This window comes from Hetaerina americana, unplaced genomic scaffold, assembly GCF_022747635.1.
Source record: "Hetaerina americana unplaced genomic scaffold, ioHetAmer1.1.p SCAF_4, whole genome shotgun sequence".
In the NCBI taxonomy this organism is placed as follows: domain Eukaryota; kingdom Metazoa; phylum Arthropoda; class Insecta; order Odonata; family Calopterygidae; genus Hetaerina; species Hetaerina americana.
Genome location: NW_027286985.1, coordinates 48,821,108 through 48,965,286, shown reverse-complemented (window position 1 = coordinate 48,965,286; position 144,179 = coordinate 48,821,108). Strand labels below are relative to the sequence as shown.

The 144,179-nt window shown below is 36.2% G+C and overlaps 5 protein-coding genes and 1 long non-coding RNA gene across 11 annotated transcripts; 2 read left to right on the top strand and 4 right to left on the bottom strand.

Annotated features, from left to right (window-relative positions):
• Positions 1–47,088: 47,088 nt before the first annotated feature.
• On the bottom strand, positions 47,089–62,180 carry Arp3 (Actin-related protein 3). Its single transcript, XM_071590239.1, has 8 exons — positions 62,039–62,180; positions 61,647–61,827; positions 61,421–61,577; positions 61,188–61,345; positions 60,567–60,884; positions 60,252–60,470; positions 54,623–54,706; positions 47,089–48,975 (listed from the first exon to the last, which is right to left on the bottom strand). The coding sequence occupies exons 1-8, from the start codon at positions 62,080–62,082 to the stop codon at positions 48,880–48,882; spliced, it is 1,257 nt and encodes a 418-aa protein (XP_071446340.1). The 5' UTR covers positions 62,083–62,180; the 3' UTR covers positions 47,089–48,879.
• Positions 62,181–69,264: 7,084 nt separating this feature from the next.
• LOC139692358 (protein GPR107) lies at positions 69,265–88,674 on the bottom strand. Of its 4 annotated transcripts, XR_011701744.1 has the most exons (14): positions 88,565–88,674; positions 88,329–88,439; positions 86,263–86,408; positions 82,979–83,127; positions 80,428–80,555; positions 78,220–78,321; positions 77,275–77,408; positions 77,040–77,189; positions 76,771–76,888; positions 75,366–75,496; positions 75,126–75,267; positions 74,101–74,267; positions 69,791–70,042; positions 69,265–69,409 (listed from the first exon to the last, which is right to left on the bottom strand). XR_011701744.1 is itself a non-coding variant. In XM_071590505.1 (13 exons), the coding sequence occupies exons 1-13, from the start codon at positions 88,649–88,651 to the stop codon at positions 69,916–69,918; spliced, it is 1,692 nt and encodes a 563-aa protein (XP_071446606.1). In that variant the 5' UTR covers positions 88,652–88,674; the 3' UTR covers positions 69,265–69,915. The 4 variants fall into 4 exon arrangements, 3 of the variants coding, with proteins under 3 accessions (XP_071446606.1, XP_071446608.1, XP_071446609.1); XM_071590505.1 differs by having other exon boundaries at positions 69,265–70,042; XM_071590507.1 differs by having other exon boundaries at positions 69,265–70,042; positions 80,428–80,531.
• A 71-nt stretch (positions 88,675–88,745) lies between these two features.
• Positions 88,746–105,751, top strand: LOC139692427 (uncharacterized). Its single transcript, XR_011701756.1, has 3 exons — positions 88,746–88,797; positions 88,935–89,104; positions 105,499–105,751. It is a non-coding gene; the product is annotated as an uncharacterized lncRNA (long non-coding RNA).
• mRpS35 (mitochondrial ribosomal protein S35) lies at positions 92,059–103,342 on the bottom strand. 3 transcript variants are annotated; one of them, XM_071590042.1, is made up of 9 exons: positions 103,286–103,342; positions 102,898–103,206; positions 102,682–102,810; positions 102,517–102,604; positions 101,274–101,488; positions 98,192–98,331; positions 96,248–96,427; positions 95,533–95,728; positions 92,059–92,221 (listed from the first exon to the last, which is right to left on the bottom strand). In XM_071590042.1, exons 2-9 carry the CDS (start codon positions 103,025–103,027, stop codon positions 92,124–92,126), a joined length of 1,176 nt encoding a protein of 391 aa, XP_071446143.1. In that variant the 5' UTR covers positions 103,028–103,206; positions 103,286–103,342; the 3' UTR covers positions 92,059–92,123. The 3 variants fall into 3 exon arrangements, with proteins under 3 accessions (XP_071446143.1, XP_071446144.1, XP_071446145.1); XM_071590043.1 differs by having other exon boundaries at positions 102,682–102,792; positions 103,286–103,341; XM_071590044.1 differs by lacking the exons at positions 102,898–103,206; positions 103,286–103,342 and having other exon boundaries at positions 102,682–102,811.
• A 3,310-nt stretch (positions 105,752–109,061) lies between the features above and the next one.
• On the top strand, positions 109,062–110,225 carry LOC139692193 (piggyBac transposable element-derived protein 4-like). The gene is made up of 2 exons (XM_071590255.1): positions 109,062–109,087; positions 109,244–110,225. Exons 1-2 carry the CDS (start codon positions 109,062–109,064, stop codon positions 110,223–110,225), a joined length of 1,008 nt encoding a protein of 335 aa, XP_071446356.1.
• Positions 110,226–110,618: 393 nt separating this feature from the next.
• Positions 110,619–140,575, bottom strand: LOC139692197 (kinesin-like protein KIF18B). Its single transcript, XM_071590259.1, has 12 exons — positions 140,273–140,575; positions 139,956–140,191; positions 138,785–138,942; positions 137,359–137,577; positions 129,712–129,892; positions 126,034–126,233; positions 123,132–123,740; positions 119,370–119,549; positions 118,058–118,231; positions 113,916–114,519; positions 112,961–113,123; positions 110,619–110,764 (listed from the first exon to the last, which is right to left on the bottom strand). Exons 1-12 carry the CDS (start codon positions 140,446–140,448, stop codon positions 110,704–110,706), a joined length of 2,961 nt encoding a protein of 986 aa, XP_071446360.1. The 5' UTR covers positions 140,449–140,575; the 3' UTR covers positions 110,619–110,703.
• Between the last annotated feature and the right edge of the window lie 3,604 nt (positions 140,576–144,179).

Below are 144,179 nucleotides of genomic sequence, written 5' to 3'. Positions count from 1 at the left end.
TATGTTGGAGTGAGAATAATTTGCAAGACCTCGGTGCTGAAACATGCGGATTTGAATTTATTTAGTAAGTTCAACCTATCATCGAATCGTCTCTCTTTTAATTATTCCCAACCCAAATCCATAAGCATTGCAGTGACGATTTTCGTTTTATCCTAAGAGTTGCCTTTTCATTCGGATCCCATACACTACGTGCATATTCTAAATGAGGCCTTACACGAGCATAGTAACAACGTTCCTTGTCCTAGGAGTCATTATGCATAACAATACCATAAATACTATCTAGGACGAAACTACTCCACTAAGCACATTCCATCAGAACGATATTTATTAGTTCCAAGACACCGATCGCAAAAGTCTTTGAGTGCATGATATAAATATTATTTTGAAACAACAGCGGTTATTTGTTCCGACCCTCGCTTGCGAACGATTATAGCCTCAAACGTTAGGATCAGCTCTAAAGAGTGCAGTGACCCACCAAGCAAATTTAGTCACTGCCCGCAAGTCGCATTTCCCAGGGAAAGAGTGGAAATGCAGGTCCTCATATTCAGCCTTTTCAGCTTTCTCTCATTACCATCGTTTAGTCATCGTTGAGTTGCATATGTATTTGAACAAGTAAGGAAATAATATAAAAAGGAAAAGAACAAAGAGCCAGATATAGCCCCAATGTATTAATTCCTGTTTCAATCCCGTATCTTGGAACTAAATCGTCATTTAAATGAGCTGTTTATCGTTTGAGGTCGTTATTGATACATTCATAATGTTACCCACGTACGACGTTACATAAGCTTGGACATTTTGCCTACGTCACGAATGACCACAAGGACAATTATACTGTTTGAATTACTCAATCGACCGCTCTTTTGCTTCACACGATTCTGTAAACCTCTGCGATTTCAGACCAAACATTCTGCTTCGGAAAATATAAATACACACCCAAAAATGGTGAAGGAAAACGCACTACGTACTAATATAGATCAAAAGTGATATTTACTGTCTACGCGGTACTTGAGGTGGGCAGTTCAATTAATAAACGATTGCGATTACTACTAAACTGAGACAGAATGAGGAATTAAAAATGGGTATGAGTTCGTTCACCTCAAGTTGCATCACTCAAATGATTGCCATTCCAAGATAGGAGGATAAAACTTCCAGGAAAGCTAGAAAAATGGGAAGTACCCTTTCTCGTGACCACTATTATGTTGAGGTATGCCCCGACGCTGTTAGCAAAAACTATATCCCTTTAACTTTTTAAGCACACAACAGCATTCTTAGGAAACTAAACGAGTAGGATTTCAGCTCTTCCGCGATGGCGAGGGCTTAACCGAACGTGGATGTATGAGTGAGTTGATTGACCGTAACCGCGTTCTCCCCTTCCCCTTTCTCTCTAGTCTGCGCTTCTTCGCAAAAATGCACAGTGACCGAGGAGGTTAATAATACTCGAGGCGCGAGAATTAATGGCTTAAAGGGGTTCTTTCTCAACAAATGAGCATCTCTCAATGTTCACCGACTGCGTTCCACGCCTCGCGGGGGTATCCGCCTTTTGAAAGATTGATGACTTTTTGCGCGAGCGCTAAGTTACTCAGTTACGAGTAGGGCACTAAAGGGGAGGAGGAAAGAAGAGAATATCGGTGAGTGGAAAGAGGAGAAACGCGGAAGTAGGACAGCAAGAGAGTGATGGATAAATAAAAGATACGAAAGGAAATGAGTGCAGGGAGTTGCAAGAAAATTAAAAGCCGAAATAAAAGGAAAGCTAGCGAATAAAGCAAGAAAATCGAGTCCCACCAAATGACCAGGATAAAGAAAAGTAGGAATGTACGCTAATTCCGTCCCGTCAGCTATTACAACGTTGTCATCGGTGGCAAATATAATAAAAACTCAGGAAATACGTCTAACAAAAAATTAAAAAGGAGAAAAAAGTAAGTGTAATAGGGCTAAGTAAAATAAGAACATTTGCCCATTAACTCTTCGTTTTTCAATGTTTTTCCTCAGCTGCCGACGTGAAAATTGTACCTCCTACGACGAATACACGATGCGGCAACATAACTCCCTATTTTTCCTATGCTAATTGAATTGAAAAAAGGAAGTTATGTTGCCGTACCCTGTAAACAACTAAAGCATAGACACAAGCTATTCAAATACGAAAACCTCGTTGCTAAATTCAAAATTAAACTGCCATTCAAAGGCAAAAGACGCTAGTGCACTGCTAAAGAAAAAGTATTTTCATCCTAAGAAAAATGCTATTTTTGTGATTCAAATAAGCAAATAAGGATGGTCATGATGAAAAAGAAATCTCGATTTAATTGAAAGAAATATCAATCAATGGAAATTATTGTGGTAGGGCATGCACATACGCTTTCTGTAGGAGAGAAGGTGATCGTTAGATATAAGAGATGAGCGGAAGGAGAGAAAAAGGAGGAATGTAAGAATAGGAGATGGTGGACTAGTTAGTATGAGGTAGCACGGCCTTAGCGCACCACAACGTCAGCTCACTGGAGATGGAGAGAAAGCCATCTTTCTTGTCAAATGAAATTCGATGGCATGTAGGTTTTTAAAGAGATTAGAAGGGCGATATTTCTGCGCCTCCGTCTCTTTCCCAGTTAGGCACGTCTTCATTAACGGATGAAGGGATTAATAGATTGTTGCGTAATCCATACTGATGCGCCTGAATGGAAATAATAGGATGCCTCCTGCTGACCTCATTTAGTTTTATCAGATTTACATAGGCGGCGGAAACTTTGGAAAATAATATCCGTTATCATAAACTAACATGATAAATAGCAGCAATTATTTTCCATCCAATAATCACAACAATGACTCGTATCCCTATAAAAATATGTATTAGCATTAATCCGAAAACATTCTAGTTTTGGCCTAATACCTCAAACTGAAAAATGGAATAACAACAAGGACAATTACAAACACTCAAAGTTCTACGTGGAGGAAAATCCACCTCAATTAGTGCAATTAAACCTATGAATTAGCAGGCGAGAATGGTACCCAACAAGGCCAGCAAACCGGTGGCACAATGTGATAATATATGGTGGCACATATATTTTTAATAAGGATCAATCTCACATAGTAGTTAAGTTAATCCATAGAAAATTTATTTTCCCGGCAATTAAAGAAAATATTGAAAAATCATTCCTTGAATAACACAAAACATGATTAACGCTAAATATCACAACAAAACTCTTTAGAAATCAGCAGTTAACAGTAGACTAAGGGTTACGGTGTAATATTGTTAACTGAATTGAGCTCTGAGACATGGGAGAGCGTAATGAAACGACGACGTTGAAACACTTGGGAAGACGCCTCTTTAAGTCCAATAACTTGCAAATTGAGGCGGCTTCGCATTATTCTCATATTTTAGGCCAAAAGAAGTTCTTCTACACGATCTTAATTTTATTTAAGTAGAACTACATGTATTGTTCTCATTACAAATTCTTAAAATTGCTAACTGTGCATATCTGGGTGGGACTAAACGCAAAATAACAGAGTTTAAATATTTAGGGCCAACTTTTATTAAGTTAGGAATGCAAGATAACTATTTACTTAACCTCCTAATAGATTAACAAAGAACAGTGCAGCGCAAAGAGACATGCCACGAAAATTCTATCAATAAAACAGCCGCATTTCTTTGCTGGGTGTAATAATACCATCCGTCCACCCCTGACGAATGAAATAGCATAAGATTGGAAGAATGAAGTGCATACAGGCGACATGCATTCACGTGATGGCGGATTTTCGTCCGCGTCAAGAGAGACGCGCATTTGGCTTCTCGGTCGAACGCAAGGGAGCGGCAAAGCACCGCGTTTGCGCGATCTATTCATATGCCAAGACCAGGAAAACAATATGGGAAGTGAGTCATCAGAAAGCTTTTCCCAGTTCCCACGGGCTCCGTGGCAACGGAATGATTAATATTAAAGTGTAGCATAATAAGGAAGGTCCGAGTGCAAGAGTTAATATGGGTAATTGGAGAGGTTGGGAGAGAGGGATTTCCAGGAATCAGCAACCTTTTTTACTTAAAAAAAACGTAAAGAAAATAATATAATACCTACGGAACCATTTTCATCAGCATTTTATTCCGAAGATCAGTTGACTACAATTATTCAATGCCAATTCAGCGATAGCTTTTCCGATTGCCATTTCTCTTAAATTTGGTTCAGGCATCAATCTCTTTAAAACTTCTCAATTCGATATTTCTAACAATTGTATCTTATATCATGTTGCAAAAACATTGAAGTAAAAATAAAAAGTATGCGTAAGCAATGTAAAGAAGAATTTCAAATCGGGGGAGTACGATACGTAAGGTCCGTTATAATTACGGGTATTTCTGCGCGCAGAAACTCGGCCTGGTCGAAGGCCGAACTGCACATTCCGATAACCATTAGGGTTACAATGGGCTGAGAGCAGCAATGATGGATGTTTCTGGTGCGCCGCCCAACTCACATATCGATCGAAGATAAAGAACCAGACAGCAAGTAATACACGCAGCATCACTACCTCAGTGAGTCGACTGCATGAGAGTATGACTTAGCGGTTATTCAAGTGATGGTATCACGTTGAACTGTACCGAAGGAGACCACGGGAAACCAAAAATATTATATTCCTACAAAATTATGATGAATACAAATAGAGTAATGAATCCTGGTAACTATTGAATTCAGCCTCCTCTGGCGAGAGTCGTGTCCTGTAGTGTGGGAAAGATCTGCCATCCGAAGTTGACAGCAAACAAAAATATTCCACTGACGAAAAAACAGAAGCAGCCAAGAAGACAGAAGAGATCCGTAACTTGGAGAACATGGAATATTAGAATGGTTCTGAGGAAAGCGAAGTCAAAAAATATGGAGCAAGAAATGGACGAAGGAATTTAGACATTTTAGGTCTACGGGAATATAAATTGAAACATTGGGCTTTACTGGAGAAATAGCTAACAAAATAGCAGCAGAGGATAGTTAACGCAAGGTGGTCATTGTGCTGAACAGGAAATTTAAGTAGGGTTGGAAAATATTACGGGTTTGCCATAATATTATCAGTAGAACAAACACGGAACTAAGAACTCACATAGAAATTAAGGCGTACGTGCCGAAAGGTAGTCATAGGATGAGAAAAAATGAAATTGAGACTATATTTCCGCGTACTATCTCGAAAAAATTGTGAAAAAATGATTAATTTGCGTTGTTTACTTCAGCTTATCCTTGCACATTAGCTACCGTCGATTGAGTAGAATTTTATCGAAATATTGAAGCTAATTCAAGGTTCACGTCATATTGAAACCTATTGAGAATTAGTTTTGCTTTAGCATGCTTCCACACTAATAATCTTACTTATGCTTGAAGATGATTTTTCCATTAACGCACACAAGGCTTCCAGCTGAATATGACTAAACTTTTGTCCCTAAAATCAATTAGTAAATTGACTACCCGCTTAAGGATACCTACATATTTACTTACTTAATCCTAATAATTTGACAATTTCGAAACTATAAGGGGATTCTACCACATAAAACGACTGAGACATTTATGCTTCGCATGAGAAAATCGCGTAAAAAGAAGACTCACATCTTGTCACACGCATTGACTAATGCTGACCCCCAAAAGTATTACTATACATAATTTTTTTGTTTATCGAAACATTTTGTGAAAGGCTAGGACAATATGACACCAAAAATTAAAGCACTTAAATCTATGCAGGGTGTTTACCATAGACAATAACAGTTGTTTTCACAACCTTCTCTCCCTTTCCCATGCCCTGGCACTCATTGCGCAGCATAGGGACGATGCCAGGGTTCTGTTGCCATTAAGGATAGGAATGATGCCTAAACATCCTCTAAGATTAATTGACATTCTCATTTAACCGTGGGCTAACAATTATGTTCTAGATCGAGGATGTTGCAGAGTCAACAATAAGCATGAGGAATACAAATTTGACGCCTTAACCACGAAATCATCAATTTCAGATGTGGGGGGGAAGCGTGAAGCGCGCGGGAGCGTGAAGATTACTTGGAAATGTCCACTATTATCTCCGAACATTTTTTTTAATTTTCAAAATACTGACTCGTTAATTAAAAATACGAAATACATCGCGTTTAAAACAAATCACGTACGATATTAACCGCGACGATGTCAACGGTTCCCGTGAAATTACAACTAATGAGCTTTGATGCACGATACGAGTGATCCAACGACCTCTCCATGAGTTGTGGGAGATAGAACGTGGGACGAAATACAAAACAAAAGCACGTATCGCACGCGCATTCCGCTCCCTTGCCATCGATTAGCCGCCACCAGTGTAAACGTTTGAGGCTCATAATCCTCACGAAGAAAAGCTCGGAGCAGGGAATCTGATGAGCAGGGAATTCTGTAAAGAAAAAGAGGCGGTGGCATAGGCGGAGGAGAGAAAGGTGAGTGGAGAGAGATTAGAGTCCAAAGTGCTCAGCGATGAGGGTGTTAAAAGAAGCTCAAATCCCCTCTCTATACTTTTACACCCCTCTCTCCATCGTCCTACTTATATCTTCTCCCACCAAACCGCCCATTTCCTAACCCCCCCCCCCACCTCCTCCTCGCGGAGGGAGCGCTAAGCGGAGACGTTAAGGAGGGAGGCGCGAGAAGGAAACTCGACGTGCGACGATTTTATGAAAAGGGCTTTTAAATATTCATGAGCCATCTCCCTCTCTCTCTCTCCCTACTCTCTCTCTCCCTCTGCCCCGTTCCTCGCTAAAGTATCGAAGGCTTCCACTTAGCTTAAGTGTGTGCCGTCGATATTTGTTGTGTGCATCTCATCTTTGGAAGAATTGCTCTTAAGAAAACATCCCGACATTGCTATTAATTTCCGTAAGTCTGTCACGAAGGTGCTATCTTTATTGACTGCTCAACAATCCATTACACGTCATGACTCACGTCGGTCCCTACTAGTGTGACCTTAACCGGGTTGCGAAAAGTGAAGTTGGCACGCGTTCTCAAAACATTAGGAATGACCGCGGTGGAACGGTTTTGTTGAATGAAATATACTAAGGAGAACGTATTACAAGATGAAGACCAATTAGAGAAAAGGATACGGCTACGGATAATGGACGGCCAGTGCAAAGTAGAGCAACCTTAGTTGAACAGGCAAAATATTTCGTGGGAATAATAATCACCAAAAAATGGCAAATTTTATTTTTCATTTTATCCTCGAATTTTGTCAATTTATATCTGCATCAAGTATCCAATATAGTTCCCTTAGTTTACGTATTATATTCTGAAAAGCTAACAACTTTGCTGAAAATATTGAAATAATTTATTTTTACATTCATTGATTTGTTACAATAACCATAAGTTTTTGGTTCCAAACTTCATTAAAATGTACATTTATAAATATGGAATGATGGTTCAAAGTGAAAATATTAAATAGGGGTAAACATTAAAACAGCTAAAAGATTCTAAGCGTTGAAGAGTCTTAACGTTGTGCTTCCATGTTTTTCTCATTTCGTCATTATTTTCGGAGATGACACTAATTTGCTGACATAAGACTGTTGAACAGTATTTAAATTGCCACAAAAATTAGACAAACAACCAAGAAGGACACGTGTGTGGTCTGAATTTCATACTCAAGAGTTAACAAACGCCTTCATAAAATTCCTATAAACAACACAAACTCTTCCACCTCGTAAAAAATACACGAAAACAGAGTAACGAGCAAAAACAAATGAGTGGATGAAATGTTTCAGAGGAACAGAAATAATCTCCAACAGGAGTGAAGGTATAAAAAACACACTAACTTCCGCGGCACAACTCAGTCCCACGGAAAGGTCCTTGGAATATCAAAGACACGCTAAACGGCTGCTGGCGTGCGAAGAGAAGACCTATGCTTCGGGGCAGCACATTATAACAATCCCTCCACGCGGTGGAACACTTCTTCTGCCACGAGTGTGACGTAAGACGCGTGGGAGTAAAAAGGGGAGAGACAGGAAAGACGGGGGGGGGACCGGAGAGAGAATGACGGAAGCAGATGTGGAATGGGGGAGGGGTCGGACGGGGAATGAGAGGAGGGGAATGGAACGAGTTTGGAGGGAGAGAAACGGAGTGGGGAAGGGAGTGGAAAAGAAGGGGCCATGGGACCATTTGCATGGCGGCAGCAGGCGTTGAGTGAGACCTCACGAACAAAGTTGCCCGCTGAGGAGAGGAAGTAATCTTCTGCTCTTTGTCTCTTCTCCAGTTTCACCTCCTTTTGAACTCGCAAATCTAATCAAGAGAATCTTCCATTCTCAAATGTTCCGATGACAGGAAGAGAGGCGGCGGTAGCGGTTGTATTTTTAATTTTCCAAAACATTCGTCACGAGTTCACCCAGGCGGCACGGGAGCCCAGTGAATAGACATCCCTGTGTTCAAATGTGAATGCGATGACTCCAAACCGCACCGCGAAACCGAAGAATACCATCCCCTTATGTTGTAGGCGGCTTTGGGCAAAACTGAATTGCTTTTTTGGGGACTAGGCTGGTGGGTCCTCCTTAGATGACCCCGGAAAAGCAACTGCCTCTCCCACATCTCGCCCCTGACTTCATTATTACTATGCGTCACATGGCTTCGGATAACAACATGAGATTTACCCTCATCTACCGAATCAATCTTAGAATGATGGACTGTGATTTCAATGGAACAAGATTACTCTTACCCATTTTTACTCTTACCCAATCATAGCCATGATATGATTGAAATACTTATTAACTGCAGAAGACAATAGCGATGACGTCTGTAGTACGAGTCATACTGCTTTAGTTTGATTAGGCAACGCGAATTTTCAGCCCAGTCCTAAAAGAGAATCATGAATGATCAAATATCATTGAACTCATAATCTTACAATTGCGAGGGAACAAGTATAGAAATATGGTTCGTCTTTAGGTCACTACGAACAAACAAATATTAAAAACGAATCACAATCAGGTTATCTTGTAACGTGAACACCTTCATACCCAAACAATTTCAAATCAACTTATTAAAAATTAAAATAAAAAATGCAATAAAAATATAATTCACTGCTATTTATATAGAGAATAGGATTTCGTTACGCTTTAAAAATAGAAGAAAGTGACATAAAATTCGGAAAACAATTTGTTAACAGAGAATAAAAGGACAAAAAAGTAATGATGCTCGAATGACGGTATCAGAGGAAATGCAGTGATGTAACTATCGCTTCAATTCAAGATAACTAATCGCATACGTTTATCCACCTACATAATTAATCGTAACGTATACTGGACAATGGATTCTGACGTTCAATAAGTCCAGTGGCAAGAATACCAAGGTAAATAAGTATATCGCACTCCAATACTCAGATAATTCGTCGTCGCCTCTTTCTATTCTGACGACTTTATCATGCAGCCATAGCACTAAAATTACAGTAACATATGCATCCTCTATGAAGAATGTTCTCCCGCAAAAAATTCCAAATATCTACCATAATATTATTTAATAAACTTTATACTGAGCCTTTCATTCGTACATCAATAACCATTACGAGAAAATGTTAATATTTCTACATAGCTAATAAAATGATTTTACTTATTACAGACATTTTAGTTCCACAGGTAAATTCTCTTTTTTTCTTGGAATTACAAAACATTTGCCTTTTTTTGTCCATGTAAACATCAACATCAAACTACTAAACCCAGTAATTGTGGTTATTGCGCGACCACCAATTCAAATGAGATAAAACTCACGACTTAATTAATTATTCGTAAAAAAAGGCGTCGTAAATTTATTGGACTAACAAATCAGAGAAGCAACCATGTATCATTGAACTTTCTTTGTGGAGGACGTACGTAACTATAAACCTGAAAAATATATCCGAATATTACAGGATACGTACAGGAAGAGTGAAATATTCGTTAGGTGTGCATCAGGAATATCAGCAGCCAATCTAGTGAGAGTGGGAGTCCACCAAGATTCTACTCCAGTTCAGGACTGCCTTTCAAAATTGCGATTGATATACTATACGAGTAAAGAAGCACCACAGGCGATAATGGCTGCAGATGACGTGGTTTCTTGCGCAGATTCGAGAGTCAAAGTAGTGGAATATGGAGAAGAGCACTGGAGGATGCCGGTATGAAAGCGAGCAGATCTAAAAAGGTGTACGTGAGCTGTAAAGGTAACCCGTAAAACATAGTACTTCAAGACTTGATGATACCACGCATAAGTAAGTTCAAATATCTAGTAGGCTTGGCCATATCCATGAAATTTGGCTCGGAGGAGGAAATTATACGCAAAATTACGACAAGTTGGACTTGGAGAAAGGTGGCAGGTGTGCTTGGTGACGATAGATTTCCAGACAGATCGAAGATCAAAGCAAGCATAGGTATGAGATGACCTTGAGACCCAAATTTTTGCATGGAGCAGAAACCTGGGCTGTCATAGGATGCTTACAAGATATACTGGCTGCAAGAGAATTGAAAACGCTTAGGTTTTCGGGTGCCCTGACAAAAAGGGATAGAGTAATGAACGAGAAAGTTAAGAGGAATGATAAAGGCGAAGCAAGTGAGTAAGAATACGAGAGAGGCTAGATTTCGGTAATTTTGCCATAAGGAGGGAAGCGAAATAATGCTGGAAAAAGAATGATAGAAATGGTTTCGTTCGGAAAGGAGGAGATTGACCAAAGAAGAGATTGATGCGCAATGTCATAGGACACAGTCATGAATACAGGTAGATGGAAAAGATTGACCCACACCAGCGATCCTACATGAATTGAAATAACAATCCCGCAGAAGTATAAGAAGATAAAATCAACTAGGCGATCAATTTGTCTTGATGCTCCTTCGCTCATAAGGCACTACATGAATATGGAACAGAATAATTCCTTTGCCAACATTTTCAGAAAAATAGACACATAACTGGAGGCTGTGTGTTCTCTCCAGCGATTCTACTTCGACAGATGTCAGCGTGGTAATTATACATGTACTTCTCATCGTGTCTTCTAGAAACATTGATATCTGACGTACTAAAATATGTATGCACTATACAGAGAGAGCGTACACCATAATGTTGAAATAACTGACCAATTGATAAAAGGTCAATTGAATATTTGAATAAATGTCCATGGCAGCGTTTTTTTCGTTAATGATCAACAATTTATGACCTCTGTCCGCTGAAAGTTCAAAACGGCCATTAATTCATGACAAAAAATTGTCTAAAATGACTTTTCTCTCAGCGCTCATTATTCGTCCTTCACATATTTGACGCACTCACCGAGTAAAAAATGAAACTTATGGAATTCATTTCCCATTCGCCCAGAACGAATTGGTAAAGCGAAGTTCTGGTAAATAAGAAATAACAAACCATAAGTTTGGCTAGGCATCAGCTCGATTTGAACCAGAGACCCTGCCAACAAAAGTCGAACTCTAACCAGCTGATTACTATGTCGCATGTTAGAAAAATACTTCCTGAGAATATATCCCTCGTAGAATGAATCTATTTTCATAGGATGTTACTTCAATTAAATCGCAAAAATAAATTTTACACCGAAAGCGTTTTTATTCAAATTTTAATCATATTTATTTATTCACGGAATGCTACATTTATTACGCCTATCCAAATTAATTTCATTTTGACAGGGCTACCTAAACAACACTGAAAATAGATCTCACTAGTCATAAGATAAATGCTGAGAAAGAAGCCTGACATTTGTAACGTAGAAACCTAGTGATACACATTGCCGTTTCTGGTCAGGATAGTTGCAAGTTCTATTTAGCACAGTACCTTTGAACTATCCCAGAATAACCTAAGCTGCTTGAATCTCTTGAGTACCAAAACTTTCCAGGAGACCAGAGTAGGCATAGGTGAAGGAACTATCTTCACCCACCTTGAATGAGTGATTCACACGACCACACGATTATGCAAGAAATGAACTTTACGCTCATCTGTCATACAAACATTCGGGTTAACGACTTTACACTGGGAGGTTTATAATGATCCTAAATATGCACAGTAATATGCCAGCATCCATAATGAAATGTCAGGACACCAGGTATTTTGAAAGGAAGGGAAGGAGACTGATAAAAGGTCATGCTGGTTTCTTATTAATCGAGAACTATACCCCTTTCATAAGTTCTCCTATGAATTTGAGGAACAATAATGTTGTACTACTTCCTAATGACGAATATAGAAACTGCAATTTAGCACAGTATTAAACATTTTATGAAACCACCCGACTGTTCAACCTTGCCGTATGGTCCATACCATTAAACCTCGATACACTTCCTTCCAAGTCTCGCGCGACAGATTCATTCGTCCTCGTTTTGAGGGAGGATATCCCAAGAGCGGCGTCCCGTTCCGACCCCTTCACACCAAAAGAGGCAACAGGCGACAAAACAGGAGGAACGGTAGTGGGAGGGAAGGATGGTGGAGATACGGTTTTACGGTGTAGGGCGGGCAAATGCGAACAGAGAGAGAGAGGAAGGGAGGAGACTTTGAACCGGAAATTTCTGTTGGTCTCAGACTGCCTGACTATTTCTAGAGTAAGAACAGAAGCAGCGTATAATGGATGGATAGTTTGGAGTTCTGTGAGAGCGGGAAGGGAGTAAGTGCGTAGAGTTAGGCGGGTGTGACGGAAAAAGGTTGGGAGTGGAGGGTTTGGGTGGGACGGAAGAATTTTTTAGGCGTCGCGAGTGAGGCAGGAGCGGGAATTCTATTAAGGGGCAGCAGCTATCGCCCCGACGCACGCCAGTAGAATGGTCGGTAAAAAAGGACGTCCCGCACGGGAAGAGGCATGAGTGGATGGAATGGAGGACAAGCAGGGGAATTGAGAAAGGTGGAATGGGGAGGGGGGAATGAGAGAACTGGAAAGAGGTGACAAAAAATAGAAAACAGACATTGTTCGAATGAACCAAAAAATTAGTAAAAATATGGCAACCCACGGTGAACGTCAAGATATCAATATCCAAATGCATTTGTTGAAAATGCTATTTCTGGATTGGTGTATATGGCTGCTTTTGTATGGACTGAATGCTTATTCAAGTGTATTTTGCTTTTATTCAACTGAGCCAATGCTATAATATTCCTTAAATAATACACATCAGCGTTTCCTCATGAAACGTTTTCGCTAAAGACACTACGATGAACGGTATATTTCAATATAAACCACATCGATTTTATAGCTGGTAGCCAAATAACGCATAGTAAGCTTAAGAGAAATGTGTTTTTTTAATGCATTCGAAATAATTTTTTCATAGTAATAGTAGCATACTATTCTTGAGATAAAATTATAACAGCTCTATAAAAAGATACTATTATCAATCAATACGCGCGTAGAAAATGAAATTATCTGACGACCGACTCTCGGTCATTCGTCAGTTGAATAAATTAATGTATTCCGCAAATGAGCTTATGACGATTCAAGTTTTCAAATGTTTTTCCTTTCATGTCATCTCGTAATTTAACATCGCACAACATTCCAGCGAAGCATCGATGAATTAAAATATTCATACTACTATAACAGAAAGTTGATAAGCGGAAATCGTTAATGAGCGTCAATTAATGATCTGGAAAACCTTCACTTTTAAATGTATACAACGAGCAGTAATTTTGATCCACCACAAATTAAGCCTTTTCAAGTATATATACATGTATTTTCATGCTGTGTGTTAACAATATCTGAGAACATTTTGTAATTTTATTAACTACTGTGTGCAATCATAACATGACAATAAAAATACCTTGTTTTAATCGATAATTGTGCCAGCGAAATTACGGTTAACCATAGATCTCGCACGGCCGACAGACCGATGTTAACTTAGCCATTTAATTAACCTCAATTTTCACCCGCAGCACGATAAAATTGTTCATTACCCGTCAAGTGCATTGTAATCAATGTCGTATTTGGCCATTTAATGTTTGAATTTTTCGAAATAAATAGGTAAAAAAGTTCAGTAATTAGTACGAAAGTTGGCTTGATATAGTAAACGCATCTGGTATTAAACCTAAGCTACTAGCAATTTCCATAATCAAGAAGGGGGGCAGTCACATACGGTGGCTCAACTATGAGTGGAGTACTCGCGACTACTTTCTTGGATACATTAAGTTTATCTACCGTATCTGTTACAAAAAAGAGTGCGTGTGATTTATGATGTTAGAATGTCTTTGGTGTAAAGGGGAAAAATATAATCATGAGTAAATCCATTCGGGCGATGTATTTTATTCCATCAGGCCCTCGGTTGTTATTTAGAATACGACGCCAATTAAAACGCTATCTTCTCCTGGTCTCTTTCTCTTTCTGGAATAGGCTATTAGACTGTGGTGTGCAGCAATAACTGTCATTTCTAGTTTATTAAAATACCTTATTAATGTTTGAATATCTTATAAACATTTAAGAAGAGTCAACGAGATCTCGCCAAAACCCATCATGGTCCAAGTTTCCCTTTTTTTATAATCTCTTATTTTGTTCAATACGCTTTTAAGTTCTTACCCAAAAAGGATACACAGTAATAATAACAAACCGAAAATTGATGGAAGAGGAAAGTTAATGTTCAAAAATGATCATAGTAATTCTGCATGATCCCATCTCCCTGAAGAAAACTTGTTAAAAAATTCAATGCATTTGAATGAAAATCCTCAAATAATACTATGATAATCTGTATCTTCTGGTAATTCAGCCGATAAAATGCCAGAAACTTCAGGTATTGACAAAAAAGAGGACCTTATCGACAGGAACTGTTGGCGAACCATGTGTTTTTACATACAAATTTATTATTAAGGACGAAGTAAAATTCTTTTACGTAATCATAAATGACACACATTTGTTAAATAAACATTTTGCTTCCTTAAACTTTACATAAACCCGCAAAGCTTAATTTTAGATGTTTATTTCACTTGGAATTGCGAAAAATCCATATTTACATGCATATAAACATATATGTATGCATCTCAAATAACCGAAATGAGTTGAAGCACTTCCTTACTTATTGAATCACCTCGAATCTCAAAATATAAAATGCTGCTCTAATTCCTATTAATAGTAGGAGAGACGCTTACGGGAAATTCTCGCCAAGAAGATCGGATGGAAACTAAATTGCGAAGGAATCAATCGCTCTTATCCTTAGAAAGTCATGGCACGTTTTCAAACTCTTCCGGAATCCTTTTCCGGAATATATCGATACACACATAAATGCATATATGTACACATGCACCTGTGTAACAATCGTGTGGACGTGCAGTTTGCGAGCACACGTCTACAGACTCCGTTTTCCAATGCCACCATGCCAATCACTCGCTCGGCATCCGCATATCGACGGTTTTCGATTGGCTCTCCCCATCCCCCCTCCATCCGATCCGATCCTTAGGGGGAACACAGATGAGAGGAAAGGAGAAAAACAAGTAGAGGAAATAAAGCAGCAGTGAGTCAGAATGTGTGACCGGCGAGGTCGCCGAGGAATGACTGCTCCCTATTTTCTACACTCAAGTCAGCTCCATGACGACGATTTCTCACGGATCTTTCACCCCGTTTCACAAGGAGACCTAGAGAGAAGAACGCGTCCCGGAAGGGACACAACTCCCGTTACGATAAAACAACCAGTGTCCAGCACATACATGTATAATTACATCTAACCAAAAACGCTGCTTGGACATTCTTATGCCACGACTCTTGTTTTATAGGAACAAATTATAGAAAATATAAGTATTAAATCCACCTTTATTGTTTACATTATGCTCCTGTCCTGTACTAGCGAAAAACAGTATTTCACTTTCCTCTAACTTTCTATCCTCCTTCTCATTTTCTATATTAAATTAAAAACGTCAAAATAGATTTGCATATAAAAGAAACAAACCAATGTACCTATTTATGCGTTAGGTATGCTGGCATGCTAAAAGCTCTCGATTTACCTGGGGGATTATCGGAGACTCAAAACGCCCCAGAGGTAATTTAGCGAAGGAAACACGACGTGATCTCAAGATGCGAGAGTTATCCCGAAAGTAACCTCTGTTTTCGCATAGCGTGAGAATTAGTGGAGGGAACCGAATGCTAGTTGTATTGACCCACACTGTAGGTCAGTACGCCTCGATCTGCTGAGTTTGGTTCGTTGTTCGCTGAAGTTCGCGCCGTTTGTCGCTGGTTTACAATAGCGAGTCAAAATGAACAATACAATTTAAATTCCCGCCAAATGTGAAGTTTGTTCAGTTTTAAGTTTTTTACTGATTAAAAAAATTCAAAGCTGCTGAAAGTGTTCTGCGTCAGTTTAGTCGAACGTTTAAGGGTGAACATGAATGTCCATGATAGATAGATAGAGGTCTTTATTTGGGCGAAATGATGATGACAGAAGAGGCCAATGAACAATGAACTGTACCTAAAAATTGATTTAAGGTTCGTGGAAACCGACGTTTTACGATATCTGAAATACTTAGATATCTTTCCACAGATTTCTACGACCCAGTCGCATGGTAACATGACTGAAAATTTAGGTTAGTACATTTTTTTTGCCCGTCTCGACGAGGAACTTCAAGATGCCGTCACTGGTTGATTGCGGTCTCAGGCGGCAGAATTTTATGCTGACGGGATTTCAGAACTAGTCATCACAAACATTTAAGTCTGTTTGGCGAATATGTATAAAATATTAGAGATATGTAGTTTTGAGATGAAAATAATAAATGTTCTGTATCCAGTGTATTTTCGATAGCATAACGGAAGTTACTTTCTGGACAGGCCTCGTGCACGTACCTACATAAACCGACATGTATCATGTATGACCGTCAACGGTAAATTCCTAAAAATAAAATTCAAATTGCAATAACAACAAGCAAAGCCAAAAATTCCAATGCAAACAAAATGAGTTCGCCAAATATCACCAAAATGAATTCGCTTGGAAATAATATTCACCCTAATATCCTCTTCGATCACATAACTTATATTTTTCTGTAAGCCTTTGGAAAATTCCAAAGAGACCGCCATCTCCTACCGCAACGAGGTAAGAGAGGAAACTGAGGTAGGGGCGCATTCACAACCAGTACCAATGAGGGAGTGCGGTGTGTATCCGGCTCATTGGTCTCAGGGTGATGGCGTTGGCGGTGAGCCTTGATCGGGAACTTCACTATCGGGCGAACCGTGCGACATACAAGCCTCCTCCGGCAAAAGAGCCAAAGCCTTGGCGTCGGCCAGAGTTTCTAACGGCGGCCGGTCATGTCAGTGGGATCCATACCTTACATTAGGAAATCTTTCTCGATTAACTCAAATTTATCAGACGCTATCATTAAGCTATTTATCGGTTTGCATGATGATAAAAGCTGTATCGGATCCATCAAAAGCGGTCCGCTAACTGAAAGCTGTAACGGTATATCTTTTTAACGAGTGCCCCAAGGTTAGTCTTTCTTTTAGAAGCCGCCGAGAAAGCATAAATCTTTCAACGCCACCGTAAAAAGTACAAACATGGCAACGCTGGATAAAACAATAAAGCACAGATAGTCATAAACTATGCATCAATAAAAAGCCCGCATACCAAGGTCAAAAAAAGTTTTCGAAATAATGCACTTCACCGCTTTTCCATCCTATTATTTTGCATTCCGAATTCGCTCGATCGCAATATTACTTCTTCCCTCAAACTTCCTCTTTAGAATATACAAAAAAAACTTCATTGCAGAACAGGCGTAAGGTATAAAAGTATGTTTATTATGGTACACGGTGTATGGTATGAGATTAGACCATATTACAGCAGGATAATAGGGTAATCATTATGCCATGCAATTTTACAAACTAACCACAAAATCCTTCCCGAGGGAGAAATAAAAAAGTTTCATGTCAACTTCAATTAGCTTAATACATGCATTTTAAGAGCTAACCAAATGGAGCCCTTCCTCATAAAAAGGTCTACAAATATATTAGGTTTGCACAATTAGTCACGTATTCCCCTTGCTGAAGCTGCCTAAAATTAAGATCCATTTTAAAGCCAGAGAACATATAAGAATAGATATTCTAGGTCCAAAATTTGACTACAAAAAAGGAATTCCGGGCCATATTTTTCTAGACCCACGAAGTTGTGGCTTAAGTTTTAATTGCATTTTTTTCAATATAGAAGAGGAGCAATCGCTTAAAAAATGAAGAACAACTTTGCTAGATATCAAAATTCTCTTCGCTTGCCCCTTTATCTAATACCACTTGCGGTATTCGATTAAATAGATCCATTTAAATAGTTTACGATTTATTAATTACATGTATTGGTACAAATTTGGAATCCATTTTGTGTCTCACGCTTTTACTTCGAAAAATGTGCACAATAGTTGCGTGGTGAAAAAAGGTTATGATTTAAACTTAATCTTAGGAATGTCTAGAAGATACAAATCAAAAGCTTTAAGATATACTGAACTCTACACTGTAAATTAGAACTGAACGAATTATGCACTCAAATATATAGAACACATAAGAGTAACATATAAAATAAAACATCGAGGAACACTCAAAATAAATGAACAAATATAAAGGAATAATACAAGAAGATCATTTAGGTCCATTTTATCCAATTCGATGATTAATCCAAGGATAGCATCAATAGAACTTTGATATGGCATAGCATCAGTAAATATTAAACCAATATCATTTTCGTCCGATTCGGCAAAAATAGTAGCAAGTGAAGATTATCCCTCAAGGAACATTATTCAAATGTGATCGAATGCGCAAAAAAACAGGGACTTACAATGTGTAGAGGGAAAATAAGAAAAATATTTGGAAATCAAACTGTACAAAATAATATCTCCATATACTCTGAAATCTAAATAAAAAGTCGAAAACAAAATAATATATAAAATTTCAATATCCAAGCATAACAGTGATAATGAATCCTAAGTCCAGTCTGGAAATAAAAGAGGGAACCTATAGAGTCAATATAATATGGCACATCATTTGGCTCTAAGGCTTAATATTTGGTACATTACGGATGCTAACTGGATGTAGCCTCTTAAAGCATTATAACTGACTGTCTAACGCAAACATAAAATGAAATCCCAAAAGTAACAATTTAAAAATGCAAAAACGAAGACATCCGTGAGAGATTATCAAACAGAAGAAGATAATGAATGATATAAATCACAGTGGCAAAAATAGAAAAGTAAATTTTTAAAAATTGAATTTACGTAACAACCCGTTAACGAAGAATAGGAAGATTTAGTGCGATATGAAAGGCCAGAATGTGAATGGAAAAAGGGCTGAAAATTTAGAGCAAAAAAAGACATGCAGTAACATATTGCAAAAAATATGATGCACACTAAATTCCGTTTTCACTGATAATTTGACGATTTCAAATCGCAAAATTGGATGGATAATTTATAAGTTTAATTAAGACGTTAACTTTAAAGTACACACATGTTTACTTTCCGACAGTTGCGTTCAAACCTCGGATTTTCTGGCAAACAAAAACGGAATCATAGCAGGCATGAATTCTGGCATATGTTTTTTTTCCCAAACCACAATTTCATTTCAATTCAGCTAATTATATTATCCTAATATGAAATGGGGACTCAAACTTTGAAATGAAGCTTGTGAAATTTAGTGTGAGAACTTCACACCACTGCAAACACGAGTGGTTTGATTCATCATCAGACACCGACCTTGAGAAAAAATGAGAATACCCCAGCATCTCTTCCCCGGGAATGACTCCTTGATAATCTCCCGGGTCATGATTCAGTGCACGTCCATTCGAGCCATTGCACTGATTTATAACGGGTCTGAGTAGCAGGTGGGATTGATGGTAATTGTTTTCAGGAGATTTTCGTTCACTGAATAAACTGTATGAGGAAGGAGACGGGAGGGATCCCCAACGCAACGCGGAAAGCTTCCTCCAATACTCGAATCTGTGTAACAGTAAAGCTTAAATAATTCAGCATTATTTTATAACATTTAATTTGCAAAATAAGTATACGTTCAGCTGATATTGTCTAAAAATAAGCCCTCAAAGCTTTGAAACCAAATCGTTCATTCTGGAAACCGAACGACGGGAACGTACTTTATGGACATCCCATTTAGAATACATTTCATTCAATATTTTTACTCTACTCAATCACAGAGATGTACTACACTCACAAACTGTTACAAAACCACGATATTGCCAGTTGTAATACATGAAACCCCGAATCGGACTCCCTGCAAAATTATCCTCCACCTCCGACCAGGTTTGCCAATTATTTCACCGTATCTCAGAAGTTATTCAAAATGTACCAGTCAGGAAAAATACATTACGTTTCTCTATAGTTATTAAGCACATTCATTACTGATGAAATGACGAAAAAGATTTCAAACTTTATTTTTATGCATTATTATGTACATGCTAGAGCTTTTTATCTTGCGAATAATAATTACGTTAAAACTTTACTGGATTGATAAATCTTCATACTCCTCGTCGACTACTCTAGAGTGCATCTTAAGGATAACTACAGTATAATGCACTCCTGTGATAATATTTTAGGCTCCCTACGAAAAAACACGCTTTACAAATTTATCTCCTCGCTAGGAAGAACGTTCACGGATTGTAACATATACGGCTCCTACCAAATATATACCAACAGAAATGAGCAACTAAAACATTATATTCAATCTTTCTATGACAACCTTCGTTTTCCACTAATATCAAAGAACAAATTACATCTCCTTTTCATTTCGGTCGGGTAAACATTTTTAGGTAAAAATAAGTTCATCGTACAAGTCGAAATAAACAATCCGAAACTAAAAAATATATCGTAACTAGGGGTCACTCAGCATAAATAATAATCAATGCAACATTAAACCACTGAGTCAAAGACAGGCAACGGAATCAAACATGGCCCTAGTTTGCCTCGGATATTTTAGCTCTGTAAGCCATTTTTTACATTCTTCTATGTATTACTCGTCTGTTTCGAGAGAGTAAGCATAAATTTATTATTTAAATAGTTTGCAATGCCGCCTTATTTCTTACAGATCAGATGTGAATAATTGTATTTATTCCTTACAACGTGCGTTTTAAGAATTGCCTTACTGAGACGACTTAAAATTCACAAAGATAAGGAGAATTTTCGGTTTGAATTAACTTCCTCCAATTACTGTTGATTCCACAAATGGGACATTCATTTTCATTTCGCTTTATTTTAGACCATATATCATCACTAAAACTCTACACATCCTAACTACAACTTCTTATGCCCATTTCATTCTCGCAGCCTAAAAAGTCTCTACAGATTTTTGGTTCCTCAATTTTGATTCATATTTCAGGTTTAACCACTCAGTCAAACCCCAATAACAAAATGACACCGATTAACATCCATACTATTAAATTTAGTGCTATGAAAGTGCGAATCTAAATACCTTTCTTTGTTACCAATAATGGCATTTGAGATACTCTGAACGTACTGCGTCATAAACGCTTGCACCTCAACTTCACCTTCAGGAGAAAAAAATTAACCTGAACCCATTATAATCGCATTTTTTAAGTATGCAGGGTAAGATGAAGTTTCACTTCTTTTTTTCCAGTATTAGATTGATCTTTCAGCTATGACGAAAACATACAGCGAAGGTTGCGATGATTTCGACATTTTTTCACACAAAATATAGAACGATTAGTAAGATCTCTTTTTACCTAACAAAGATAGAAACGGGAAGCTGACGCATCTTCCGCAATGACTAGGTAATTACATAGATTTCACGAAACACTAGACGCATGACTTTTCTTAAGGATTATCAGGTGATGACTGACACCTTTAGTAATAATCATTTATTCAACTAATTTGGGCAGCTATCATACCTCTGCGGGCTAAGAGCAAATAACGAAAGATCATGTTGTTAGCTAGAATGCCACAACCCTACACATTCATTTCTGTCACGGATAAGAAATTCAATTGAAGTGTGCACCCATTACATCATTGGGTAGTTCCTCCTTATTTTTAGTTCCCACTTCGAATCAGCTAAATCAAAACTAAGTAAAATATGGATCTTGAGTATGCATATAATCGTGTAAGTATCCTTAAAGGAGTAAAAATCATTTAGTGAGACTATGAACTAATTACTTTTGTTAAATCTATCAACTGTTAGGAGCTTTTGATAATCGTGAAATTAGAATTCACGATTAATTATAGCAACCTAAGTGAATACTTGTCTAGTCATCTGAGAATTACAGTATTTCCTTGGACTGAAAATCGGACGTGATTCCGACAATTAAATAAAACTGAGGGCATGGTTTAGTATACTAAACTGGGCCGCATACCACAGACAAGAGATCCACGCGTGGCCTCGGAGCCTCGAACTTGAAGTAGGCAGCTATTTAAAAAATAATCTAGAACTCTTGCTGCGTCGAGGATATACGTAAAACGATTCATCGTATGGCAGTATTACTAAAAGGGACTATGATATCATGTTTTAATAAACTTTGGTTATTCGCAACAGGGGTAATGCTATTTAATGTTATTAAAAGTGAACAAATTAAATTCTTTCTTCCTCTAAATTTAATTTTTTAATAAGGTGTAACAAAGCTAAGAATGTGTTTAAAATGACTGGTTGGAAGGAGAAGCGAAATTAGGAGAGGTAATATTATATTATACTCGCATAACCCTCGAAGACAAAGTGAAGTAAATAGTGTAGTCATTTCGACCTGAAATTCTTTCGCACATTCCAGCAAAATCTGCCTTATCCTCCCATTGGCGAGAAAAAGCTTGATGAAAGGAGAACTATTTTCGTTTGGTGTGTCACCACTGACGAGGAGACGACTATGCACTTCGGTGATAGTTGCACAAGATCAAGGTCTCAGCAGACCTCGATTCATGATTTTTTTACTCTCTTCGAAAAGATAAGTTGCACGGAAGACATAACAGCCACGGTGAGAAAGGAATTTGAGATAAATTATCGAAAGTGATTAATCCCCAATAAAATCTAGTAGTTAAGCTAAAAAAAATATTTTCCGCGCGGGGTATTACGACTTGTAAATGAAATCATTAGGTATTATGAATCCCATCATATCAATTTGTTACCTGCTTCGCCCTACTGGAGTTAACTCAGGTGATTATTATCACTTGTCGAGAATGACCAAATTATGAAAACATATATCCAATTAAGCTGCGAAAAACAGTCCACAAAATCCTTGTTTGGGCGGATACTAATAGACATATCCCTACCTGCTGCCAATGATCCTCAAGTGAGGGCTGCGCCGAAAAATACCCGGTGTCGTGAATGTCCTGCAACTCGCGGAAGATATTCCCACTCGGAAGCACATCCATGATGCCGGAGGAGAGTCTCCACTGGGGACCTCAATCGAATCCTCTCAATCGTGCTTATCCTGATGGCTGACTCTCGTTGACTCACGGTCTCATCAAAAGACCATTTTCCACATTATAATACTTCGCATCACCGATTTTCACCAGAGGTATGACGAATGATGATTTTCAAGAGAAGCACAAACTTATTCGAGGCATAAAACCAGATGGTTTCCTCAGAACATCTATTCTCTGCTTTTAAGGACTTAAAGGAGTATCCGAGGAGCAGAGAAAGGAGATGGCGGTTGTAAAACAATAAACAAACCACTAAACTTTGAGGTGACACTGACACGAACACAAATCTTCTGATACAACCACGACGAAGATGGAAATTTTCCTCGGAAAAATAATCCCTCCGATTCAAGAGTTTTATTTGAGACACAATTGCTTCCAAATCGACGGGGACACAGATGAAAGCACAAATGACACGTTAAGTTTTGGGATATGGCACGAAGGGAGATGTATTTATTTCAGACGATACTGGGCGTACTCGAGAGGAAGAGTTACAGTTCCGAGTACTCCCAGGAAAACAGGACGAGCCTGGAAGAGGATAAGTCGTTGGGTCGTAGATGTTGCGGGATTCAAAGCGAGAACGGCGTCTTCTGGCACGCACTAGCGTCCACGACCTTCCGCTCCGTCTATGAGTTCGAACCCTGGCCTCCAGTGTGGATGAACCGCAGAATTAGCACCGGACCCGTTCTTTCAACAGAGCGCCGTGGATCATCAGTTTGACGATCAGGATGCTAAATGCGAGCTCTTCTTGCTCTCTCCACTTTTTTTTCGCAACACACTAAGGGAAGTTATAGGATATAGGAGGGCGGAATAAAAAGAGCAGCAGCTCCCGTGATGAATAGTGACAACTGACGAAACTATTGCGAGTTTTTTTTTCAACCAAATACATGCATACACTCGCAAACACTTAAGGGGGAGAGGAATCACCAGATGGGAAATGCGACAAATCTTTAAGGAAATGTCGAGACACGACGATGATAGACAGACAAAAAAAAAACGATCGTGAAAACAGAAAATCGTGGTCTGACGTATATGGAATAGTTTAAATCACAGAGGATGTTCTGAGGAGGATATCTGGAGATAGGTGGGCGTAGGTGAAGGGAAATATATATAATTTTGATGTGCGGGATTGATTATATCAATAACCACGACGTTCAGAGACAAGGAAGACTGCACTACAACATGTGTGTGTGTTACCACCGGCTCTCGAACCCTGCTCCTGCTGGGCCGCCCGTGTTACCACGTGCCGTGCAGGAGCATGAGAGAAGTAAACCAATCAAACGGACTTGAGGCAGCCGCACGGTGGAGCACTACTAATCCAATACACACTGCCACTTTTCTTTCCTCCTATCGGTTAGCATGAGTAAACACGAAAATCATCAGTGGAACATCACCAGGTATCTCCTTTATTCATTCCAATGGGCCAAGGCCTTTAATGAGTTTCAAGGCGAAGCAAGGGGTGGTGATGATTTGAGTCCCGGGAGCAGAGACTAACAGGGCGGGCACGAGGGCGGGCACGGCGGCCGGAGCGAAGAGGGTTCGCCGAAGGAAGAAACCCTGCGACGGTGGGGGATGGATTGGGAGCGCGCGTGTGCAGGTCCAGTATGTTTATGCTGTTGCCGCTGTCCTTCTTACTCAATACGACGATGTTCATTTGTCGAGGAAGCGGGAAAAGTCCGAAGAGCTTGACTCTCACCCACTCACTCGCACGTACTCACAAATCAAATGGAATGTTAAGGGAGGGGAAACGTCACGTGGGGGATGGGAGGTCACTCACAAGTGGAAGGGGTAGAGAGTGAGAAAGGGGGTGGGGGGGCGGGAACGAGGTAAACGAATTCCTCTTTATACTGTAGCCGCCATCCTTTCCGACGAGCGCGACGACGCTCTCCGTAGGCACGACAGCGTTCGCCGGGTTGCGTGGCGGAAGGCGACGAGCCCGTCGTCCTCGGTCGACGCGAACGCTGCACGCCCGGCGGTACCACTCGCGGAGTCACGGGGCATGTGAGACGCAAGGGGCACTGTTGCGCTGCTGCGACGGCTGGTTGACACGACTCTCCGCACGAAATTTTATTTTTACTTTCAACAAAGCGAAGGGTCGTATTTATTATCCAAGAGAGAGGGGTGGATGGTGACCGCACCGGGGAGTGAAAAAGAAAAACAAAACACACGACTCGACTGTGGCGGCAAAGGTATTTAGCAGCAACGACCCTCTCCCGTTGGCACACACACGGCTCTATCTCAACGTCTCGGACGTGGGGAGTCGACTGACTGCCCATTGACGGAGGAGTGTGTCCGTCGTCTCGCCCGCGCCAAGGCAACATACTACGTGGCTCGCCATTACGCCGCAAGGAGGGCAGCACAGGCGTGCTTCCATAAACCTATTGCTGGTAATTCTTTTAAGAGCCGGTAGTGGCGCTACCTGCTGGAGTAAGCGGGTTTTCAAAAGGGCATTAAAACCTTGGCGAAGAAAAAATTGCGCTGACCTCCTCTATTCCGATGATGCATACTTCATTCGATAATACCTTTGAGAGCATGATTGTAAATTTTGAATGGCCAAGCAAGAGTTATTGCTGTGAAGTAATGCGCTTAAATATTAAAAAAACTATATGGCCCCTTCAATGTAGATGAAGGACAGCGTGTGATGGGGATCGGGATGGTGCGGTGGCAGCGAACTGGCTTCTCACCCAGAGGGTCCTGGTTCGAATCCCGGAGGTGGAAGATATTTTTTCAGTGGTATCACCACTGCAGGTGCTTTATGGCGGGCACTTTAAGTGAGTACGCCGTCGGATGGGACGTCAAGCTGCGGACCCCTTGGCACCTTTCGTTAAGAGTGGGCTAATGCCGACGCCGAGTTTCTCTCCTGCATTCATCCTTTCCTGTCCATACCTAACGACGCAAATGACCTAAAATGTCAGTCACCTTCCCTAAAACTACTGCTACCAATGCGTGACAATTCTCGTGTTCCGTAGTGTAAAACGAGATTGTTTGTGTACTGGCTAGGATTAATGTTGTACATTGTATAGCACCCTGCAAACTACCGCTAGTGAGTGTAGGGGGGCTGATTACACACGATACTACTTTTGAGGAAAGGAGTTGAGGGGAGGAATGTACGACTAACTTAATATCTTCAACAGTATGGATTTTGGCTCCACCAAAAACATTTTGTTGATTTTGCGTGCCATATAATTAGATACACACGACAAAAATATTACTAAAACTGTATAAGACTACTCAGTATCAGTTTACTCAGCCCAGAAATATTCGCATCTTCAATTTAGGCAACATGCCCAAAACAACTGAAACCTCATTTATCACTATAAAAGCTTGTGTCCTAGTAAATTAGGTTGATTCCACATGTTCTCTCTTATCTTAATCATTTATTCGGTTGTATTTAACGAAAATAACGGAGAAAAAATCAGAATATTAGTTTCAATTATTAATTGCAATAATTCCTGTGATAATAATGCCTCTTTGACTATAAATTCAAAATTATCTAATGAAACACCGGCGGTTACAGGTACTTATTCAGTGCGAGAAGTTCCTTAACCTTTTAACAACACTAAAAATGTATTGCTAATCAACAATAAGCCGACTCCTTGTCGTTATTATCCATAAATCCGTCTTAGTCGTCTTAAAACTATATTATCTATAAAAACATTATAAAGGCGTACAGAATTGCTTGATTGTATGGGTTATAAACACGCTCAAAGCAATTTTTAAATGAAAGGTGTTAAAGAATATAACTAAACCAAACTATGAGCGAGGAACGGAAGAGTACCCTGACAGAAAAAAAAGAGCAGGATTGGAAGGTTACAAACATCACGATGCATAGGCAGAGTTGACCTGATCAATTTATTGCTGATTAGGTTATCGCATCCAAGTGCCTTAGGTACCCGACGGTGGTCGCGTTTCTTCCACCAAAAGTGAAGATAATAAACAAGAATAGCAGTTGTAATTATTTTAAAATATGAGAGGTAACACGAAATTTGTTTCGAGATCTTCCTTGAGTGAGTTAATGCGCATAGATATATGATGAACACCTTTTAGAGTAGAGTGTCATATTTCTACTAATAAATGGCGGTCTTATAGAGCTGAAAGTAGATATTTCATTTTTTTTAGATATTTTAGTGCCCTACAAGCCAACACAAGGGTGTCTGGCAGGGGGTGAATACAAACCAGACTAATTTTGACCCGAATATGACCCTACCGCGTTCGGACAATGTTATCCTAATCCCTTATCGATCGTGGAAAAAATGTCATCTTAACTCAATATCTTCTAAATTTAATCTATCTAATTTTATTGACATGACCTCTCCTACCGTAGTACGATGCGAGTAATAACACATTTTTAACATCACTGCTAATGAGAAGTCCTTCCAATTCATGCATGAGATTTAATCTGTAATTTAACCCTCGCCCCGTGAGTGATTTCCAGCCTCGCTGGTCTAATATTTTGGATAAGCTACTAAGTTTATCCTAGCAACGTTTTACAAATCTATCTCATCTACGCTGCACACGATCCAATTCGGCGATTAATCCAACTTCGTTAGGATCTCATATACTTGCAGCATATTCCAAATGAGGCCTAACCAGCGGCAGATAACATTTCTTTTTGACCTTTTCATCACATTTACCCAGTAATATACTGATAAATCTTAATTTTTTGGTAACTTGTCCACATATTCCCCTCATGCGTTTCACCGAGGAGAGGCCGTGAATGAGGGTACACCTAGGTACACACCTGGAGTCAACACATTCCATTTCGGTGTTCCCGATGCAGTAGGCGTTCGGGAGGGAATTGCTCTTTTTCCTAAAATTCAGCACGACGCACTTTTTTAAGTTTAATTCTAATTGCCAATTGTCGCACCAGCGTTGTATAGCATTAAGTAAAAGGTAATGAAGGTATTAAACAACGAAATACTGAGGATACGTAAATCACTTTCTTTTACATCACGAATTCATCAGTCAACAGGTTCATTCCAAGTAAATTTATAAAAGAAAACTCAGAATCTAAATGGTTGTAAAAACGTCAAAAGCCATGTCACGCTAAAATGAAAAATATAAGAAACGATATCTCTAGTGATAAACGGAATGATATCACTCATGATTTTAAGTTATCTAGTCCGGGTGCCAAGAAGAAATTTCGGAAAGGGTTCACGAACTCGAAAGGAAAAGACTACCTGAAAATTTAAACGAGAATACATAAACATTTTGGCCCTATGTCAGAGAGGTTCAGGGAAATTAGTCTACTGTTAATTATACTGTTAATCTACTGTTAATAATAACAAAGATAATAATACTTTATATGTATTATTATTTATTGGCTTTAATTTTTAAACTTCGGCAGTTAACTACTATTACTGATAATGGTTCCTTGATATACTGTTGCTTAAATATTTAACGGGGATCTTTTCTTATTATTATTCTTGACTACCTGATTAAATTTCCGTCTGATGCGACAAGGCCTGTCCCAAGAGCAGTAGGACTGAGTCGATTGAAAATAATGTATTGCCAGAATTGATACATTTACTCAAAAGTCTTCGAAGTAGCACCCTCGTACGTCCACACACCTCTGTCAGCGGGTTTTCCACGCCTCGTACGCCTTCTGGAAAACGGCGCCCAGAATGCTGCTAAGCTCCCTCGTCACAGCCTGCTGTTACGCTTCCATCGAGGTGTGGTGACGTCCTTTCAGCACTGATTTGAGGCAGGGAAAAAGGAAAAAAGTCTGTTGGGTTTATTGCCTAAAAAATGTGGATCCTCACTCACATGGGCGAGAAGCTCTTGGCAGATCCGCGTGTGAGTTTCCTTATTTTCGTCCAAGAGCACTCGCGGCACCAATTTCGGACACACCTCTCTCATGCCCATGTTTTTGGCCACGAGTCGATGCACACCACTTTTAAGGATGCCAAGTTCATCAGAAACCATCCACACACTAAATTCACGATCACCATAAGCTGCCTTGAGCATGCCATGAGTCTCTTTCCCGGTTTTCCCAAGTTTCGCGCCAAATTTGATGGCGTAGCGTTGTTCCGATAACCGGTTCATGCCGGAACATAACGAGGTCACGTTATAGAGATTTCGCCAACGAACAATTCGCACCTGCAAAGGCTTGGTACCAACTATCACCGGCCTCTTGCCTTTCCTAATACTCCCCTTCATCGAACCCAGTCAGAGAAACCTCCGCCCGTCCGTCCATCTGGGAAAAAATAAGTCATACTACCTTTAGGAATGAATATCTTGACCGCAACACACCTAGCGGCCTCAGACGTGTAATGACCACCAAAGGGGTTCCGGGGAATCCTATATGATTGGATTGACAGTCGAAGGTCAACGGAGGAAACTCTTATATCCCTGCAGAAATGACAAAACTCTGATTTATACCTTCCACTCGACAGAGGGCCATGATCAATCCTCTGGACAAGACTACAAATAGCCGACTGCCATTTCAACCCTCTCAACGCCACTTACCCGCTTCACTTCAGAGTTCAATTCCCTAAAGGGATGTAGAATCTCCTCGCATCTGCGGTCCATGGCATCTTTGACGGCTGCAGGAGCCACCGCCCGTAACCTGGATCACTTCGAGCCCGTGGCCACCGCCCTCGAAACCTTGTTCACATTAAACCTAACGCCAAGAATGCCTGCGTAATATACGAGGCGTCACTCTGAAGAGGTTGGCATTCATAAAACGCATAGTTAAAAAAAATATGTCACATTACATACTTCCCTGAAAGCCACCGCTAGGGTGTGTGGTAGGGGGTTATTACCCACCAGACTACTTCTGACATAAAATACGTTTCCTCTTTCACGCGGTCGCACAACGTTATGTTGATCCCTTATCATTCTTAGGGAAAAAACATCTTAAATCTATACGTTCTATACTTAGTATTTCTAACTTCGATTACTTGAGATCTCCTACCGTAGTATGATTGATACATTTTCAACATCATCGCTATGGAGATATCCGTCCTATTAACGCAAGGGATTGAATCTGTAATTTAACCTTTGCTCCGTGAGTGATTCCTAACTTCTGTAATAATTTTGACACGCTACCTTAGCGGCGACCTTCAGGGTACCATTTAGGTAGGTTAATAAATAAAGGAAACGAGAAATGCCTGGCGCTTAGCGCGGCTATTGTATCTAGTATGCACCTAAAGTTGTTGCCAGTAATTCCCAACCTAGCTCTTGTAATAATTTTGACGCGCAACACAGTTTGTCATACTAACAAGGTTTTAGAAATCTAGCTCCTCTACGCTGAACGCGATCCGATTCAGAAATCAAACCAATTTCATGAGGAACCACATACCAGCAGCATATTCTAAATAAGGTCCAACGAGTGAAAGATAACATTAACTTTTGCATCACGTTTCCCCAATGCTCTTCCAACAAATCGTATTTTTTTGTTAGGTTGTCCACATATTTTCCACATCTACCGAATAATTTGCATTCCCAAGTAAGACTCTTTGCTGATGATTGCATTATATACAGACGGGTAGAGCATGTAAATAACCGCGTAATACTTCAAAATTACATCGATCACCTTGGTGACTGGGTTACAAATAATAATATGGGCATTAATGTAAGTAAGAGTAAGCACATAACTTTTTCAAATAAAAAGAATGTACGAAAGGACATTGACACCCTCTTTGGAGAAAGAATCCTATGTAAAAGTCATTGCATATATTTAGGTGTTTACCTAACTAGGAATCTTGGGTGGGGAGTCCAAGTAGATAATGTGACTCGGAAGGTATTTAAAGTACTTCATTAGGTAATGAGAAAATTAAAAGGAAGTAGCGTAGCCACAAAAGAAAAAAGCATATAAGGTACTGGTTAGCCCTATCCTAGGATACTCGTCCATAGTATAGGATCCATATGAGGTGGGACATATTAAAAAGATAGAAAAGTTCAAAGAAAGGCGGCAAGATATGTACTCGGAAGGTACAAAAGAACAGATAGTATTACGAAAATGTTGGCCATACTGAAATGGGAGAGTTTGAAAAATAAAAAAAAGGAGTAGGTTAGGTGCGATCTATAAAATTGTAAAAAATGACGAAGCGTGAGAAGATTTATGGAAAGAGATACAAAAGCCAAATTTTAAGGGAAAAAATGACCACACTTTTAAAATAAATATTAGAGCACAAAAATATTAGAAAAAATACTATATTTTAAATAGAACTATTGAAGAATGGAACCAGCTGGAGGTTTGAGCCGTTTCCATCCAATTTTAGGAGTTTGAAGAATAAGTCTAAAGCAGCTACTGGGTGATACACCTTATTGGTCAGTGATTATTTAACTATCGTACCCATTAAAAATATTGTTCAGTGTATGATGTGGACGGCGTAAAAAGTTGTATTGCAACAGTGAACGGTGCGTAATTTTGAACGGTATATGAAGTCGAAGAGTGCGTGATTTTGGACGGAGTGTGGCGATGAACGGTGCGTCGCATGTACGGTGGGGACCTACCACATGTGTAATGGTAAAGGTGGGATCGGTAACCTTTAAGTGTCTTCGTATATAAGAGCATTTTGAGCCACATCTGTTCTTCTTATGTATGTATGTGAATTTTAAGAGTGACCGTTGATCAGACCGTTGCCACCAGGACAATGGCCTAATTGCAACGAGATTTATATAATAATAATAATATTCTCCGTATATTTTAAACTCAAAATAGGTCGTGAGTGAGGGTAACAACTAAGACTCCATGTTATCATTGAACAAACTGTATAATTTTCCTCACGTCATTAAAATATTTCACCTGTTTCGGTGTTCTCGAATCGTTACCAAACGTACACCATTTAAAATTCAGCGGCGTATTACTGATGCACCCGTGAGATGAGAGGAGGGGGCAGTTGGTGAAAGGTGGGATGGGGAGAATTAGGGGTGGGGTCAGAAGATATTGAGTGAGGTTGAGGGGAATGGGGAACAGAGTCTAAAAAAGAGGTAATGGGTTTGACGGAACGTCATTTAATGATGTGACGACATGGACACCAGTCAAGTGTTTTCATATAAAATGAAATATTACACAGCATTTTTCTTCCATTATGAGTAAAATCCACAAAGTAACAGCGCCAACAATTCGCTCGATCCAATGCTAAATCAAATCTATTTAAAGGTTACCATGCTACGTCAAATATACCAATAAAACAAGAAAAAATTTTTAATTCCACATCAAATCAACAGGTCAGACAGTTTATGAGAATATGTTACTTATTTGAGATTGATGATATGTTACTCATTAGCAGATATTCAAACAGTCGTTCTTTTTCTGGCACAACTTAGCTTCTTCTTTCATGAGTAAATTAGCAATAGCCTACCTGGTTATGGTAGCTATTTTTGATTGACCAAGGTACGATACACTGCTATTCTAAAAGCCCTGATTGATAGGACACAAAATATCCTTAAACCACATACTATAGATTATAATATCTCGCTATTTAGTTCTGCATACTTTCCTGTTTCCTTTATTTCATCCAAAATTATTATTCCTTTCCTCCTCCTACCTGACTCAACCATCTATTCTCCCCTCCTCATATAACAATACTCAGGGCCCCTTCAACTCTTAGTATCTTAGACACCTCTCTCTTTCCCTACCACACCTAAAACTTCGTTTTCTTTCCTTTCTGTTCATTATTTTGTGCAATTCTTCTCCAAAACCACACCTCAAAAAGCTTCCAATATACAGGCATCTACTTGCCTCAACGACCAAGCTTTCAAACCATTAAAAAAATACATACATCCCATATTCAACGTTTCCTTTGTCTTTTCTTACATATTTTCTTGATGTGCTCGTCATCACTCCTACATTTTGGTAAAAACTTATTTTCATAATGAAATTCTTCCTTCAATATCGGTACTTTTTGATTTCCTTCTTCTAAAGCAATCCGAAAAAATGAATGTAAACTGTTCTACCACCTCTAGTTTTATGCTTATCTTAATTGCCTTATTAGTTCTTGAGAAGCTCATTAATTTCGATCAATTTTGGCTGAGTCTCTCTCCGTACCTATACCATCCATCCCACGTGATTATGCAAAGCGCTAAGCAATTATTGCAAACACACAGTATGACTGAATGGATCACTATAACTTGGTCATCCGCAAATTTAAGTTAAAAAAATGACATGTAAACTTCCAAAAAAAAACTTTTTTTAAGTATTTGTTTTGAAAATTTATTTTTATATAAAACGTGCAGAGGTATCTCACCTAAGTTCCCTTTATTGAGTATTATGCCTTTTGCATAAATGTGATATGAAAACTATACATTTATTGGATTGTAAATATACATTTGATTAGTCGTTTTTTTAATTAATTATTTCAATGTGCCTCATTTGGTTATTTTGTTTTATTATTTTGATTATTATTTTAAAGCAATCGATTGGGAGGCGTTGAGTATAGGTTGATGGCTCCATGGGGGCGGTGGCTCAAAAAGGCTTGGGAAACATCCATCGTTCATGGTACCCTACAAGCCACCACTCGGGTGTCGGGCAGGTTTTCATTCACAAACTAAGAAGTCTCAGCATGTGAGTAATACGCGGCGCCGCGCAAAAATTTTACATGTTTGGAACCCATTTGGAGGCCTCGTGCAGGGCAAACCATTATGAGGTACACTCTAATCAGACTTCAGACCCTAGTTTCATAATGCTAGACATCGATCCTCAACTCCGCTATTGGTCTTTGAGCAGCAATTCGACAATGCACATGAATTCGATCCGAACTGGGGACTTTCGGTGATGAAGTTTAAACATTTCGAAGTTAGCAAAACCCAGAATATTAAGACACTCTTTTTAATGGTTTTAGTGCGCTGATGATAACTCTCTTTTAAATGGAACTGTGCGAATTAAAAAGTTACGTTTTAATTTAGAGCTTGTGAGTTTTATTCAGTTAGGTTATGGATGGACACCAACCTAATACCTCTACCTTGTTTAGCTTCGTCGATCTAGACACCCACCATATTAAACTATTTTCCAATTTCGCATGCATTCTACCTCCCTTTATTCCGGGAACTGGAAATGAAATAGAAATTGAATATCACAAAATATAAATTATCCAAATAGTGAAAGAAAGTGTTGGGAAAATTAAATAAATAGTTATCACACATTTGGATACGCTACATTTTCATTTAGTACAGATATGAATATGACCCGAAAAAAGCAAAATTTAGTTATTCAACAGAGCTTATTAAGGTAGCATAAGGCATTAATTAATAATCCATTCCTGAAATTTCAAGCATTAAGTCCCGTATGCGATGTTGTGGCTGACTTTCCAAATGCCTAGCGAAGTCAAAACAAAACATAAAAAGTAGTTGGTACGTATAACGCTGAATGGGGTGCATTTCAAAGGTTTGCTACGCAAAAGAAGAAAAATGCCCGCCAAGGTTTTCCGAGTAGAGAACAATCTAAGTTATTAGAAAACGACAGAAAAACAATCGTTGGCTCTTTCGGAAACCGTGGGTGATTTGAAAAGTAAAACTTTTGGGGATTCATTGGACGAAAATCCCAAAGCATTCTGGTCTAGAGAAGTTCGGGGAAATATTATTTCGGTATGTTCACTGTTTAACGGAAAAGGAAAAAAACAGTAACAAGTTCTGAAAAACCTAACTTGTTGAACTCCTTCTCCAAAAGCGTACATATCCATGCTGGGTGAAAACTATTGAGGCTTACCTCATCAATATCAGGAGCCGATAAATGAAACAACGATATTTTGTCGAGGAATCGTGCGTCAGTTGGAAACCCCAATAAATCTCAAGGTCAAGATCAAATTCTTGCCGGTGTATAGACGACTCGAGTCATAAATAGCCCCTTATTTGAACCAATACTTATGAAATCATTTATGGATCACGAGTCTAACGAACATAGTATACTTACTTTCTCAATTCCCCCGATTTGGAAATTTTTTCACAAGATTAGCTCATTCGGAACCTATTTGACTGGATTACCGTCAGATTGATAGGCCTGATTTTATTTCTACAAATGAAATTCTGTCACTCAGCTGCCCCTCGTCCATTACCCTGCCCGCCATTTTCCCAATCCCTAGTTACGTGTACTACTTCTACCCCACACGTTCACTCACCGCTATATATTATACCTTTCCATCCCATCTCGCGCAGGCCATTCCTTTCCTTTCCCCAACTCTAGTTTGATATTTCCTATCTTCCTTTCCTGTCTTCTTTTCTGCTGCTACCCACTCGACTGCGGAATTAAATTGTAATGCTTAGCGCGGCATTACCTCCCCCGCTTCCGTGTACGATACCCGCCCAAGGAGGCCGGGTCCCGCAGTTTCCAGGATTAATTATATTAATTATCCTCCCGTTTGCGTCCGTCGTTGTTGTGGGAGAAATGACTGAGATGACTTCCTTTGCTTTCTTCAATAGTGTTTTTCAAGTGACAACACTACTTAAATGACCACCTCTAAAGAGATCAGAGGTCTTTGCAGCTGCCTCACGAAATGACAGACGCTGCTACAATTCGTCTGGTCCCCTACCTGTCGAACTCAATGGCATGTGTGACCCAAGCATACACTATTATCACTGCTCCTGGAATCACAGTTCCCGAAACACTTAAGGTATTCCACCACATCAATGAAGTAAGTAGACCGTCGTTTATCTGAATCTCTAAATATCGGGTAATAAAAGACACGAATATAAAATTAAGTCATCGAATAGGTGGATTTTAATTACAGGACTAATTAACAGCAGATGCAATTGTAAAAGATTCTTTTTCATCCATTACTTCCCTTCAACAGAGGGTATATAAGTATGACTATGAAGATTTTCAGGGTATTTTATTATTATTATTAACTCAAGTGTGATACACTATTACCTTAAATTTGAGCTACTCTATATTTTCAAAACATGACTCTCGTACAAATGGCGATGGCATCATATGCTCCGACCAATCAAAAGTGGCCGAGGAAATATTTAAATTACGAGCACATTAACTTTTGAAATCTTAGTCTTTGGGGTTTGATCACGACTCCTTGATTGCAACCTAGAGTGCAGCTTCCAGAATGTCAATGACAAAACAATATAATTGTCGCTGCGTTTACATCGTTGGTGGCAGTATTAAATACAGGAACAAGTAAAAATATTTAGTAATTTATATCATGGTGCTCTGTAGTGTCCATCATTTTAATCTTGGGAATGATGATTGAGGTGGTTTCCCGTTGCCTTCCTCAATAGTGTTTTTAATGTGGCACCATCACTCACTGCCCGCCCCGCTGAGGTCGGAGTCATTACATCCGCCTCACTGAGGAACAGACGCTGCGTGGACTACCTGCCGTCTGGCTCCTAACCTTCGTCCTATGGGTAACCTTACCAGGAGCAATTATCATTACTCCCGCCAGCACAGCTCTAAGGATCATCGGAACACACATGCCCTTCCACCACGTCAAGATTGTAGTCCGGGGAGGGAGATGAAACTAAATAAGGCCGTGGGGGTGGACATAATTCCAGCGGAACTAATTAAGGTTTAGGAAAATGTGGTTGGAAGAGGCTATATGGGCTTATTCGTAGTATCTATGAGGAAGGAATCTGGCCGGAAGACATTGTGAGACCAGTGTTAGTTCCTATTCCGAAAAAGGTAAAGGCTACATCATGTGAGGACTACAGGACAATAAGTTTGATATCCCACGCAGCTGAAGTTGTTCTCAGGATAATAAACAAAAGGATAGAGAGTAGAGCAAATAATTACTTAGGGGATGACCATTTTGGGTTTAGGAAGAGAAGAGGTACGCGTGATGCCATTGCAGTAATAGGATCACTAATCGAGAGGAATATAGAATACAATCAGGGCGTTTTTGCCTGTTTTGTAGATTTCGGAAAAGCGTTTGATAGAGTGAATTGGGAAAAACTAATGAGTATATTGCAGAAAATAGGAATATATTGGAGGGACAGGAGGCTAATCCGCAACTTGTACATGTCTCAGACTGCTCAGGTACGAGTGAGGAACGGGGAGTCCGCATGTTAGGAAGAGGTGTAAGGCAGGGTTGCCCATTATCACCGTTGCTGTTCAACGTATATGTGGAGATAAATGATTAAAGAGGTAGGGGAAGAACTGGAGGTAGGAATAAAAGTGGGCGGGGAATTCGTAAAATCAGTTAGGTTTGCTGATGACCAAGCTTTAGTTTGTCAGTCAGCCAAGGGGTTGCAAGCATTGCTGGGTGAATTGGAAATTCAGTGCGACAGGTGTGGGATGAGAATGATTATTAATAAAACAAAGGTTATGCGATTTTCCACAAAGAAAAAGGCTAAGCTAAACATTAAAATAGAAAGGCAAAAACTAAAGCAGGCAGGACAGTTTACGTATCTCGGAAGTGTTTTGGACCAACACGGGCAAAGTAGTAGGGACGTAAGGAGAAGAATGCGCTATGCAAAGAGGCTTTCACAAGGAGGAGGGAGTTGATGACAGGGACGTTGAGTAAGGATATTGAGAAAAAACTCGTAAAAACTTTGATATGGAGCGTAGCTACGTAAGGCGCGGAAACGTGGCCATTGAAGCAGGAGGATAGACGTAGACTGGAGGCTTTTGAAATGTGGGTGTGGAGAAGAATGGAGGTGAAATGGACCGAAAGGAAAACAAATGAGGAAGTACTTGGTATGGTGGGCGAAGAGAGGGGTTTATTAGGAGGAATCCTATGGAGGCAGGGAAAATGGATGAAGGGCGTATTGATCGGCAGTGGGATGTTGAAGACTGTGATAGAGGGGAGAATGGCTGGCAAACGAGGGAAGGGCAGGAACAGGATAGGGATGTTGGATGGGATGAAGGGAGGAAGTAATAACTCAGAGATGAAGTGACCTGATGTAGAGTAGGTTGCTGGATTTTGTGTTTTGTTAGGAGTCACAAAATATTTATTTGGCCGTTGTGTCGATCCAAAAACCTACCTTAACCGGTAGATTACCTTATGATAATAATTAATCATGGTGCTAAAGACCAACGAAACAGAACCTTTCTATCGGCTTACTTCAGCTGTAGAAACTAAAGCTGCCAAGGAAAGTGAATTCTATTTCAAGAATTGTTGCGCAATATGTAACAAATACCTCATTCATCCATTTTTGCTTTAATTAAGATAGCCATAAAAGAAAACAATCAAGAGGTTCATAGCAGAAAACACGAATCAAGTAATATTCATCGTTGTCAAGGGAACAGACAAACTCGAAAAAGAACAGCACTGCTCTTTCACGCTTTCCTGTTTCTGATCCCTAAACATATATATAATCCTTGACGGTTACCTCTTTCGGCCTAATGAGTTTAAGAGTTCCTTTTTACTTCTGTGCTTGCTGAAGAACCTCGTCCAAATTACGGATTTAATTGCCCTGATAAAAAAGTGCTGGGATTATTGAAAACTCACGGACTGCAAAATAAAGCTTTCCCACTGCAATATGCCTTCCGCTTCTAATATGCTAAATATTATTAGCATGCTATTAAATAAATAAAATTACTACCCATTTCCAGTCCCCAGATCATCCTCTCCCACTCGTGTCACTGTCGCGTCTTGATCTAACAATAGATGATTTTTTTTAAATAATCGCAGTACATTAAGAGTAATTGAAATTAAAACAGCCAATGGCGAAAGTTGATGTCACCGTCATGAACTTCACAACCTATCCCATGAGCCAACATCCCACTTCGTACTAGGTTACTCTGAACAGCTGAGTAGTTGTCAGTCGGTCAATTTTGAAGTGGTTTTCAACCACAATACGTTCACCCTTCAATTTCACTTTTCCAATCGTCACAAATAAGATTATTTCATCAGTTATCACTGAAAATTATAACACCCCTTTGCCCATAATGTGATAAACTTGGTTTATAATGCAACGTGGAGAGTCATGCGGTTAATATCAACTTAATTTTAGATACCCATTATGCAAATGAGAAAGGACCTACTACTCATGATATGGTAATTCTCTATTGGCATGAAATAGAATTCCATCGACAAAGGTATTGGGCAATCGCGAATCTTTACCCAAGTCATCTCCAAATCCGGTATTTTTGAAATCCTCAGGGTGGCTGATTTCGAATGGAAATTCGAAAGACTAGATAACATAGACATTTTCGCTAAAATATTGTCGAACCTGGTATTATTATTCGGACACAACGATCATGGAATTTTTAAGTAGACCAACTGAGGGCCATGAAATTTAACTGAACTCAAGTTTTGCAGTAGTAATAACCACTGAATCACGGCATATATATTTTGTTGAAAATGAAACAAATCATCGCAACTGTTGATAACCTTTTTCCAGAATAAGACCTAAGAGCTAAAGAATTAAATCTAAATAAGATTTAAGTGACAAGATTTCCATAGGACCACTGAGCACAGGGGGCTTATTCCCTAACTCACCCGCCTCCCGATGCTATTCTTCAAACGGCATCCGAATATGGCATTAGAAGTTATTCCGTAAAAGCTCCAGGCGATGGCATCGGCAAACCGTCGGTTACGACTGATGCAACGAAAGAATTAGAGAAGAGTGGAGAAAATGCCTTACGCATAGCGATTTAAGTTGATGAAAAGTTAACAAAAAAAAAACAAATTCTTTCAATCAATGCCATTGGCTGAAATGATATTCCCAGCATTTGAAACACAGTAGCCTCGGATTATTTATGTTCACTGAATAGTTTCATTAACATATTCGTCGGTTCACTTTTTAAAAAAATATAACTCATATTTACCTAGTATTTTATGATTATAATCATTATAATGTTCATATTATGGATAGCTTATGGTAGGTAATACAGTCTGATATGACATTCTGAAACAAGAAATCTTTGGTACTATTTTGTAAAGTATTATCATTGGCCGTGCATATCCATCACTCTGCAAACAACATTCATACGACAAATTATTAAATAAATAAGAGTTGAATACGGAATTGCATTAATAAATAAAATCAACTAAAGAAAAAAGAAAATTATAGAGATTTTCTCTCCGTTGAAACTCAAGAACCTTAAATGAAGTGTTATTATTGATTGGAATGGATTTTTAAAGGATAAGCAATTGTAGTGCATTGTGTTTTTATTACATACTGTACTCTACTGCATTACATGCAGAATATATATATATATATTTTCTCTCTTAACCCTTTATGGTCAACAATTTTTTTACCTGAGGAAAAAATTTTTTCCTTCCAAATCTCAATCAAGAGACCATAGGTAGCACACCTACCCATTTTTAAAACTTTTTTGTCAAAATTGTTAAAAACTAAGGTATGTGCCAAATTCGGTATCATTTTGCTTTTTGATTTGAACTAAAATCATTTTGCTTTTTTTTTTGGAAATGCCCAAAGAGTCACAGTCTCTCCGGTAAAGAGACCAACTATTCACCACTGCCAAGTCAACAAAATGAAAAAACAGTGTATGATAATATTTCCTCGACTTGAGAAATATTCTGTATCTTGAGAGATTTGCGTCGTGTAAGTCTACGCCACACATACAATCATTATACATTTTTACCATTTTGGGACACTGAACTTCGACTTTTCCCTTGCCCTTCTTGTACCACCGTTGTACAGTTCCCATCGGATGAGCACTACCAAATGTACCCATCAATGTCACCGGTCGGTCATCAAACCACTTGACGACCCTGACACGTACTCCATCCACAGTGGCTTTCTTATCATCGATTGAGCCCCTGCCTCTTTTCTTCAGTTCCTTGTCAGGCAATAGATTACACTCTGGAATCCTATTACATCTAACTGTTCCCAGAGAAGATACTCCTTTTTTGTGTAATTCTATAAGAAGTGCCAATGAGGTAAACCAATTGTCAAAGTATAATGTAAAGTTTTTGTTGCTCTCTAAAATTAAAACTAAATTCAGGATAACATTAGCACTTGCTCCAATGTCCGTGACACTAGGTAAGGGAGTGATTTTACCAGTGTATACTTCAAAATTGTGAACTAAACCCTTAGTATCACAGAGCACAAAAATTTTATATCCTCATTTATATGGTTTTTTTGGGTTGTACTGCTTCAATGTAGCCTTTCCCTTGAAGGCTACAATTTGCTCATCTACACACAACACTCCACTTTGGGGAATGGCTCGAAACCTTTTCACCACATGGTCATATAGGGGTCTAATTTTAAACAATCTATCATTTAATGGATTGTCCTTGCCCACCAAATTTGCATTGTCATTGAAATGAAGCTTGCTCTTGATATCCTCAAACCTATTTCGTGAAATAACTGACGATACTTCATTAAGTTTTGTGTGTACTGCCCAGTACATCCAAGACCATGGAAAATTAAAAATTGACATGTACATAACACAGCCAAGGTGAAACATTTAGAGGTTTATTCACATTGACCTGTAGTGCATTGAGGTTGCTCTGTTCCACAATGTGGGTAATAATTTCTAAAAAATAATTAACTGGGGGCTTAACTGATTCTGCAGGATCTATTTATCCCAGCCATAGGGGACACGTTTTTGGACTGTCACCACCACGAGTGGCATTCCAGACTGGCAACCTTTTTATTCCCTTTCTGCCCACAGACTCAACAGGGTGAAGTTCTGGCGTTGTTTCATCTTCAGAAAAACTATCTGAAGCACTTTCGTAGTCATCAGGTGACTCTGATTCCACATCTTCATCGCTCAAGCTTTCACCAGCATGAGGATCATCACTATCCTCCGGTGGTACAATGACATTTTGCACAACACCCTTCCTCCTTTTGCCATAAAAAATAACAGGATTCATTTTCTGAAATGCCAATAGGGTACAAATACTATATCTAACAATGCCAAGTATAAATGTTATAACTAGCCATTTAACTGCTCTTTACTCTCAATTATATAAATACAACAACATCATGAAGTATATTTATAAAATATTAGAAATCAGGTTTCAGAGGCGATTTATTGACTTACGTTGCTCTATTGCCATAACAGCCCAGAGGAACGAATTCATCACACATTAATTCTTCCTTCAATTTCAAATGATCTGCAACATTAACATGTCACGATTACATATTACATTAAGGAAAACCATAAAGAATACAAAATAAATGTTAGAAACACATAAACTTACCTATGAAAGCCAAAAACTAAAAGAAAAACACAGCAAGTAGACTATCTTCCACGTGGTTTGCTTTGACTTATTCCAATCGACATTGGAGTTCTCTCCCCGCTTGGTGGCAACACTTACTACTGCCGGCAGATACGAATGTGCCCAAAACGTCACAATGGGCTATTGTTCAATAACTCAATTAGCTACTGAGGCAAAATGATTCTGGAGGTATGTGCTGAATCCGGCACACCTGACGTTAAAGGGTTACGCATGTTCATAGCATTGAAATGTACATGCATTTCGTGTTTGACGACTCCCGTATCTACATGATAAAAAAAATTTTATTACTACCTCTGTAAAAGTTACAGACTAGCTTCATGGCACGGAATTACTGTCCAACAACTCGCAGGTACTCTATCCTCAGAAATAAATTGTAGTTAGAGCAAAAATGATTATTACACAAAATGCTATTTTGTTAAATTTATCAAACAATACTTTATTCAAGATTCATTCCGCAAAAATAACAAATGGTTACGTTATGCAGCTATATTTTGTCCATAATACGAACTACTTTTGCTCAATTAAGGTTCGTCAAATAATCAAATGCGATGATAAAGTTGCAATTTGGCATGCCCGATAAGTTCCAAGAAACTGCAGGGAAATGTTGCAACATTAACTTTTAATGGAGTCAACCGCTATTAAGCATTTCAATGAAACAATTTCAGAGTGTAAAAATCATTCATCTTGACCGGAATCCCTCCAAAATTGTTTCATTGAAATGCCCTTTGGAATTTCTTTATTAGGTGCATTTACAAGTTTAAAGCTGCAGATCAGTGAAATCTAAGGTGTCTCAAATTGCCGACATAGGTATAGAGTTATACAGTGTTACGATGTTATTGATTATCCAATGGTAAAAGTAGGGCTTTGGATGGACACACAGCCTCGATAACGGTGCAATGATGGATTTCCGATGTAAGATTTATAATGCATTTATCGTACCAGCCTCTTCTACCAAAACAACCTGACACCCGGCACTAAAATAAGCCACTCTTCAATAACGCCTAGGCATTACCCTCACTCATGACCTCTCCTGGGTGAAAGATACAGGGAATATGTGTACAAGCTACCAAAAATTTAGGATTTATTACTAGATTACTGGGTAAATGTGATGAAAAGGTCAAAGAGAAATGTTATATGCCGCTGGCTAGGCCTCATTTGGAGTATGCTGCAAGTATATGAGATCCCCACGAAGTTGAATTAATTGCCGAATTGGATCGCGTGCAGCGTAGATGAGCTAGACTTGTAAAACGTTGCTATGATAAACTCAGTAGCTTATCCAAAATATTAGAGCAGCTATGCTGGAAATGACTCACAGGGCGAGGGTTAAATTACAGATTAAATCTCTCATGCATGAATTGAAAGGACGGTTCTTTAGTAGGGATGTTGAAAATTTATTATAACTCCCATCTTACAATGGTAGGAGAGATCATGTCAATAAAATTAGATAGATTAAATTTTGAAGAGATGGATTTAAGATGTCATTTTTTCACGAACGATAAGGGATCAGAATAACATTGTCCGACCGCGGTAGGGTCATATTCGGTACAAAATTAGTCTGGTGTGTAATCATCCCCTGCCACACACCCTTGCGGTGGCTTGTAGGGTACTTAAATAAATAAAATACTTCTTTCATTTCGTCCAACACCCCAATCCTTTTCTTTCCCTTTCCTTGCATACCTTATGTTCTTCCCTCTATCGGTCTTCAAAATTCGTTCCGACCTTAAAAACAACGCACAAAATCTTCTTTGCATACTATGAATGGTTTGATGGATTGCATAAGCATCTCTGTAGAATTATTATAACTCATATTTTCACAGTCGGTAGTGAGGGCCGGTTTTAACTACCTGAATTATCTTTAAATATAATGTTTAAGTTGTTTCGTATGACGATTTATGGCTGACACAAAGGAAAGCATTTGACGATGCTATTTCAGCATTACCATTTTGTCACGGGCTCAGCAGCCCGACACTCAACTAGCATCCAGAAAGGGCATCGGTGCCTTTTACAGAATAACTTCTGATGCCATTTCACGTAGCCGATATTTATAATATTAAAATTATTTCACTCAGCCAGGAACTGTTAGCATTAATTACTAAATTCTACCGTAAATTGTGTTCACAAATGAAACATTTCGAGTATCTTAGGGAAATGGTCAAATGTTGTGAAAGCAAAACATTCATAGGTAGGTTATGGAGGGTCTTTAAAACATTCCAAAACCTGCAAATCTTACACAGTATCAAGGACTTACTCATCACATCTTAATGATGATGCAGTTCCATTGAGTAATATACCAGCAGTCATACACAAAAGTGAAGTTCTCTTGTATTCAGATTTATATTAACATTTTAAAAGTAATTAATAATAGTTTACAATCTTTTGTTGTAAACTAAAAGTTTACATTTAATCCAGGTATCATATCAATGTGTATATCATATCTATCAATGTGTATATTATATCAATTATGTAACCATATGCAAAAACAAAGAATGAACCACTGACCAACATCAAACATTTTTTTCTTTTTCCAGCAAAAAGGAAATAACCTAAGTTTTTCTACATTTGACACACCATATAAAACAGAAATAATTTCCTCATAAGAAGGCATTTGTCACTTCAATTTAAAGCTCGATTACATTTGTGGAAGCAAAATATTTTAATTACAAAAATGTTGCGGGACAATACATATGCCCCTTGACTCAGAAGGTTGGATGATCAACTCTTGGGTTATACCAATCCAAATGATTCAGGGCACCTTGAAAACTGCATAATTGTGTTTGATGCAATATAACCCTCGGATGGGATCCTTTCTCTTTCTGTTGTACATTGACAACTTAATATTTTTACCTTAGATTATTCTCCAAATAGGCACTACTGAGGAAATTAAGTCTATCAGACTATTATCTACTAATATGAGATTTTGGTAATATTTCAAGGCGCTGCAAAGATATAGAATAAAATCTGAACAAATACGAGGAGATTTTTGTACCTCAAAATAGAAGTCAATACAGAATGTGTATAAATTAAATATATTACCTCAATTAATATCCCAAGTTCCAGAAGGATGATGAATATTAATAAAAAATATAAATTAAAAATTAAAAGTAAATGGTAAATAATACATTCATCATTAACACACGATTTTCAGCGTAAAATGATTTATCTTGACTATGATGCCAACTCATAAACCTTAATTTAAGTGGCTTATAAATGCAGTGTAAAAGGATTCCTCTGTATCATAATTGGCTGAAGCATGAAAAGTCTGTCAGTCTGAAAATGGAAAGACCTTGGTTCGAGTTCTGTTCAAGACTAAAGATTTTTATATAATTAAATTCCTGCATTTTGATGCACCCTAGAGGAGGACTTCAATCATCATAACTGCAGCATCATCATCTACAGTTCTTTGAACTAGTTAATAAGTTTTCCCTCTTAAGAGAAGTACCACAAAGTAAATATTAATACCAAATGTTCTAGTTAGCTTCAAAGCATGGCCTTGTACACCATTCATTTCATCAGCCAGAAACTGCATCTAAACACAGTCCTAGCCTTCTACATGTCAGGCAACAAAATTCAATCATTATGTTTCCATAAAATCTCTAAGCTTTAGGTACACTAAATATTTAATTAAACTCTCTCAGAAATAACCTTTTATTAGAGATCAAAGAGGGGTATACAAGCCAAACTTCAAGAGACCCATTAAGGTACGTAAATCCCACAAAAAAGTAAAGGCCACAATCAATATGGCTGCATGTTAAAACCACAGGTATTGCAATTTTCCAACCGGTAGTGTTGAAATAAAATATCTAGTGGAAAATTGCAATACCTGTGGTTTTAATATGTTACGCTTCCACCATATCACGCCTGAGACCTCATCATTCGATGGCTGCATGTATTTGAGATCATCACAGATGTCATTTAAGAATTAAATAAATTAAAGCATGTCATGATATTTTATAAGGATTATTATGAAAAAGAAATTAATACAACATCATGACAGAATCTAGAATGGGAGCCAATATCGGATTAACAAGAAAAAATTCAAGAGAATCTTATAATAGCCCAAGTTAAACAGATAAATATTTAATTGCACGCCATTTGGCATATTGAACCACACAAACTATGGAAAACAGGCTGCTGCACAAAGATGCAATCGTCAATGTATTGCAGTTTGTCATTTCAACGAAAACAAGGTTTACATTTAGAAAAAATTATTTGATTAGCACACAATGTGAAATGTTCAAACTCATTTTTATCAATTAAGTTTTTTCATTCAGATTTTGCAAAAAAATATTCCCTTGATTTTACACCTCCCTAGGCACAAAATATGTCCATTTTATTCCAGATCACCAGAAAATAAAATCGGAGAGTAACTGAATCAAAGAATTCAATTAACATTTGAAGAATTACTAAATTCATTAAGACGATGAAAAAAACACATGCTAACTTATGTCAGCTTAATCAAATAGTTAAAAATAAGATTGACAAGGTTCAGAGGTTGCAGGAAGTTTTAAATCTAGCTCATGAGTCACCTCAAGATACAGACCATGTCATATCAAGTATACATCGTCATGACACACATGCTATGAACAATCTTAGTAAGGACAATCACGGCAAAATCTTTGGTAGTAAATTTAGGTTTAAGGCGCATCATTGGAGAACACTCACCCCTGGATTTTAGAATATACAGGATTTTTCAACAACACTAAAATGCAAATGTAAGTACATATCCACCTCCTCAATAGGGTTATTAGAGATTGGTATTCCTGTACTTTCATAGAGGAGAATCACAATCAATATGAAATAAAACTAATACATCAAGTAAAAAGAATAATATTTATAGGGAGTTGTAATACCTTTTCAACAGTTTTTACAGACAACTGGCAATTCAATCATGACATTAAAGAGCCTGTGATATTTGTTCACAAATTAGTAAGAAACTTATTCAAGGATTACATAAAACCAATAAGTTTCCAAACATAACATGAGAATAAACAAATGAATTTACTACAGCTTTTAATTTAATAATGATTAATCCCATTTCATTGAGCACTGGGGTTGTCAAATTTTACTGTAACTAGATGAGCTTATCAAAACTACAATCCAAAATAGGTGCACAGACACCATTAAAATTAATCAATTCACTCTTGGACAGCCAAACATTTATAAAATGTATACAATACAAAAAAGCCTTTACAATCACCTATTCCTTCTATTTTGAGGCAATCCAGGATATATTGTACATTGGCTCACTGTATGTTCTTTCCTCCATTTAAGCAAGTTGAACTAGGAACAGTATGGCTTCAAATTTATTTTTTATCAATATGACAAGTGTCTGCTTATACCTACTATAATAACTAGATAAATTTTGTTTAAAAATTTGAAACACTAAATTATAATTGATGGCATCAATAATCGACTGATGACAAAAATAGATAAACCATGCTCAGATTAAAGCCTACAAAAATCTTTTATAAGCTAATTATTATTGACAATCACTCATAATCCATGCACGTGTCAGTAATTTATACTGAAAATCAAGATGAAAGGTGTGTTAGAAAAGGAAAAAAATCTTGCCATTATACCTGATAAAAATTTAATGCTGACATCTAATGGCTAAAAGTAAAAAAATGAATATTTAATGCAATTAATATAAAAATTCTTGGGTGTAATAGTATATCATTCCAGTCATTATCGTTTTCAAATATCTTTGGGACTGGCCCTTTGTGTGTGCTCTGAACCAATGTGAGGAGGTGGGGTTGCACTTCTAAGAGTGACAGCTTAAACTTAACATTGCACTCTATTTTAGATTCACTTGGTAGCGAAGATACTCCATTGTGAACTACATAAAATTCCTCAAAAAACTCACAGGGAAACAGATCCATGAGTCCCGAAGATATTTGGTAACTATAATAAATGGATGAATGAATGAATGGAGCTGGAGATTCCATATTGTCTACAGCAAGTCTTGGATAAAATATAAGCAAAAATAGTTTTACAATTCAATGATTACCTGGATATGAAATGACAACTGCTGGTTTAAAATAATTAATGACAGTATGTGTAAACGTTTAACTAATTTTTAGCAAAGACCTAGTGGGGAAGAGGGGAAGGCTAACCTAAAAAATCACTAACAAGGTTAGCAAGTATTTTTCTTTGGTAAGCACTGAAATTTGATCATTGGTGAATATTTCACAAAACAATGTTAATTATCAATAAAATAAGTGGGAAACATACTCTATGCTGCAATTTGAATAATATGGAATGTCAGATAATATAAATGCAATGTGCAATAAACCAAATTATATTTTCTCTTTCCTTTATATGAATGAAACTACACTTTGTGCCAAGAAATAATTTACCAATGACTTCATTCTTTGGGACTGTAAACAAAATTTCACCATCCTTGCTACACCATACATTTCCAAAACAATTCAATTTCCCTAGGAAAGCACATTTTTTCACTCACAATTTAATCTATGTACATAATTCAGTTTTATATAACAGCCAGTCACTCAGCACTCCAATACTTTAAAACTGCAGCACCACTCAATCCCAGCACCACATTTTCACTTAATTATTGAACTGGTGAAGAATTACTCCCCACTTTAGGTCATAGTGCCAAAAACAGGGTTATGCCGACATATGCCAGGACCATACTCTTCATATGCTGCTTTGGTGTGGCACACTTGGTAAAATTCAGGCTGGAAATAAACAATTCATAATATTATATTCTGCATCACTCAAATAAAAAAGAAGCATTAGAGGTCCCTACTTAGGAGAACACATAAACCTGCAGTAATATTGAGTTTCAGGATATCAGATATAGGATGCCTTAATTTGTCTCTTCCAAGCAAATGCTAATCACCTACACATACGGCGGTTACCACAGATGAGAATCTTATATTAGGGTACCTCCCAGGATAAGAAGTCCACCAATACCTTGGTGTAGAAGTAAAGAACACACTTTTGCCCATAGTTTGAGAAACTGCCCCCATGAGGTTTGTTTTAAGTTCAAAGGTCTCCCAATTATTTTCTTGGACAGAGAGTAGATGAAAATACATGGTTGGGGCTAAAATACAAAAAGTACTTTTCGTAGAATAAAACATACATGGCTGCATCACAGAGAGCATAGGGTTTGTGAAGTTGCCACTAGAAAGAGACGCACCTTCAATACTTAAAATGGCATCATAGTATACCAGAACCATTCATAATCATCAGTTTTCTCGACTTACATGATTTAACATCCATTTAAATTCATCAATTGTTTTTAAATCTGTAAAACAGTATTATGGATGTAAAAATGTGCATTCATGGGTTCAACAGTTCCGACAAGGCCAAAAATCAAGGGACAACAAACCAAAGAACCCACCAAGGGCCACTTTGGAATCAGTATTTCTCCAGTGAATTCAAGTCTCCAGTAAATTTAACATATGCAATATAATAAAAATATCCCAGGAGACTTCCTTGGGAAGGCCAAATGTTTCATTCCCCAGATACGAAAATTTACTGCAAAAAGTATTTAAAATCCACACCAGCATTTACCAAGTTATATCAAATTTGCTTTCTAAATTAACCATACATTATGCAATTCTACATGCAGTTTTAGTCTGAAAAAACTGCTCATCAACTTGCACAGCATCAATTAATACTCTCAGCTATGTATCTTTGGGCACTACCTAGGTAATGAGCAGCAAAAGAATGACTGACTGTGAAGGAATAAAGGAAAGATGAAAGGTACAGTAAAAATACAGGATGCTTGACATCCCTTGAAATAAAATAACACACACAAAGTATTTGGCAAATACTTTTTTCAATTTTGAATGAAAAAGTTAACATTGAAAACAACACGAAAAGTTTTCAGAGACCATCAGTATTTAATAGTACAATTCATAGTACTTTTTTCAAGGTCTAAAAACAATACGAATTCCAACCTTATTGTAAAAGACGGGAAGGTTTAAAGAAATACCTAAGAAAAAGAGTCGTTCAGCAAGTGTAACTGAAACAAAGAGGGAGCATATTTGACACATTATAGGTACTTCATTAAAATTTTGTTTTATTTTCATGATTTGTGATGTGTTTACTCTTTCCAAGAATTATTTTTTAATAGTATTTATAAAAAGAATTATTTGGTCAGATTTTGGCAGAGATATACAAAATGATCGCTCTTAGTCCAAATCTGCAAATATTTCATCAAATAATAATTTTGGATGTGGATGAATGACAAGAATTTATTAAGTCACGAAATATGAACGATTTCTATTTAGCATGGCACAAAGCATGACTTGAATTTAAAAAATAATCACAATGACTGTACCCCAGCACTTATAGCATATAGATTGCCTATTTATAGGAATTATTTAACCATTTCTAAAGTGCAGCATGTACATTAATTCTCATTATACATAAGCAACCTATAATTACCATTGCGGCACTACAGGTTTGCAATTTTCAGACTAATTAAGTTCAACTCAATTCATGGCTTTATATAACAATGCTGAATATGAAGATATTTTTTTTTTTTTTAAGTAATCTACCGGTTAAGGTAGGTTTTTGGACTGACACAACTACCAAACAAACACCTTATCACTCCCAACAAAACACAAAATCAATCATCCTACTCTATATCAGGTCCCTCTTCATCTCTGAGTACTTCCTTCCTCCCTTCATCCCGTCCAACAACCCTATCCTGTTCCTTCCCTTTCCTCTTTTGCCCAACATTCTACCCTCTATCACAGTCTTCAACATCCCACTGCCGGTCAACACCCCCTTCATCCACTTTTCCTGCCTCCATAGGATTGCTCCCAACAAACCCCTCTCTTCGCCCACCATACCAAGTACTTCCTCATTTGTTTTCTTCTCTGTCCATTTCACCTTCTCCATTCTTCTCCACACCCACATTTCAAAAGCCTCCAATCTACGTCTATCCTCCTGCTTCAATGACCACGTTTCCGCTCCGTACATAGCTACGCTCCATATCAAAGTTTTTACGAGTCTTTTCTTAACATCCTTACTCAAAGTCCCTGTCATCAACTCCCTCCTCCTTGTGAAAGCCTCTTTGCCTAGCGCAATTCTTCTCCTTACGTCCCTACTACTGTGACCGTGTTGGTCCAAAACACTACCGAGATACGTAAACTGTTCTACCTGCTCTAGTTTTTGCCCTCCTATTTTAATGTTAAGCTTGGCCTTTTTCTTTCTGGAAAATCGCATAACCTTTGTTTTATTAATATTGATTCTCATCCCATACCTGTCGCACTGAATTTCCAATTCACTCAGCAATGCCTGCAGCCCCTTGGCTGACTGACAAACTAAAGCTTGGTCATCAGCAAACCTAACTGATTTTACGAATTCCCCGCCCACTTTCATTCCTACCTCGAGTTCTTCCCATGCCTCTTTGATCATTTCTTCTGCGTACAGGTTGAACAGCAACGGTGATAATGGGCAACCCTGCCTTACACCCCTTCCTAACACTGCCCATCCTGACTCCCCGTTTCCCACCCTCACCTGAGCAGTCTGAGACATGTACAGGTTGCGGATTAGCCTCCTATCCCTCCAATCTATTCCTATTTTCTGCAATATACGCATTAATTTTTCCCAATTTACTCTATCAAACGCTTTTTCGAAATCTACGAAACAGGCAAATACCTCCTGGTTGTGTTCTATATTCCTCTCGATTAATAATCTCATTACTGCAATGGCATCACGCGTACCTCTCCCCTTCCTAAACCCAAACTGATCATCCCCTAAGTAATCATTTGCCCTACTCTCTATCCTTTTGTTTATGATCCTGAGAACAACCTTAGCTGCGTGGGATATCAAACTAATTGTCCTATAGTCCTCACATGACGTGGCCTTTACCTTTTTCGGAATAGGAACTAAAACTGATCTCACAAAGTCTTCCGGCCAGATTCCCTCCTCATAAATACTACGGATCAGCCCATATAGCCTCTTCTTCCCACATTTACCCAAGCATTTCAAAAGTTCCACGGGAATGTTATCTACCCCCACGGCCTTATTTAGTTTCATCTCCCTTAATGCCCTTTCTATCTCATTGTCTAGTATGCCTGGACCTAAGCTATCTTCCTCTACGTCATGTTCCTTTTCAATGTCTAACTTTGTTGGTCTAAGCTCTTTACTATACAATTCTTCTACATATTCCTTCCATCTCTCTTGGATCTTTCCTGCGTCAACTATTACCTTACCGGCCTTATCTCTAACTGCTATCGTTGATCTCCCTTTCTTACTTCCTGATAAAGATTTAACTATGCTGTAAAGCGCACCGATTTCCCCCTTCCTCTGCAGACTTTCCATATTCTCGCACTGCGTCTTCCACCATGCTTCCTTTGCTTTATTTGTTGCCCGCCTCAATTTATTGTTCAATTCTTTGTAATTCATTTTGCCTAATTCTGTATTTATATTCTTCCATTTTCGCCGCTCATCCATTTTTGTAATCATCTCATCCGTGATCCATGGTTTACGAGTCCTTTTAGCGTTAACGGTTCCAATAGTGTCTTTTGCGGCTTTAGACAACCCTTTTTTGATACATTCCCATTTTTCTTCAATAGTACTTAGCTCTTTACCGTCCTCCATGATTTTCTCTACCGCCTGTTTGTATTCCTTTCTTTTCAACCCATTTAATGCTTCTACATTCCATTTTCTAACTCGCCGCCCCTGCCTTATCTTTTTAAAACGTACGCTACATTTCATAACAACTAAATTGTGGTCTGAGTCCGCATCCGCTCCCGGGAAGCTGTGGGAATTTATCACACTGTTCCTAAACCTGTGTCTAACCAGGATATAATCTAGCTGATATCTTCCTGAGTCACCTGGCATTTTCCATGTATACCTGCGTCTTTTGTGGTGTCTGAACCAAGTGTTGGTGATAACTAACCCCTGTCTCCTGCAGAACTCAACTGCTTTCTCCCCGCGGTCATTCCTCGTGCATAAACCGTAGTCCCCCACCTCATCACCATCTCTTCCTTCGCCTACTGTCGCATTCCAATCCCCCATCACTATCAAATGTTTCCCTGCAGGAACACATGCAATCAGGTCCTCTAACTGATCGTATATCCTATCGACCTCTTCTTCCTTATGGTTGCTCGGTGGCATGTATACCTGGATAATAACTAAGTTCGTCGGTTCTGCTTTTATCTCCACTAGTAGTATCCTATCCGTTACCTGCTCTATGTTGACTACGCTTCTTCCTACCTCTTCATTTAATACTATGGCAACCCCTCGTTGGCTCTCGTCCCCACCGCTGTATATTATTCTATACTTATCACTCCAGTAATCCCCGCTATCTTTCCATCTCACCTCGCATAGACCTAAAATATCTATATTTCCCCTTACCATCTCTCGCTTAACATTCTCCAATTTCCCCGTCCTCATCATTGTCCTAACATTCCACGTTCCTATTCTAACTAATTTGGTCTTCTTCTCCTGCGTCTTCTGTCCTGCTGCTGCTGGTTTTCCCTTGCAAGGGTTTCGTGGGATGACGACCGCGGAAGCCTTGCCTCCCCCGCTGCCGGGCACGACACACGGCCGATTGGGCCGAGCCCCGTGGTTGCCAGGACTCAAAATATCTCTATTGTCCATCACATTGTTCTTGGGAATGATAATTGAGGTGGTTTCCCGTTGCCTTCCTCAATAGTGTTTTTAACGTGACACCATCACTTACTGGCCGCCCCACTGGGGTCAGACGCCATTGCAGCCGCCTCACTGAGGAACAGACGCTGCGTGGACTACCTTTCGTCTGGCTCCTAACCTTCGACCTATCTGGCATGGGTGACCCTACCAGGAGCAATTTTTATTACTCCCGCCAGTACAGCTCTAGGGGTCATCGGAACGCACAAGCCCTTCCACCACGTCAAGGTTGTAGTCCGGGGAGGGTATGAAGATATATTATAATAAATTATAATGACAGCAAAGTTATATAATTATTAATAAGATCTAAATGAAATAGCAAACATGAGCTATTACCACTTTTCTTACCGCCTGGTTTCTCCTAACAATCCTCTCCTCCATTCCTCATACCTCCTTATTTGTTTTCCTTTCCATCCTTCTCCACACCCATATTTTAAAATCCTACATCTACACGCATCATCTTGCTTTAACAATGCCAATTCCATGCCACACAAAACCACGCTGCATGTTAAAGCTTTCACTATCCTCTTAATATCCTAAGTCAATGTCTCTGTCGCCAATTGCCTCCTCCTTTTAAAAGCTCCTTATTCTTCTAATTGTCATTCTATTTTGCCCATCTTGGTCAAAATATTTCTATTACAGGAAACTGTTCCTGCTGCTCTAGTTTATTTCCTTAAATATGTACAGAAGATACAATTATCTACTTACTGTTGATGCTAACATGCTTCCTCCAAACCATACAGCATATCTTTGCATGTGGTGTGAAATAACCTGCACATCAATTGGCTTAGGCTGAAAGATGAAGTATGAAGCATTAATAAACTCTTGAGAGTAACTATGCTTTATCAAGGAAATTAGCAACAGTGAACTCTACTAAAAATTGGTATTAATATATTTTAGGTTAATGCCACACAGTACATGACAAACTTGGAAACACCAAATTTATTAAACTCATTCTTAGATGTCCATATCACTGCAAATTAAATTTCACATCTTAGTAATAACTAAATCCACTAATAAAATCTCAGATTCACTCCTTTTAATGAATGAGAACAAGATGATACTGTATTTGATTCTCACTTTCCTTTTTTTATTATTCCCATCATTCAGTGAAAATAATTCTTTGTACTTAGCACGTAAGATTTAATGGAAAGGCAACATAAAAATGTACATAATAGCCAACAAATTATTATCAACAAAAGAAAATTCCACAAGTACTTAATTTTTTATTACAGTACCTTGAGTAAGAGCTTTCTTCAAAAAATTGCAGATTAATTAAAACCAAAACCTATAAAATATGGTCATCTCAACCAAACAACAAAGAAAAAGATTCAACATAAATAAACAGCCAAACAACAGAAAGTTTTTATTATAGAATTTATACCATCTTAAGATGGCATTAAGGGTGTCATGTACAATCACATTTAGCCTTTCCTACATGCACCAAAAAGCTCTTTGCTCATTCAGTAAAATAAGTCCCAGCTGAGCCCTGCAGTGAGGAATTAAAATATATTTAACATTGAATTAAAACATGGCTAAACCAATAACAGTATAGGTCCCAACCAGTCACCATCAACAAGGGTATGCCACAAGGATCCATTTTGTCCCTCTTTTTTTCCTCCTCTTCATTAATGGTCTCTCAACCAAGATAAATAATTACCAATTAGTAATTTATTAAGATTACACAAACTCAACATCCCCTTTTTAATTGGACCTCCCAAAATAAACAGCAATTGACCCCATATAAAAAAATCGAATATACTACCCTCAAAACGTTTCCAGATCACCCAGAGCAATGACAAAATTCCTTGTTATAACCAAAACCCCTGACTGGTTAAATCGCACAGAAATTTTATCTAAAAAAACTACACCCCTGAATTTATCTGCCAACATTCTATTAACTGTTTCTAATGCTTAAAGTTGTCAAAATCCTTGTCACAGAACAGATAAGGCATAATGTCCTGGGGCATCATATCACAGTGACAATATTCTGGCTACAAAAGAATGGCATTCAGGATAATGAACATCATGTAAACATCAAACTCTAATTAAACTAAAAATAAACTTAAATTAAGCATCATTTAAGCCATATTTTGTGAAATACAATATTCTGACACTTCAATATGTCTTGCAAAGGAAGAGGACCGGGTCCATAGATATTCGAATTCCTTGACATTGGTAATTATCATCCTCTGAACTCCCCGATCATAAAAAATACCCTACTTCAGCATAGACAGCCAATAGTTTATGAGATAATCACATCTTAAGGTGACAAAAATTATGCAGATGACTTTTATTCAGTCAGTTATATGAGACATTATCATGATGACTAGAAATAAGCATTTGACAATAATGAATCTACCCTGGTGACAAACCATTCCTTGACCTTATTGGACAATAAACTAACCTATCACAATATTAGCTTTGTAGAAACTAATATGGTACATTGTGATATATCTGATCATTTTTCAGCCATTGACTACTCTAGCTACAAGAGGTTTATCGTAATGTGCGATCTTTCTCCAATGATATCTCTTAGTTTCTATATTTACTTCAAAATGAGAACTAGTGAACTGCCTACATGGAAAATGACAACTTTAGTTTTGATGTTCATGATAAAATCGTTTCGTTAATAAAATCGTTCATGATAAAATCTCTTAGTTTCTATATTTACTTCAAATGAGAACTAGTGAACTGCCTACATGGAAAATGACAACTTTAGTTTTGATGTTCATGATAAAATCGTTTAGTAATTTATATATACATTCATCCCTTTCATATCTTATCAATGAGTCACTGCCTGAACCACTTAAGGTTGCTTAAGTTGTTCCTCTTTACTGAAATAAAGGTTCAACTCATGAATTGAGTTCTTATTGTCCTATATCTACACTTACCCAATGAACTAAAATCTTTGAAAACGTTTTCTATCACAGATTGATTACATATCTTGAATCTAATAGCCTGGCATCACCTTTTCAACAAGGTTTCTGTTGAAAGGTCTGCAGCTACTGCCATTTATCAAGTAATTGGGAAGATACTGACTACCCTGGACGAAAAATGTGGAGTGACAGGAATGTGTTTAGACTTTTCTAATGCATTTAATTATTTGCGGCACCAAAAACTTTTGAACAACCTTCCCATTGTCGGAGTTAGGGATGTTTCTCATAAATGGAATAAGTCATATTTCTCTTCTAGAAGCAGATTGTGACTATTCAGAACAATGGTATAAAATAATAGTCTTAATAAGTAGTTTCCAACACAATGCGCATACATACTGATTTACATGTCAATGACACTAACTTCATTCTTGCATGTATTCACTATGATGTATACATATATTTTTTTGATGCGCAAATGTGTGCATAATGTATATCAGCCTGCATTTATGTGCATGCATGTAATTATAAATTTTATGGCTAATATAATATGCATACGACGATGGATTAAATGGAAGAAGGGACCATTTGGTCTCAATTACACCCAAGTAAAGACCACCATCTATCCATCTATGACGACCCACTTGATCAGCCCAAATCAGTTAGTAAGAAGTTAAATAATGGTTCAAAGTTCTTGAACCTGAATATAGACAAATCGCAACTGATCCAATTCCCTGCTAGAAATAACATTTGTAACAGATTTTCCATTAACTTGAAAGGGGAAAACCATTTCTCAGGTTGAATTCACCAAATTTTCAGGGTTTTATACTGAATCACATCTAACTTGGAAGGTGCACATTTCAAACTTATCTTCCCAGTTTAGTTCAGAATGCTATTGTATTAGAACTATTAGATCATCTGTGTCTTCACATAACTTAGTGCTTTTTCAATGCAAGAATTTCAGAGTGTAAAAATCATTCGCCTTGACCAGGATTTGAACCTGGATCCCTCAATGTCCAGTCGAGTGCTTTAGCCAGTTAAGCTATCGGGGTGTCCTCTTAAACTCTGAAATTGTAGGGGCTTTAAAGTAACAAGATGTTGTGACAAACTATTGTACACTCAATGCCACAGTCATTTGTAGTCGTACACGATGTGCCACCATTATGGTTTATACTATTTTCTCTTTTTTTATAGTATATATTTCTAGGCATCATCACCCCAGGCTGTAAACACATTTAAAATACAAAAAATGGTTGTTCATTTGACAGCTCATAAAGCCCTTCCAACCCCGATTCAAAAATGAAGTATTTTACCAGCACCATGTGTATATAGACTTAAGTTTTTGATATGTGCAAGTGTATAACGTTCAGGAACTTGTGGAACAATGAAGCTGAATTACAATCTGTACATGTACTTCTACTTTTTATGCATTGGCTGATTTTATGCATGTTCAAATATGATGTGCCTAATATCTGTACAATAGATGACTAACAAACTATTACTATTATTATAAGACAACTTGATTAGAAGATGCCTACAAATGTTCGTCGGAAGAGCATGCCAAATGACATGGATCATCATCATCTTTGGATGTATCCACTGCAGCATTCTATCAATGTATTATTAATTCTGGATCATCCTATATCATAGGTTTTAACCTTACTTGGATGACATTCCATCTTCATGTCCAAAATTTGACAGATTTTAAATACCACTGCCCTTGAAAGTTATGATACCAGTGGGCTATAACGGTTTGAAATACGAGTTTCCCAAAGAAGTAGGAGAACAAATAAGGGATAACTGCATTTATACCTTATTTGTACTGAATACCTGTGCCGCTGGATATAAAAGTCCCACCAACTGAATTTCCGAACCAGCAAGTAATAACTTCTTATATTCTTCCCAATTCCTGTGCAACAAACACAATATCACTAGCCAGATGACGTTAATAAAAATTCATTCTTTAATCCACAACCAATTATCTGCATCAACATTCCAATCAGTGCTTTATTATGCCTTGTTTGCTTCATGATGTTCACATACTAGGGAATCTTTGCAACGCGAAGTGGGTGATTTAAGACATGATAAAAAGTAAATCATGGTGTGCGGAGCAGAGTTTTGCAAATACTCCCAATTAAAAAAATCTTATGTTTTTGTCACTATTGAGGTATGGTATCTCCTTAGCAAATTCATGTATTAAAATAAAATGCAGTAGTCTGTAGCAACACAAGAAATCAAATGAAATATCCCAAAAACATGAAAAACAATAAAATGAAATCAAAATTTACCATATGACAAATAGAAAAATTAGAAGAATTCTAAAATCTATAATAAAATATTGTCACGACATAAGTAAAAATTAAAGCATACCACCGCATCTCGAGAGCATCAACAACACAACAATATTAAAGGATGGGATAAGAAACTATGAAACAAAACACCCAATATATTCTTTCAAAGAATGCATAGAGTACTTAGACAACGTACATTCCCTGGTGAACAGGAGTCAACAAAACCCCAATCAACCATAATTAATAACCAAAAATTTAAGTGAAGTTTATTTTGTAATTTAATTGGTAACCTTGTTTAACCAGCATATGTCAATATGACAATTGATGTAATGCATTACTGGTTTGTAATTTACTTATCTCATACTCTTCATCTACCTTGTTACTGTGACTGTAATAGTATGTAACTGGTTATATATTAATCCCTTTGACTCGCCAAAAGTTTTTATAATGACAAACCTATTGTGACCAATAAATAAGAGTTACAAGCTAAGGTATTAGAACCAAAACACTAATCTGCAATATTTTCATATGATAGTGAATCATTTGAACCAAAATTTGTGATGAACTTAATTATTAATATTCATTATGAATGTGGTAGAGAGAAGACTCCGCCCACTACGTGTTAAAGAGGGGAGCATGTGCGCAGCTTGAATGGGGCCCTTAGCATTCACCTGAACTTAAAAAAGTGATTAGGACAAGAAATATTTTCAAATTTCACATTGGCAGTTTGTTTTGGTATTCCAGGGGACAGAGCACAATGGGCTACACAAGAGAGCACAGGTTCGATTCCAGGTAATCCCTCTGGGCCACTCTCTGCAATTAGTGGTTGGTGAGATAAATAATAGAGGAAACTGGAGGAAGAATGGGCACGGCATCAGGACGTTATGCTTGTCATAAGAGACTATTTCCTTTAGCAAATAAAGCAATGATAAAGGTAATATGAAAGAAGAGATAACTCCCACACTAAACTCAATCAACACTCCACCTAGAGCTATCTTGGCTATCATAATCTGCATTCAAATGCTGCTAGATGAAAAATGATGGGTTCACAACAAAATTAACAAACTGCCAACTATGATATATGAGGAAGCCCTCACTGAAAGATCTGATCATGCGGGACATCTAAAATTATTAAACGAAATAAATTTTTAAAAATATATATATATATACCTTGAGTCTGCCACCGCTCAACTGCTCACTTAATCGGAGCCTAGCATCCACTACTCTTTTCACATCTCTCTGCAAGCGTCGTCCAAAATCTCTGAACATGGTGGAACCTCCAGAAAGAACGATATTGTGATACAAAGGACGCCTAACATCTATAGGGCAATTCTGAATTACATTATCAACAATTTCTGATATAGGAGTTGTGAAGTCAGGGTTTGAAAACTGCAAAAGATTAAAAGAAACAATTAATAAAGAGATCAACATGAGTTGTTAAAATATTGAATTCAATGGCAAGTAAAAAAAACCTGAAACACAAACCTCTGGATGGAAAAATATTTCGGGACCAAGAAATCTTTCATATCCAACATCAACAACAAAAGGCTGCTTTGTGACAGAATTGACCCCCTCAAATTTTTTCATCCATTTGGGAGAATCACTGTCATACTTAGCAAATTCTTTGGCAATATCAGGACATATATAACAAAACTTTTCCTTTATTGCCTTAGCAGTTTCCAAAGACTGCTCCGGTGGGATTCCAATTTCTCGCTCTCGGAGGAGAGACTGGATGAAATACGTAATATTGCGTCCAGCAATAGGAATATGCTTGATGCAACTACCAATCACATATCCATCCGCCTAAAATATAAACTCGTCCTCATAAATTTCAATTTATCAAAATGCACATATCAAATGCTATTTCTTTATCACTATATTATTCATACTACTAAATTCATGCACCATTAATTTACTACTTCAGTAATTTCTGCATGTATATAATCGTGTATTTGCTAAGAAATCTATGAAAATAGTCATACACGACTTAAGTCAGTTAATTATTTGCTTGGACCCCAATGATCAATCCTCGGCTAAGACTAACTGGTCTAGGTGTTTATGATATGATCCAAGTCAGGGGTAAAAAGAATCAAATATCCAACTCACCACTGGTATAACATGCGTCACCCCATCTCCACTATCTACAACAATACCAGTTAATGTTCTTTCGCCTATAGTTCTAGAGGCCCAGGATGCTGCTAAAGCTAATACGGCTTGAACAGCAATATATAACCCAGGCACATTAAATGACTCAAACATAATTTCTGGAAAAGAAAAAAAATTCTGTGTATTTCGATCAACAATCTAGGAAAAATAAAATAAGTGAATCCTCTTTTTACCAGCTGTATATTCTCTATTCTCCGGGGTATTTAATGGTGGTTCTGTTAAGAGAAAACAATGGTCCTCGGGTTCCGCTCGAAGGTAGCGAAAAATGCACTGTTCAAGAAACCGTTCCATCAAGTCCCAGTCCTCAACAAGTCCATGCCTGACAGGATACTGAAAAAATTATGCATCATATTAATATTATATTCTCATTTCCATACCCTCAGTAACTTCTTAGCTTACTTTGACTGAATATCCCGTAGCTTCAAAAGCCTCATCTCCAATGAAAAAGTCCAAATCTTCTACTCCTTTAGTCAATCTTCTTATGGCTTGATCGCCTACTTTTGCAGTTTCTTTTATGGCTATTGCAGACGGAATTATAGACTGTGGCTCTTTGTTGGCAGCAAATCCCAACTTGGTATATCTGTTTGGGCCATTAAAAAGAAGATACAGGTAAATTTCCAGAAACTTAATTTAATATTCTGCCGTGTCAATAAAAATATTTGGTATTTACTAAGGTTGGCTACTTTAGAAAGTGTTCAGTCGAGAAATTCTATCATCTCGGCAGGTGACAAACATGATAACCACGGAAAAGAAAGTATTTTAGAATAATGAAAATATTCCCTCAGACATACCCAGTGCCAACATCGATGACACACGCAGGTAATCTTCCGGTCATTGCGAATCAATTTTGGTTAAATTTTGATAGTACTTCACACAGCTCCAAATGAATAACCTCCTTCCGTTTTCTCCGGCACACCCGTCTATTAATGACTAACCAATATGGCGGCTAAGTCCATTCCAGTTTTATCTGATGACAAATGATTGTAGTCGGTGGGAATGGTGGACTACAGTGGACTATGTGCAACCTCCTGGGAAGGAGGAACGGAAAATTGAACGTAATGAGGTTCGGGGATGAGAGCTAATGGCACCCCAAGAAGAATCGTGAATCCCATGATCTTTCGGCGGGGATCCTAACTTTTGAACGAGAAAAAGATGGGGCATCCTTGGTTTTGCTGGGCTAAAATTAAATGAGGGATTGTGTTTTAGCTAATACCAGAGCAACTTCACATGAAGTGGTCAGTTTTTTTTAAATATGCGGAAGGTCAATTTTTGTCTAATGATTATTTTCATGTAAGTAATCGCCAGAGAAGACTGGTGTATTTTTCTTCGAGTCTAGAGTTAACGTTGTATATGGTGTGTTACATTTTAACCATTTCAAAATTCTATGATATGGATGAGATTATGCTTAAATGAAACAATCTTATTTTTCGGGTTGTTTCTTCATTAATATTTAAGAAATATGAGTGAAGAATCAATGGGTGGGTATTTCTACCATGCATTATTACTTACTTCATTTCTTTTTAACTCTGCGTACCTTAATGCTGTCCAAAAAGCCTATTCTCTTACCACCTCTACTCCATTTAAACAACATTCTCCCTTCTAGAATTGCTGTCCACATCCAACTAAATTTTTTCAACCGTCTATATCTGCCTTTTTCGTATTTCCCTTAGCAAATTTCTCTGTTTTCCCATCATATTTGAAACCTCTCTGTTCAAATTTATGTTCACATTTCTCCACCACACCGGCATCTCTAAAGCCCCAGTTTAAACTCACTCTCTTACCTCATAAAGTTCTGTACTCCATTTACTTTTTCACATGTCTGCATTGTGGGACTGCCATCAGTTCTTTTCTGCTTGTGAATGCTTCATTTGCGGGTGCAATACTTCCATTTTGCTCTATCATACTGCTCAAATACATGAACTTCTGCACCTTCCCATATTTATTCTCTCCAACTTAGATGTTCAGCTTAGCTTTATTACTTCTCAAAACTCTCGTTGCTTCTGTTTTCTTGTGATTACTTTGCATCCCATACTTCTGGCATTGTTACTGTAAAGCATTTAATTATGGCCACAATACCTTGACTCTCTGATTCACTACTGCTTGATCATCTGCTAACCTGACAAATAACACAATTTCAGGCGTAACATGGTTGAAATCCTTCATGATGGAAAAAGACACTTTGCTTGCTGTGTAGAATTTTTTTATTACGACCTAGGTTTCGTTATAGAATAGCATCTTCAGGTCCATTCTGAAATTCAGACCTGAAGATGTTACGCTGTAACGAAACCTAGGTCATAATAAAAAAAAAATCTACATGGATAAGCAAAGTGTCTTCTTTCATCTGCCAACCTGATTTTCACCACACCTTATTATTCCCAGCACAAACCCATTCCCCATCCCATGCTACCATTAATGTTTCCTCAACATATATGTTGAAAAGTACCTGCAATAACAGGAAACAATGTTTCAAACCCCTGCCATCACTTCCTATCCCAATTTTACCCTTATGTGTGCCATTTGATTCCTACATAAGTTTCGAATAAGTCATGCATCCATCCAGTCTACTCCAAAACTGTCTCACTCCTGCAATATACTCCATAAACTTGGCCCACTCCACACTTTCAAATACCTTCTTAAAATCCACAAACCACACAAAGACCTGATTGTATTCAATGGTCCTTTATGCCAATGTTATCATTACAGCAATGGTGTCACGTCTCTTCCATTTCTTAACCAACTTGATCATCACCTTGGCAGTTGTTAGCACTAGTTTGTAGTTGTCCAGTAGTAATCTTAGGACTAATTTTGCTGCATGGGAAATTATAATTATTGTCCTTAAGCCCTCACCTTCAGCTGGTATGCACTTTCAGGATGAGGATCAAAATTGACCTTAGGAAATCTTATGTCTAAATTTCTTCCTTGTAAATATTGAGTAAAAGTATGAAAAATCCCTTTCTTCTATTTTTCCCTAAACTCTGTCATAATTCTTCAGGGATATTGTCTGTTCCTACTGCCTTGTTCAACTTCATCTCCCCAATTCCAAAAGCAAGTTTCCATTTCACTATCTAGTTTTCCTGGACCCTAGCAATCCTTGTCTACGTCAAAAAAAAACTAAGGTTGGTTTGATAGGTGAGGGTAGAGCTCACTTAGTATTAAGTTTTTTGGCATCTGAAATCCACTCATCACCTTATTAATCACACCAATGTAACACAAGTGAAATTTTAAATAGAACTAAGTTTATAATACATTTTTAAAGACATTCAACTCTTTAAAATAATTAAAACCTGAAAAATAATTCATGATTAGCAACTTTAATTTTATCAAAATAGCTATTAGTACTACATTCACTCTGTCTTTAAATATAAAATAGAAACATGCTTTGCATACTATTCAAAATGACATTACCATATGAGCAGTCAGGTAACAATCATGATATTAAGAGGACCTTTTGCAGCAAAACTCACTCATTGATACTAATATTGTGTCTTACAATTATAGTAATTCTAAGTAAGTTTCTCCTAAATGTTTGGATACTTTCTCATCCTAAGCTACCTTTACATTTTGAAACGAGGAATGCCTCTGGCATTTTAATGACTATCCATCAGTAGCCACAATTTTTGTTATTTCAACTGCCTAATTATGGTAATCTACCAGTTAAGGAAGCTTTTGGATGGGCATAGGCTACACCACATCACTACATTAATTCACTTGCCTGTCCCAGAAAACTCAATCCATCTCCAACATTACATTACCAATCAAAATGCTCTGCATCAATATTTCCTGTCTGCTTTGGATTTCTTCCAACAGACCCATCTCCCAGACCATAACTAGCTCTTCCTTATTTGTTTTCCTTTCTGTCTGTTACACCTGTTCCATCCTTCTCCACACCCGCACCTCAAAATCTTCCAATATATACCTGTCATCTTGCTTAAAAGACCATGTTTCCATACCATACAAAACTGCCCTCCATAGTTTAAACTAGACATTTCTTAACACCCCTGTCTCCAATTCCCTCCACTTTGTGAAAACTTCTTTTCCAAATGCAAATCTTCTCCTTTACTACTTTGACCATTTTGGTCAAGAGCAATTCTGAAATAGGTAAACTGTTCCACCTGCTCTGGTTAATGAACTCCTTGTATTTTAAAATTCAATTGAACTGCTCTTGCTCAAAAACTACCTAATTTCCATTGTTTAGATTTATTCTCACCCTTTAACTATCACTTTCACTTTCCAATGTGCTCGGCAATTTTTGCAACCCCTTTGCTGACAGGCAAACTCAAGTTTGATCATCCTCAAACCTAAATAATATTATGAATTCCTAACCAACTTTCATTCCTATCTCCCATTCTTCCCCTCCTTGGCTATTTCCTCCATGTATGCATATGGCTATTTCCTCCATGTATACATGGAGGAAATAGCCATATGCATGTTGAACAACAGGTGATATTGGACACCCATCTTGCACCTCTTCCTGACACGTATCTACCACTTGCACCTGTGGAGGCTGAGACATGTAGAGGCTGCATATAATCTCCTATCCCACCAATCGACTCTTATTTTCTGCAATAAATTCATTAATTTTACTCAATTCACCCTATCAAATGCTGTTTTGAAATCTAAAAACAGACACATCCTGATGGTGTTCAATGTTCCTCTCGATTAGTGGCCTCATTACCGAGATCACCAGTATGTGACTTCCAAATCATCGCACGTGCCTTCCCCATTCTCAAGCCAAACTGATTATCTTCTAAGTAATCATTAGCCCTTGTCTCTATCCTCTTATTGATGATCCTAGTAACTATGCTAGCTGTGTTCAAAATCAATCTTATTATTCTGTCTTCCTAACATGACTCCTCTTTTGAGATATAAGCTAACACTGATCTGACGAAGTCTTCCGGCCAACTTCTTCCTGGGTAAATACTAGGATCTAGTCCATAATAACTCTTCCTCCCTTATTTTCCTATGCTTCTAAGTAGTTCTGCAGGAATGTTGTCCACCCCCACAGCCTTGTTTGATTTCAATTATCTTGATGACCTTTCTATCTCACTACTGAGTAAGGCTGGACCTAAGCTACTTCGTACTACTACATCGTATTCCTTTTCCATTTCCAAATTTGCTGGCCTAATGTCTTTACCATACAATATCTTCATGTATGCCATTTCTTTTGAATCATCCATGGTTCAATTAACAATTGTCCTGAGTAACGTTTGGTAGTGGGTATGGATTTTCCCTTCTTACTTCCTGAGAGGCTTTCACCTTCCAGTATAGCACACCAATTTCACCCTTTGTATACTTTCCATATCTTTTCACTGCATCTTCCACTATGCATATTTTGCTCTGTGTCCAACTTCAGTTTTTGTTTGACTCTGTACACTTCCTTCTATCCAACTCTTATGTTTCTATTCTTCCATTTCCTTCTCTTGTCTATCTCTCTAATCATCTATTCTGTAATCTATGATGTCCTTTCCCTTTTCCTATTTATTGGTCCTACATTTTTTGCTGCAGCTGATATCCCTTTTTTGATATGTTCCCATTTTTTGTATTTTGTACCCAGCTCACTTCCCTCGCTCAAAATTTCCCCTAAGCCTGTGGATACTCCTTCTGTGTTGTTTCTGTTAATGCTTAAATATGCCACTCCTTGAACCATCATCTCTGTTAATCTTTTTGAATCGGATACTACCCCTCATTATTACTAAATTATGGTCATAGTCCACATCTGCTCCAGGGAAAGTGCAAATTAATCACTGTTCCTAAATCTGTGGCTGACCATAATATAATCTAACTAATATCATCCTGAATCCTCGGGTATTTTCCAGGTATACCTCTACCTTTTGTAGTGTCTAAACCAAGTATTCATAATGACTAACTCCCATTCTCATGTAGAACTCTATTCCTTTCCCCCATGGTCATTTCTTGTTGCTAAACCATAATCCCCAACCTCACATCATCTCTTCCTTCGCCCCCCATGGTGTTACAATCTCCCATTACTATCAAATGTTTTCCTCCAGGAATATCCGCGATTATATCTTCTGTTCATATATCCTATCAATTTCTTCCTCCCTAGGATTGCTTGGTGACTTGTTGACCTGAATGATGACGAAGTTCATTGGTTAAAATTTTACTTCTACTAATAATATTCTGTCAGTCTCTTGCTCTGCTAACTATACTTCTTCCTACCTTTCTGTTCTATATTATTGCCCCTGCTGGCTCTCTTCACCTTCACTGCATATAACTCTTTCTCTACCATATTACTCCATAACTATCACTCCAATAATGACCACTTTCTTTCCATCTCACCATGCACAACTCTAAAATATCTGTATTTCCTCTCATCTCTTGCTTTATATTTTCTTATTTTCCTTTCCTCAACATCCTAACATTCCAAGTCCCTAATTATATTTCGCTCGTGTTTTGTGCTGCTGCTGTTTTTTCCACTTGGCAGTTTTCGTGAGCTGGTGACCACAAGCTCTCTCACTGCTAGGGAAATCAGACGGGGTGAATCCCATAGTTGTCACAACTCATCGTTTCTATGGTGCCCATCATAACATTCTTGGGAAAATTAATTGAGGTGGTGGCCTTTGGGACTACCTTATTGAGGAACAGAAGCTTCCATCAATACCTATACATTTTAAAAATTATGGTAATCTATGGACTTTGAAAATCATAATTTAAAAAGATATGGCCAATAATAAATTGTCGTCATTTTTTTAGATTTATATGTAGAACATGGTTATGTGTCAATGAAATTAAAATACGGGTACCTACGAGGGTAGGCTGAAAACTATGCACACATGCTTGTAGACCACAAACCAAATGACCTTCAGAGCACTCTTGGTGGCATGTGGAAATAACATTCCCCCTCAACATGCATGCACAGGTTGGAGGTTGTTTCATCCATTCAGTCTATTTTGAGAAGTGGAAGTGTGGAGACGTGTTCTCGTGCTATCAACCTCAGTTAAACAATGTCCTGTTATCAAATTTTTAACTGCTGCAAAAGTGACTCCTACAGAGATTAATCATCGTTTAAAGGTTTATGGTGATGATGCTGTTGACATGTCTACTGTAAATCAATGGGTTTCGTGGATGTGAGCCTGGAAAAGCCATAATTGTCGATGAAACTTCTTTTGACTGTGTTTTGGGATGCTCACAGAGGTTATGTGCCCGATTTTCTGGAACGAGGGGGAACGGTAAATTCTCAGTATATACAGACTCTTAAAACACCTCCGACATCAAGTTTGTCGGGTTAAAGGCAGCCTGGCACCAATAATCTTGCAACATGACAATGCTTGTCCACACACCTTGTGTGCAACTGGAGAGACTCCGTAAAACCTGAAATTTGAACAGATTCCACATCCTCCTTATTCCCCCAATCTTGCTCCTTGCGATTTTTATTTTTTCCTCTAATCAGGAGACACCGCAAGGGTAATCATTAAACCTCGGACGATGAGGTGAAGGCAGCTGTCAAGTCCTGGATTCGAGAAAAGCTGGAAGAGTTTTTCAGTGATGGAATGAAAAAACTTGTTGCACGTTGGGAGAAATGTGTTAGCCTTAATAGTGACCATGTTGAAAAATAAATATATGATTTTGAAACAAAAGAATTGTACTTTAATGTACTTTTTGCCTGATCTTGCTACTTGTTTTTGTTTGCGCTCTACAAGCATGTGTGCTTTACTTTTTAGCTTACCCGCATAAATAAACAAGAAGATTGAGAACTGGATTCCAGAAGCTTAAAGGAAAGGACATAGGCATTGGGAATCAATTCAGAATAGAATTCAGAAGTATTTAAATAAGAATTATTTAAATGCAACAATTTCAGAGTGTAAAAATCATTTGCCTTAACCAGGATGCGAACGATTTTTACATTCTGAAATTGTTGCATTGAAATGCATGCTGCTGGATGACTTCGTATAAAGTTACCGCTGTAGCATCTCCCAAAGTTTCTTGGAAGAATTATTTAAATTGATCACAACACAATTCACATGATTGAAGAAAAAGTACACAATATTAGTTTGTTACCCTTTATTTTTTAAAAAATCTACAGTCATTTTTAATTAATAATTAAATAAATATGCATCAGCAATTGCTCTGTACAATTTGAATTAAAACAAATCAAGTTTCTTTTTAATATATATTGTCACAAAATCACTGCAATGTCTGGTAATCTGGAAAGGGAACATCACAAACTAGTACATACATAAAAACTTATCAAAGTTAACAACACAACCTTAAGAACACACACTGACATGAACTAATGCATTTTATAAAAATAATAATTGTTTCCTTGTAACTTATAAAATTAAGTCAATATCGTATTGCATTCAGGTGAAAATTAAAGTATTGTGAAAACCCATTCTTCAGGGGAAGAATGGCCCAAAAATTTTTGAACAATGCAGAATAAGCACATCACTTGGGAAACCCTAAAAATATAACTTCATTTGAGTGCATATCACAAACATCACCTTCAGCAATCTCATCATCAATACTTTGCTGAGGTGAAGATATAGTATGACAATTTAATACCACCATTTCAATGGCTCTCTCACCTTTTGCTTGGTATGAACCACACAATGATAATAATGGTAAGCAATAGTCCTTCTGGAAGATAAAAAAGAAATGAGGCCAAAAGGCACTACTGGAATATTCTGTATTCTTCCCACTGCCCAACCTTTTAGTCATATTCATGACTGCTTTCCCTCTTGGAAAGAAGTATTTCCTTATCTTCCTCTGGTGTTTGACTTGAATTTTTGGTCCGAGATATTTTAGTCAGCCCTTCAGTCAGTCCAGTCTGGGTGACACTAAAAAAATCATAAAAATTCAAGCAAAAATTAAAAATAGATTTGCTATTGTATCAAAGCTTACACTACGGAAAAACTCATCTGTGAATACAGTAATGTGATTATGTTAGTACACCCATACAGAAATAGATAGGTTACTTTAGAGTGTAGTTTTACATTTGAAATATGATGTATTCAAACCTCCACACCAAAAGAATGATAAAAAACGTTTTATACAGAAGACGACAACACAGCTAAAGATATTGAGTGACAGAACAGATAAAAAAATTGAAAAAGTGACGGGGATAAATGACATGTAATAAATCATATCACTAAACCCAAATTTAAAAAATAGCCTAACTCAATATGCCATCATAATTTCCAAGTGCTAACAGATACATTTCCTTATCACATTGGTCGATAAAAGTACTCGAAAGAAAGTTTTCAGATGACATTAGGATCCCACCCCAAAAATAATTAATATAACAAAAATTCAACAGAGGGAATAATCTGACGTAATAGCTAAAATAATTTTCATCAATGAGGAAACATGCTATACATGATTGATAACGCAAGAGAATATAAGGAAGCACCTTGCAATTGCATAAAAAATCATTCCTATAATGGGGTAGATATCTACCATGTGGCTACATATATTCTTACTCAAGTAAGAAATTACATAATGAATAATACTCATTACTAGCACAACAGTAGGTAGGCAATTGTTACATAAGGTGGCACTTGTTAGCCTAATTAAATGCAAGAATGGCCCATCAATGTGTAAAGGCGTGAAACACAATTCTCCACCTTCTCATAGAATGCATACACGTACAGCGGGACTTTGCTTAGCGAGCACCTTGCATAATAAGGAAAAACATTTTGACCAAAATCATTCGCTTAATGAGCAACTTTTCGCGTAATGAACAACTAGGAGACAGGGATTCCTGGAAAACTACGAGGGTCATCCGGAAAGTAGTACCCGTTCGTGAAATAAAGACACAAAAGTAAATATTAACAAACATAAAAAATTTTATTTGAAAGAGGATACTTTAAACTACTTCTCAACATAATCTCCAAGCAAATTAAGGCATTTGTCATAACGTGTGACAAGTTTCTGTATTCCTGCTGCATAGTCCTTCGCCGCCAGCTCATTGAGATACGCGAGGGACCCATCTTGCACAAATTTTTGCATAATGCAGATGGTGTTTAACAATTTCATGAACAATTGTTCGAGAAACATTGGGAAAATGCTCACAGATGTCATCAATTGTGACGCGCCGATCGTTCCTCACGAATTCGTCAACTGAGCTCACCAGTTGGTCTGTAATGACAGACGGTCTCCCCGAACGCTCATCGTCGTGTGTGTTCCCCCTCCCCATGTTGAAGTTGCGACACCACCGCCGAACAGACGACTCGTCCATTACATTGTCTCCATACACCTCCTTTAATTGGCGATGAATATCACATGGGCGAACGTTTCTTGCATTGAGGAATTTAATCACTGCCCTCACTTCACAACTGGCGGCGTTCTCAATTTTTTTAAACATTGTAAACAATCACGGAAACAACACAGGCAATGCTAGCGTCACGCAACTTGGCTCAGAGAAGGCAGACAAGCCACTGAAGCTATCTGACCTCGTCCAGCGGCTACTCGCGTCGTCAGCACTTCATGCGGCACGAACGGGTACTACTTTCCGGATGACCCTCGTACATGCCTGCTGCAACTGTGCTGCTGTGTTTATCGCTCATTCCCGTAGCACCGTAGTGCCTCTTATGATCACCAATTTAACCAAACTTGTGTTCAGACATATTATTTGTGATTACTTTTGAGCTAAGTTTAATAATGTTTGGTTAATAGTTTTAAAAATGTCCCAAAGAAAAACCATGCAAAAAGCCAACCATTAGAGAATAAAAATAACTGTAGAAATGAAAAATAAAACCAGTGAAAAGTAAGAACATAGTGTGAGCTTGAATGATCTAGCATTCACATAGAATTAATTGGTTCACATCATCAATTTGCACTATCCTCAAGTACAAAGACAAAATTAAGGAGTTGGATGCCTCAAAGGGAAACACAAGAATATCAACACAAGGGTGACATTTTCTCACCAAAGTGGAAAGGTCGCTTCACATATGATTAAACTAATAGCAATTGCAATGGAAAACTATAAACAAGAATATTATTTGTGAGAAGGCGAAAGTGATTTTTTCTGAATCAATTAAGAAAACCCAAGGATCATCAATGGCTGAAGTAGAATATTTTGAGGGAAGTCGTGGGTGGTTTGAGAAGTTAAAGAGAAAAGCCAGCGTCCACAGTGTCATGAGGCATGTTGAAGCAGGAAGCTCCAACTCAAAGGCAGCAGAGAACTTCATCAGTAACTTCAAGAAGCTCATAGATTCTGAGGGTTACCTGCCGCAAAATATTTTCAATATACATATCCATACATGCACATGTACCAGCACAGGAGAATGCCCTGCCAGGCCACAAGCCAATGGAAGGCTGTCTCACATCGCTATTTTGTGCCACACAAGCAGCAATTTGAAAATTAAACCCCTACTTATTTGCCATACAGAAACTCCAAAAACCTTCAAGAAGTGTTAAGTCCAGAAGAGCAGGCTAAATGTGATGAGGAAGTCATGGTGAACTGTTGCATCATACCATGCATACAAAGCATCACCCTAATAAGGCAATGACTATGCGTGCCACAAATTTATTTAATTATAATGCTGAGTTACAGTTTCACAAACTTTTCAAGCATTAGAAAAATGAATAAAGAATTAGGTATATATCTAAAATAATAAATAATTTCAGTTATTTTTTGTGTTAACAAATTGAGTTAGCATTCCAAGTTGGTTCATTTCACAAAAGAAGAAAAGATAAAGATGACCCGTGATCTTAAACAATGTATAAATATACATATAATTTTCTTTCAATAAACCTTGTACATAGTTTATTTTGACATGGAATACATTATTGCATGTTACATTAATTCATATGGGAACAATTGTTTTACTAAATGAGCATTTCCCTTTAGAAGAAAGATCCCAGAACAACTTATGCTCGTTTTACGAAGATCCACTGCATACATTTTTTTTGGGTGACTGGAGCAGTTTGAACTGAGAGTAAAAAATTTGGCAAACCTAAATTAAAGCCTCCGATATTTCAGAGGCTTTAAAGGAACAAGATATTCTGACGAAATACCATACGTACAATGTCACATGCATTTGCAGTTGTGCCCGTTTTCAACACAGTCCATTAAGTTTAAGCTTATGAGTAAGCATCGGAGGTTAAAGCGTATGCATTAGCGTCAGAATGTAAGAGGATACCTCGGTAGTTTAACTGGGTAAAGCACTCGACCAAGCTCGAGGGATCCGGGTTCAAATCCCAGTTAAGGCAAATGATATTTACATACTGAAATTGTTGCATTGTAATGAAAATTTAGTAGATTACTCTATTAATAGCCACAGTTGTAGTATCTACCACAGTTTCTTGGAATTTCCAGGTTTTTCTACTCAATTCTAGGGTAAAATTTGTTGTCTCAGGCATTGTTTTAAGAAATTTACACAACAACATATTGAAATGATAGAAGTAACTTAGTAATTCCACATACACTTTATTCAAAACACGACCTAGGTTTCGATGTCGGATGTCATAAGTTTACCTGATGATAATGCACAATGTCAAAACGTAGGTACTGTTTTAAATAAAGTGTATGTGGAATTACGAAGTTACTTCTTTCTTTTCAATCAATTCTAGCAGTTTTCCAGGATTTTTTTAAGGTTTACCCATTCCCAGAAATATATCTACGCTACCTAAATATTAAATATTACTTTTAAAACAAAATACCTTTTATTTATTTGATATGCTATCTATCTCAGGGCACCCTTAGGTGGCATGTTCAATAGAAGAAAAACAAATCAAATTTATTATCCTTCTCATAGGAACACTACACAACAAATATCCTTTCATGTGAATTCTTCATAATTTGGGAAAAAATGAGGTGTTGGCTTAGAGGAAAAAACAAGGTATTGGCTTAGAGGAAAAAGTAACTAAAAAATTTGTCACAGCTTGAACTTACACTATATCCATTTCCTCCTCCTCTTCCTCCTCATCATCTTGTGACAGCTGAAAATATGGATTTGCTGAGGCAGGCCGAAACTTGTACCCAGTGAGCACAAAGAAAACGTATGTTGCCATTTCACGAAACATGGCATCCAGCCACTCATACTGAAAAGGGACTGTGATCTAAAGTAAAAAAAATACAAATGCAATCATTAGTATTATTATAACCTTTCATATTCATAATATCTTAATATTATGTTTTCCATAACTAATAAAGATTTACAAGTTCAAAACAAAGTTTTCAATATTGTTGAACAAAGGGAGCTGTGTATATTCCAAAAGAAATGTTTGCATACAAATCAGGCAAATGCATGTATTATATAAAATACTATGGTGTTAGAGAACGTTAATGGCCAAGTTTAATAAGTTATTTTTTTAATTTTTTTCATATTAGGATATAAATGATAGTGGGCTTAAAATACCCACTATAACAAAAATGCCCATTTTCATATGTAATTTACAAACTATACTTTCATTAGCGTCACTATCAAGGGAAATTATGATTGTGAGGAACTTTACAAAATTTATCTTACTTAATTACATTATTAATGATGACACTTTCATGTATGCTCACCAACAGTACATTCAATCTACACCGTAACATAACTCACTCACCCTCGCTTATTTTTACCACAAATACTCCTCAAGCACCCAAGGCCCACTGCATTTACACAATACCCACGGTACATATGCTTATCCTGGCATACCTACCCATGTTTCTCAAACAATGTAAATTTTTGGGAACAGTGATTTAATATACTGCTGTTTTGGCTACTTTAGAAAAACATTAATTGGTTGATTGACTGCATATCTTAATATCAGCCTTTCAGCTGCCACTCACATGCCTTTTAATCTCTTTATCTATCCTGCCATGTTTTATAAACTAGGATTATCAAAATCATCCTCTCACTCTATGCTTTAACTCATTACACTAACTGTGCATTATGGTGACACAATGGTGAAATGTGCACAGAAACTTACCCTAAGCAAATACACAATGATTCGTGTAAAATATATGTAGCACACAATCATTATGTAAAAATGTCTGAAAAGCTTCAGTTTCCTCAAATTAATAGCAGCTTTTCCATCAGTTTGAGATGCTTCCTGTAAATGCCTTATAGACCTGCGGAATTATTAAAAAAAAAAAAATGTTAGAAGTATTATAAAGGACATGTCAAAATATTCAATGGCCATAATGTACTTTTGTCATTACAAATTTACCAGACTACTGGGAAAAGGATTGCTCCACAGCATATAAGATCCACCAAAATGAATATATCCCTCCATCTCCTGTATTCTAAGTCACCTTCTTCTGATTCTTCTATTATGATTTCAGCAACATTAGCAAGGACCTGAAAGACACAATGAAATTACAAATTATTTAAAGTGTGCAACCTTGCATAGTTGATACAACTCCCTTATATTGCAATAACTATTCTATCATAAATATTAGTATAGCTCTTGCCTTCCCAATTTTTTGAACTATTCTGCTACCATCAATGTGAAACATGGGAATCATGCTAATATTTTTTGTCATGCTCCTTCAGTACTGATATTGGGGCAGAATGCTGGCAAACTAGTCTCATTTTCCTAGTTTTTTTCTTTCACATACTTTAGAATGGGTGTTTGATTAAGTGTTCCACTAGGTCTACTTCCTTTTCAAGCACCTAGGCAATTCTGGCAAGAGGAAATAGTAATCCAGTGACTTAATTGATCCCTCATTTAGGAGTGGCTCAATCAATTTAAAAACAATAGCTATCTGTTCATATTTGCTGATATTGCAGGAGATTTTGTAACTTTCTCTTCCTCAGTGAATGCTTCCCAAAGCTTCTATTTTTGCATCCAATTGAGTTCCCTTAAGAGGGATAATTTTTTTAATGAGAGGCAACCTTTTTGTAAAGACAGACTTATCAACAGATATCCCAGCGAGAAGAATATGAATTTTAACATTTTTATCAAGATTATAAATCTTATGAAATATTTTCTCTAGCTTAGTTGGCTCTTCATATGAATTTTTATGATGTTACTAAAATAGAAAAATTGAAAGGATAAAGAAAATTAGCCCAATCTTATAAAATCTTTAAGAGCTTGGCATACTGTTTAGGTAGGAGAAGGGTAGTGTTGGTGAAAGAAGTATTTGCAAGAATTGGAGTTCATGACAGTTACTTTAAAACACTACTAAAGATATAATTGTGGAACACAGCACTGTCTGGATACAAAACCTCATCTAAGAAGCAAGACGATTAGCTTATATTAGAATATTCTGAGGTACGAAGAAGAAAGGAGAAATTAATCAGGATGAAGAGCAACACTAAAGACAAAAGTTTAAAATAAGATGGGAGGAAGTTGCCGGCGAATCCTGATAACGGCAGAGAAAATGGGTGGAGGAATAGTGAAAGGTAGTGAATTTTGAAGGCCATGATAGAAAGAAAAATATTAGGTTGGCAGAGTCAAGGAGAGGAAGAAATCAGGATTTATTCAGGTAGAATTTATGAATAAGAGAGTAGGTATGGCAAAAAAGAGGAAATTCACACCAAATATAAAACATAAGTCTTTAAGAGACTTTCTGAAGCCCAATTTTAGTATCTAAAGCCTAAGTACATCACCTTAAATGAAATTTTATTACCTGCAATGGAATGACTATCATAAATATCTTCTTATCTTTCTCCGATAAAATGTATTTAATGAAGGTCCAACCAGTTCCAATCAATACTATTGTTATGAAGAGGACAGCACCTTTGCATCTGAAATGTGACAAAAACCATTACACTCATCCAAAGATATACCATTAATATATGCTCTTGAATCCTAAAAAAATATAGTCCACATTTATAATGATACTTATAAACTATAATAAACCATAGTTGATAGCAAGTATAAATAAAATTTACTTACAAATGAGTAACATAATATAATACAGCCCATGCTGCAACATGTTCTCCATTAGTTTGAATGAAATGAAAATTTATGCCATGAAACAATAGGGAGAAAGACTTGAGGTACACCAATACTCCCATAAGGTAATGGATTTTGAATACTTGATTCCTATGAAAAAAATAATGCAGTTAGACATAATTTTAACCGAACATTTGGCTGATATGTGCTTCAATGCTTAAGTGTCAAAACGTACTTGCTCTTCTTAAGAATGAACACCCAAAAACATCCAGATAGGAAAAACAGTATTGCCATCATAAAATAAAGAGCTGGTAATGGCATTTCTCCTGCTGATAAGTAATTGCCACTGTTTTTCTCTTCAATTTCAATCTGAAACATGGTATTAATAAAGAAATATTACTATCTAATTTAAAAATTAACACAATTACAATCAAACACCACTGACTCTTACCAATAAAAACATAGATGAGATGCATAACTATAGATGTTACTTTATGAATGATAGACTTCTTCATTAAAAAATTATTAAAAAATCCCTACAGCATCTAGTATTCTATTTTTACTGTGATTGAAATTCAAGGCTATTCAAGCAAAAATATCTTTAATACAACAATTTCAGAGTAAAAATCATTTGCCTAGACCAGGATTTGAACCTGGATCCCTTGATGTCCGGCTGAATAAAGCTACCGAGGGTTCCTCTAACACTCCAAAATTTTTGGGGCTTTGAAGGCACAAGATGTGTTCCATATTGTTTAAAGTAGGCTTCACCCTTGGACCAAGTGATACAGGAAAGAATTTATTACTGTCGACTAGTTTCGATACACTGTAGCATCATCATCCCAATGTACAACAGTGTAGCAAAACTAGTCGACAGTAATAAATTCCTTCCTGTGGAAATAGTCTTTTTGACTCTTCCTTCGTGCTGTACAAATAGATTTCCATGAAGTATTGACCTCAACCATCTCTCAAAATGGGAAATTCCAAAGTAACCTAACTCATATTTTTTTCTTGGATGATTGGAGACACATTACAAAGAATGGGGCATCCCACCAGCTAAAACCCATTCCTGGACTTAACTACAGAGCAAAAAAAAATCCATGCCAGTCTGGATCTATTATTTTAAAAAAGGTCAAAATAAATTAACATTGATCTGATCAATAAAACATCTGTAATTTCTTACCAAAAAATCTAGATGAACTTCCTCAGTGCCATAATTTGGGCAGCTGTGAAAATATAGGTTGTATAGACCCTCCTCTTCCTTTGCTGCAACATACATTAAAAACTGAAAAGAAAAATACATTACTTGGTTTCCCACTAAAAATTTGATGCTTCTATTCTACAAGATAGATCTTCAGGCAAATAATCTGAAAAATCTTATTTTTATTTCAGCAAAAATGAAGTCATTTTTAATCAATTGAATTATCCAAGAAAAGAATATGTTTATTCTTTTTGGGGATGGAAGCATTATCACACATGCTGATTCACTAGATGCATATCTCTTATAAGATTCGATATCATAACAATTCAGAGTTCACTAAAAACTTTATTTTTCCAATAATCAAGATTTTTATGAGGGATGCTTAGACCTAAAAAACAGTATCATGAACTCATTGAATTTAAAAGGTCAGGACCATATGAATATGCACTACAGTTGTTCATATTAAACAAATATGTTGAAAGTGCACACAATAAGAGGAAATGTGGCTAGTCAATGTAACCTCCATAACTACAATTTTTATTGCCCTAAAATGAATCAAGATGGACAGTAAAAATGTGCCATTATATTTATTCAAGTTTCATTTTACAATTTAATTTCATCTGCCATGAAAAATATTTTTTACCCAGAAGGTCTTTCTATTTCATTTGATTTTCATTTAGATTATTTAATCCTAAAGAAAAGCTTCTAAATAGCTTCCAGCAAATTAATCACCTGGCTGAAAAAGGCAAAACCATGGAATATAAAAATTACATTATATCTCTTAAGTCCCATACCTAATAGCTATAATAGAAATAGGAAGAAAGGGACAGAAGAGCAGTTTTAAGAGATAACCAGTTTGTCTTGAGAACCTTCAAGGAAATTAGGACAGCTACTTTATCGGTGCATTGGTCATAGAAAAATAGTTTTTAAACTATGAAAGATAACCACTACTTAGGGCGAGACTTGACATTTTAAATTATGTGGATATAAATAACAAGCAGACTCGGATACAGGCAGTCTAATCGAGAATCTTATAATCTGGAGTATCCAGAAAATGTAGGTACCTTATTTAAGGTTAATCATAAGCTTTAAGAAAATTGTTCGTTTAACCAAGTGGCCCATCTGGTAAAGGCAAGACTTGTAAGGATCTCACTTGGCCTCCAATGCTATATACCATTTACTTCCTCCATGTGAACTAACAGCCCTGTGGCATGCTTTTAAAAAAGATATGGATAAACAAATATCATTAAAACTAGTGCTAATGACATTACTTTTTAGCAATAGGTGTAATGATATTAGTTTGACCAAGCTTCTATCTATTCTCTTAATTGATCCCACAGACGATTCCCTACCAATAACCTCTTCCTAGACAAAAGCAAAACCTAACAGCTGCTATTGACCTTATCCAAAAAAGTCATTAAAAATAACCAACCTGTTCATCTATTTAGCTTCACCCTCAATACTGAACTAAGCTGCTAGGATGATCATGTACACAGTGTATGAGTGCATCAAATCCTATCCCTATTAAGATAATTAAAGAACTTGCCACTGATGGAGTTCTTTGTTAATGCATACTATGTATTTTTCCATTGTCACCTGTTATATCAATCAAAACTATGGGACATATGCTCTGAAGTCAACTCTATCCCTCTTCTACAAAGAAAGCTGTCAGAAAAATCTGTCATGAACGCTCTAGAGATCACAGCATTTCACTGTATGCTGCTATTTGTATTGTAACACTTACATAGTTATACTATTTTATGTCATGTACAAGAACAAGTCATAATCTTTTAACAAGATTTAATAACATTATTATGAAACAAGAAACAGATATAAGCTATATAAACATATTTTCATTTGGCAAAGATCTAAGATTCTTGTGAAATTATGGGAATCACATTATTTAATGTACAACCAACTTCTGCACAAAAAATCAACAATTTTAAAATTCATAATCAAACTGTATTCTTAGCTATCAACCAAGCCTTTTTACTCTGTCAATGAATGTCTTAAGACTGACACTAGTGGCATGGTATTCAAGTAAAATGTATTTACATACATATGTATAGAGGCACTGTTTTCTTTCTATTAATTTTATAGAAGATATCCATTGAGGTATGTAACCATTTAGTGACAAAAAAATCAATATTATGAAACACTAAAAATAGCTCAAGAAAAATTTACACTTACACTGGTATTGTAATAATTGACACCGCCCTTAATTTCTGTCACAACAGGGAGCTGAATGTGGGCACAATTGCGGCCACCACTCGGCGGAGTGCGAGCAAGGCGATCTAAATTAGAAAGATAAAGAGAAACTGACGAAAAGTCACTTTAATAAAATAAAAAAATTAAATGTGAACAGCAAAACTATTAATAAATACTTTTGGAGGGACAATCACATAGAGGTGTATTACAAAAAATAATGCATCAAAAAGATATTATACACTAAAAACCCCAATCCCATGATACCAACTCTAAGCATTTTTATGGCACTTGGTTTTTTATGAACCTGGTTAATAAGTTTTAGATATGTTTGTACAAAAATTAGTTTATAAGTTTCATATCATTTGAAGTTTGAATATTTAAAGTTTCAATTTATTGATTGATCTCTTGCTGTCGAACAATCAATCTATCAATGTATGTCACAATACAATTAATCTCTACTGAGGTGACAAAGACATGAGTGCCAGATGATTTCATGCCAGGTTCAGGAAAGATAAATGCTAACACAACTATGGATAGTATAATCAGGATATGATATAATGTCTATATTTTGCACACATTTTTAACATACAGTGCATATTTTAGGCCTTTTCCAGGCAACAGTGGATATGCTTCGTTTTTGACCTTCCAAGATTATCCAAAACTTGGCACTAATGTGTGAGTGATACATACAGGTACCTGTATGTACTTACAAAAAATACGTAAGGATGCACCAATGAATGGCATATGCCAAGCATTGTGACATCATCCACTGAAGCTTGGGAATTCTCAAGTAGACTTGCACAAGTTAAGGGAACAGAGTAATTTTGGGAGATGAATCAGGCAAAAATCCTGACCGCATGGAAAATAGGTTTTATGAGTAAAGGGGAAAATATGCAATTATCAATGACTCTGGGCCTGATTGCTACCAAGATATTAATACATTCTTCATCTTGTTTCCTGAGAACCTCACTAAGACCATGAGTAGCTCCATTACGGTTTAGTTTTCCACTTATTTTTTTAGAATCTCTTCATCCTTTCCCTCCTCTCCTGTTTTCCGATCAGATTTTTAGTTTCTTCTTCTCTTACTTCCCTCATTGGTGATTCTCATGCCTGTTCCTATATTAATCTATGTTTGACCTCTGGTATATTGGAAAATGTATCAATGAAAAAGTGAGGGAGACTAGCTATTTTTCTTTAGTAAGACCAAAGATAAAGAATGTGGGGAGCATATGAGATCCATCTTATAAAACACTGATTACAGATTTGAACAAGATAAAGAGAAAGGCTGCCAGTTTCGTGAAAAATTTTACACGAAAGAATACAAAGCATTACACATTAACAACAAGGTCTAATGCCTATGTTAACTGTCATTCCTGCATGAGTGGAATGCTACCCAGGAATTAGTGATTGTGTTACACATTTGCCCTTTTAATGGGTTTCCTTCTTTGTCTTCATTGTCTAGTCAGTGGAGTATTTACAAACAGATTAATACTTGTAATGTGTATAACAGATGCAGCATGAACATTGCCCAGTTGTCTCCTTCCATGTGTCATTTCAGTTGACCCTGGGGTACCAAGGTTTGTAGAAGTACGTCAGTAGTTATAGCATGGCTGGTGACCCGACACCCTACCACACACCCTTGCGATGACTTTCAGGATAGTGTATGAATGTATAGATATAAGTATACTAATTAATATTATTATTATGTTATTTACATATTTCCTTACTTTTCCGTTTCTGTGACCATGATCCCGATCTCACACCCTCCTTGCCCTCTGCTTCCCATATTCTTATGTTCAATCTGTCCATGTCCATCCTGATCACTTGTTGAGCAAATCTTTCCCTTTTGATTCCTTCTGAAATTGTTCTTATGTTCTGATACATATTTGTCCCTTGATATTTGCCTCAGCTTTAACCTAATATTTTTAGGTTTCAGAATCTTCTTTAGGATTTTTCTCCCTTATTTATCCAGTTACTCTGTCATCTTTGTGACCCATAATATGTTCTTTCCATAGTATATTTCCCTGGTTGCTCTATCTATTTCTTCTTCATACTCTCATTTACACCACCTTTCCTTCTAATTTGTTGATGTGCGATTATATATTTTCCTAGGTGCCTACACATATCTACCTTCTATGTGGTGAGCTCCAATGTTGAAAGGTGAACATTGTAAAATCCCAAGAGTTATACAGTGTCTATGTCTTGCCATAGGCAATCTTGAGTCCTACTTTTCTGGCTTTCTTACTTATGTTATGATTCTTTCCTCGTTCTTCTTTGTTTTTTCAGCTTTATTTGATATCATACATATATATAGTTGACACTTTTCACTTTTCAGACTGTGTACTTTAATTCATCTGTAAAGGAGTCATATCTATCCCAACTGAATAAATATGGGTGATGACTAATGTTTTCATAGCCCATTACCATAGCTGCCTAACATTCATGACCATTAAGCTAGGGTAATGTTCACTGAATTCCAACATTGATTGCATGATAAGGACAATTAAGACTGAAAAAATTGTGTTATGCTTACCAGCATCACGCTTTCTTCTTTGATGAAACAAAGATGTATCACTCAGCTGAGATACTACGGAATCTCTTTTAGCTCGCAGGGCAGGAACTTGCTTGTCATTGCGATAAATGTGAACCATTTGAAGATCTCTGCTGCAGTTTACTTGCAACCTGATAATATTAATGGAATAATAATCATATTAGTATACTATAATAATTATTTATAACTATAACATACATCTAGTACAATTATAATGCACTATCAGAGCACTGCAAAATTTATATCACAATTATGAATTCAATGATTTCATTTATTCTGAAACATTTCCTGTATAAGTCAGTATTTATGTCAGAACTGATAACACAGGGTTAATTTAATTTTGATGACTGAAATTTAATCAAAATCAGCAACAAATCTTGTAAGAGATAGGTGGTGATTGTGATGACTACTATTCACTGTAAGTCGACAAATAACACAGAGGACATAAGAATAAATGGATAATCACCACTGGAATTAATAAAATGATTTGGAAAGCAACATTTCTGAAGCTGGCCAGCTTCGGGATTTCAATTGCAGACCATCCACATGGCAAGAAGGAATGTTAGACTTCATGTCACCATTCAAAGCATTTTTTGTTCGGTTTCATTAGGGAATTAAGTGAACATTTAATTTCAATACATGATAATACCCACAATGAAACTTTTTCAAGGGATTGTGATGATGAATAAGGAGAAGACCAGAGATTAGAAAAGAGAATATTCAAAGGTCACCACAAACTATTGGAGCTACAAACCCTAGAACTGCCGAACATCTATAATTTCATGTCAACAATACAATACTACCAAGTGTACAGGGATATTAGTGCACTAGGATCATTAAAGACATTTTGATACAAAATTCGCCAGGCATTAAGGGAGCAAGGTAGACCTAACGAGATACATATCTCCCAAGTTTATTTATAAAACCAAGGGAACTATAAGGACTACACAAATTAGGCTACACAGGTGAAAAAATAAATAAAAATTTCTGAAATGATAAATTTTAGTTTTTCATTCTTCCCCGACAAAGTTCCTTGTCACAACAATACACCAAATTCTATCAAAACTTTAAATTCCATGTTTTTACCTACTATTATTCTGCTATTTATTTTACAAAAATACTATTCAACAAGTTTATAATTAGTACCGGGACAGAAGGAGCCATTCGATCCACATTTTTAATTCAATTTAACATTTTTTTCTTGGGCAAACATTTTTTTAGTTTTTTTTTATCTCTATAAAAAATTTGATAAATCAAGTGAATGTTTATTTTCTTGGACTTTTCTATCAAGGGTTATACCAGTGGTCAACAACCCACAATCTACATGCAACTGGATACTGCTATTTATACATCCCATACTGCTGAAGCTGCTTTATTTTAAATTAAATGATACTTGAAATGCAATGCTATACTTTCTTTTTTGTATTGGAATAAAAAAAACTTTTAAAATTTAGAATTTCATTAGCCTATAAACAAGTGGTGTACAGACAACCTTCTAGACTTAAATGTAAATAAAAGTAAAATAGTAAACTTTACACACAATAAGAACATATCAGATGATCTGCTGGTAAAAATCAATGACCTATCAATTGAGCGTGTGACAGAATGCAAATTTCTAGGTATTTCTCTATGTGCAAATATTTCTTGGGATACTCATGTAAAAGCCCTCCAACACAAGCTCAGTTCAACTTGCTACTTATTAAGACACCTGTATGAAACTACAAGTAAAACTGTACTACTCAATTTGTACTATGGGGAAATTTACTCAAATATAACCTACAGTATAATATTATGGGGATCAGCTGCTATTTCTCAAACCATCTTTAAAATGCAAAAGAAAGCTATTAGAATCATCGCCAGGAAACCTTACAATGCTCCATCAAGGCCTATTTTCCATGAATTAAATTTGCTACCTCTCCCATGCATCTACATTATGTTTTTAATTCTATATATAAAAAATAACATCGGCAACTATTCTCTTAACTCTGCCTATCATCATCATTACACCAGAGGCAGGAATGACTTCCATTATGGGAATATAAGAACTAAAGCATTGAAATTAGGACCCAATGAAATGGGCATCAGATTATTTAACAAACTACCCAAAAGTATCAAGGATACACAGGGAACTGCCGTATTCAGGCATAAACTAAAAAGATATCTACAACGCAATATGTTTTACTCGGTTGATGAATATCTCAACAATATTCCCGACCAGTAAGTTCATACTTTTAGTTTCTAGCAATGGTAATGGTCTGATTCATGTTTGTGATCAATGATTTTTCTGAATTTGATATTGTATGTGCATGTTACAGCCGATGTTCATGGGTTTGTACCAAACACTTATGTAACTATGAGCATCTATTCTTTTATGTATCTTAACTGAGCCTGTGTCTTTGCTCCTCATTGACGTGCCTTATATCATGTACATACTTCACCCACCTGGTATTTTTGTATTGTGATCTCTGGGCAAATAAAAAGTAATAATAATAATAATAGCCATAATTGATTGCACACTAGATGCATAGGTATTTAAGAAATTCTCATTTCAGAAGGATATATTCTGGAAAGAAAGCTAACAAAGTCTACCCAAAACCACTGAACTTTTTAAATAACGTACCTCTTTAATTGCAACTATATCTCTAATCTAACCACTGCCAACAATAATTGTGACAACAATATTGTTTACGTAGATAATATTTTTGAGTATGACAAGTTAGTACTGAACATCTGAGTTAACTTAGCCTACAGCATTGATTTTCATGACTGAATTAAATCTTCAGGACTTGCCTTGGCCAGGAGTGATTTTTGTGCCATTACTATGGAAAACGAGAACATTTTATAAGCCATTAATTATGATAATTATTAGTGTGTATCTTAATTATTTCATAATAATACTTAGGTAATAAAATAATTTAAATGCAGTAAATAATTTCCACATTTACTACAATTTTCTCTATGCAGCTTGAAAGATTGGTGAATATCTGCTACTTATTGATATACAGAGTTTCTAACAATCGGTTATACCTGGTGTGTACCTGAATACTACAATTGGAATTTACCATAATTGACTGCTCACTTAGAAATTATTTTGCTTAATCATACAAAAGTTTTCCATGTTTTCTAAATATATAACCCTGAAACAACTTAGTGGCAACTTGCTCAGTAATACAATAAATTAAAATACAAAAACAATGTCTTTTTTAATCATATATTTCAAAATAATTTAACCACACCTTTAAATAAAAAACCAAAACATAGCTTACACTTTATTTTTGAAGTCCATAGTGAAATAAATGACAGCTCCATTATTATTATTCTCGATTGGTTCCTGAAGCAGACAGCTGTCTTGATGGCTGTCCAAGTAGGGATTCATAGCATCGCTCACTGTTCTATCTAAACTGAAGCCATACTATAAGAGAACAGAAATCCATACAGAAATATGAAAGGCAAAGATAAACCAAATTCTGAACACTTAAAATAATTGAAAATACACCTGGCACACAAACATAAAACTCATGGCTAAAAACTGCTGACAACTGCAGTATATATAATATAACATATTGTTGAATAGATGAAATACTGGTGCACAGGCAGACAGGAATTTACGCATTAAATGTTCAAAAATTGATTAGCTGGGTCAACTTTAATGGAGACATTAACATTATATCCCACCTTTTTCCCACAGCTGGGATATTCAACAATGAATGATGCACCATCCCCAAATATCCCGGAAAATACTAATGCACATAAAAACCAGCTGGAAATAAATGTATACTATTCTTTAACAGAACATTGTTTTCCCCAAGTTCAAAACATTAACTGATTCATATGTATTTTGCTTCAGTAAAAAAGTAAAACTGAACCGGAATGAAACTGTTTAAGTAATATTTATTTCACCGAATAAAACTTGATGCAATAATTTTTCTCTTCTTAAGTTAATATAGTGGGCCGCGGTAGGCCAGGGGTAGAGGGCCCAGGTTCGATTCCCGGGGAAGCCTCTAGGGGTACCTGCTCCACCCAAGTTATGTGATTTTTCGGGCACCAGATCTTGAGAAACTATAACCGGGACAGGGCAGTCCCATCGGGCTTAGTACTGGGTGAATTAGGAATCTCTAAATTCACCTACCAATCCGACCTTCACGGTTTGACTACCGTGTTTATGGTTTTTAAGTTAAAACAGGCGGCACAACATTGAAAAGTGAGCGCATTTTGAAATATTTACCATAGTTAGTCGAAAATTAACAAAATTTATCACTGGAGCAATTATTTCTTACTCGATATCCGTATTAATAGTTATCAGATTGCTTTATATTTTTCATTAATTAGTATTCTAACTCAAAAAGTTTATTTTTCAAGAAAAATTATGACAACGCGGCAAAGTTTTCATCGGTATGCTGCACTTATGAAAATCTGAATGAATACATCTACCTCTACAGGAAGTGTTGCCAACGAGTTAACACTGAATTGTGAATTCCAACAACCTTCAGCTCCAAAAGAACGGATGAAGTTGTGGGGCCAGGCTGCTACGTCATCCAAATTCACTACAAAAGAGGACTCTATTCCAATGCATAAATAACGATTCACAATGACATTTTCAAAAATTAAATACTCGTCCCATTCACCCATCGTTACTCAGTAGTTGCAGACTCATTTTATACTAGCAGTTCATAAAATTTTGACAAAATAAGAAATAGCAGTCTTGTATCCGCGGGAATTGAAAACCTCCTACATGGCTTCATCCGCAAAGAGTGCACTCTTTCACAAAATGTATAATTCATGGCGAACAACTGCAATCAAATCTCTCAATCCTCATCAATAAATAATATGTTTTAGCAACACTAATCTTTTCGTCGTAATACATATTGCTGAAACTATGCTGGATGGAATCATAGAATATTAGTTGTTTTAAATTTTATTAATAAATTTGGGCAGAATAGTTTTTTTACAGGGTATCTATATTTTCAATGAGCTGAGTCAGTGCAATTTATTACTACAAATCGACGACATATTAACAGCTAACTAAACCAATACCAGGGAATTGCGTTACTGATAATGCTAGGTAGATCCTCCTAAATTTTACGCATAGAACTTGAATATTACTATCAATAGTTATCTAAATCATATGTTATCTATTTATTTAGATTACAGATAAAGAGAGTAATTGACAAAAACATTTGTCACTGTATGCAACGTAACGGTGTATACTTTTAAATGGGATGTGATAGGTAAGCTTTGATTAAATATGAATGCGATGACAAGAATGATAGAGGCAGATTATCGCTTACTCCCGTAACCCAAGGAATAAAACTTCCAGGCGTTGATGACTCACCACTGCGGTTTCCTTAAAAGGGGCGGCATGGAAATTTATCAGCCTCACATTGAGAAGACCACCTTCATAAAATCCAAATGTACTCAGAGCGATATATTTCCTCACATCATTCTAGAATTTTATCCAAAAAACAAATGGGTTTTAAGTGACATACGTGGTACACACTGGATCTCCGTAAGATGAAGATTTACTGACAAACATATAAAAATAACATTGCATTTACAAATTACATTTACCTGTACTTCTAACTTGTGGATTCTACCCCTACAACTATGTAAAAAACATAAAAACACGCAAATTATATAAACTCTCCGACCAACCATGATTGCAACTACTCATACGACATCTTAAGTGCAATACTGCGCGGTGCAAAAATCAAGTCAAGACATCCGAGCTACGTTTTCGTTTTGCGCAATGATTTAAGCCGCGCCTGAGTTGATACCATATGGAGAATTTCAAATAGAGTACGGTATGGTACTGAAAGAATTATTTAGATAAAAATTGTGTAAAAGCGTCAATTTATAATATCTTTCCGCAAATGAAATCATGAAAACATTGGAAATGAATTAGTAAAGATTGAATTATTTTTTCCTTCACATAACGTAGTCAAACCAATTGGATCATAAAATACACCAGATATGAGCCACAAAAAGTCTTATGGACTGTGTGATTTGAAATATCAAAGAGTTTAAGCAGTAATGGAGCGTTAATTATAGAGAAATACCAGGCGGAGGGGAGACAACCAGCAATGGGTGGCTTTAGTATTGGACAAAAAGGTAGGAAGAACCGTAGTAAAGAGAGCATGTAAATAATAATAAATTATAAGTAAAAGGTGAACCAACGAGCTTGGCCTTAGTTCAGGTCTACAATGCACCAAGAATTATTGGGAAGGAAAAGGCAACAGGGTATATAGTCATTTTTTAATTGATCATGTACACGAGTATATTGTCAATTACGGAAAATAACTGTGTGTTCCTGGCATTTTCCATGTGAACCTAAGCCTTTTGTGGTGCCTGAACAAGGGGTTCGAGATGATTAACTCCTGCGGAACCCCATTACTTTCTTCCCGAGGTCATTCTTTGTTCCATACTATTTTTGTAGTAAAATACTACTCAACCATCTCTTCCTTCAGCTACCGGGACGTTCTAATGCCCATACCAATAACTGTCAAATATTTTCCTCCAGGGAGACCCGCGATTCTATTCTCTGATTGTATATCCTATCGACTTCTACCCTATGATTTCCTGCTGGCAGGTGTCCCTGAACAATGACCAAGTTCGATGGTTCCGCTTTTACTTCTACAAATATTTGATGTCTCTTGCTCTATGTTTCTACCACCTTTTGTTCGGTGTTATAGCCATTCCTCGCCGACTCTCTCCTCCTCCGCTGTATATTACTCAATAACTCTCTAGTAGTCTTCAATATCCTTCCGTCTCACCTCTCACAACCCAAAAAAATCTATATTACTCTTGCCAATTCTCACTTTATATTCCCTAATTTTCCTGCTCTTATCATTATCTTAACATTTCACGTTCATATTCGGACCTTTCCTGCATCTTGTGTGTGGCTGCTGTCGATTTTGCGAGATGACTGCAGAAGCCTTGCCTCCCCAACTGCCAGACATGACGCGGCCTATTGGGCCAAGTCCTCTATTTGTCGGGACCTATTTTCATCATGGTGTCTGTACTTATATTCTTAGGATAAATAATTGAGGTTGTTTCCTATTGGCTTTCTCAACGGTGTTTTTAATGTTACACCATCACTTAATGGCCACCCCAAAGGACTCAGATGCTTTTGCAGCTGCCTCACTGAAGGACGGATGCTGCACATACTACCTTTCATTTGCAAATTCAAAGGGCTGGTGAGAGTAAATATCATTGCTATCACCAGTAACAGCTCTAGGGATCATTAAAATGCACAAACCCTTCCACCATGCTGAGGCTGTTGTCCTCGGGGAGGGAATCATCAATTAAGGAGTTACTTTTAAAAAAGTGTCCAATGGTTCATAGATTTTAAGAACAAAATTAACTTTTAAGCAGAAGTTAATTTCCAGCCAATGCTCATTTTTAAGGTAGATGAAAGCATTTCATAAAAACATAGTGCGTCCATGTTGATTTTGTTTGGAATTCATGGAAGAGGTAGAGGCATCCATTAGCATCTGGAAACCTTGCATTCCCCACCTGAGAAGAATATCATTTTTCCATAAGTCCACATCATTTATACAGCCATCTTCACCATCTCTAACAAGTCAAAAGCAAACCAAGAGTTACTGATGATGAATCATGTGATTATACACCCTTTTGTGCTATAATTACTGTATAGCCAATGATGACATGGATAACTGCCACAGCTTTTGGCACCATATTAGTTCCTATCATATCATCTGCACTGGTCCTGATATTCAAGTAGAAAGAATTTGCTTGCTATGTATTCTCAATTTTTTCATTGGTCAATTTTAAATCTTTCAGATATAGATTTTTTTCTTGATTTGTTCAACAGGATTTCCCCTTGCTTTTTAGAAATAATTTTCCATCGTCCCTTCTTCTGTCATAGTCTCACTTCAACATTCACCAAGGTGGTACAGATGATCAGATTCAGCTGATGCAATAAAAATACAATTAATGGAAAAGTAGTGGGATGCCGTTAAGAGAGAGGCACCAAGGCACCTTTCCCCCAAATTGGAAGATCCATAAAACCATAACAATGACTTCATCTTAGGAAAGATTTTTAACTACACTCATATAGAAGATGAATTCGGGATGAACTTAAATTACACGGAGGGTCCAACCCATATGAGTAGGACTCGCCAAAAACATCAAATCCCTCTATGTAAAATTAAATACAGCCAGCTACCATTACCTAGGCATTTTGAGAGGCTGTCAAGTGGCGAGATTCTATTCTTGCAAGGTAAGAAAGGAATAAGATTTCATGAAAAACTTGAAATGAATATTCTGTCAAAATCAATACATATTTTTCTTGATAAACATCGGTAGATTACTCCCGTGACTCCTTCCTTCAGATTAAAATTACATAATTATCTCACATTTGAATAGATAACTTCAGGATAAATCAGTAATGATTTACACTTACCTCATGCCAAACTACCTTCTCTGACCCCTACCCACACCAAAATTGGCAAAAAACTCTCCAGTCACATTAAGTTACTCATTCCCTGAGATTCCCTCCATTAACTCAGAGCATTATTGTCAACAAGTCTTACATTTTGTAATTACCAAATAACTTTTGATTTATCTCATGTACGCCTATGATTCATCCTCAATTGTTACATGCCATAGTGAGGAAAAAGTTAACATTTAACAGGTTGATTTAAACTGTCTAGAGTAGGAATGCATTTCAGTAAAATTTTTGTAATTCCTGTAAATCAATAAATGTACGTATATGCTCCACTAAGAATGGGAAAGGTTACGTAGACATCTTATTGTAGCAGAGTCAATATTGGATATATTGCAAATAATGCTAGGATGTGACATCATACTTTCAAAAATCCAATGTAGCCACTTTCCTTCTAGATATCCTCACCCACATAATGCTAGAATGCCCCAGCATTTCTTAATTCCTGAAAAAGGGGATAATAATTGTTTACCCTGAATTTTAAGAAATGTAAACCACCTGAGATCCTGCTAAGCAGATTCTATTGACTTCCCTAACAAATAGGCCAATATTCATGAATGGCAATGTCTACCAAAATAAATGTTTTAATATTTCAGATTTCATTTCACTTTATTGCTTCAACTTATATTAATAATTAACCATGACTATATATCTTTTACATTTTTAAGAAACCTCTTCTTGTCTTCTTGAAATTGCTGGCTTGCGACATACCAAGTTTTTTGCGGCTTTCTTATATTGGCTAATGGTACAGATATCTTCTCCTAATAAGAGAAATAAGATGAGATTAAAATTTGAAATGGTACACAAATTCACCCAATTACTCATGATAACTTTTTATTTTACTTTAATATAGCCCATCAATAAGAAATCAAATTAGTGCACTGATGTGCATGGTTTTCCAATAACATATATCAAACACTTCATTGGGTTTAGGAAAGGGAGAGGTACACCTGATGCCTTTGCAGTAATGAGATCACTGATCCAGAGGAATATAAAACACAATCAGGAAGTATTTGCCTGTTACGTAGATATTGAAAAGGCATTTGATAGAGTGAATTGGGATAAAACTCTTGAATATAGTGCGGAAAATAGGAATAAATTAGAAGCTAGCCCGCAACCTATGCATGTCTCAAACTGCTCAGGTGCAAGTGGGGAACGGATAGTCCAGATGGGCAGTGTTAGGGATAGGTGTAAGGCAGGGTTGTCCATTCTCACCGGTGCTGCTCAATGTATATGTGGAGGAAATGATTAAAGAAGCATGGGAATAACTAGAGGTTGGAATGTAAGTCAGTGGGGAATTTGTAAAATCAGTTAGGTTTGCTGATGACCAAGCTTTAGTTTGTCAGTCAGCCAAGGGGTTGCAAGCATCGCTGGGTGAATTGGAATTTCAGTGGGACAGGTATGGGATGAGAATCAATATTTATAAAACAAAGGTTATTCGATTTTCTAGAAAGGAAAAGGGTAAGCTAAAAATTAAAATAAAAGGGCAAAAACTAGAGTAGGTAGAATGGTTTACGTATCTCGGAAGTGTTTTGGACCAGCACGGTCAAACTAGTAAGGATTAACTTGAGAAGAATTGTACTAGGCTAAAGGCTTTCACAAGGAGGGAGGAGTTGATGACAGGGAGGTTGAGTAATGTGGTTGCTGAAGCAGGAGGTTTTGAAATGTGGGTGTGGAGAAGGATGGAGAAGATTAGGTGGACCAAAAGGAAAACAAATGAGGAAGTACTTGGTATGGTGGGCGAGGAGAAGGGTTTGTTGAGAGAAATCTTAAGGAGGCAGGGAAAATGGATGAAGCACATATTGATCCACAGTGGAATGTTGAGACTGTAGATAATAGAGGAGAGAATGTTATGCAAATGAGGAGAGGGCAGGAACAGGATAGGGATGATGGATGGGATGAAGGGAGGAAGGAAGTACACAGAGATGAAGAAGGAGTTGATGTTGAGAAGGCTGCTGGATTGTGTTTTGTTAGGAGTCAAAAAATATTTATTTGATAGTTGTGTCCATGCAAGACCTACCACAACCAGTAGATTATTTAATAATAATTATATACAGGGTGCAGCGTCAAAATCCAGACAAAATTCAATTTGAAATTCCTACCGTTTTATACCACTTGTAGAGGCTGCTGTTGGAGCTCGAATATGCTTGATGTATAATCTCAAAAACACTTGAAAAATCATAATCCAAAACAACCACAATGCTGAGAACAAGTGTGGAGTATAACCGAAGAGCATAGACTACTGATAGTAAACATGCTGATTGCTTGGCAACAGAAATAATTCAGGTTCTCAGGGTACCCAAAATCAACAGTATGTGATGTTATCGTTTAGTATAATAAGTTGGGAAAACAATTTATTGAAACATTTGCTGATATGGAACATGGCATGTTAAAACGGGTCTGCGAACGCTTCACACCGAGAATGGAGGACGTCATTCAAGCAAGAGGGGGATACATGGAATTAATTTGTTTATGATAATACAAAGAATTTAGAACAAAAAATTTTCATTTTTACAATAATAAAATGCTTGGAAAAATTGTTTATTTTGTCCAGTTTGTGGTTCTGGACCCTGTACTTCTTGCGAATTAAGTAACACTTAGAGCACTTATACTTTCCAGAGGAAACACCCCCTTTAAAAGGTTGGGGATTTACTACCTTAAGATACTAGTGATGTACATCCACTTATCTATGATTTAGTATGGATCAAATAAAAATGGATCTATCAAAACTAAAATTTACCCTTAAGTTATAAAGTTAATGATTACAAAAACTTCCTATATTCCCTCAAAGCTGGACTCAAAAATATAATGGAAGTGATTGCTTATTATGAAACTGAATCACCAGTGGTAGGGAAATTTCTGGTGTCTTAGAAGAGAGCAACATTCATTACTGATACAAATGAATTTCAAATTATATTTTTTAAGTATCAAAATTTTAAAAGCTAGTCCTAAAATTTGTAACTTTAAACTTATGTTAAATGTGCAACTGTGTGGCTTATTTCATTATAATACATACAAAGAGATTTCTTGGTAGCTACTACTCAACATCTAATCACTTAATTTTCAACTGAGAAACAGGTAAATAATTGTTAAACATATTTGATTCAAATCACCAATTATCCTTCACAATAATTCAAAATATTTGTATAAACACACAGCTCCAGATGAAAACTGGCAAAGACTGTACATTTTGTCACAAAAATGACAAATTTCATGAAACCAGAAATATCAGTGCACAAAATATCTGGGATATCCCACCATATGTATTTTAAATTATGCTTCTCTCCTGAGGATAACAGGATCAGCACTAAAAGCCTTCAGTAAAATACTTGTCAGAAGGACAACTTATAACTAGCATGGAGAGTACAGATTTTATAACTTCCAATGAATAAAGCTATGCATAGAGATGTTTCGTGAAATGCTGAAAATACCTGGGAATGGTTACATGGAAACTTTGAGGGCAGCATCACTGTATGAATTTTTTACTCTTTCTGATATTGATTCATAAACTCTCTATATGAATTTTAAGACTGTTAGTATGTGCACTCAAACATGTATTGCAAAAATCAATCCTACCCACTCAATGAAAATAATAGACGAGCACCCTTGGTCACTATATTCTGTCTGTTGCCCTAATGACATATTGAATCCTTGGGTTTTTGTTTTCAATTAACAGAATCATGGGTGGTACAACTTGGACACTGAATGTGTTAGGACATACCACAAACAAGAGAAGTCCATACATATGTTGCTAATATAATTGAACATCCAAAGTCTGAAGGACTTAAGGATGGAAGGACAGCAGACAATATTTACGGGTACATAATCATAGTTATACCCAAAGGTTGGTTTGATAGGCAAGGGTATAGTTATCCTAGTACTAAGTCTAATGGCATTTGGAATACATGCAAACTTGGTAAGGAGGCCAGTTCCCTTCCCTGTGCTGCCTATGGTTTCACAGGACGATATGGAACCCGAAAAATCACACGGGATGGGTGAAATTGAGGGTGCCCAGAGGCATGGACAACCACGATGATAATTTTGATAATAATAATTAACATATTCTTCTAACCTGCATTAAAAATGGATTCCACTGCATCTTTATATGTCTCCTTATCTTTATCACTAATGTTACATTTAAGAATCTCTTGGTCATCTTTGCCTTTCCACGTCAACAAATTACTGTAACTTTGCTCAGACACACTTCCCTCCCATTGATAAACTTCCATGTCTTCTCGTGTCTTCTCCTTCTCCCATGGCTCAACTTTCTGTAATATAAATTCATCCTAATTATTATATAATTAGTTTTTTCTTTGACTTGAATGTCCCACACCAAAATTTGGGATAAATTTGAATTAATCATCAACAGATTACACAGAAATTGTCAGCAATGAAATTTTTTCATCATTTTTTATAATCTACTCTAAGATAAAAATTAAAATCTCATAAAACTTAAAGCAATTCTCCAAATCACAATTAATATTTGTACTTGGTAATCAAGACATAATTGTAAATGGTTACTTTTATCTAGTTGGCAAAATAACATATATGATACACTGAATCGAATAAATAAATAATGTATTGATAAGACAAACTATCTGAAAATGAACCAACAACAAAATTGCGCAGTCAAAGTAAAATCACACCATGATGTCATGATATTTGTGGATTAACACATCACAACACTGAAAAAGCAAATAACCTTCAGCACCAAACAAAAATTATTCCATTTGAAAATGGTGAGCAATTTAAAGGAATACTCAGATATGATGTATACTACTACCTACCCATGACTCATGGAAAAGTGCAGTTAGAAGGTAATAAGCATAGTCCTGGTTCTGATTTTGAAGAGGGCAGCGGTCTGCCACCAAAGTCACCAAGTCTGTCGCTGGATCATAACGTTCTCCCACTAATCTTAGGAATTTATCCTTGGCATGAGAATCTAATGGCAAACTTCTAAGATGGAACTACATATGAAAGAAGAATGTGAATAAATTATCTATTTCATCATTAAAATACATATTTTAATGTCAACATCAGGAATTAATATTTTTTTTGGCATGCATGCTCATTTATTATTCATTTCAAATGACCAATCTGAATTACATGCCAACAAATTTTACAAGCACAGAGATGGTAGTTCAATATTAGTGTAAAAAAGGAACATTACTGTAATGCTGAATATAAATAATATTTAAATATTACTAAAAAAGTTATATAAGCAAAGGAATTTTTATTCTTTGTACCATTGATAAAACACAACAAATACAAACAATATGAGTAAAAAATAAATCACAATTTGGCTCTTCTAAAAATCAATGACATCGCAATAGCATCCAGTAAGTAGATATGTCTTTAATCTACACTTAAAGCCTTAAATTAGGATAAGATATATTCTAATAATGTATCATAAATTTTAGTTCCCATTCCAATTGGACTTTTTGGTTGGAAATATTAAACATACGCTACATAACATGAATGTGGTCCTTTTTTCTAGACCAGGGCTGATATATGTCACTAAATACAATTAATAATAGGATATTCTCTTAATTTGCATAGCTAAAATTAAATAATGAACTTGAGATAGTTAACTTCCTGATTGCTCTAAATATTGTTTTCCAGGATAGCCTACATTAATAACCCTCAGACATCAAATCAGAGTAATTTGGTACACATTTTGCAACATATTTCTATGCATGTGGAATATATATGTTTTTCAATGTTACAATTTCACTAAAATTCTACACACACAAACCAATTCATCAGAGAACCTTGTTTCTCAGTTTCAAACAAAATTTGTGTAATTTAAACCATGCCCAACATTGAAAATGTTAATAACCCTCAGACATCAAATCAGAGTAATTTGGTACACATTTTGCAACATATTTCTATGCATGAGGAATATATATGTTTTTCAATGCTACAATTTCACTAAAATTCTACACACACAAACCAATTCATCAGAGAACCTTGTTTCTCAGTTTCAAACAAAATTTGTGTAATTTAAACCATGCCCAACATTGAAAATGCAAAAGAGCTGGAAATCAGGAAGAATTTAAAAACGGGTCATTTGGTTAACGATTTATTGTTTGAATACCTCTCCCCAATCCTGCAAGTACCCCTTTCCTTCATGAAAAGACCCAACAAACCCCCCACTTCACTGTTAACAACCAATCACCTTTCCTGATGCTTAACACCCCTTTCCCCCTGCCCCATCAATGCCGATCGCAACCCCACTTTCTTTCCCCTCCTTCTCCCCCTCTTTCACCCACCCCTCCTCTCCCTCATGAATGGTATATAAATGGACTGTGACTTCATGAATTTGTACCTGATGATGACACTTGAGCATTGAAACTAGTTGTACGTGATTAAAGGACAGTGGAAAGATACATTGTATTCTACATTTAATTGCAAATGCATTATCTGTAGAGAACATTTTACCCAAGAAGATAAAATAACACTTAGCACTAACTTGATTATCACCGGAACCACTGCTTATGGACCGAACTCACAGAGAACCAAAGTTTTAAATATTTAGCATCATCTTTTAATTGAGAAGCCTCAAATATGCTATTCTAGTGATATTAATATTTAATTAAATTGATAAAAAACATAAAACTATGCTAGTGGAACCAGCTTATATCATTGAATCTATATAATCATTATCATTGTACGTGGAATATTCCATTGCATTGTATGTGCAATTCCAACATCAAAAAGAAGAGACATACCTTGAGAGTCACAATCCGTGAAAGAGGGTCACGGATTGATGGAGATGAGTGACAGTAAGTGCTGGTAGACACTTCTATGGGGAAATGGGCTTCCTGCTTTTCTTCCCCATCCAAACCTTTTGGCCAATCAGTGCAGAACTCTGCCAGAATACACAAAATTATTTAAAATGTGACGTTGTTGCTGATCTGACAAGAACATGCCGCAAAATATAAAATTGTTCTCTACTTCCTAAATTTGATTGTAAGTATAAAACATGCATGGATCATAATTTTTTAACGTTCTATAAAGGTAAAAATGACCATTATTTTGAAATTGAAAATTGATTAAACTTATTTCCAAATTTGAATCTGTATTTTGATGCTGTATTAATGCTTTTCATCATAATTTCAATTCACTGATACCTGATATGTAAAAGGACTTATTCAAAGAAGGAAATATTAATAACTATACTTGAAGACTAATTATTATATTCATTATGCCAAAAACTTAAAATCCCATTGAAAAATCTAATCATCTCTATAATGGGCTCATTATTATATTCATTAAGCTAATAGGAGCCTAAGCCACAAGCACACGACAGAGCACAGTGCCCAACTCAATGATGCATTGTTTGCCACTGCAATCAGTATTCTGTTAATTTGGTAGTGGGTTTTATACTAACTTGATTGATCAAAGAGTAGCTTTCTTGATACCCACACTACACCCACCTACCACATCACCTCAATGAGTTTTATAGGTAATTTAGGAGATATTACAAGAACTGTGATAAGAAATGAAACAAATTTTGCAAATTAACTATGGTACATAGCAAACAAATGAAAAACTAAGTCACTCCAGCTTATGGCCTGGATATACATTAAATTGCTGTGGCACGGCATTACAAGTTTTGCTTCATGTGGAGCGCTCAGGGCATTTTGTTTCCCTGGCACTGAATAGGGTATACTCTGGTTTAAATTAAATTTATTTCAAAGATATAAATATTTGAAATGAAATAACTTCTTCAAATCATGTATTAATGATCTGTGCACTCAAAAAATTAATAATAATTGAGTTGTTGGATTGAAATATAAAACAATGATTTAAGCTGAAGCTACAGTATTCATATTATTATAATTAGAGATTTCTTACCAATTACAAATGAAGATAGAATAAGCGTGATAGTTTTACAATATTACAGCATCATCTGGAAAATTTTTAAAGAGATCACATCCAGGAATATGAAGAGGAGCTTGGGTGGGCATGTGAAGATGGTCAGGAAATATATGCACATGAATGGCTCAAAATGCAATAGTAGCGGGAACAAATGATCCAATACAATTCTATAAAGAAACTGGGAATTGCACTAGGGGAATGAGCCATGAAGAGTGGAATGAGAGGGCAAATTAACCAGTGTGTGAAGGGGGGTGAGCAAGTAGAAATATAAAAATTTCCATTTCTTAGTTTTTTAGTATTTAAATATTAATGATAATAATATGAATATAGAAAGATAGTTCTAAAGCAGCTAATTCAAGCTAGTTTATTTAGAATGTTCCTACAACTTTTGCTATTCCTTTGAGGTATCGAAAATCATTGATTTCATCGCATTAAGGAATTCTATTTGCATCTGTATTGGAGCTAAAATAAAACTTAATCGTAAACGAAGAATTGCATCAAAATAAAATTATTTCTTTTCATTTTTTTAGCAATCATCATAAAACAATTGTTTGGAGTGTCTTATCTGATTGTCACAATTTACTACATATGTAAGTCCTCAACACCAATGAAAGAGAGTGTAGGCATGAGAAATGTGGATAGGTCCCAATATGGATGATAGCAAAATTTTCCCCCACACTGCCTGACTTTACGCATCAAAATTTCAACCTTTCCATATGAGCAATGCAAGAACCAAGCCAAGAACCGTTTCCAAGAACAATGCTGGCACGGAAATGCAAGTGATATGTAAAACATATAAAAAGTGATTCTAAAATAGTTCTGTTAGGTAGAATAATAATTGTAGCAAATTAAGAGAGAAATTTAAAGGTAGAACTCTGTACAAAATTAATACCTCCAGAATAAAATATGTCACTAACATTAGAAATACAATGACTCTAGGAATCAAGGTTCATTAAAGAATAACAGCAATGAGCATGGGCATGTGGTGCTATGGGAATAACCTTATTCTTAATGAAACAAAAACTCAGGCCATGATTTTCTCTGCAAAAACCTGTCATTCTGATAAAAGTACATCTCAGCCTATGTCAAATAACTGTAAAATTATTGATGAGTACAAATTTTTGGGAATATATTTTGATAAATACCTGAAATGGGACCTGCACATCATAAATCTAAGTAAAAAATTAAATTCTGTGTACTATCTTCTTTCAATTCTGAAACATACTGTTAGTATGGATGTTTTGAAAACGCTCTACTATGGTCTTTTTTATTCTCTTGTATCATACGGTATCATAATCTGGGGAAGTGGGTCATCAACTAAGTTAAATAAAATATTTATTATTCAAAAGAAATTGCTTAGGTCCATGTGCAATAAACCCTATAGAGCCCACTGCAGACCTCTCTTTCAAAGCCTTGGCATCTTAACTGTCCCTAGTGTTTTTATTTATAATTCGATAATTTTTGTAAAAAAGAACATGCATCTATTCCCATCAAATAATGGCACACACGCCTATGGGACTAGGACAAGAAATCATCTGTGTGTAGTGACTGCTAGCATGACAATGATGTCCAAGGGACCTCGTTCTCTGTGCATCCAAATATTCAACAGGCTTCCCATTAGTTTAAAAAATGAGAAATCGCTCTCTATTTTTAAAAATAAGTTATATATGTACTTAAATGAAAAATGTTTTTACAGTGTGAACGACTACTTCAATTCTGGGTAATTCCTAACTTTATATTGTGTAAATCCTTAACTATATGTGTAGGTGTAATTTTATTTTCTTTTCTCTGGCTAGTAATCCAGTTACTGTACTTCTTGACGTACCCTATACGATTACATAATTGTATGATATTTTGTACCATACTATGTACTTGTCAATTGGGGAAATAAAATTATTATTATTATTATTATGAGACTCAAATACTCACTTTTTAATGCTTCACATTGCTGCTTGATGGCTGGTGGTGTTAAGTGGAGAAAATTTGGTATTTTCATCAGTTCAGCATTAGCAAACTTCCCAGGGGAAGGTTTCTTCTTATGAGGGAAACCTTGATGTAGTGGAAGAGGCACAGTAGCTGGATGAAATGATCTAGGACCTGGCCAAACTGATGGCCAGTGCTGATCTACGGGCATCTTTTCACTCCTAATGTTGAAAACAAATTGAGATGCAAAAATATGATAACTGCATATAATACCTGTAATCCACACTTTGCATAAAAATAATTTTGAAGGGCTCACTATTTGTAGTTTACTGCAATACTGTGGTTTACTATATATAGTTTAGTATTAAAAAAAATTGATAGGAAATGTGAAACATTTATAAAGTAGTCTTGGCAGCATCAGAAAATTCATGAACAAGACTTAGTAATGATACAAAAAAATTACTGTTCTCTGGGTAATTTTCTAACAAAACTTCCTCAGCGTAACATCATGAAGCTATTCTCAAAATGAATACCAGTTATGCTCACTTAACCACAATTTTTTCCTCAAATGAAACTTAACTTTACATTAAACCATGTATCTGGATACCATCTCAGTTATTTGATCAGAGTTAAAATTACAGAAAAGTACAGAACAAAAACGCCCAAAAATATCGCGGAAATTTATTTTAAACAGTTATAATATATTATAACTCTACCCTGTTAGTATTATTCATTAGAAAAATCGGTAGAATGTTTACATCAATCAATCAATTAGTCCAAATATTGAAAAAATACCATGAAGATACACAATATCTAATACATGGTTATTTTATCCGTTTCTTCATATATTAGTAAGGTTATCTCCCCGTGAGATGTAGCAAAATTGACCCTTAAGAGCGTAATTGCTTTCGGCAAGCAATGGATTCATTAATTGGTCCTCAAATCCTAGACAGGAAACTCGAACACAATTTTGTAAGCAGTCCCATTACCGCCACCCTAGACTCTGTTGCCTTCAATATTTTCGGCAAAATTACTTGGTAGGTTGTAAATCTTGGAAAATAAATGAAACGCTTTTATAAACCACATGAAAAATGAAACAATATCACCCATGAAAATATCTCTTGAATAAAAATTCATTCCTGCCATCGCAGGTTTCGAACTTCAATCTCAATTGGCAATCTTGCATTCATGCAGTTACCCTGATTTGTTCACTGTCATTGGGGAATATAATTGGCAATTTCCAGTGTACCTTGGAGGCAGCGTCATTACTTTGCGTTGCTTCCTCCTCACCATCTGCACTTTCTTTTTCTGTTTTAGGTCCAATATCCGGAATTCTTCTGTAATAAATCGGCACCAATTAATATTCAAACAATTTTCATATCTAACCTCTGGTAAAAATATACTGGTTATTTACCCGTCTCAATTTCGTGGCCAGCCACATTAGAGGTTTGCCGGAGTAAAGGCGGCGAGATAAACATGTATCTGCAGCTTTGTAAGATGGTCATTCCACAGCATGTTTTGGATACTTGTAATTGGAAAAATACTTAGCCTGAGACTTAAATATCATCTTACAGAACATTGTCGCGAAAATTAATGTCTTCATGCATAATAAGAGAATCAAAAAACTTACCCATTGCTAACAGAAGTAGTGGATCTACAAAACAAGTGTGGATTGCGCCGTGAACATCGTAAAAACAAAAAATAAAAAACGACCAATGTACGGCAAAGAATGAATGAAGAAACGTTAAAATAAATCCCATTAAATAAGGTTTGAGATAATTATTGGCTGATTCGAGCTTATTGATTCTGAGATAAAGTCTTCAAAAATATGCTATTCGATGTCTTCATTTGATTTATTTTCAGTTTCTGATTTCGTCGCCTCAGAGCTCGGGTAACTTAAATGCTCTTGTTTAATATACTGTTGTCGCGGAATAAATATCTGGAATAATAATAAATATCAGAACAGATTGAAAATAATTTAATACTGATTATTTGTCAGTAACAGGCATACAACATACCAATCTTGTCACAACGATGTATAAAGATAATGAAAACAATATTACTATACACACTAGGATCAGCAACATAAAAGTACTGGCCAGCGCGGCAGTTTTTAAAAACATTTTGCCAACACCAGCAAATAGAAACACGATATATTTTGTCATTGGCAACTTTGAAAGCAAAACGGTATCTTCCGTTACTTCCATTATGTAGATGTATAACTTAAACTGCGAACAGACTCATTTTAATGCATTAATATTAATCAAATACAATTTTAATGGTAATTTTCAAGAAAATCCTGGGATAGGTAGAAACATTTAAAATTTTAAGTATTGTTGAAAAGTAACAATAAACAAACTTCTGCCTAAAATTCAACCTTTAAAAATTAAAAATGAGTTATTCTGCCTTTTTTCCTCGTATAAATAAGAGATTTACTTTAAATACTAATTTGGCATTTTTCTAAAACAGATAGCGCATAATTTTGGATATAAAGATGCATAACATCTGCCAACGACCATGAAAATATTATTTAGATATACTACCTAATTCTAAATGCACGATGATGGTCATTTACTTCCACGAAGAACCTTTAGAATAATCAAAAGCAAGCAAAATACAAAGACTCATCAAAATTCATAAACTCCATGTATCATTTTAATGCCTAAGCTACCAAAAATAGCTGGAATGAAAAAATTGCTATAGTATGGAATATTACTTAAAAACACAGGTTCATTTGGTTTGGCGCACTTCATACGTTAAAATAGGTTACTTCCGTCACCTTGATGGGCAAGCGGAACTAATTCCAGAAGTCAACAAAAAAATCGCCTTACTTCAAATGACGGTTATCACTCATTTTCTTGAAAACATGACAAATAAATGGTTCAAGCAGAGCCATTTTTACTCCTGAAAATGACTGGTAATCAGCGTGGCCAGACTTGAACTTCTATATAAGTTTGCAGTTCCTTTGAACTCAAGAGTATTGTAAAATTGGGTTTCTGAATAGGAGCAAATAACAAAATTATATGTACATGTATTTTACAAAAACACGATAAAAGAAATACCCGAGTGTAAAAATCGGAACTGTTTCTATCCATTAAGTTATCATCATGATTATCAGTCAACATGGAATCGCGAGTGGCTTCCCGGTTTATTCGAGGTGAGATCCGGTAGTTTTTTCTGTACATATAAATAATAGTTCCAATGCGCTTGTGACATATTACCGACCCTTCTATTTGCGTAAATGGCTGCAGTAATTAAAATAATTAATCGGAATCAGAGGCCCTGTAATCTTAGGGGAGAGAGGGAAAGACAAATGAGAGTTCCCTAGGCCAGTCCATAATAAATTATTTTACAGGTGCGAGCAAGTCAGGTAGTTGCCTAATGACTTATAAGCACGAGTGTCAAAAATTTATATTGTAGCCATTTCCGGTTATGCGTCTTCTTTTAATATATTTCACCCAAGGATAATTTGAAGTAGTCATTTTCCCCAAGCGCATCCCAGGGTGGCTGGAGGCTCCGGCAGTATTCGCAGCCGTTTAGTTGCGAGAAATGCAAGAACGCTTGGGTCCTCCAGCCTCTCCGGGGAGAAGTTGCAGGAATGCATTTTGTGATCCTTCTGTTGTTTGTAGTTGATTAAAATCACTTGGCTCTAATCTTCTGTATACTTACGATAGATATAGCAACAGGCAATTATGATTCCATGGGTTGTTTGTTACCATATAATAGTGTATGGATATAGACGTATTTTTTCACACAATATTTATAATTTTTACGCGCATATACATATATATATACACACACACAGATGTGCGGCATCTATACACGTTTAAGATAACTATGATGCCCGGTATCTATAAAAATTCATGATAACCAAGAAGTTCTGGGTGCTCGTTATCGATGGGAAAATATAGTATCTGGACGAATCAGTGGGCAGATTCCTCCCTCCATAACAACATCCTGCGGCAACATTTTGTCCTTAAATTGGCATAAGGCTTATAAGGGAGTATGGGACCACAATTTTCACAAAAAAGAAAATTATTCGGGTCAATGAATTGGTCTGATCAGGCTGCATACAGATCAGTTAATCTCCTCTCTTATTATAGTTAATGGCTTAAATTTCACGTCATAAAAATTCTGTTTAGAAGATATAAATGGAGTGATATCCTTATTTTTTTTAAATCTACTTTACTATATTTCAAAATAATTGACTGAAATTAATGTTTTTTTCCAGTCTAGGGCTGGATCCTCTTTCTTTTTTCTTAGGGTTACTGTTTATTGCTTTCATTTTCATTATACCAAGATTTACGCATGGATACCACTTTTATCCTTTGGCTCTTCCATTGGGATCCACAGCTTCTCCAGGAGAACTCTTTCCTAGAAGGACTACCAGGGAGACCCCAAAATTATTTGCTTACAATGAAGTCAGTCAGAGGCTGCAGCTGGATATTTTGACACAGAATGTATTTGAAGCCATTCAAAATCATGAAAACAACAATTTCTTTAAGAAAATTGGTTGAAATGTACCATGTGAACTGCAGTCATGTTAATAAATAAATTGTATAAATGAATATCTAATGAAAGTCCTTACCAGTGTCTTTTTTTATGTACTTCTTCACCAAGCAACATCACCCAACCATGTTCTTTAGCTCTGTCAACTTTCCTTTAGAGTGGACCATGATGATTGCAGTTTAATTTAGATAGACAAGCCAAGGATTTAGCTTTTGGTAGCTATGTATTCTTACATCTATCCATTGTCATCCGACTACTCTGGGAATCAAACACTTTTTACATGACAAATAGATATTTGAGTAGGCCAAACATTTCATTGACTAAACAAAAGCTATCAATGAAGATGATCATAACTTTGCTAAAAACATAACTATTTAATCTCAAAATATTGATTAGATGCAATGCACTTGTCCCAACTGTCTTTCCAGTCGAGCTTAAAATGAAAACACTCTGCTTTTCCACGTAAAAATTTATTTATTATTTTTTATGTGGAAAATCGGAGTGTTTTAAATTTAAGTTCAATATGAAGAATTTTCACCAAGCGATGCCAGAAACTTTTATTCTTTCCAGTCTTCAAAGACAAGCTCATAACCATTTTTGGCTGGCTTTTCAACAATGTTTCAGCAGCCTGCACCACTGGTTCTGATGATGAAAATACTTTCCATGGTGTTTCTTCACATTTGTAAACAGGAAAAAGTAGTACAGGGCTAAAACTATTATCTTTGACCAGAATCTGACATCAGTCCTGTGATTTCCAGCAAATTGCTATTGCAAATTAAGCTACTGAAGCCTCCATTAGCACTGTGAATTTCTAGGGGCTTTAAAGGAAAGAGATGTCTTGATGTATTACCATCCATGCAATGTCACAAGTAATCATATTCATGACTGTGGTGCATTGTGTCATAGTCCAGGAGGTTAAAGCCAATGATAAAACACAAACAGAATGGAGATGGAGGGATGTGGGTCCAATTCCCTGTCAAATCAAATGATTTTTACACTGAAATTTCACCACACTTCCCATTGATTTGCTTGAGAATACTAATTGTGATGGGTGGCCATGCATTGCCATGGTGCAGCATCTAGCCTGTTGCTTTGACTTGTCTGTTGCAACCTATATGGCATTGCAGAATTTTCAGTAAATTTCAATAGTATTCTCCATTAACAGTTGTTTTTGGGCACAACAAGGTGATGCCAGATTTCCTGAGTATAGATAAATGATATGACCATAAATTGCCCAGCAGAGGCCACCCCTCTGGTTTTATTTAATGGCATTGGTGATGGCACAGATTTCAACACACAAATTTGATGGACACTCTTGACCTTACTGTAACAAAACAACTTGAATTGTGAACAAATATGCATGTGAATTTCCTGTGGTTTGAGTAGTCTCAGAACGCACTACATCTTGTGTGCAATTCTAACACAAATATCTCATGTGCAATTCTTTGGGTCCCAATGGGTAATTGATACTCTGAGAAATTTTCAAAATTTCTGATGCTACTCAATCATCTTTTCTCACATCAGCAGTGGTGTTACTTCTATAGGAGCAATGACTGGAGCTCCAGGTTTAACTTTCTTTGCAATGGGGTCTCATCTGTTTTTAAACATTTTAGCCCACTGCTTTAATCTGTAGGCTCTCAGCTGAAGATTTAGTCAAGCAAAAGTAAAATTTTAATCCAGAGTACTGCTTATTACTTATTTCCTCCGCCATTACTGTAGATGGAGTGAACATGTCAAAATGCTGTGGTTGCTGCTGATAAATACTAGAGTCAAATCAATGTAACTTAGACTATGTACATAACACATTAAGCTACAAATATAACAAAATCAGATTTACAAAATAAATTAAGTGAATAAAAAACATCACTCTTTATTGAACATACTCCCGAGTTAGAGCAAACCACATTAACTGTTTACATAAACTAGGGATTCTTAGCCACAAAAAAATTGAAATTCTGAGTAATATTCGCGTGAATCATTCCAAGCATTTGATTTCATCAATATGAAAACCTATTATATGCTTTCCTTCATGACCTCCCAAGTCAATTAAGGTATGATGAACATGAATTAATATATTCTTTTCCAATATTACTATTAAGATGTTGTGCTGACTAACCTACAAAACAAAGTTAATGAAGGAAGAGAATGTGTTCATTGTATCTTGTGCCAAGTAATATTGTATGTGAAACTGCAGAGGACTGTAAATGAATAATGTAAACACAAACCAATAAAATGCACCTTTCAGAGTAATTGTGAGTATGCCTTGTTTACCGAGATAATGATTGCATCATTTAATAAAGCACTTACTGGTTGGTACTTGCACATGCTATTCATAAATCACTTGAAAGTTTCTTCTCAAATTTGTCACCATGCTACCATCTGGTTAACTCCTTTTTGGTAATTTCTTCAGGCCTCTTCATTCTTTAGAACATCATTTGATCAATAGTCTTCAGTCATCTCATGGTACTAGTTATTAGGGGAGATGACATACAGCTCTACGGTAAGTGGGTGATTTGGTACAGTAGGGAATGGATGAAGGGCAGAGAGAAACCTCACACCAAATTAACCAATTCTCCTTGGTGCCAAAAGGCACCAAGGAGTTCTCATTTTAACTTCCCAACTAATGGATGCAGTACTCAACTTGAAGTGCTCTCCAAATAGACCCCAAGTAGGGAATGGGAAACCTCTGAAAAATCCTGTTACATTCTGGGGTTTGAACCGAGGCTCTTGGGGGGAGGGAATTCTTATCTTTCCGAACATGCTTTCAGAAGCACTTCCTCTTGTGTGATCCAGAAATAAACAAACTCAAAGTATGGTTTCAATCACAAACAGGTGCACAGTTTGATAAATTCAATGCAATTCAACATTTTTCACCATTATAAAAATACAACAAAAATATTTGACCCTGAAAAATAAAATGCCAAATTAAAAACAATGATAGAAATACTTTTAACTTTAAAAGATTATTCGTTTGAAATATATTTTTTCCTGTTTTTGAATAACTCGGGTTTTCCGAATTAAATGCCTCAATCTTATCAAATTTCCTCACAATAATTTCCCATTAAAAACTAATTCTAATTTCAGCATTAATAGGAGAATTATATTTTTGTGTTGATCTTGGAAATAGCTGAATTTAATATTACAGTAACCTAAAACACCCAGTCATGAGTTTAATCCTTTGCGGTCCAACGTCGAGTCGGACTCGACAGTCTCAGCGTAAGTATCTGGTCCAACGTCGAGTCAGGCTCGACAGAGCTGCGTGCGGCATTTATACGCCTTATCAGTATGGTTCTACCATCTGGTGTCATTTGGTTGTACTTCTTAGACCTACTTAAACCTCTCCGCGTGTCTTTCTTGGATGTAATACCTTTTAAGGATATGAATACAATGAAACACGTGATGTTCGATTTTGCGTAGTTTACGATCGTAGCTGACGCAATTGAGCGTTCGTTGACATTATTTTTCAGTGTTAAATGGGGTATCAGAATATATGTTTTAGCAGACTCTGCCTCCAGCTATATTTGTACTTTTATTCCATACCATGGAAAAATTACAACAGACAGCCTCATAAAACCAGACCTGCCCTTCACCTCCAGAATTGTCTTGCTCCTCTACAATAATCTAAAAGAGTTATGGCCTGATATCCGAGGTCATCATTTATTCACTGACCGATTCTATACGAGTCCTACCCTAGCAAAGGAGTTAGCTGCCTTAGGATGCCACCTAACTGGGACTCTTCTAAGTAATAGGAAAGATGTCCCTAAAATCTTCAAGAAGGCCAAGCTGAAGAAAGGAGAGAAAATTGCTTTTAGAAGTGAAGATGATATTCTCTTCCTCTCCTGGAGAGATGAATGCGTTGTTTCTTTGCTCAGTACTTGGAGCACATCATCTTCGGAGGCTGTTTCAAGGAAAGCAAAGGGAACTTGTCAGATTCAAGAGGTTGAGAAGCCAAGTGTCGTTGTGCACTATACAAAAAATATGGGCGCAGTGGACACTGCAGATCAATATACCTCTTCCTACTGCTTCCTTCGAAAGACTCTAAAGTGGTGGCGAAAGCTGTTTTTCTGGGGCATGGAGGTATCAATAATAAATGGGTATATCCTTTACCAGGAAAACTGCAAGATTCAAAATAAAAAACCTATAAGTCACCTAAGATTCAGGAGGCAGTTGTTGATGGAGCTAGTTGGCAACTTCCGCCAGGGAACTTCTGCAACCAAGAGAGGAAGAACTTCCGATTCAGACAAGGAGCAGAGACTAAATGGGAAGCTACATATAATTGTTCCGCATCCAGAGGGAAAGCACAAAGACTGTCTTGTGAGTTCGAAAAGAAATGTGCCGGGTGGAAGAAGGGAGGCAATCTATATATGTGAAACTTGTGACCGTAATCCTGGACTACATGTGGGAAATTGCTTCAAAAGATACCACACGCTTAAAGATTTTAAAGAATAAATTAAATCATTCGATGTGCTTCACTATAATAAAGAGGAAACCCACAGTAAAAAAATGCAAATATGAACAATAAAATATACAACATTAGCATCTGACGTTTTATTTCTTTTTTTCCCAAAATAATTTGGACCAGACTGTTGGAATTCCAAAATAAATATTGGACCGCAAAGGGTTAAAGAAACCCCAAAATGGACTATTTGTAATTTTTACATCTTGAAATTGAATATTAGAAAAGATTCTCTCGATTGGTCATTAGGAATAGTCATACTTTTATTACAAAGCTTTTATATTACAAAAAAATTTCATAAAAATAATGGTGATAGTAATCTAACATCAATAATATTAAAAATTATGCAAATGGTTGTCATTCATGATAAAAAACAATTATGTTCCTATACATCAGAATAGATTTATATTACACTTGTCAATTGCACAGTAAAAATGCTACAATTCCTTATATGCTTTTGACAACAAACTTCTACTTCCCAAAACTGGCAGGTTTGAATGAAATACTCCCTCTAGGAAGGAGAAATGTTTTTCTGAAAAAAAAGAGAAATGATTAAGTTTAGAACCAACTGATGTAAATCTAAGAAATTGAGTTTAAAATGTCATTGACATCATTGACAATAAGGAAAGTATCAGACTCTGTATAGCTTAAATAGAGTTAGTTACAATAGAACTTGCCAAATCAATAAACTTGCTAGAAATGTAAAATGCAAATGTAGTTGGAAATAATCAAATTAAAACAGAACAATGCAAAATATAGCTAAAAAAGTCGCAAAATGTGCAAAGATCGAGAAATATAATTAAAGGGAGCAAAATTACTCCCAAAATACACTGTTATGATCATTAATGGTGCTGAGATGAAGATGTAAATGGATAGATTTACAGATAATTCATGATTATGGGGAAGTTATGTATTGGCATTTTGTATACAAGAAACTATGATTTTGCTTTTCAAATGGGAGCTGTACTTCGAAAAATGCAAAACTAACACCACAACTCATTTCAGGATATTAGTTTTAATATTTATGTAATTTGTTATAAAATGGCTGAATTAAAATTAAAACACTGAAAGTACAGCAGAAAATGTCAATTCTACCATGGGCCCAAAGGCAGAAAACTTGCTTGTAACTATAGCATTCGCATTTAAAATCATAGAAAAAAACAGAAGAGAATGAGAGCCAACAACAATTCTTCAGAGAACTAGAAACACCCTTAAGGAGATAAAATGCATAATTGGGAATTCTGAGGAACAATTCCTATTTTACTATGAGCATCACGGTAAGCAGAAATAACCACGGGCATGCCAACACATGGTAATTATGTGTGAAAAAGTATAGAAAGACTCAGGGGAAAGGAACTAAGAAGGAAAGAAGAATGTGGCAGAGAATAGAATGGTGATGACATCCACTAAATCTCAGAATCTACAAATTAAGACCAGATTTTGTGCCCCCACATTTACACAAGTGTCAGCATGCATTACATTCATAGAAATGCTAAAGTACTTTGCATTGTCGGGTTTCACCGCGTCGTTGTCTGAATCAAACAACGACGCGGTGAAACCCGACAATGCAGAGTACTTCAAACCACCGCCGCGAAAACCTACGCAGCCATATACATAGAAATGCTAGTTAGCATGAACTGATTACTATTTTCAACAGCTGATGCTGAACATAAATGAAAACGTTATGGGTAACCACACCAAATTTCTAGCTCAGATAAATGATATTTTCTTTAAAAGGATCACTAGATTAAAAGCATTCATATTTAAACCACATAATAAATCATTTTTTATTTATCAAGGAGAGTAATACTGTCCTCTAATTTAATGATTTGAGGGTGAATAATAATAGGTTGAAAGAAAAAAACATCAGAATGCAAAGACTACACTGTGATGATTCATAAGCTTGGTATTTGGTACTCATATACTACAGAGTGACATGAATTGAAGAACATTTGTAGGTTATACTACAGTAAACAATTGATTATCTATGCTAATGGATGCACGATGAAGCAAAGTTAATCAAGAACACAAATAATCGAATTACACTGGCATTATGGTCATGACATAAATAGATTTCCATGGAAATTCTCCTTTTTCATTCCTTGAGATTATTTCTTATATTTTAACAAAGGATAGTACATTTTTTCCATTTTTATAACTGTGGACTTGAACCAGTGAATAGCAGAACATATTTTCCTCAGAAAGCTATACCAATCAAGCCAGAATCAAACAAATGACTGTTAAAGGATGAATATTGACAAAGGATCGCTAATATGGATTCATATTCATTATATGATGCTGATTAAAATAATAGTGTTGATAATGACTTATTTGTTGCTTAGTTAAGCTATATATTTACTTGACTGAAAGTAGAATATGGAATTCTCAGAACTAATGAAAGGGAGAGAATGGGAAAGTATGGATAGTACAAAAATGTTTAAATTCAAACAGTAAATACCATTCACAACTTTTTATTTTGCGAAATTAAAAACTTTTCAGAAAGCCCAAGTATTTCAAACTTGTATTCTTTTGAAACTATATCGAAGTTTCAAAGTATTTAATAATCTTTGCATTTGTAATTTAATTAAAATTTTGAGGAGCTGGGAAAAGAATAGCATGAATAATCTGTGCAACATCCAGTACCTGATTAGTGAAACAACAAAAAATTCGAAGACATTTACTACTTTTAACAGCAAGTTAAAAATGAATAGAAAAAGTAATCACTCACCTTGCTGATGAAGGTTGATGTTTTGATGAGGATAAAGTAATATTATCAGAATTAGAAGGGAGTTTGGGTTCTAGAGGCAAACGTCTCCTGGAAGAATTTAAATAGGGATGCGGCTTTGTAAAACCGGATTTCTGTTTTGGATGAAGGATTTTTCTCGTTGATCCTGTAAAATAAACTACTTTTAGCAACCAGTGTTCCAAAAGAAGTAACTTTAATAATAGTGCAAGAATATAATGTCGAAAGACAAAAAAAAAAGAGAATGGTGAATAAACATTAACTTTGAAAAGAAATATCGATGGAATTGAAAAATCTGTACCACAGCTGTTTCTTTTATGAAGCAACACACTAGTATAAAAACATTTTTCAAACAAAATATGGGAGAAAAGATTGCACTTCATTTCCAAGTTGTTTTCGACATGTCACATCATTCAAAATCTCCCTTCCCATGAGACTAGGAGAATGGGAGCACTTGATTGAGTCTGCTAGAGCAGTGATTTATGAAATCATACCTCTGGTTCTACACTAGGTTATGAAATTCTGCTCCTGAGGCCATATTACTTTCCTTGAAAACAAAAGCAATCAGTGCCACAAGCTTTCTAAGCCCACTATTATTTTGAATCCAACACTAACCCAAATCTGATATTCAATACAACAAGTGGTAAAATAATCAATAAAAATGACATGTATTGCACAAACAGTAAAACAAACACTGAAACATTGCCAAAAAGGAATGATAACTTTCTCTTTTTGACTGCAAAAGAATGACTAATAATTAACCAGAGTGAATATAATTAACCAGAGTGAATAAATAACCAGAGAGAATATCCCTGGAGAGGTTCTAAACTTCTTGAAAATAATCTTGCCTCAGTTACCTTGTCACAGGCTACAGAGTTAGTCACTATCTTGAAATAGATACTCTACAGAAACTTGGGAAGAATTCTGCAATATTACTTACCATTTGCTTGAAGTGGCGAAATGCTAGACATCAATCTCCTCTCTGGCATTTTTTCACTGGAAGTGGAATTTTCCTGATTCTCCCTCGATTTTTCCCTATTGAAGCCTCTTTGTGATTGGCTAGAGATGGTCCCATTTTGTTTGTACCAACTTCTTGAGACATATGAAGTACGGGGAATAGCCGTGACAACTTTAGGCGGTTGGAACGAGGAAGAGGGAGCTGTGGATTGGCAGGGGATGCTTGAAAATGGTAACACAGATGAAAGGATAGAAGTTGGTTCAAGGGAGGAAAACAATTCCACCTTGGTTAAGCCATCACTCACAGCTGTGATTTCCCCTTCAGTGACGCCAACTTTGTCAACCTCTGGCTCATTCAAGCCAAGATCCAAGATTTGTTCAACTGGCAAATATACCAAATGAGCAAAGTTCTCTCTGTCTTCATCCCCAACAGTTAATGAGAAAGTTTCATTTAGCATATCTTTTGGCTTGTTCTCCTCATCTTTTTCGAGCTCAAGTACGACAGTATTGTCCATGTCTGCCTTTTGAGAAGGTACTTGATCTTGCCAGGAGACTCCTTTGGCACCTTGCAACATTTTAACCAGTTTCTGTAAAAAGAGTATAACCATTTGTAATCATCAGAGACCTTTCCCAAATGCTAAATCTGTACATCTCATTAGATTAATATTACTACTGGTTAATTAGCTTCCGGGCAAAATACTATAGATTTTATTCTAATAAAAAGGTAGTTAATTACAGTAAAATAAATGCAGAACATCTAAAATAACAGCATACTCTAAGTAACTGCATTGACAAGATGCTCATATAGCCATTATTTTGAAGTAATAATTCAAGAATAGTCACTAAAAAGGAGTCGCAATTGGGGGGATTTGTACCAATGACCTTCTTATTACTGGTGGGTACATCACTCACTGGAGTACCTGGGTTAGTGTCTTAGCCTTACCTTAACTCAATTAACACAGAGATGGAGGAAAAATGTAATGTAAACACATGGCTTTTGGTAGTTAGGTAAATATATAATAGCTTAATGTTCAACTTGTTAAAAAATTAGATGATGTGGAACACACAACAGCTGATTCCATAACATTATCTAAGTGTGAAATAGAGATATCCGCAAAGGCGGGCTGAATATGAAAAGATTATGAAAAACAGATGAATTCTCATGAGGAAGAAAAAATATCAACAAGGAATTAGCATGTTCAGTACAGAGGAAGTATTTTGATGGTGAAAATATGAACTGCACTTGGATGAAATGTTTTAAAAATTGCTGTCCTAAATATGGTAAAAATAACCACATAAGGGTCATTTGTAACCAAGTATGTGATCATTATTAATCGCATTATGAACAGAACAATAAAAATTAAATAAACATTGGAACAAAAAAATGTAATTTTGTTTAGAAGAGAAGGTGTTTAATTTAAACAAGCACATTAGATTTGCATTTGTATTAACTGTGAATGGCCATCATGATGAAAGTACGTACATGTGCAATTATTTTAAATTGAAGAATTAAAATTTCAGTAGGGTCATCTACTTTAAAAGAAAGAATCAGGTTACAGTGAGTGGAAAACCTATCAGAACTTTTCTTTTGACTTTTTAAATTTTTGTGTCTATTAATAATGATATTTTAGTTAATTAGTAATATGGCCAATTTGGAACATCTGAAGTTAAAAACATTAATCATCTGAAGAAGAATCAACTCAGATAAAATTTAGACAAAAATGTATATCACAAAAGGAACAATTTAGTTTTCCAATCTACCTCAACCTTGACACTTCTGCCATTGGAAATATTTTTTCATAAATTTTTCTTGTATGGCTTTATCAATGTGTCATAACTTTAATTTTCTTCCTCTATATTTCGATGGACATATTTCTGACATGCAAATGAAATATAAGAGGAAATATTTGAATTCTTTGCTCAATTACAATCAAGCCTTGTCAAGTGAAGCTTTCATTAGACCATTTTTGTTATAGTACAAAGTGGTCTTTCAGATAAAACTTTTTCAAACTTTTTATTGCAGATGATATGGATATATCATTAGGGTACAATGAACTTTCCACACCATACACATATAATTTAGAACCGGAAGGGCAACTGCAGAGAAATCCAATCATAATCACTCACATCTTCCCTGGGTGTGATAGAATGCCATATGAATATGTGGTACATGAATATATAACACACAGGTGCTTCATGATGAAATTTATTTTAACAAAAGCCAGTGGTACTTTTGCCTCCTTTTATAATTTCCTTTACTCTGTATTCTGGTTCAAGGATTTATTAATTAAAATGCATATGGGTGCAAATGCTCCTTACTTAGGAGAATTTGCAGGAGCTTAGGAGCATTAGGAGAGTTGGTTATTAAGTTCAAGAGTTTTGGACCAACACAGTCAAAGTAGTAGGGATGTAAGGAGAAGTAATGCACTGGGAAAAGAGGCTTTCACAAGGAGGAGGGAGTTGATGACAGGGCTGCTGAGTAAGGATGTTAAGAAAAGGCTCGTTACAACTTCGATATGTACGGCACAGAAACATGGTCATTGAAGCAGGAGGATAGAGGTAGATTGGAGGCTTTGGAAATGTGGGTATGGAGAAGGATGGAGAAGATAAGTTGAACCAAAAAGAAAACAAATGAGGAAGCACTAGGTATGGTGGGCGAGGAGAGAGGTTTGTTGAGAGAATCCTAAGGAGGCAGGAAAAATGGATGAAGGGCGTATTGATTGGCAGTGGGATGCTGAAGACTGTAATAGAGGGGAGAATGTTAGGCAAACAGGGAAAGGGCAGGATCAGGATAGGGATGTTGGGCGGGGCAAAGGGAGGAAGGTAGTTCACAGAGATGAAGAAAGACTTAATGTATAGTAGGTTGCTGGATTCTGTTTTGCTAGGAGTCACAAAATATTTATTTGATAGTGGCGTCCATCAAAAACTGCATTAACCAGTAGATTACTTAATAATAATAATGTGAAAAGCAGTTTACTCCTGTAAGTTCACAAACTGGGCAACATTTGCACTGTGTAGGTGAATAATGATATGCCAAAAATAAAACAAATTCGTCGAATTATAACCAAAAAATTGCCCCTACAGACTACAAAAAGTTACTGCAATCCATACATAATACCTTCAATTTTTTCGAAGATAAGAGGATTAAAGGAATTTTCATAACTGAGATGATGAATTTTCCTTCAAACTGGATAATCAGAAGTCTACTGTACCCATATCTCATTGCATTACAACACTGAATCTATAACGTAGATATGGAACCCACAATGCTCATGGTTAGTCATGGTGAGTCTATGAAGAGTTCAATTGAATATACTTATAAAAAGAAGGCATAAGAATTATACCGCTCCTGCTTATGTTGTAAATATATAATTATATTAGTGGCTTCTTGCAACGCAAGCATGACAAAACTTATCATTTTTGTGAAATGAATACTTTAAACCAGATAGTTATTTCTGCTCAAACAAGTATGGTCAGAGAAAATATTTGCCTAGCAACTTCCATCATTCCTGTTTCTTTGAGTGGAAAAGAATCAATTTCCTGAGGGAAAATCCCAACCCAAACTAAGGTTTGGTTTGGTGGGTATGGCCTGAGCTCACATCTTTTCTAAGTCCTATGGTATTGGAAATTTACACATCAGGATGGGTCAGTCCCTTTTCCTGTGCCACTTGTAGGTTCACAAGAATATCTGGTATGAAAAATGAAACAGCTTCGGTGAAGCTGGAGATATCAAAGGTCACCAGGAATTGAAACCAGGTGCTCTGGTCAGTAGCCAAATCCTCTGCCCATCGGACAGAACATTTGGCTGAGCACAACAAAAAAAAATAAACCATAAAAATTATTTTTTCCCTGAAATTTCCATGAAAGGCAATGGTGTGAAAGCTATATGCATATACATGACTTTAAGTCTGTCATATATCCTAGGCCTTGGGATCATCAAAGCAACCACAAAAATTTCTCTAAAAATAACAAAAAATATTTAATCCATCTGATAAAAGTTTCAAAGTATCAAATGGCTAAACAGGTAGCTAAATTTAAGGAGCTTAAGGAATTTTGGGCATGAGAATATGAAACCTAATGCATACATAAATTGTCAAAATTTCTCACTTCAACCTCCTTACTTACCTCATAATGCATTTCTTGAGCTTGGGTGAGAAGCTTGTGAGCAGACAAAATACAGTAATACGTTTTAAAATTTGATGCCATCTTTTCAAGCACCAATTCAGTCTGACATCTGTCCTTCTCTGCTAGGCATGCCATTCTGTATGCATGATCAGCCACACAATGCCATCCTTTAGCCTATAAAAAAATGAAGTTTAACTAAATACAAGCATTAAAGAACAGCACTTTCTTTATAAAAAGTGATAGTCATAAGGATATCTGTGAGTGAAAGTGGTTTCTAAAAACTAAAAGATTTTTAAAAGAATGATTTTTTTAAGGTTTCTACACAAATAAAACGTTCATGATTTTTCACCCATTTCCTGCATTTCAATACGTTCCAAGATAACTGGAAAGTTGTATTTCAGCCTTCGTTTTGGCTTATTTAATCCAACTGCACATTGTACACTTGAATCCAACTTGATTCCAACCTGAATTCCAAGCTTTTTGGGATTGGGTTAATGTGGTGGCTAGGGTACTAACTTCCCACCCTTGAGTGCCTGGGATTGAGTCCTGAATGTGGAAGGATTTTTCACAGGCATCCCAATCCACCCTTGGGGGAGGCATGTGGAGAGCATTTTAAGTGAAGTACACTGTCCGTGAAATAAGACATTAAATGTGGACCCCTAGTGCCTATCTCAGAGGGCTAAGACAAGACTCTGGGTCTCTCTCCACCTTTCCTTCATTCCCTGGGCATCCTACCCCTACCAAATTACCCGACTAACCATTTGGCACAAGTCACTTTAACTCAGTCGCCTCCCCTAATATCATAAAAGCTTTGATCTTAACCAGTATATTTGCAACATTGGAAGAATAATCTAAGATTTGTAATGAAAGGTCGATAAGCCATTACAGAAAAATATCTATACAATGGCTTTGGAGAAAAATGAAAATATATCATTATAAAAAATTGTGGTTTTCTCCCCTTTAAGGATTGGTGTCTTTGCACATGTATACTTATTGATTCACAATAACTTACCATAACTGCAAGTCACACATAAAGGCACAGAGAAGTTTCAGCTAAGTCTTATAGGAAAGTTGGATGGTAAAACTGTCAAGAAACAGAAAATTTTGTTTCTCCAAATTTCCTAAAACTCCAGCAAACATTTTAAGTGCTCACTATTTTTTCACTTTGCATAAGTCATGACTTCCATAATGCATACCTTCGGAAAGTCAGCAATAATATCATTCCAATGCAGCCAGAGTTTTCCCTTTTTAAATATAAACATACATACGTAAGTATAATGCCATAAAAAAAGAAAAAAAAATTAATTTATACCACTAAGCGTTGAGATTTCAGTTCCAGCTGTAAAAGTACTCGTGAGGATGGTTCCTTGCATAGCATATTAAGCTTGCGCCCATTTTCAATGAGCTGTTCCTCCACGAACTTCTTACGATCTGCAATTCGATTCAATCTCAGGCCAATTTTTTCGTCTGCAGACTGTGACTTAAAGTCATTCTGAAAAGTAGGAATCAATTAATGAGTGGACACAGGCATTTTTCACATTATGGAGAGGTTCAAATATGGAGTTCTTAGAATTGGGTTCCATTATTTATATCCTTTCAATGCTGTGTTTGACATATAGACCAATGCCCATTAAGTTACCATTAAAGTTAAGCAAAAAGTCTTTCAAAAATATGAATTGAAATCACTTCTCAAACTAGAATATTCCCTTTTCCAAGTGATGTAAACATTTCCAAAAGCTGTAGTTCCTTAATAACCACTTGTGGTGCTCCAAAATCTATTCACCTTACATTTCATACTGAAAAAGATATAATATCCTAAAGTAAAATGTAATGTCCTAATGTATAAACTAGACCCTGAACAACATCTTTAATTCCATTCCTACTCCAATCAGAATCCATAAGCACCTTGCTTACAAATCATTATTCAAAATTCTTGACTTTTAATAGATTTGTGAAAATAATAAACTGTAACAACTTGAGTACAGCTTGCTCTGAATGACGTGAAAAAAGTGAATGTTGCAATGTGTACACTGTCAAATATTTTTGGAAAAACTCCAGTGACTTATCTGTTACATTGAATATCATGCTCAGTTTGAAGACAGCTGCACATCTTAACATATAATGGCTTTCCTATTGTAATTTTTCTTCCTTTCAACATGGTGAATAATTGCTACATTTAACTGGGCTTAAGATATTATCACTAGTACACCTAAATCACTCCTCCTTCAATAGCCTTATCCTGTCACATTCCCCAGTCTGTCAAGGATTGTTTTTGTTGACTAAAGCCAAAAAATAATAGCTTTCAATGAATCTGTCATTCACTTGAGGTAAGCACTTGGAAGGCTGGTTCCCATTTATATCCTGAGTCCATCAGTTCCAAAATAGTTCACTAAAGCTGTATCACAACTTTCCATGAACCCCTGCAGTCAAAGTTCATGTGGGATAAAAAATAATACGGAATAAAAATTGTTCAAGTTGCTCAGAAGGCTTAATATTTTGTTTTAACCAACATTTATTGGGAGATCTTGGCAGTCATCACAACAGTGCAACAGGTATTCAACATTTCACTAAAATTAAACTAAAAAATAAGCATGTAACACCAAATTATAACAAAGATCACATGCCTTGGGAATGAGGAATATTGGAAAAAAGGATATTTTTGCTGTTAAGGGGAACAGATTTAATCCATAATCAGGAAAACATTCAAATTGCTACTGAACACTATCATTTTATTTTTAGAGCTCCCAAGTATTCACTTTTATAATAATTCATTGGGTTAAATTAAATAAATTGATAAGGACCAGGGGAAATTTGGACCATATGATCTAAATTGGCCAACATTGATTTTCCAAGGAACTAGATACTGATAAAAATTGATCTGACACTACTGGTGACTATTATTTCATTGCAGCATGGACCAGCAGTATCAATGAAGTCAGCCCTAGTATAGACGATAATATTGAATTTTGGCAGGGACCTGTACCTGTGATGACCTATGGTAAACATGAGTTGGTCTCAAAACTAAAAGAATATCATTCTCATAATGAATTTCATATTTCTATGACTTATTCCTATTATTTTCTAAATGTATGTCATTTACCAGAATATTTTAAGAAATTTAATGATTCCTAACTTTTTTGGATTTTCCCGATGAAGCAGTCTGAGTGCTCAAGTAAGAATCAGAATACGTCCCAATTCAATCATCACTATACATGTAATCTAATATCTGTAATTGATAATAACTAAAACTAATATCATCAGTTAGGCACATCAATGGCATAGATGCATGATAGTCATACGCATTCAATTAAACTCGTGCCATAGCAATCAACAAAATAAGATCACTTACGAGTCTTGAAACTACACTACCATAATATATTGATACATTTCTTACAGCTGAAATTATTTTTTTACCCAGCAATCTTTGTTGACATTTTCAGTTTTTATTCAGAAATGACTTTTTCAAACGATAATATAAGTGACCTTATTTACCATAAATTCTTACTCCTATTGTTAACACGTTTTACGTGAAGCTAAAAATTGTCACACTATACACCTGCTCCAACACTACCTTTTTTACTGAACACATTTTTTAAGCCATATTTTCTGTGAACAATAATAATAAATATAATGCACGATCTACTAACATTTTCTAAATTTTACAATTTTCCCAGCTGTTTCTACTAACTGAAATCATTCTATAATTGTTGAAAATTTTTAAATCACTTGCAGAGGTGTCAGAGATTGACAGTTCATTTAAAAAAAACGTTGTACTTTCCACACAATCCTGATTCTTACCTTTTCACACTAATCCCCAAAGCTGCACAGTAAGTAAGGAAAACTAAAATTAATTATTGATTGCTAGCAACAAGATGTGTCATTTTGGATAAAACAAAGCAAAATTGGCCATTTTCAAACAATGGTGACAAAGTGTTAATCGATATAATTCCACAATACATATTATTATCACAGAATATGCAACCATTTTTCAAACTCATGACATATATAATAACAAAAATATGGTTTTAAGTAAGCTGCTTTCACTGCCTTTCTGCCAATGCCTGGAAAAATAATTGTATAAATCCTATGAAATCATGACTGAACATTTGGAAGTATACTTGCGATCACAACTTGGAATAGCTATAATCCATTTCAAAAAATAATTAATTAAACCTAAAGAGAAAAAAATGAATTGGATGACAATTTCAATGAAAGTTGATTTGGGCGCACAGAGTTATAAATCAAAATGAAACAAACGTATACCTAACAAAGCAAGGAGAAAATTATACATCAGAAATTACATCCTAAAAAGAAAAGTGTAGGTCAATTAGCTTCCCGTAATGCTAACAAGCTATCAAAATGAAAAATATATGAGTTAAATACATTTATGTAATTCACTTAAACTAACCAGTAATCACACTCCTGTGCTTTGTAATCTTAAAGAAATAATATTTGCCTTTGTGTACTTCTGAAAGAAAGTTTGGAATATTTTACATCATGCTCTGGAAATTACCATTTGGTATTGAGATTATAGATTACTAAGAAATAAAATATGAACAAAGATTTAATTCATTACCAATGAAGATGACAAGAATACATCCCAACAAAAAAAATTGATCACCAATTTGATGTTTACCTCCTTTGTCCACTATGTATTTTTGAGCATAGAGAGCCAAACCACTCCCACAGTACCCTACATTTTACTACTCAATTCCAGGTTTTTTTAAATGATTCAAAGTTTTTTCCTGGTTTTCAAGGATTGTTGGTTGCCCCACGCAGATCTTATAATAAAATATTTCTCTATGTTCAGATGTTAAAATACCACCCTGTCCTAAGAACACTAATCCTGGGTGCGCTTCATTTTCAATCAGACAAATTCATAGCTTCTCATTCAAAAATACTCATCAACGAAAAATTTCCAAAATTCACCATTATCAGAAAATAATCACATCAGTCAGAAAGATAATAGATATGGTAACCATTTTTTCTTCCCTTCCAGGTGCATATTAATATACATTCAAAGTAAAAGAACCGATAAAAAGGATTCAGATATCCCTAATAAATTAAAACAAACCTTTGCATTGTCTGCTCTTTGGCTGCTACACAGCAACTGAGTCCTAGCCAAAGTTCGACGTCGGCAAGAAGCCTTCCAAGAGAGAACTTTAGAGTCGGCCTCTAACTGTAGCAGCTTTTTCTGCAAAGCTTCTCGGTCATTGCAAATCTGCATAACTTGCTCCAATATCACTGTTTCAGTTGGAGGGGGACTTACAGACACTTCCTGAGCAACATGATTTGAAACAAAAGTTGCATTTATGGCTCCGGTAGACTCAACATTTTTCTTTTCATGATTTTTATCGAAAGTCTTATCCAAGGCTTTCCCATCCATTTCAGAGTCCACCTCTTCCATACATACTTGCTCAGATAATGAATTATTCAATTCAACATTAGAGCAACCACCTATGCATTCGCCTCCACCTCCAATTTTGGCCTCAAGCTCAGCTAATCTTTGCTTCAATTCAGCATTTTCTTGCTGAAACTTATCCCCTGCACACCCACTTCCTCCTCCAGCTGACTCTAATTCTGCTACTCTTTGTTTTAAACTTGCATTTTCTTGACGTAGTTCTTCAACTAAACTTGCTAACTCCATAACATGCATGTCCATAGCAACAACATTTTTCTTGGTCTGAAATTTAAGGGAAAAAATTTATGAGCATAACACTTATGATTAATATGACAAGAGTAATCAAGGTCTAAACTATGTTAGGAACTAAATACATTGTGTTAGGTCATTTTGAAAGCTAGTCAGGCTAGCTGTGCCCAACGTGATGGACTACTATGGGGCAATCACGTTTCTTATTTGGTTCATGGAATTCGTTAAGAGTTGAAATTAACCTTTGGCTACTGCACTGTAAATTGGCTTTTCATAATGCCAAATGTAAAAGGTGACAATATAAAAGGTGACAATAGAATAGGTGACACCCATAAGCAAAATATGCATCAGTCGACCAATTTTATGCATTGTATAAACAAGCAACAACTAATCATGCCACCATTAGCATGGACATATAAGAGATGTATTTATAATAAAATTTAGGAGCCTAGCCATTTATTGCTTACTGCAAGACTTCATTGAAATGTAACATGCATGTAATTTTCTATAATTCTTATTTGAAATTTTGTTGATGTTTTAGTGACCAAAGCAACAAAATTTTTAAACTATAATTTATGCACTATGTGTTGAAATTGAGAGAAAATTTTTAAACTGTGTTTGGCCTATAAAATATAAATTTATTTCATATCAGTAATTCACAGAAACAATACAAGTATAAAGCACTACCTCAACAAGTAACCATCACTCCGGTGAATAATATAATTACCAGTTGTGTTAAATAAACAGTATTCATTCAATTTTATTTCCCATAGTTCATTATTCCCATATTTAATATTTTTGCTACATAATTAGCTTAATATGTCATGCATATGTGGTACATATTTCATTGATTTGATTTCTGCATTGCATCCAAAGAAGCCACTTCAAGTTGTACCATATTCATTTTGCCTTGGCATGTGTTTGATGATGAAAAATATTTTCCATGAAGGTGTTTCTTTACATTGGGAACAAGGAAATGTTATATTGGCGTAGGTTTTGACCGTTGGGAGGATGGAGAACACGCTTCATATCCATTTCTGAGATAATTGCCATTTTACCATGGTTTCATGGAACGCACCATGCACAAGTGTGCCTCACGCAATTGTTTGGTTCTCAGCATGTGGGTGATAGTTAATGAAATTTTCAATATTTCTAACAGCAATCATAAACATGATTTAATGATCTTCTCTTATAATGACAGCAGCAGTTTACTTCTGTAATTGCAGTAACTGAAGCTAAGGGTCTCAATTCTTTTTAAATTGATAGTATCCCTTCTTTGAGTGTTAAAAAATCATCTTCTAGCTATGCCATAGGGAAGAACAGACTCTCCATATGCCTCCTGTAGCCTGATAGAGGCTTTGGCTGATGACTTGCTCAGACAAGAGCTAAATTTATTGTGTAATTAACATTTAAAAAATATTTTACACATTTTGCTGGTATCCTCAAAAACATAAACTATGTGTCACTATATGTATCCACTGCAGTTGCAAGAAACACTAACTGTTGTCTTCAGGGAAACAATTAGTACGTAATCTGGAGCTTAAAGACCGCAACACAATATTTACAAAACTATGAAAAAGTGAGCTTACGTGATAATTTAAAATACTCTTCCTGTACACCAAAAGATATCATCTGCTTCATCGAAAATATCACTAACATTGTGGCATGTCACAAGATTGGTTGCTTTAATGGTTGTCTTTAAGGAAACATTTTGCATGTAATCTGGAGCTTATGTGATAATTTAAATGATGTGGTATTTTTAAATATACATAAAAAGGTGTACAGAGTTGAATGTATTTATATGCTAAAGAGTGACAAAGTATTTTATCCTGCACGGAATATACTTTTACATACATTGACAAAACTCAATTACACATAAACAATAAAGCGCCTACTCCAAACTGGCTTAAACTATATAGCCTTAGAGTAAGCAATTGACCAGGCAGCATTTATGTATAGATGCAATTAGAAATGTGTAACTAGCAGTAGGCAAGGGTCTATAACATATGTTTAGACATAATGTTTCAAAAAAATGTTTTGAAGACTAAATAAAAAAGATTTTTCAATGATTGAAAAGATAAAATTCTATATCACACATTAACAGATTGATTGATGTCCCATAATTGATACAAAAAGCCACCTTAATATTATTAAAAAATTAATTTAGGCATCGGTAATGACTTATTAGACAATTAAAAAAATTATTCATGGAAATATAGGCAAGCAATTAGGCAAGTTATGCCACTAACTTTACATGCAATAAAGTCAATGGTTAATAGAAACAATATTTTCATGAGAATATACTATTACTGTGTTCATTACTAACCTTGAGCATTATTTTTTTAGCACGGTCAGCATATTTTAATGTATTATAAGTGTCCTCATAAGAAATATGGGCAGGAGAAATGTTTGCAATCATCACTGTTTTGCAATTTCCACCTAATGAATCTTTAAGAAGCCGAGTCAATTTAGAGTCTCTGTATGGAATGTGTTTCAGACCATCTGCCAAAGCATTAATACAGTTTCCTGTAGAAAATAAAACATAAATACAAAAGCACATTAAAATCTTTTACAATCAATACACGTCTAATGTTTTAAGGCTCTAAAAAATCAACCCCAAGACATCCTTCAATTGTACCCTAGTAACATGGAAGAAATTTTCCCAGGAACAACTTCCCTTTGATTTTACCATATATTGACTAATGCTTATGACCATAATTAATTAAATAGAAGTCCAAATACTGCTCCGGAATTTTTTTTATTTTATATAACTAAGTAATATATACCATAGGTAAAGTATCTTGGAAAGGCCTTATAAAAACTGATCAGTGCCATATAAGCCCTATCTATACATCACAGTTAAACTCTCACATAGGTTGAGTAATCCATGATACCTGGGATTCATAATTACATTCAATCTTCATACTCGGTTTTAATTATCAAGAGTTTTTCACAAATTAGGCTCATAGCAGTGTTTGGCAGGTGTGTTTGTAGTTCAAAATTTTTACTCCTTGAAGGTGACCATTGATTACACTGCAATTGTCTACAGCTTGAATTTTATCATAGCTCTCCAGAGAGAACTACAACAGGTACAAAGTTGCATATGCTACAAAAAATGTCATTTTACAGCAAATCTACACCCCACCATTCCAATCAAATAAAGTTCAGGGTTTCAAAGTCTGGGGCAATTACATTAATAAATTTTTTAAAAGAAAATTTGCACGTGGTCTTTTCTTCAAGAGAAAGAGATGATGGACAGGTTAATGGGAGTTGAGTAGGAATTAGGAGATGAAGAATATGAGTTCTTGAGAAGTCAGGATTTGAGCATGAATTTTTTTCCATTATTTATGTAATTATTTTACACAATAAAACTTCATTTACGAAGTTATCTCATCTTTTCGTATTTAAATGCAAATATTCTTGATTTTTCCTGTGTTCTCATCTTCACTTTCTCTCCTGCTTTGTATGGATGAGACCATTGCAGAGCCATCTCAGTCAAATACCTGTTTAAATTGTTATTTGTACAGTACACAAAATGTGAACCATATATTGGCAACAAATAATCTCATGTTATTAACTCCAATATTGCCACCTATGAACGAAATGAAAAAGGTTAATAACCTACGCAAGAGTGAATCATTCGATAAAACAGTAAAAGTCAACCCAGAGAGAGATTCAATGACTTCCGCACATGATAAATTGACCTCTTGATCGGTCTAAACTTGGCAGTGACTTAAAACTGCATCAGGTGCTGATGCTAAAAAAGTGTGTGTGCTGCTCCCTCAATCACTAGTTGTAGTAGTAATATTTAGGGGAGTCGACCGACAGCTAAGTTCATTTGCACCATTAGGGATGGACAGGAAAGGATGAAGGGTGCAGAGAAACCCGGTGTCGGCATTAGCCTACTCTTAACAAAAGGCACCAAGGGGTCTGCCGCTTAACGTTCCATCTGACGGACGGTGTACTCACTCAAAGTGCTCTCCACAAAGCACCTCAAGTAAGGATCGAGATACCGCAGAAAAATATTTTATGCCGCCGGGAATCGAACCCGGGCCCTCTGGGTGGGAAGCCAGTATGACACTCACCGCACCATCTTGTTCCCTTAATCACACCATGCTCCCTCGTATTTCTGACATGAAATGTGATTAAAGTGGTGTAGAAGAACTTTGTGCAGAGGGGGAAGATGGATTTGTTACACTGAGCCACAAATGTAGATGCTGTACATTGCCGAACATAGGAACATCTACAAAAGAATGCCCTCTTGGGGATTCCTCATCGATCTCATCTCCATGTGTGGAACTCCACACCTGATACAACAGTTAGCAATTTGGTAAACTATATGAAAGACGAAATCCCAGAGATTGATACTTTCACTGACTTAGAGATCGAACAACTTAAGGTAATGCACGGAAATTATACATCATTTCAGGTACCCATATGCCAAGATTGTTGCGAAACCCTTGGTGACCTCTCTTTTTGGCCAAAAGATGTGTTCGTGGATAATTTTTCTTTTTTGAAGCCACGCCTGCAGCTAACACTGGAAGGATAACCTGTTATTCGAAGTTCTTGCACGTAAAAATTCAGTGCATACGCAATAAATTACTGGACCTTGAGATTCTAGTAAAAGAGTACAAACCCCATGCAATCTTTGTCAATGAACGTTGGTTAAATGCAAGTGAACTTGACACTCTTCATGTGCCTGGGTATATTATCGCTAGTGCTTTTTGCCGATCAGAACACAAAAATGGTGATGTTTTGATTCTACTTTCTTAATGTTTTTCCCATACTCAAATTGGTTTCCCATACGAATTTCTCAATGAAGAACAATCATTTGAATCCAGGGTTGCCTGCTACAAAATGGATACTACTAAACATAACAGTCTCAGGTTTAACTTTGTGGAATTCCTTCATGAGGAGGGTAAAAAAGAAAATTTACACACCCACAATAAAGATTTAATATTTCATGACCATGGTTTCAAAGCTGCGCATCATCATCTGGTGATGATGATGCGCAGTATCAAAACCATGGTCATGAAATATTAAATCTTTATTGTGGAAGTGTAAAGTTTCTTTTTTACCCTCATCATGGGTACTCAAGTTTTTTATGTACTATCTATTTATTGTTCTTCTAAGAGTGACTTTTGTGTTTTCCTGACCAAACTAACAAAACTCTTGGAAATAATCCATAGGTCGATCCATGACTCTTTAATAGTAATTACAGGCGACTTCAATTGTAATTTTACGGACGTTTGTAAAGCTAAAAAGGAATTCATGAATTTACTAATGTCAATTAACATCTATGATACCAACAATGAACCTACCTTTTTACCAAGAGGCTTTTTTGAACAATGTGTATACATACATGTTACCTAAAATTCTGGATTTGCGTAACGTACATGGAAATTGTGGAAATGGTATGAATTGCACACATTCCACGAATATTTTGTGCTTAAGGTTGTATATTGTGTGTCAACACACCAAAAACTGTAAGTACGTTAATCATTACATTACCACTCCACTAACCTCTCTAAACATTAAAAATAAACCCCCTGCTAAGAAGAGCGACACCAATTGTTTCATTGTTTTCTCTTATAGATAGATAGAAAGATTGACATGCAAAATTAATTCTGCAACCGTGACATCCTCCATTTAAAATAATACATGAATACTGGCAAAATTTTCCAAGACCTTCATACCTATCTAAAGACTGCTATTTCACTTAAGCCACTATTTTTCAGTATATGAAATTCTGAGAATCAGAAGCATCAATGAATGATATATTGCATTATGAAATTATATACCCATCCAATTTGAGCAAATTAACCATGCTTCAAATTTTTAAATAAGACACATTGTTCCAATCTCTCACTAATAAAATACTGTCATTTTTCAGCAAATATTTATATATTTGCTGAAAAATATAAGTCTAAGTAAAAATTGTGCCTTTTTAATGTAGTTCATCATGATTAAGAGAATCGACCATAATCAGAAATAAGTTACTCACCCAGTGCTAAAAGTGACTTATTGATATTAGCACCTTCTGCAAAACGTGACCCTTTGAACCCTGTAGCAGATCCACGTTCAGAGCCAGCCAAATCTATCATGGACAATTTTACTACTTTGACAACAGATCCCTCACCACTATTTTGAGGATTTCCATTGTGAATGGTCATCTTCACATACACCTGAGTAGAATCAAACAGATGAGGAATTAAAATTTTATTCAATGGAAGTAACCATAAAAACACAACTAATAGAGCGATAACTTAGATTCTGAACTGAATGAAGTTGCAATGTTTTGAACTGAATCACACAAAATCAAACCACTTGCAAGAATTATTTCATAAGAAAATTCCCATGTCTCATTTCATAAATTTTTACTCTAAGTGCTATGAGCATAGTATACACTTCCCATCTTTGAAAAAATGTTTTGAACACTTTAAATTTTATCAAAATATGTATTTATCAATGAAAACTGATTTTTCTTTGTCTCATATAAACATGCAAACCCTCTCGGCATATCAGGGATGTTATTGTTTATTTCCAGCAGGCGATGAGGATAAATTATTAATAGAGGTTAATTGCACATGATTTAAGGCTCGTCAATACATGAAGAATCACAAAACAACATATAAATATGTAAAAAAAACAAACTATATATATATATATATATATATATATATATATATATATATATATATATATATATATATATATATATATATATATATAGGTGTGTATATATATATATAATAATGGGCTGACACAATATAACACAAATAGAAAAGAATAGACACATTTAAAAGTCTCTCTTGAAGAAGGCCTCTGAGAGGGCCGAAAGCTCGAACAATTTACCGTGTGAGTGTTCTTTTAAATGTGTCTATTCTTTTCTATTTGTGTTATATTGTGTCAGCCCATTATTGTGCCGCTCCTGTGAGTTTTTCCGTACAATCGTTATATGTATATATATATATAAATATGTATATATATATATATATATATATATATATATATATGTATATATGTGTATATATACATATATATACATATATGTATATATATATACATGTATATATATACATATATATACATATATATATACATATATATATATATACACATACATATATACATATATACATATAGAATTGACATTAAGCTACACAGAAAAATGAAAAAAAATTACAGCAGGTAATAATACTCAGAATTTAAATATTTTTCCACATAAATATAACATCTCTCTTATGCAGGTATTCTCTAAGTTCCACTTAAGAACTACCAACACAATCATTGTTTCAATGATTGAGGTAAATTATTAAATAATTGTATGCCCATTTCCATGGGTCCATCCTTTACAGCTTTGGTGCTATTTGCTTTGGTGCACATTTGTAATGTATATCATTAACACCTACTGTGTATCAGGACATCACTATTTAGCCTGAAGCATTCATATTTCTTTTAACATAGTTAGTTAGGCAAAGAATAAAGGAAGCAAATGCAGATCCTTAAAAATTGACAGGGGTGGGGAATAATATGATTCCCAAAGACAATCCTCACTGCTCTTTTTTAAATGTTAAAAACATTCTGTGACACGTAAGAATGTTCCCAGATAGGAATATTATGACTAACATATGAGTAGAATTCACCATAATAGATGTCCAATACCACTGTTTTGGCAGCTCTGTCCCTAAGCTGTCAAAAATATAGTATGCGGAGCTCAATTTGTTTCAATGAGATGTAATTTGTTCTTCCCAAGAGATATTTGAACTTAATTGGAAACCTAAGAGTTTTATTGTCGAGACTTGCTCTATGGAATTACCATTAGCATTCCCTAGTTAACTTTGATCAACATTTTTGTGGGAAAAGCATATCACTTTACTATTTGCGTACTGGGGTTAATAAGATTATCAATTCATCATCTGTTTAGGTGGCCTGATACCTTATATACATGGGGGTATTGTTTTTAGGTAATAATTACTGAGAAATAACAGAGATATCAAGATAAAATTTATTCTGCATACAAATTGATACTTGTGTACATTATGTTGTAAATTACAGCTATTAAGATGATTTGCGTTGTTTCAGGAACCCATGGATTCAACTAATGCACAGTGTAGAGAAGATAGAGGCTCACAATGTGATTAAGTTCCTTCATTTGAAGAGTTACAGTACCCAGCTAATCAGCGATGAAATGATAACCCATCATATGACACAATCGTGAGTTGGAAGACATCACTCACAAACAATGCTGCCACGGCGAAGAAAGTACAGGATGTTATCCTATTAGACCAAAGAGCGCCCATTAAAATTATCATGGATGAGACTTATTTAAATTAGGGCAGTGTGGGAAAAATTATTCATGAAGAAGTCTACATGTCAAAAGTGTCAGCACCCTGGCATCAACAGCAACTGAGTTGCTTTTAGAAGCAAACACAGGTGACCAGCGATCTAAGCAATGTGGCTTTGAAATTTTGCCATATCCACCCTATTCTCTCAATGTTGCCCCAAGTGACTTTTTCTAATTCCCAGAACTCATAAAACCATTGTGGGGGCAAGAGACTTGTCAATATTAATGACGCCATCCAAGAGGAGGAACAATGGTTTTCGATGCAATCTGCTGAATTCTACAAATGTTGGCATTCCAAAAGTCAAGAAATGCTGGAGAAATGTACATATAACTCTGGGTGGTGTCCATGCCGATAAAACAAAGAATAACTAGTATAAATGCAGTTACTATCCCAATTATATTTTAGTGACAATTAAAAGTTTATGATACCCTCTAATATACAGCTGTAGATCATATGGAGGGAGTAATGACAAACATTAATAGTACTACCATGAATGAGAGTAGCAAGCTGTTATGCATCAATTTACCAGTAAAAATAGCTAAAGATGTTTGTCACAAGATCCCAATGAAGTCCCTTTCTAGATACGCTCACTATGATATAGTACATAGAGCAGATAGAGGGATTAATAACAAACAAATTATATTTTTCATTTATTTAAGTAGCAAATGTACCTCAAGCTTTACCTCACAGCCATTGTATCTTAAGCTACTGTGCATCCATTATACTTAGAGCAATGTTATCATGGTATTGTTGATTGGCAGCAGAGCATAAACTCTTAATCACATATGAAAAAGTCGAAAGAGTTAATATGTAGTAGCACCACTGAAATTTAATATAACATTGGCAATTATCCAAAAAATAATTATTTTGTGGAAAATTGCAAATGTTTAATTAATCATGATATTCTAACATATCACGGCTGAAACGTCTCTTTTTACCTCAGAAGTTGTTTCACACGAAAAATCATAAAATTAGATTCCTGAATATAAATCCATGACACTATGAGGGTGACCCAAGAAGTACCGGACCTAACAAAGAAAACACAAAAGTTTTTGAAAAAAATTTATTTATTATTCAACATAACCTCCTCTCAGTTCTATACACTTTTCCCAGCGATGTTCGTCAAGTTCAATACCCTTGTTATCGTAAGAACTGTCTGGCTCCTCAAAATAAGCCATAAGTGCCGACATCACTTCTTCACCGCTGGAAAATCTTTGACCACCGAGCCATTTTTCAAGTTTACGAACAGAAAATCATCTGAGGGGGCTAAATCTGGCGAATATGGTGCATGAGGTAGCAATTCAAACTTTCATGAATTTTGATCCTTGAATGAACTTGCCTGCAAATGAAACTGTCTTCGCCTTCTTTGGAGGCAGTTCTCCCTTTTGAATACATTGTTTTTATTGTTCTTTTGTCTTGGGTGTGACATTTTTCATCCAGGGTAATGAAATGGCACAAAAATTCTGCTTTGTTGCTGTGCAACTTTGCTAAACACTCAATTGAAACATCTTCCCAACACTGGTTTTGCTCAAGTGTGAGTAAATGTGGCACCCATCTTGCACGCAGCTTTCTCAAGTCCAAATTTCCAGTTAATATGCGATGTACCGCACTTTTTGAAATACCTATTATGTCTGCTAGCTCGCACAGAATCAGTCGACGATTATCCAGCATCACTTTGTGGATTTTCTTCACCATTTCTTGAGTCGTCATCTCATTTGGTCGACCAATGCGATGTTAGTCTTGACAGCTCATACGGCCTCGTTTAAACTCTGCTACCCAATATTTCACAGTTGCAAACAAAGGAGCAGACTCACCCAGAGTGGAATCCAGTTCAGCTTTTATATTGGCTGGACTGAGGCCTATTAAACAAATGTATTGTGTCACAGAACGATGACCAATTTTCTCCATTTTCACAAATTCACTGAGAATGTTCACTATTGATGGCTGCCAAACAAATAATGTAGCATCTTCAAACTTGAAACATATGCTTTATAGAGTGCATACTTTTTAATACAGTGATACAGGGTCGCACCCAAAAGTGGTAGGACTGATTTTCTCTGGTGCGAATGGAGCGGTGGAGGGGGGTCTGCATGGCAGGGTAAAGTGGAGGGGGCTCTTAGCAATAGACTGACACCAACCTCAGTCGCCTGCGGGCTGTCGTTGAGTGAGGACACCGTTTTAAGTAAAGCAAGTTTTTTGTCTGTGTCAAAAAACAAAATGAATCTGAATTTAGAGCAACGTTATTCCGTGAAGTTTTGTGCGAAACTCTGGAAGACGGCAACTGAGACCCTCGATATGATCAAGCAGGCTTATGGAGACACTGCCTTAAGCCGTTCCACAGTATTTGAGTGGCACAAGTTGTTTAAAGAGGGTAGGGAGCTCGTTGAAGACGACCATCGCTCCGGACGGCTGTCGACGGCAAGAACCGACATGAATGTGGACAGAGTGAGGACACTGCGGAACACAGACCGACACTTAACCAGTGAAGAAATTGCAGACCAGTTGGGTATGTCTGCATCCAACGTCCAACACATTATTTCACAGGATTTGGCCATGCGCAAGGTGTGCGCCAAGATGGTGCCAAAAATTCTGAGTGTCGACCAACAGGCAATGCGTGTACGCATTTCCGAAGAAGTGTTAGCGAATTTGCACCGAGATGAAAATTGTTTGGACAATGTGATAACTGGTGATGAAACATGGGTTTTTCAATATGACCCCAAAACGAAAAAAAAATCCGCGAAATGGCACACTTCCGCGTCCCCACGTCCAAAAAAGGCTCACATGAGCAAATCAAAAATCAAAACGATGTTGATTGTATTTTTCGACCGTCGTGCAGTGGTTCACAAGGAGTCTGTCCCGCCAGGAGAGACTGTGAATGCAAACTTTTACATGCAGGTGCTCACCCGCCTCCGAGAACGCATGAAAAGAGTCCGACCGGCCATCGCAAACTGCTGGGTGCTTCATCATGACAACGCGCCGTGCCATGGCGTGCTCATCGTCAGACAGCTCCTAGCCAAATACGGCGTTGCCACGTTGCCACACCCACACTATTCTACCGATCTGGCACCACCGGACTCCTTCTTCTTCCCCCTGATGAAAAGACAGCTCAAGGGACGACGTTTTGACTCGATAAAGGCCGTTCAAGAGGCTTCAACAAGGGTCATCAACGGCATCCCCAAAGAAAATTTCCAGCGGGCATACGGGGAATGCGAGCAACGTGATACTAAGTGTGTAGCAGCTCAAGGAGCGTACTTTGAAGATTAAGTCGATGTAAGTATATCGTCAATAAAATTCTTGTAAAAAAATCAGTCCAACCACTTTTGGGTGCGACTATGTATTATACAAACAACTACCGCCACCTCTCGGTCAGGCAGGATACTTCTGGGTCGTCCCATGTATTATGCTCATTGTTGTCTAAAAGACTTCCTAAATAAGGGAAGTGTATGCTCTAATTCATGACTTCCAATTTTAGAGTTAAACATAGCCTTCATATATCTTAAGAACTTACTTCATTACATTCTTTTCAATATTATTAATTTTCATAACAACTAAAATATTGATAAATAATAAAATCTGCCAGTTTCAGTGAAGCGTGATCTGTGAAGAAAATTATTGATTTTATGCCTACATAGTCATCATTTTGAAGGAAAAGGACTTATGTAAAAATCGAGGATGATAGAATGTATTCATGTTTTAAAATGTCTTTGTGTGAATAGAAATGTCCTGCATTGGATAGTTAAGTCCTGCAAGCTGAATTAATTTAAAATAATAATCTGGATAAGTTGCATCTGTGAGTCCATAAGTGATCCTACGGTACTGAACTGCTATTTATATTACACGATTTTACGAGTCTTTGGGCTAGTAATGTAGCAGATGAGCTCTACCCTCGTCCAACCGTATGACTGAGGACTACTTTATATTCCTATCTGATGGTATAGCAACGGAAGTGGCAAACACAGGTAATATTTCAGGTGCACAGTCAGATATAATTTGAAGAAATCAAGTTTATTTTGGTTAAATGAACGTCTAATTATTATATTCCGTGATATGACTCGAGCCTTCGTTTGAGCACTTTTATGTTCTGGTGTGAAAAACCCTTCCATCATTAAAATGAAGAAAGCATTCATAAAATCTAGGCCGGGTACTTATAGGACCACCCTCGAATCTATCTTTTCAATTGAACATACGAGAATTACCAATCAACCAGCCTAAATCTCCCAGTGGAAGAGAAATTGAAATAGTTCCTTCTTTCAAGCCTAATACATACTTTCTTTGTGCACAGATGAAAAATTAACCATTTGCATTGATGCTATATACAGAATTTATGGCATCCACTCATTTTAAGGATTCCCATTCAAGCCTTTTTCCAGATATAACAGAAAGATGATGTCCTCATCTCGTATTTTCTTCCCTATATTTAGGATCTCATTTTGTATACTTTTGAAGATTATCCTTTGTCATTTGGCATGCCAATGATGTCAATGAAGTTGGTCTGACTTTAGATTCAGTCTATCCCAGAGATGCCATGTATGATGGCCTATAGCAAAGATGAACTATTACACAACTAAAAGAAATATATTTTCCATTGGGAAATCCTGAAACCCCTGGCTTTTTAAAAAATTTCTGCTCTCTCATCCATTTTTCCCCAATTAGTTTACACAATCGAGCAAATCCAAACTTTCTCCGGGTTTCTTAACTTTTCCAACTGGGTGGTCACTTTGAAGAGTAGAATCCAATAAGAATTATTTTTAACCGACCCTCCAATAAATATTTGACTACTAAATCTTGGAAGTCTGACTGCAATGACTAAACACTTTGTCTTGAACGCTGAAACACATTGCACCTTAGTAATAATAGGAATGATTGAAAAATACAATATTTATTTTCATTTGAGCATGTATTTCCAAGGATTACACCCTTGCTAAGGCAAACTTGGTAATAGAGCAAACTTGTGGAGAGTACAATTTAAAATCAAAAATTAAGAATAACATTTGCAAAAATTAGGGAAAATGAATAAAATTGCATTAATTTCAAGGAAAGTAAAATGTAAAAGAGATATTGACCATAGTAATTAGTCATCATAAAACAAACTTGGCCAATATCATTTCAGAACTAATACACAAGTGTAAGTGGGTTTCATGACATTCCCAAAATAATAAAATGCATAATAGGTTGGATTAGATGAGCCATCATCATTATGGGAAGGTTTGCACAATGTAACCACTTCATTGCTTACTGAAAAATTATCAATAAAATTATAATGATTTCAGTATTATTCATAGACAAATTACTAATTTAAGTACCTGGCATATAGCATGAGAACGTGAAGACTCAGCATTAGCATCTGTTGGGTGCTGTGTTCTGTTACGATTGCCACCTTCCAGTAATGATAGTAAATGGGTAGCATTACCAGGCCTAAGCACAGAGAGTCCTTGTACCTTCACACCATATGAATCATCTTCCCTCACAAGCAATGTATCTTTGCTGGGGTTTATCAAGTCCTTCACAGTCTCATTATAAACCTGAAAGTAAAGTAACACAAGAGATGAGCTCTTAATTTCTTTTATTGAAGAATTTTATGCATTGATCACAGTAGAGTGAGACTTGGTAGGTATTTGGATAAGTAGAGTAGGTACTAAGATGGTAAATAGAAAATGAGGGAGGTACTTCAATGCCAATTGTAACACAATAACAGAAGTATGTCAGTCAAATCTCTGAGTGGGTAACTTTGTGTTTAGAAAGGCTCTGACATTAATTTTAGAGTTAGCACATCTCAAGAGCTATGTTATCTCAAGAGTTGCATTCCATACCAGCACCTGAGGAGTTGATTTCTAGACTTGCAGCAATTAAATACCTTTATTAGTATTTGTTGTTTTATCAAACCATTAAGCTGGTTTAGATATATCTGGCACCCATGTGCCCCTGAATGTTTTTTTGAAGAAATTTGGCTGATGTTTATTGATGTCCTTGGGGCTTTAACTTATTTGGATGATTTGCACACTGGACAAAATGTCAGAGCACGAACCAATGTCCCAAGCTGTGCTAGAGTATACCAAGATTTATCTGAGGTCTAAGATTCACTGGGATTGAGAAATTCCAAGTTGAGACGTCACAATTTTTAGGCAATGTCAGAAGAGAGTCTAGATTTGAACTAGAGATTATTATTTTCTTATTGTTATCTGTATATCAGTGGCTTTCAAAATAATAAAGGGCTGATAAGATCCCTTGACCTTGCTAATTTTTGGGAAAAGTACATTTCCAACTTAGCCGAGGCATCAACATCAATGAGAGAGATAACTCAAAATAGCAGTGAAGCTGGACAGGTTAGTATTAAACAGCATTTTCAGTCATGAAGAAGTCATTGTCATCTACCCCAGTATGCATTTCTACTGCAGTACAAAAATCCTTTATCATAGAAACATATGCTTAAAAGGAAGGAAACGGATGTTATGGCCTCCAGGATTTTCTCTTAAAATTTGCCTGAGCAAGCCTGATCACATGAATTTTATATCAATGATGTATAAATGTACTGGAAAAAATAATATACAAAATGCATCTTATCTTTCAGTTGAAGTGGAGATGGGGAAAAGAAGTGGCTGGATTTCCAAATAAAAACTTCACTAGGGAACTTTTAACAGAAGTTAATTAAATAAAGTAAAACATAAGAGAAAAGAAAAAATACATTTTATTTAAAGAAAGATAATTGAGAATGAAATAACAGTACCATACCTCCATATATGAAACAGCAACCTCAAATTTTCGTTGTTCTTTTAGTTGCTCCATTTGCTGGTAAAGTTCCACCATTGTTAAATATGTAATTCCAGGGCAATCTCTTGTTCCAAGCATTGTGTAAGTCTTACCAGCACCAGTAGCTCCATAAACAAACACTAAAACATGGAGATTAAAAATTTAATTAGTTGACAACCCTTAAAAACGTTATACAAAGCTAGGAAATAAAATCAGGAATTTAAGAAAGAATACATCAATAATTTTGATGGCACACACAGACATAGTCTCACACAACTTTAATTAAAGACTGCTATTGCACAAGTTAGCCTTGGGCTCGATTTGATAAAGCTCTTTTCTCATGAGCACTAAACAAAATGATGAAATTAAAAATATTATAACGAAAATGGGTTTACTACGTTGAAGGTTGTGGTTTGATACAGGAAGTTAAGGATGTAGTGGTAGTTGCTCAGAGTACACCCAAAACCCGCCTTAAATGGCACACTAATTTGGAACAATAAAAAGTAAACAATTCTACATTCAACATTACTGAATTAAAACAATATTTCAGTACCTCTTAACGTTTAAAACAGACATTTTACCTCTGATTACATTTGTTCCTTCTGATCAATAATATAACTCAAGGCATCCCTCTATGACAAAATATTCGGTCATGTTACATAGTATAATATATTGAACACACATTTACACTGAAAACAATGGCAGAATTCCTCAACTAATGGAATTCAACGTCTTTGTGCCACATCTCTCAAAAGGTTCTTAAAATATTTAACTGTCATAGTAAAAACAATACGTGAACTATGTATCCGATTTGAATTTCTTAATGCACTAAAACCAATTTTTTTTACGACAGAAGTCATTCTCATTATTTGGCATATTTCTGTTTTTTGTCCTACCTTAGCATTGGCTCAGTATATTCATTGCCTAGCATATAAAAACAAATTTCTTCGATGCAGTCGCATTCGCACTTACCAACTAACTCGGAGTAAAATGTAAACGTGTATTCGCTGTTTTTATGAAAATAAACCATAATTCTGGTACCCGCGGGGGAAAAGAGGTACATAAGATACAGGTCAAAATAATTGATAATAATGGAATACCTTAACACATTTGAACTGACGCATAAAAACAAAAAAAATTTAAATGGACTTACCCGAACAATTGTAACCTTCCAATAAATGCCCAATTATATCTTTGGTACTACCGCCAAATACTTCTTCAGTGGTGGCTTCAGGGCCAAAAACTCTGTCAAAAATGAATCTCATGTCTTTGTTCGATTTCTTATTCAAATCGCGGGTTTTCTGACGCATGCCTTGGAAGTAGAAGTCATCCTCCTCCACTTTTGGATCGAACATGAGCATTCTGTCATCCAAAACTTTGACAACGGCACTGAATACAATGCACAATCAAAATATCACAATCCATTACATCATACGAAAGATTTCAGGTTCAAACAAAGGATATAGTTACCGGGTAGTTGGATCGGCCTCATTGCTCACAGGTCGAACACGGATGACAACTTTAATATTTTCACTTTTTCCTTTTTCTGATACGCGTCTACCGAACGATTTTCGCTTACCAAAGCTCCTTCTTGCATTTTTTCCTGGAGAAAATGCTCTGGATAGTTCTCTCTTGTTGAACACCATCCTGTACGACTGGTTCACATTAAAGAAATCGAAATCTTATTTCCTAGAGTTCAGAAACTAATTCCGCGTGAAGTTAGGCTGACCGTATAGTATAGTTGATATAAACATCAACGACAACAGAATTTCGCTAAAAAATTTGTTTCCGACAAAAATTACTGGTGTATTTCATTTTCAAACGTTTAGTTCAGCAATTCAACACATGCGAACAGCGCCATAACGCTGCATGATATTTTTAACGGTCAATCATCAATTCAACTGCTAACACTATTCCCCCACAGATGGAAGCACATACTCACGTCAAAATGATGTTATTTCAGCATAAAAGTATTAAGCGGGAAAGCATCAATCCCTGTCAATTATGCCTTCGCGTTACCCAGTGGCTACTCTAAGTAACATTTAGAATAGGGCCCGGTCTGTACCACCGATATGTTAATAATATCTGTATATAAAAATCTAAATTCATCTTCAATCTCACGAAATCTACTTAAGCCTTGAAATCTTCTGGTTCCCTGTTTTTAAACTCCAACTTTCATTTTTGACACTTTTTATAGAAACAGGAATTAAACATTAACATGAATGTACTATCCATTTCACGGTAGCTATTTTCCGCCTTTGTCACTATTACGGCCCAAAAACTGTTGATACGTTGAAATAGATAATATATTGTTAATAAAAGTGGAGATTATAAATGGCACTTTTCTAATGAACATAGAATTTCCATGGGAAAGGAAAAGCTCCTCAAGAAGTATGTGCAGCAATATATATATTTCTAACTGACAATAATTGGTTGTAATTAACAATCACGCATGTAAGTATCAAAGATCAGTTCTGATAAAATTAGACGGACGAAAATAAATTATTCACTGGTGTTGGCAACATCATCGGGTCCAAATCTAAAAATTTTGAGGTTTCTGCAGCTTTCCACCCTTTCAATATTTCTTTCATGTTTTCATATCTCTTTTCTTAGTCTCCATTAGTCAACTGAACTTGATCTTAAACTGCAAATTTTTTTCACACTCTTCCTTCTTGGAGGTATTTTTGCTTTATAAATGCACTTCCATCATAGCTGTACCTTCTATCTCATTAAGTTTTCTCAATAATCATTATCTTAATGCTGTCATTTATGACCCAAAACATGTGCATATATTTCTATATTCTCCGTCCCTTCTTTCTATTTTAGCAAAGACATTCCCACTAATCCATCTTAAGACTTTCCTGCGTTTTAAGTGCATTCATCTCTAAGATATAGTGGTGGACTATGACCTTTACGTAGTGGAAGACTAGTATGTTTTATGATGACCCTAGGATGGTCATCCTAAAATACATTTCTTAAAGTTACTAGACATTTTACAAGCCCTAGTATTTTTTACCATAGTAGCAGATGTTGGCAACCAATGGCGCAATCGTAATTTGCCTGTATTATGCATGCCATTATAAAAGTTTCATATCACATTAAAGACTATTCAGAGGACTTTTATATAGACGTGCAGCTTAGATAAAGCAAGCCCCCTGGTGAGTTTACACATTCCATTTCAGTTTGAGTGCTACAATTAGATTAAATTTGTCTATTAAGCAATTGCTCCTCAATAGACAGCCAAGAAGGCATTATGGGGTGTCCATTCAAGTAATGATGCCATGTTGAAAACGCAATTGACGAAGGAAATGGGAAATCACCTCAATTATCTACCACATGACAATATGAATGATGTTAAATGGACATTAAATTCTGGATAAATGGGAGTAAGTGAAGAAAATTAAAATATGTACATAATAAACTGCTTCTGCTCATTATTATACTCATATCTACTCACCTGCCTTATTATATTGCCAATGATGATACTCGCTTGATTGTAACACAACACATAGAGATGAAAACTATGTGTAATTTTTGTAAAAAAAGCTCACAACCTGTCAGCTGCATAAAACACCATTTCATAAAGCTTAATATTTTGATACTAACACATTCAGTGAACAGGAAAGAAAGAGCTTTAATCCCGTTTTCAAATAAATTATCTGTTCTCATATTTAACTTATGCTGAATGAACTTTCACTGCATCTATAACCTTTTTCAGATTTATTATTTTTACATGCGAGGAGAGTTAGACAATGAACAAAATACAGTGTAAACGATCCACTTACATAAATAACTATATTCTCCTTTTTCATAATTTTCCAATCCTTAGGGATAATTATCTGTAGGTATCTCTCATATTGATAGAGAAGGTTTCATGGATGATAAAAATGATACATGTTACCTTCATGTAGTTGCTTCATTCAAGTTTCATAGTTGAGGGTTCAGTTAAAATATGTGTACCCTTTGTAAAATAGTTTATAACTGGATATTACTCAAATAACATTTATGACTAAATCCTGATTCAAGCGACTGATTTCTCAAGAATTATTTCTTCATGTACATTAAGTACTTGTCAAGGGACAGCAACAATCTACACTTATGTAACATTTATTATACTGACCAGAAATACATCTCATCCTGGAACTCTTTCAAAAATGGAAAAATAAAGTTTAAGCAATGTCCCACTTTTAACTAGAGAACGGGCAACAATAACTGGGGGCAGGCAGTATAGGGAGGACACTGTTGAAGACATAATGACATTTCAATTAACATGGTAACTTGTAGGCAGAATGCCAAAAATATTTACCATTTTTCATATTATGATCGGCGACATTCAACAATTATATACTGGAATAATCATTTGAGTACAATATTTAACAAATATCACATTGTTTACAATGATGCCCTAATAAAATATTTGCAATAATTAACAAATAGCTTAATTTTAGCTTAACCCCTCTGTGCTGTTCTCAGTACGTGGTGCGTCACAGTCAGCAGGCCTCATTTACAGATTGATGTACGCCTTACATCCTGCTCCCCTCTCTGTTTCGAACATTGTTCTACAGTGCCATCAAATTTTTTAAATATCTATGGTTGCTGTTGGCCTCTTAAGATGATGAGCCTTCCTAATTGTTCTGTTTTGACTACATGAAAAGGCACTGTATAAGGAAGATAAATCTAGCAAGTCCATCCTAATGAGAAAGGTGAGTTCTTTGCATTTACGCTTTGTCCTCGGGTTCTGTTTTTCTTTATTGCTTCATATTATCTCCCTATCAAACTTCTCTGGAACCATTTGAGCATCATTCTTTCATTTTGTAGTGTCATAACAGTTGCAAGGGCAAAAGGCCACAATATCACCTAGTCTCAGTTGGTAGATTTCTTTCTTGAGAAAGAAATTTCTCAAGCCTTGGATTTCAAGAGAGAGAAGCTTTTTTTGAGTGAAGATGAAATAGAGTTTAGTTAAAGATTTGGATGGAGAAAACGAAGTGAGCATTGTCTCTGATATTGCCAGCTTGAGTGAGGATGTTTGGTTGAGAGGCACTTCGTTGAAAAGATACCGTCGACCGGGAAGAAGCCCTGGCCTCAAAGGTTTCAGGTCTGCTTTGCACGAGGTTAAAGGGAAGATACAGAGTACCAGTGCTCTGCCTGCAATGCAGAACTATGTTTAGACGATTGCTTCAAATTATATCACACAAAACTGAACTTTTAGAATCGAGGTTCAGAACTTAAAGGCGAATGAAGACGTGAAAATATGAAATATTACGTCAGTAAAATTTTTACAAAATAGAAAAAGCATTTTAACATAGGGTTAATTTTTTTTATTTTAGAATAAATATTTAAAAAGATATTGTTTTCAGCGATGCTACAGAAAGAGATT

Bases quoted from the DNA above. Each gene is read 5' to 3' on its own strand.
- LOC139692358 (XM_071590505.1), bottom strand. From the start codon at position 88,651: ATGGTTGGTCGGAGAGTTTATATAATTTGCGTGTTTTTATGTTTTTTA. The intron at 76,889-77,039 runs GTAAGTAAATTT...GTCACATTTCAG, and splicing joins TTATATTATGTTACTCATTT to ATGCAAAGGTGCTGTCCTCT. The intron at 74,268-75,125 runs GTAAGTTTCTGT...TTTTTACTTTAG, and splicing joins TCATTGTGTATTTGCTTAGG to ATCACAGTCCCTTTTCAGTA.
- mRpS35 (XM_071590042.1), bottom strand. From the start codon at position 103,027: ATGGGATTTATTTTAACGTTTCTTCATTCATTCTTTGCCGTACATTGG. The intron at 102,811-102,897 runs GTAAGTTTTTTG...TCTCAGGCTAAG, and splicing joins ACTACTTCTGTTAGCAATGG to TATTTTTCCAATTACAAGTA. The intron at 98,332-101,273 runs GTGAGTATTTGA...GTATTCTGGCAG, and splicing joins GCAATGTGAAGCATTAAAAA to AGTTCTGCACTGATTGGCCA.
- LOC139692193 (XM_071590255.1), top strand. From the start codon at position 109,062: ATGGTTCTACCATCTGGTGTCATTTG. The intron at 109,088-109,243 runs GTTGTACTTCTT...ATTATTTTTCAG, and splicing joins CTACCATCTGGTGTCATTTG to TGTTAAATGGGGTATCAGAA.
- Arp3 (XM_071590239.1), bottom strand. From the start codon at position 62,082: ATGACCGGAAGATTACCTGCGTGTGTCATCGATGTTGGCACTGG. The intron at 61,828-62,038 runs GTATGTCTGAGG...TGGCCCAAACAG, and splicing joins GTCATCGATGTTGGCACTGG to ATATACCAAGTTGGGATTTG. The intron at 54,707-60,251 runs GTATATATATAT...TTCATCTTTCAG, and splicing joins TGAGCGGTGGCAGACTCAAG to CCTAAGCCAATTGATGTGCA.
- LOC139692197 (XM_071590259.1), bottom strand. From the start codon at position 140,448: ATGGTGTTCAACAAGAGAGAACTATCCAGAGCATTTTCTCCAGGAAAA. The intron at 138,943-139,955 runs GTAAGTCCATTT...TCCATGTTTTAG, and splicing joins GGAAGGTTACAATTGTTCGG to TGTTTGTTTATGGAGCTACT. The intron at 110,765-112,960 runs GTGAGTGATTAC...CTTTTTTTTCAG, and splicing joins CATCAACCTTCATCAGCAAG to AAAAACATTTCTCCTTCCTA.